This window comes from Podarcis filfolensis (assembly GCF_964270895.1).
Source record: "Podarcis filfolensis genome assembly, chromosome: Z".
Taxonomy (NCBI): Eukaryota; Metazoa; Chordata; class Lepidosauria; order Squamata; family Lacertidae; genus Podarcis; species Podarcis filfolensis.
Window position 1 is genome coordinate 31,630,101 of NC_139617.1, and position 115,546 is coordinate 31,745,646.

The 115,546-nt window shown below is 46.2% G+C and overlaps 2 protein-coding genes and 1 long non-coding RNA gene across 7 annotated transcripts; 1 reads left to right on the forward strand and 2 right to left on the reverse strand.

Annotated features, from left to right (window-relative positions):
* Positions 1 to 1,732: 1,732 nt before the first annotated feature.
* Positions 1,733 to 11,991, forward strand: LOC310754564. The gene is made up of 4 exons (XR_014543860.1): positions 1,733 to 3,018; positions 3,878 to 4,095; positions 8,787 to 10,525; positions 10,755 to 11,991. It is a non-coding gene; the product is annotated as an uncharacterized lncRNA (long non-coding RNA).
* On the reverse strand, positions 7,659 to 71,181 carry NACC2 (NACC family member 2). 5 transcript variants are annotated; one of them, XM_083596417.1, is made up of 6 exons: positions 68,825 to 71,181; positions 20,503 to 21,394; positions 18,238 to 18,405; positions 17,120 to 17,225; positions 15,590 to 15,687; positions 7,659 to 13,976 (listed from the first exon to the last, which is right to left on the reverse strand). In XM_083596417.1, exons 2-6 carry the CDS (start codon positions 21,338 to 21,340, stop codon positions 13,462 to 13,464), a joined length of 1,725 nt encoding a protein of 574 aa, XP_083452543.1. In that variant the 5' UTR covers positions 21,341 to 21,394; positions 68,825 to 71,181; the 3' UTR covers positions 7,659 to 13,461. The 5 variants fall into 5 exon arrangements, with proteins under 5 accessions (XP_083452543.1, XP_083452540.1, XP_083452542.1 ...); XM_083596414.1 differs by having other exon boundaries at positions 68,801 to 68,950; XM_083596416.1 differs by lacking the exon at positions 68,825 to 71,181 and adding an exon at positions 54,391 to 54,497.
* Positions 65,032 to 68,947, reverse strand: TMEM250 (transmembrane protein 250). The gene is made up of 3 exons (XM_083596636.1): positions 68,801 to 68,947; positions 66,978 to 67,035; positions 65,032 to 65,642 (listed from the first exon to the last, which is right to left on the reverse strand). Exon 3 carries the CDS (start codon positions 65,499 to 65,501, stop codon positions 65,082 to 65,084), a length of 420 nt encoding a protein of 139 aa, XP_083452762.1. The 5' UTR covers positions 65,502 to 65,642; positions 66,978 to 67,035; positions 68,801 to 68,947; the 3' UTR covers positions 65,032 to 65,081.
* Positions 71,182 to 115,546: the final 44,365 nt, after the last annotated feature.

Genomic DNA, 115,546 nt, shown 5'->3' on the forward strand with positions numbered 1-115,546 from the left:
ATCTGCCTATGCTTAATTTATTCATGGGCATCATTTTAATGCAACATCATACATATTCATGCCATTATTGATGGCTGTGCTAGAAAATGCTTGCACCATTTCAGAGAATTGTAAGCACAGCTCCCACTGCTCCCAAGAAAGTCTTCCGGGCCTTCCTGGGGCTTTCCTGACACTACAGACAATATTAATATTAACAATATTATTAACCAATCACATGGTCAGAGATGCTTGCTAAAGCCACAGTGGCTTAGCATTAACATGCATTTGCTGCAAGCTCAGGGATGAAATAGGATGCTTCACGAAGTTGACAGGGAGATCTGTTTTGGAGTCAGTCCCTCTAAGTCTCACATGTAGCCACAACTTGATTTGAATTCTCAACTGCTGCAAATGGGTCTAGCTGTGGCTTGTTCAACATACAGCCACCACCTGCCAAGGAGGGGGCCCAGACAGCAGCAGCAGCAGCAAAGAATACATGAAATGGCACGGCACTGGTAGCATTTCCCTACTTTTAAATTGTGAAATGAATGCTGTTGGGATAGAGCACACAGCTTCTATGAAATCGTAACAACTTTCAAACATAGGGCATCCTTTCTTCCAGACATCACAGCTGAGCACAAACAATTTCTGAAGCTACTTTGCTTCCACAGGATAGGCCCTGCCTGCCACTATGAAACACAGACATCAGTCTAAAATCTCTTATACCTTTTATGTAAAGCTGGTACTTACCATGTTGTTACAGTAAGTGCCACATTTTTAACCAATGCTTTTCTTCTAGAAAAAAATGGTGCCAGTACTGCGTACTCTTGAGTACCCCTATAAAAAAGCACCGTCTATTCCTACAAAGGTCTTCCATCTGAATTTACCTAAAAATTTTACCTAAACGATGTCTCGTGCTTCTCTGTCAGCTATCACACATAGGAAGGTGGCCAATACACGGTCAGACCATTGACCCGTCTTGCCCACCTGCATGGACTAGCAGCAATTCTCCAGGCTTCAGGCAAGATTCCAGCCCTACCTGGGGGAGATGCTACCTGCAGACCACGCTCTACCACTAACCAAACCAGAGATGCTTCCTGCCACCCTCTGCAGGGCCTTTCGTAAGCCTCACATTCACAGGGGAGAACAAGGCAAAGGAGGGAAACTCAGCAACAGCAGGAGAATGGCTGGTGCTCTGGTGACCCCATGGACGGTGCGCTGGGAAGCTGTCCCACAGAGCAGCTCAGTCATCAGCAGTAGCCAGGCAGGGGCATTTTTTGCCGTGCAAAAGGCAGGCGGCCTCAATTCTTCCAGGCTGCCCAAAGGGCCGGTCATCCATTCACCCGTTTGTTTGGCTGCGTGGGGGTGAGAGGGGCGGCGAATGGGGCGAGGCAGGCAGAAACCGGGCGAGCCCCAACGAATCCGCCCAGCCTACTCCGCAGGGCTGTTGTGGGGATTATCACTACGGGGAGGAGGGCAGCGGGTCCACGTGCAGCGCCCTGAACTCCCTCAAGGGGCTGAAACACCATCGCCGTCGGGACCGCCCCGCCTCCAAGCATTATCGGGATCCTCCCGCCTCACACTCTCAGGAGAGGGACGGACGGGCGGCGGCGGCGGCACCACGACTTAGCTGACTCGTCCGCTCCGTCTTCTTGCCTTCCTTACTTTGAGCCAGCGGCAAGGAAAGAGTCGCGCGGGCCGATGGCATCATCGCAGGGCGCCAATCCGCCGCAGCCTCCAAGGCGGAAGTGCGAGCCGGGAAGCGGTTACCTAGCAACGGAGAGGAAAAGTCCGAGGCCTGCTGGGCCTTTGGAGTACATCTATGACATGCGTTAAACTGGTTTTCATATTGCTTTAAAGTTTAAACCAATCGTGGTTCTGCTCCCCCCTCCCCCGAAAAAGAAAATAATACTGTACTAGGAACTTTAATTTGTTTAAGATGCTGAGGATGGTTAGGAGGCTCTACAGCTACAATTCCCGGAGTTCCTTGCGAAAAGGGATTGACTGGTAAACCACTCTGCAATTTGCAACCCTGGGAAGGGGGAATGGGGGCGATATCCTAACTCCCGAACTACAGCTCCCAGAAATCTTGGTTTGGGGGGAGCCATGGCTCTTTAAAGTGGTCTCATAACGTTTTCAGTGCATAGTGTGAATGTAGCTTTGATTTGCTTTTTCCTGCCTGGTAAGAGAAAGTTAGAAGAGTGGAGGGCAGGATGGGACCTCTGGCCCTCCAGTGGTTGTGGGAGGCTGACCAATCCCCTCGCCCCTTCCCCCTAGCCACACTAGCCAGTGCTGATGGGGGCTACAAAGAGCAGCCACATTTGGAGGCTCGCAGGTGCTCCTCACCCTTGTCATAAAGCTACCCTCCCTTTTTTTCAGGGGGCTCCAACTGAGTCCATCAACAATTCCCACACTGGGCAAATTCATTGCCCTGTTGAATGTTTAACTGTAGTAAAACAAGGCATTTTCTTTAGGATTGGGAAGTCAACCATTATTTTGTTACGCTGTTAACTGTGCAACTGGGTTTTTATTTCAGTTTCCCCCATAAATTTTACCCCACACCTTCAGCCTGCAAGGACAGCTAACACAAAGGGGAAAAAAAACAATATGGGATAAAATCAGTTGCTGATAATATGTGGCTTCCCACAATACCCAGATTATTTTGCTTCTCCTACAAATTTCCTGGGAACCACCTTAAGCCCACAAATTTCCCTTGATCACTTCTTGCCGTTTTTGTTTTCAAAAAGAGATTTGGGAGATGTGGTTCATTAGTACCACCTCTCAAGAGCTGCTTCCCAGACGACGACTTCTTTTTTATGACTTCCTGCATTCTACCAAATATGTCAGCAAACTTTAAATACCTCTCCTTCTCTCCCCTAGAAACCAGTTTATGGACTCTTCCATGAAGAAGAGGACAAGAAGTGAAGGAGAAGCCCTGCCTCTATTCCAGAACAGTTTTTACAATTAACAGAATATATGTACAGCCCGAGCTTACAGCACACAACTGATTCTGATTAAACATTAAGGAAGAACTTTCTGATGGTAAGAGCTCTTTGACAATGGAAAGGATTTCCTAGGAAGGGGGTGGACTCCCCTTCATTGGTGGTTTCTAAACAGAGGTTGAATGGCCATTTGTCAGGGATGCTTTAGCTGTGATTCCTGCATTGCAGGTGGTTGCATTAGGTCAGGCATCCCCAAACTCGGCCACCCAGATGTTTTGGGGCTACAACTCCCATCATCCCTAGCTAACAGGACCAATGGTCAGGGATGATGGGAACTGTAGTCCCAAAACATCTGGAGGGCTGAGTTTTGGGGTGCCTGCATTAGGTGATCCTTGAGGTCCCTTCCAACTCCACAGCTATGATTCTATGAAAATGATGTGGGGAAGCATTAAGTCATCACACTTGAGTGCCACCATTCTGTACACTGCTGTTGCAATTGCCACAGATGAGATGGCAGGGTGGGAAGAAGTGATCCCCAGTGCTAAGAAACCAAGAGGTTGAGTTTCCCTGTGACCCAGGGCTAGGGAATATCTATGTTGTACTATTTACAGATAGGTAGCCGTGTTGGTCTGCCATAGTCAAAACAAATTTTTTTTTTCCTTCCAGTAGCACCTTAAAGACCAACTAAGTTAGTTCTTGGTATGAGCTTTCGTGTGCATGTGTGCATGCACACGAAAGCTCATACCAAGAACTAACTTAGTTGGTCTTTAAGGTGCTACTGGAAGGAAATTTTTTTTTTGTTTTGACTATGTTGTACTATTTTATTGTTGTTAGCCACCCTGAGCCCGGCTTCGGCTGGGGAGGGTGGGATATAAATAAAGTTATTTTTCTTCTTCTTCTTCTTCTTCTTCTTCTTCTTCTTCTTCTTCTTATTATTATTATTATTATTATTATTACAGCTCTACAAATGTTGATGGACTCTTAGCTCTTCTCAGACCCTGCAGCCAGTATGGCCGGTGGCCAGGGATAAAAGTATTATGCCAGATTTTCATGAATATGATTTAAGGGACCCACACATTTTAGATTTCACACTTCTCCCAGGCAAATCCAGCAGTAAAGGAAATAAGATAAAGCTCCATGGCTATGAGGAAGAGCTGCACTAGGCAGTGTTTCTAAGGTAGGGGCACTTATTTATTTAAGAGAGTTCTCTCCACTTCAACAGCAGGGAAAGGTACATGGAAAAATGTAGGTGAGTTAATTAAATAATAATAATAATAACCAACATTTCCCAGTCTACACATTTGGCATTAAACAGGATGAGTAACCAGTTCCATGATTCCACCAAACCAGCAGTTGTAGCTGCAGTTGTTCAGCACCAATTAGAGGACAGTTCCACAGTCCCAAAAGAAAAAAAATGCAACCAAATATTCACACAGTTGGGGGTTTTTTTAAAATGCAAAAGTTGCCAATTGGGGTGGGGAGGCCAAAACAGCAGACCCTTCCTCACGCTTGTTCTCAGGCAGTTTTTCCAGCTTTGCATTTGCTCTGGTGCTGCCTCCTTCTGGAAAGGCTCCTTTACTCTAGGAACTGTGTCATGAAGGAGCAAATAATTCATTCCTATTTCTTATTCCTGCAACCGACCACCATCCATCCCCTACTGACAATACTGCAAGCCAAAGACCTCATTTGGGAAATGGCATTGATAAGTAATCAGTGTGAAGTATGGGAGCATCTGGGCTTTGGCTTTCCTAAAACACTGATGCCTGCAAGAAAAGGGAAAGTCTGATTATAGCAACTCATTTAGAATAAATCAGTTTGGAAATGGCTTCTATAACACAGTAGGAAGTTTTATGATTCTACATTACAATGGTTTAGGGGGCCCCTCCTATCCATAGGAAAGAAATTAAATGGCTGTGGTTTGGGAGCAATTGCTTTATATATATTTTAGGTAACTAGAGGAAAATGCAACTTTGCAGCATTTTAATGGTCAATTTGCCTAGGTAAACAGGCAGTAAACTGACAGTTACTGCCGCTATCATGCTTGATGTTGAACAGTGGCCTCGGAAATGGGCTGCAAGAGAAAAGCTCAAACCAGCCATGGATCCTTTAGGTGGCACTTTTACGTGGCTATAGTCTCATGCACTAACACCTGTGATGAAAACATCCTTTCTTACTATGTTTTGATACAACAGGGTACCTAAGCTCCAATTTAGGTCCTTAGTTGCTGTAAGAGCTAACTGCCCCCCCCCCCCAATACAGCTCATCTTTGCCCTGCTCAGTGATAATCCTAGCTGGCATACATCAAATTGATAAGACTGCGTATCAGTGATATCATCAGGATTGGATGCCGGGGGCAGAACTCTAGGATTCAGAATACGAGCCACCCACCCACACCATTCCACCATTCCCACATGCATCAGGGATAGCATACCATGTTTTGAAATAAGTAAAGCAACACACATTGGGCTCCAGAGACCAAAGTTCTCAAATGGCCTGCACTAATATCCAGGGGCTCTCTAAGCTTCAGAAAGGGGCCTGGTCCAGGCCTTATTTGGAGAATCCAGGAACCAAATGCAGGGCCTTTTGCAAACAAAACAGATACTCCACCTCTGAGCTTTTCCGAGCATTGAGAACTGGCTGGCTGCTGGCTGAGAGAATGGATGCTTCTTGAAAACACTGACGTGCTGGATTTAGAAGGTTTTAACAATGTATTTGGGTGGCATGCATATTTGTGGTACGATAAGGTCAAAGCACATAAAGCGTTTAAAAACCATATTGTCAGAAAAGCACTGTTTAATGTTTGGATAAGATATAAGGATCTGCTTGAAAATAAAACCCCAAGGTGGTTGTCACCAATGGAAGTGAAGGCTCAGAAAAAGCTCAATATGGAGGCCAAATGGCCAAAATACTGGGAAATTTTGGAACAAGAGGGAGACAGATTAAAACTGCAGAGTTTTGAAAAATTAAAAAATAGAGTGCGAGATTGGCTTCATTATTACCAGATAATGGAGGCATATAATTTGGACAAAAAAATTGGCTTCCAGGGGGAAAAATCAAAATTGGAAACAGAACTGCTAGATCCTAAAATTAAGAACTTGTCAAGAATGTATAACTTGTTGTTGAAATGGAATACTCAGGATGAAACGGTGAAATCTGCCATGATTAAATGGGCACAAGATGTTGGACATAATATTATGATGGCTGACTGGGAACAGTTATGGACCACAGGTATGAAGTTCACGGCATGCAATGCCTTAAGAGAGAATATAATGAAAATGATCTACAGGTGGTACATGACACCAGTCAAGCTTGCAAAAATCTACCATTTGCCCGATAATAAATGTTGGAAATGTAAAGAGACTGAAGGTACATTCTTTCACCTTTGGTGGACATGCCCAAGGATTAAGACTTTCTGGGAGATGATCTATAATGAAATGAAAAAGGTATTTAAATATACCTTTCTGAAGAAACCAGAGGCCTTTCTCCTGGGCATGGTCGGCCAATTCTTGTTTCTTCCTTATTGTGATGTGTTGTATTGTTTTTGTTTAAAATGGTGTTTTTTTACTTTTTCTTTCTGTAATCTTTAAAACTTTAATAAATATTATTTTTTTAAAAAAGAGAGAACTGGCTGGCTGGCAGAGTTGTCACTCCATGACTTATTACTTGACCATTTTTAAGTGGCAATGACAGAGACTAACCTCAGGGCCTTTGAAAGGAAAAGCAGCTGCTTGAGTTAGGTCTGTCAGGGCCCCTTACTTGGCCCACAAGACCATGTTCCCCTGCCAGTAGTGCCCACCTGTCCTACTCCTAACATGTGTGGGGCAAGGGAGGATGTGGCTTCCTGTCAAAAGTGGGGCTTGCTGGCATAAGCACTCAACTTTTCTTCAAGAAGCTTGATTTCAAGCCAATTCCCCAGGTTGGAGATGGGACTGGCACACGGCACAGCCACCATCTGTCTGTGCCATGTGCCCCTTACCTGGCCTGCCCCACCTCCCACACCATACCTCCCCCTACCCTGAACCACTGTGATTGGGACCTCTCCTGCTCTCTCCAGCTCCTCTTTTCTGAGGCACATCCCATAAAAAGCTCAGATTTAGAAGCATACAAGGTAAAAGAATTAAAATAATTTAAAACATTTTTTACAAATGGGGAAATAACAGAACTGAAACCAGCTAAACAATACCCCAACCTAAAGGTCTGTTCAGCTGCCTCAGCTTTCAAAGCTGCAGTCAGTCAGGGCCCAGCCCTCCTAGGCAAGGTGGAAAGATCTGAAAGGCAGGGAGCAGGTCCCCCAAGACTCACAACCAAGATGGTGTCTGAAAAGCTCAGCAGTCTCAGCTGCACCCGCACAACTCCTCTGTAGAATGAGTCCCCCTTTATCCGAGCAAAACACTATTTCTTCCTCCACTTGCCTTGCACTTTCACCCGTCTTAAAAGCAAACAGAACTCCAAAACAGGAATGTCATGGCCACCCCCAGAAGTGATGAGGAATAACCCTTTTTTGAAGATTCAATTGTGCCTCAATACTTACATATGAACACAACCTATTTATCTGTCAATAAACGGCACATAACACAATTCAGAGGGCTTATACTCACAGGCGCTGTATGTAGGGGACAGGACCAGATTTATAGGAAACCAGAATCATTCTACGCCCCACCCTACCTCAGCCCCTTCTTACCCCCATTGTACTCCAGAAATGATGGATGAGGGAGCAGGGCAGCAGAAACAAGAGACACATGGTTTTATTTACTTTATTATTTTGTAAATGTGAATTTTACAAAGCATTTTCATCATTAATGATCACATTTTTCCATGGATTTTTCATTATATGAAAAGCGCTACAACCATACTTTGAACTCTTGGAAGGGGGCTTGTGAAGAAGAGACATCTTGAAGCCACTCCCCCACGTTACCCCCGCCCCCGCCCAGCCACCTGACACTGTTCTGAATCTATAGTGTTAGCCATGGCTGTAACAGTCTCAAGCTGAGGGTTGGCACATAAATAACAAAGAGAATAAACAAAACTTTGCGTGGCTGAAACAACTCCAAAGCACTTCAAAATCTCCCCTATTAGCGCTGGGATTTTTAACTTTTCATTTATTTTTAACAGTCATGAGTTACAGTACTACTGGGTACTCTTGATAAAGACTCCAAGAGAAACCCTTTTGCTCTCTTAAGACTTTTCTCTCAGGCAGTTCAAAAGGATCTGCACACAATCTGAATCAAGTGCAATCCAAAGGTTCAAGTTAAACATATTTATACATTTTCTTGCTTAGCTATGACTTTATCATTTTTGAGTCTTAAAAATAGTATTGCAAGGTTGGGCTCCCTCCCCTCCACCTCAGACATAAAAGTGCAAAAAGGACGTTTGGAAGAAACAGAAGATTGTAAGTTCTTCAGCAAGGACAACACATGGGATCCCTCTTTCCCTCCTCTCATGCCAGCTTTGGCAGAGGCACAGATTGCCTTGCTCCAAGGTGGGCACCCAGTGAATTGACCACAACCCTCCATGGGCAGCCACAGCAACACTGTAACAGTGACACTGAAAGGCCTGGCCCTTTAAGACTGGTTAGGGATCCCTTAATGGCCACAGGAGATATGGTCAAAATGCACAGCACATATCACAGGCTGCATCATTTGGACAGCTGTGGAAACTCTGCTGCTCAGGGAAGACAACATCACAGAGAGGGCCTCTTCTCAGGCAAAGATGATTACATGTAAAGCAGCCCGTCTCCCCCGGGCACCTTTCCCCCGGAGAGCACCATGCCCAAACGGCTGTGCCCTTTTTAGGACTCCCCCCGTCTCCTGCCCTGTCAGGTGGGGATGGCACCAATTTGCTTTTCCTCTTTGCACGTAATGCTGCAAGGAAGAAGATGCAGGAAAGAGAAGTCACCAAGAGGGTCCCAATTCCTCAGTGATGGGAAGTACCAGGAAAGGTTGCCACACCAGGTGAGAAAAGTCACAACCTTTTATCCACCCTGGCAAATCAGCATCCTACAAAAAAAGCTAAACTTTCTAGCCAGGATGCTTTCCAGCACTTAATTAAAATGAGAAAGAAGAATTTCTTCAATTAAGCAAAACCCATTTCCAAACTGGATTCCCAGGACAGGTAAGAAAAAGTGGGGAACAGCCAAACATCTCTGGCAACTTGAGGGTTGAATTAGTGGCCATTTCAGTTGGAGCAAGAAGAGAATAACTGTCAGGGAAGTCTCAGAGCAGACAAAAGGACAGGACTTATGGCTTAACATGGTCTCACCTTTGCAATGAGATCAGATTTCTGGAAAAAAAAATTCCGAGTCTTGTTTTTGGCTCCAAATTTTGGTTTAGAGTGAAAAAAAACCCTGGAATTGCACACTTCTGAGCAAGGGTTAGGTAAAGAAACCTTGGAGAAGCCAGGCTAATTTACAAAGCAACTGCAATCTGGGGATGTTTCCATTGCAGAAAAGGAGGGGGTGGGAATGTTGGTTCAATTCTTATACTATGATGTGGCAACCACTAAATTCACTCGGTTTTCTCTCTCTTTAAAAAGGTGCTTGATATAACTTTTTTAATATATATATATATATATATAATATACACATGTAATATTGCTAACAGTCAAGCATTAAGAATAGAGGTGCAGACATACCATAAATACTTCTGCTTCCATTTTTATTTTATTTTTAAGATCTAGAGGGATGCCGTTTCCATTTCACATTATGCATCATCACAGTCAGAAAGCAACTCCCAGACACTCTCGTGACATTTCTAGCATTATTGTAAACAAAGAGGGGGAAATCAGGGCGGGGGGCATTCCTTCTGATCTGGCATTTTCCCCCCCTCTCTGTCCCCTCCGCATGGAAAACAAGTGATCCAAAAAGGGCTAAGGCACTCAGGAAATCCCGATCATTCTGGGCTTCATTCTCACTTTACATTCTTTTATTTTGCGACATTCTTCCTTCCCACCAGGGAGGAGACAATCACGATCCACAGATACGTCTTGGAAATCTGCCCTTAAGCCTCCACATGCGGATCTGGTTTAGTGCAAATGCTCATCCTCATCAAGAAGACAAGGAAGGCCCCCCTCCCCAAAAACAAACCATTCACATTTTTTTCAAGTTTACCTAAAGCTCTCTCTCTCTCTCTCTCTCTTTTACTAGAAAGTAAAAACAAACAAAGAAACCCCAAATAAAAATGTACATGAAATTGTGCTCGGTATAAAAATATATCTTAACTGTGCAATGCGACACTCTCTTCAGATTCTTTTCTAAGCCATTCAAGTATTTTCTTTATGTTCTGGTCATTTCATCATGGGGCCAGGGGCAGGTGGAACAGCTCCTGGATGCACTTTGTACCACCATTATTTTGGGTAGGGTATCCAATTGGAAGAGGAAATGACCCAAGGTAAGAAAGGCAGTAATCCTTTCAGTTTGATACCATCATATTTCATGGACCCAATCCCCCTTTACCACTGACTCAGGGAAAGATACAGAATGGGGGGTCACTGCCCACAGAGCTGCCCCTACTCACTGGACCATCTAGGGCAGATCATTACTCAACTGCTCACTCTGATAACAAAGTTCTCATTCACCTGCAAATGCAGAATTAGGCCCTTGAAGGTGTGGAGTCAACTGCCAGGGCTTCATGCCAGATCCCAGATGAAGGCTTGCCTTGCCTTACCTTCCCTATGGCACACAGGGCAAGGGTAGCAAGGACCTGTGGGAGTACCATGCCAACTACTAGTTGCTTGAAAATGCATGAGGGGAAAGGGCTGCTCTTGTACTCAGGCAGTGCTTGCGAGTTTCCTGTAAAAGGCAACTGGTTGAGCACTGTGAGGTTAGGATGGACTATATAGGCCAATGGCCTGATTGAGCTGCAGCTACAGAGGCATCCCGGCCAGAAAAAGCCTGGAGACACGTTGGCTCAGCCTCCTGGTGCTTCTCCCCCTCCTCAAGGCCTCACCCATCCACTTCACCAGTGCTCAGCTGGTTTTAATCCTTTGTGGGGTGGCACTGGTACAGATCAGGGACCACAGTTTTTTTTTCTTCAGGGCCCAGAATGAAGTTTCAAATATTGGCCAAAGGCAAGGACTCCCTCCAAAGCCTCCATGGTCACATGGCAAAGGGAGGAACCCCCAGGAAGAGAGTATACCCCCCACAACACCTCATGCCAGTGGCTCCAGCGCAGAGCCTCACCTGGAGCTCAGAAAGTATCCATTGCAGAGCTCTCAGAAGCTCCCACTGTCCTGAGCTTTCTGCACCTGAAAAATCCCCCCAAACTCAGTCTGTCTCCCCTCCCCCCTCAAGAGCCTGCTCTTTGTGGTCCCTTCCCAGAAACCCACACAGGGATCCTGCCTAGAAAAGCAGAGACAAACCCTTACATCAAGGAGGGTTTGGGCTAGGAATGGGGAGAGATTCCTAAGCAGCACACCCTTCATGGTGAAGCATCTCCTCTCACATACCAGGTGGGGGCCTTCCAGTAACTCCTGTGTTTCAATCAAGGTGACTGAATCTTGGGATAAACCATTCTAGAACGGCTAAGGGGATGGCTGCCAAGGACCCATTTTGGAGTTGGAAAAGGGGCAGATCCCAGAGCAAAAGCACCTTTCCCTTATAGAACTGTGGAGAGGAAAGGGGCCCCCAAGGGTAATCTAGGCAACCCCCTGCAACGGCCATCCAACCAGAGACCAGAGAAGGGGCCTCTTTGCCCTTCCATTTATGAAACAGCCCAGTCGGGGCATGGTGGCTTCCCCCTACTCTCTCCTCTGCCACGCCTGTCCGACATATATTAGGGGAAGGTGCTGAGTGCAGCAAAAATGAGGCTGCTCTCCCCCTGACACACAACCACCCAAAAAGCAAGCTAGGCTGCCTGCCTGCTTCCCCAGCCCAGATCCCACTCCAACCTGCTCTGCCTCTTGCACACATGCTGGTTCTCCTTTGGCCAAAGTTCGCTCTGCACCCAACACCTTTCAGATGTGAAAGTTGAGCTGTACCCCTCTAAGAAACACCCTACCAGACAAAGCAGCTCAAGCCATCAGAACTGAAAAACTTGTTCTCATATTTTACATGAGCCTTCTCAAAAAAAAAAAAAGAGTGGGATCAAATAGGAAAACACAGACCCTAAAAAGGAACAATAAGGTTTGGGGTAGGGTTGGACAGCCACCAAAGACATCCATTCTGGCCAAGTGTGCCACAAAACTCTCAAGTTAGTGACTCCCTTCTCACCTCTCCCTCTGATCTCTTTTCTCTTCCCTGTCTGCTCCTTCAGAAATGCCTTCAGAAATGCCAAGAACAGCAACTGCAGCCCACACTCTGGCCCAGTAGAGCCTTACCATATTCCACCTCCATCAACACACCACTCAATGCTAACAATAACCTCCCTCCCCGGTCCCATGAGATGCATCAGGATAGAGTGAGGCCCTCAGTATTAGCCCCCTGGGGGGCACCTCTGCCCAGCCCAAGCAGCTTTTGCCTTTCACCATCTCTGCCAGCAAAATTTCAGCATTAAACAAAATGAAGCTCAAAGATGCCCCTGTATCTAAGAGCAGGCCAAATAGTATCATGGGAGTCATTCTGGAATGTTTTGTGCAGCCACACACCCACACAAACACAATACTCCTCAGGACGAAATCCATGACACCCACAAATGGTGTCATGTGCCCAACCTGATTCAAATCATTTCAGAAGCCGAAGGGTGTTGCTGTGCCAGAAAGAGCCCTGCGCTCACTTTCCAAAAAAAAAAAAAGAAAAAGAAAAAAAAGAAGAAAAAAAAGAAACTCTGGGGGAAGCCATTGCCTGAGGGGGACACAAAGGAAAGTGTGGTGCCCTGGTGCCACTACCAGGCAGGGGCCACCATCAAGGGAAGAAAAAGGGCAATTAAGGCTTTCCATCCAGCAAATATCCTGAGCACTGGCCACCGGTGGAGTTTCCAGGCAAAAATGTCCCTTCGTCCCAACAGTACCTGCACAGGATATACTCCTAGTGGACTGTGCCTGAAAAAAATCCTCCCTGTCCACAAGTCAAACAAAAGGTCCAAGCAATGGAATTGTGCAGCAACCAAACCAAAACCTCACCCTACAGCAGCCAACCCCAGCAAGGCCTCCTCCTCATCCTCCATCAGCTCCTTGCCCCCTCCCCTCTCTGTACATGCCCCATCACAAGGAGGAGGAAGAGGAAAAGGAGGGCTGAGGATGGTGGTGGAGGAGGAGGAGGATGAATGGGGGAGAGGAATATCGCTTAGCTCTTTTGAAACAAAATCCTACTGCCTTCTAGACAAACCTCGGGATTTTTGATTTTAAAGGAGCCTGGGGTTTGTTTCATTTCCGTTTTCCGTAAGTAGGTTGCCTTAGGCCTAGAGTTGCTTACAGTATAACGAATGTGATATTTCCTTCATCCATCTTAAACACAAGCAGAATAAAAATCACATTTTTCTCAGGCAACAGTAGCAGTTCAGTAGGTAAATGGTTTGATCACATTTCTCTTTTTTCTGTATTAATAATGCATGCAAGCAGCTTTAGTATTAGAGATCCCTCGTTGGTCAAGCCCAGCATGATCCTGGCTCTTTCACAAAGTCCCTCCTCCTCCTCCTCCGTAGGGGCCTTCCGGTCGTCTTGCCGGAGTCTCCGGCCGGCTAGTGGACCCAGATGGGCCCTGTTCGAAAGGCGGTGTGGTGCTGTGGCTCTCCAAAGCCATTGCTTCTGGGCCAGCAGACTCCTGGATGACAGAACTGGCTCCCTCCCCCTGCTCATTCGGCTCAAACAGCTGGCTGGATCTGTTGCTCTGATCCACAGTGACCGTGTTAGTTCTCAGTGCCACAATGGTTCCAGAATCCCCCCTCCGCTCCGCATAGATCCGCTGTTCGAACATCTGAGCAGCGGAAGGCTGGAATTCAGGGTCCAGGGAGATACTGCTGGTAGTGGAGCCCATGACGGAGCGATACATCTCCATACCCTCCGGCAACATGGATTTGATCTTCGGCAGCCACCGCTTCCGCACCCGGCGGGCATTAGTGCACATGTCGGCTGCGATGACGTTCATCTCACTCTCCTTGAAACTTGGGGCAAAATTCTGGCAATACACTGCAAAGACAAGGGGGTGTTTTAGCTACAACAGAGGAAGAGTTTTAACATTTTTTTTTCAGCATCAGGAACAATGGCCGTAAAATTACAGATTGCATAAAGGCGCCTTTACAAGATTCGTAACATCCAGCACAGATAAGGAGACAGTGCTGGAAGGTCCCATAGTAGACTGTGAATTATTCACTATTTTAAGAAAGAAAGATTGAATGCTTCCAGATTTGCATTCAACAGCTTGAATCACACCTCACCCGGCTGGTAGGAAACTAGCAAGCAAGCACAGAGAAAACCAGACCCAGCCTCTGCAGATGACAAACAACTTGTACTTATTGAGAGCCTCTCTGGCATTGCTCAACTCAAGGCCTCCCTCTCCTCATCCCCCTTTCAGAGCCAATTCTCCCAGTCATGCAGCTGCCAGAGTCACGAACCCTAACCCTACCCTGCTTTTCAGGCCTTGATTTCCCAAGTCCAGACCTTGAGAGAGTCTCCAAGTCCTTCAAGAGCTGCACAGAAGGACATAAACCTGTAGTGGTAGAAGTTTCATGTGGCAGAATTTCCCCTTCTTTTTAAAGAAGCCCAGGCAGGCTCCTCACCTTCCGAAGCAAAACTGCACACACTCTTTAGAGCATACCCTCTGCTTTGGCTCTGCATGCATCTGGTCTCATTTGTCCTTATCAGATTTATGCTGCTGCATTTTAATTTGCTAGTGGAACTATTTAATTCTTGCAAGTTGCCTTGAGGATACAGTTGAAGTGCAAATTTCTGCCTCCCAGCACCGCCCTCCCAAGTGAATTTCCAATTGGCCTCTTCTGGCTCATGACCTCTCAGCAGTCTTTTTTCAGCCAACATGGCTTGGCCTGGCTCCGCCAGTGTCCAAATTCCCTGACACCCCTCTCTGCCTGCCCTTTCAACCAGGGACAACACTCTAAGGAGGGTCCCCTGTTTGGGGCTTCTTTCCACATTGCTGTCATGAGACAATGAGCATTTCATGAAACAGGAGGAGCTCAACCAATTGGGGCTGCCACAAAATAGCTTAGTAGAGAGAAAATCTGCTGTGGCCACAGACTCAAAGATCTTCCCTCTCAAAGATCTTCCCATGACTCAAAGATCTTCCCTCTCATGCCCTGACTTAAAAACAAACTTTGTCAGCACACACAAACGGCAGTAAACATTCCCCCCCCCTCTTCTCCCCCAACCTTATACTGTCTACAACATTACTGTCTCACATTGAATAGAACTGCCCTGTAGAAAGGACTTTATGATCTGAAAACAGAGATAATGCATGTACCTTTGTAACCCAACAAAATCTTTAATAAAAAGTTTTTCAAAAAGGCAGTAAACAGGGTTCTGACGCCAAAATGCAGGATTTTAAAGCTTTGGTGTCTTTTTAGAAGGAGCATTTGAATCCAGACCCCTTAGAATAATAGAGTAGCTCAGTCGGTAGAGCAAGAATCTCTTAATTATAATTGTAGATTACAGTATTGTAGAGGACCCATAGGTCTTCTAGTCCAACCTCCTGCAAGGCAGGAGTCACAACTAAAGGAAGATGTAAAATAAACCGAATAGCTCTCCATCTACCCTCAGAGGCTCCTTCTCCTCTTCCTCTCCACACTTACGTTTCACAGCATTAAGGACCCGGCTGTCCAGTGGCTTCCTGCTGGGATCACTTGTGGAAGACCGGATCCCAGTTCCGCAGCTGTTGGCCAGTGTGTTCCTGTCCCGGGAAGGAGTGGGAAGCAGAATCTCAAGAGCACATTCAAAGAAAACCCACAACTGGGATCCAAAGCATGGGAAAGAGCCCATTTCAGGCAGCAGATCTTGAAGGAGCTTCCATGGAGGAATGGGTGGGGGGAGAAGAGAGGGAGAAGCAGAAGCCCAAAGAGGTACACCCCCCAAGAAAAAATCTCATACAGGAGATAATACAAACCAATCAGTTGTGGCTTGTTGAGGCTCACTCTGTAAATCAGCAGAAATTAAGGAATCTTCACCATGGCCAAAGAACAAAATTTTTAAAAAGGTATTTCATAGTATTATAAATACTGAACACAATTCCAAATTACTTACACTGGATAAACCCCCCAAAGTTTCAGCTTTTCAGGGGGGAGAAAAGCACAACGGAGACATCAACCTACATGTCCATTTCTTAGTCAAAAGAAACCAAATCTATAGACCTACAGAGACATGCAGTTTCAAGAACTTCTGGAAGCTATTTCTTTGTAGGTGGTGCAAATATTAGTTGCTAAGAAGAGGCAAGAGAATTTTCACTTGCCAGTAGACTCGTCAGCCCATTTAAAGGAATTATTAAACATACATATTTATGCTCACACCAGTTATTTGAAGAATTGTCTGCATCTCATTCTGTGATTCTAGGATAAGGGACAAAATCTGTTACCATGTGTATTTCCAAATGTATTGACATGCAGTGTCCAATTTAGGCTCTGTGATGTCTTATTATACCTACGAGCATTTGTGTACACTGCACCTCCTTCAAAGAACAGCAAAATGAAAGTGGTCTGTCTGCCCTCGACCTGCGGATCCATATGCTGATGGTCCCAGATCTCCCCGCTCCCAGCGGGAGCTAAAACATTCTCTGCCCGAGGGCTGTTTTTCCCCTCTAGCCAACCTCCTGAAGGTTTCATGCCAGCGCTGAGTACAGCCACCTCAGACTCTTACATGTGCAAATGCACAGGATCTACACACACACACAAATTCCACCCAGCATGGTTGTTAATCTTAATCTGGTTTCCCTTTGTGCTGCAGTGTAGTGTCCCCAGGGCAGGGTTTAGCCATTTCTGATAATTGGTAAAGACAGACATGAAGGGCTCTAACCAGAGTAGGCCTGCTGAAATGAACAAACTTAAGCTAGTCATGTCTGCTAACTTCAGTGGGTCTACTCTGAACAGGACTAACACTGGACACAATCCCACGTCCTCATATTTATGTTTTCTGCTAGGAAACATGTCGCCTCCATTGACAGACAAATTAAAAACACTTTTAATTCCCATTAAGCAAAATGTGATGGGTAATTTCCCTCCCTTCCATCACTTAAAGCTCCTGCTCCCTCCAAACTTGGCTCCCTGGCAGCAGCTCAGAAGCTGGCTGGGTCAAGAGGAGCTAGGAGGACGGGCCCTTCCTTTGTGTCCTACCTGTCAAAGAACGTGGCCAGCAGGCGCCGCAGGAGAACTTTGTGCTTCACACCTGCACACAGGTGGCAGTTCATCAGCTGCCCCCGAGTGATGTAAACACCGGAGCCTGGGTGGAGAGAGAGAATCATAAAATTGTAGAGTTGAAAGGGACCCCAAGGGTCATCATGTCCAACTTCCAGCAATGCAGGAGAGAGCAAGTAAGAGGTCCAGAAGTCACACCCCCAGCTCTGCTCTGCAAGGTGTACAACAGGACACAAACATGCAAGCAGTTAATACTGACTCAGATCATCTTGAAGCATCAAAGACTTTTGACATACCCCAGAGAAGTGACCTGGGCAGCAGGAAAAAGAGTTGTCTGTGACCTGAGTGTGGCAACCCAAGGGAGGGTCCTCAGATCCCTCAGGATCACCACCCCCAGCAAAAGATCCAGCCTTTTCACTCTTTACTGGAATGGCCAGCAGTAAAGGCACATTCTCTTCCTGCCAGGTGAGGGCGCCCTGGCCCTGCCCAGCTCTAGCCCCTGCTCTCTCAGGGAGGCAACCTTTCTTCCCCCCACTGAAGGCCTGACAAGGGGGAAATGCTCTGGATTAGCTCTTTGGGGTCTCTTATCTAAAACTCCCTTCACACCTAAATACTGAGAAGTTGCTCAGGGAAGGTGGACACCAAGGTGGCCAGTCCATTTCATAAACAAAGCTTAGAAAAATGTAAGACCACATCACAGCTTTCACAGATACAATGTAAAGTAAATGAAATAAGAATCCAAGGAAGTTAGATTTGTTCTCAGAAGTGAAAGACAAGAAAGGGGGGGGAGACTCTACTTAAATAGATATCGCATTTACAATATTACCATAAATAACAAAGTAATTTTATAAACAAAATAAATTTAGGTCAGATTAATTTTATAAGCAAAATTTTCTACATTTTGGTTCACTGCAATTTATCTTTTCTAAATTTATTTTATTTTTAAATTAAAAAAACACCAAATCAAGCAGAAATTAAAAGATCCCTTGTTAATGAAACAAATAATTGCAAGAGTTCTACAATTTTTACAATTTTTAAGCCATGTTACTGCAACAAGTCCATAAGCATAAAGGAAAACCTGCCCCTGTGGTCCTTACCTGCCACGAGTTCAAGTTTTTCTCCAGGATCTCCTTCTGAGTAGAGTTTTGGGTGGCAGCGATACCCAATCTGGCTGATAAGGCTGGCAGGGAGGGCAACCAAGTCCCGCCTGATGAGGACACAAGAGCGGCTCTCCAGGGGCACCGGCTCCGGCTTCTCTTGAGGCCCTTGGGGAGAAGGAGGGAGGCATGAAAGAGCTACCCAGGATTGTAAGGGAAAACCCCGGGGTATCCCAAATGGCTGAGGCTGCAGGAACCCTGCTTTCTCTTGGGCCAAGAAGCCAAGCAGAAGCAGCCACTGCAAATGACCCCTGTTCTGGAGAGGCAGCAGTGGGAAATGTGAATAGATCCTGACAAGAGGGTTGGGGAAGTAGGCCCAATAGTTACAGCCAGGCCACACTGGTTATGTTCTACCTCCACTCTCGAAGGCAGAATTTATTGTTCATTTATAAGTAAAAATATTTATGACGCCATTTCCTAAGGGACTGATAGGGTGGTGCATGGCACGCAACGGAACACAAAACACTAGCAAAACTTTATGTAAACCGCTTTGAGGATTTTTCTGACAATCAAGCGGTATATAAAAGTTACAAAATAAACAAATAAGTAACACTGCACAAAATAAACTTTAATATGGCTGGCTGATCAATGTTTTAAAGAAGTGCGTAATTCGTAGGCCTCTGAATGCCAGTGGCTGGGAACTGCTAGTGGGGAGAGCTGCTGCTGCTGCTGGCAGCAGGTGTTGCCCACAGGTTCCTTCCCGCTGAGCTACCTGTTGGGGGGCTGGACTAGGTGCTCCAGGTGCTCCTGGTGGGCTGTTGTTTCCCTGGCATACGACTCACATCAAGGAATCACCGTCTCTGAGTGAACCAGATTGGCTTCACTCTCTCAGGGTTTTAAGTTTTGAGTGAGCTTTGAAGGATGGATTTCAGTTTCTCCCTGGGAAAGGAGGTCCACCTTTGGACAAGATGACCCTGGAGAGTCACCTGCTCCTCAGCACCAAAACTATCTGTACAGGCAGGGAAAGTTTTAGCCTGGTCAAATTAGCACATTGACATTTTTGACACTCCCAGCTTTTTCAAACACCTGCAAAGTGAGGTCCCCCTACCCCCGAGCTAACATACTTTGGGCACATGAGATGCTGCCAGCCAAGCACCCTGTCAGCCACCCACAAAATTTAGCTGATCAATGGACATAGAACCTAGCTGGGCTCTGGCTATAAAATCCTGCTGGCTTGGCTAGAAATGTGTCTCTCCAGTGGGTCGGCGGGGGGCATCCAGGCTGGCCATAAAGTGTCTCTTGCCCTACAAGCTCTTTCATGACCCCAAGAGTACCACACTGACCCATAGTGGCCTGAACTGAAGAGTCACACTGTCACCCCTTCTTTGGTTTTAGAACACAGCACCTCAACACAGCTCCAAAGCCAGCACCTCATTCCCAATCCTGCCTGAAGGCATCTTGCCTCTTTCTCCTGGGAAGGAAAGGAGACATCTGCCTGGGCTGGGCTTCCAGGCTCCTTAAGCTACAGAAAATGGTCCAAGAGAAAGAGCTCAACAATCTTGCTATGCTCAATATGCAACCCTTAAAATCTGTCGGCATCAAGGAAACTGATCCATAGAGTAATGCTGCATTGCCAGTTTCATTAAATGAGGAGGAAACTCTGAACATGCAGACACACACACACCCCAAATAAGGAAACAGACACCATCAATAAGCTTGCAGAAATTAAGAGCTTATTACTTTCCGCAAGGAACCAAAGGGACAACAATGGCACCTTTGGCAGATTCACATGTAGAGATCCAGTCCCTCCCACCAGAAAACATCTTATTGAAAAATGAACTACTCCTTACTAAGAAATGCCTTCCCTGTCAGCAAATTCACAGAGCCTGGAGACCTATATCTGGCAGGAGGGAAGGAAATAAGAGACCTCACCCCAAAATGGAAATAAGCTGCATTCAGCACTGTTCCCATTCAAGTTTTCAAGTCTTAAATCAGTGCGAAGCTTCCTTATTCCAAGTGAGGACATCAGTCTGCCCAGCTCGGTATTACCAACACTGACTGGCAGGGTTTCCAGCAGGGGATTTACTACCAGCCCTATCTGGAGATGCCAACTGGGGATCAAAACAACTGCTTGCAAATCAGACACTCCACCTACTGAACTACTTTTCTAAAATGCAGGGAAATGAACACCTGCCTGACTGCAGATGCCTCTCATTTTACGGTCCCATGAGAATGAAAGTGGTGGAGGCTAAAGGGGGCTTTTACCTGCATAGCCGCCTGTGGACTTGATGTGCATCTGCCCGTACTGCTCCTCCGCCATGGTGTCATAGGCTTCATCGTCGTCCTCATCTTCCTCGTTGTGGTAGGAGGTGGGACTGTCGGTGGTGGGGAGGCTGTTGGCCCCAGGGCTCGTCCGCTCCCCCTGGCAGTACTGAGCCAGCGGGATGCTGGGGAGGAGGGTGGCAAGGCTGGGCACCCCGTAGTAGGAGACGCGCGACAATTTGAGCGGGGCGCTGGCAGAGGAGCTGCCCCCAGCCACCTCCCGCAGGCTGCACTCCAAGGACCGCTTCGCAGGCTCCAAGGTCTCATGCTTGACGCGGGTGAGCAGTGGAAGGGGCACGGAAGGCGACACAGCATAGGGCAGGGAGGGCGGCTGCAGGGGGTGGCAGGGGCTCTGGGGCCCCGAGCAGGGCTCCTCCGTCATGGCCGTCTGGGAGTCGCAGTGAGGGGAGCTCACTTTGAACATCAGGTCTGTCCCCTTCTCCACGATGTGCTGGATCTGGAGGAAGCCTGCTGTGTACATCACCACCAGCTGCTCGCTGGCAGCCATGGTCAGCTTGCCGGTGTAGCAGAAGGAGAGGATCTGCTGGAAGCAGGCGGGCGGCACGGAGCCCGGCAGCTCGAAGGCGCTCTTGCTGTTGCCACTGAAGAGGTCTCGGAAGTAGAGGCTGCTGGCTGCCAAGACAGCCCGGTGAGCCTTGAAGGCCTGGCCCTTGACCAGGATGGAGACATCGCAGTAGAGACCCAGGAGGCGCTGCTCATTCAGGGAGCCCAGGACGGTGCTCCCAAAGTTGGGGATTTCTATGTGCAGCATCTGCGACATGGCTCAGCGGCTGCCTCACGCGCTCAAGGCCAGGGCTTCTGAGAGAGGGCACATCTGTAGGCGGGGCAGGGGAGTGGGTGGGAGGAGAGGAAACAGGCACGTGAAAAAGAGAAAGGAAGAGAGAGGATATCTGGCAGAAACACAAGAATCAGGAAGTACCAGGGAGAGGGATTCTGCCAGTGTTTGGAAAATCCCCCTCCTGTGAAGAACATCCCTAACAAGGGGAGGAAGAAACTCAATATAACAGAGTTCAAAAAAACTACACCCCACCCACAGAGCCCTCAGTGTACCACCAGTGCAACACATCCAGTCCAGGGCAAGAGAAACACAGGCAAAGATGGCTACCCATTCCAGCTCGGGTGGGGGTGGGCGTTGAGAACTGCCTCCATTGACTCCACCAACCTGAATCCAGGCTGATGCTGCTGAAAGATTTTTCCCTTTTTCGGGGGTGGGGGTACACACGCCACAAAAGGTATGATCCCCCTTACAAGGTATTGGAATGGGATTTCTAACACAGGCACTATCAGGGCAGGCAGCGCACGCTCCTGAAAAAGCTGACACAGCTGGAAACTTGGGAGAAAGGAGGGGGGAGAGAGAGATGGGTGGACGCTTCAGAAATGCAGCAACTTCTGCGCATAATTATTCCAAGTTTCCCTGCACATTGGAGCTGCTGAGGAGCCAAGGAAGGGCCGGGCAGCTGTCCGTCCCCTCCGCCCCCACCATCATTCAAAGTGCTGGATGCAGGGAATGGAGAGGGACTGGGGGCTACCGTCTACTGCAGCAGCCCAGGATACGGACAGGCTCCCCAGTTCCTGAAACTCTTCTCAACTGTTGGACTCCCAAAGGCATTCCTCTATGGCACCCCCTTTCTAAATTTCCGGGGAGGGGAGATGTTGACCTCCATGCAAAGGAGACACCTGCCTGGGCTCTCGCCTTTGCATCAAGAATGCAGCAAAGCCCATGGATCTATTTTAGGATCCTCCGGGAACCGTCATGTCATGGCAGTGATGCCTCCTCTTTCCCCCCACCCACATGCACCAAAACACAAGCAGCATGCGGAGAAACGCCAACAAATTCTCTTAAACCAGCAAAATCTATGCCTCTCTTTAGCTGGTTGAGGGCAGGGAGGGAGAAACTCCCCATGACTTCAATGGCGCCTCCCTTCATCTCCTTGGCACACAGGAACAATTAAGACCTCTCCCCCCCCCCACAAAAACACACACACAGTCCACCCGCTCCACATAGGAGGTCCCGATTCTGAGTTGCTTCAACAGCACCTAGTTGAACTAGACTCCAAAAGATCTCTCCTCCCTGCAAACTGACTGCTCCTAAAAAAGTGACCACACAATGGGTTGCTCTGTCCTCTCTCTCTCTCTCTCTCTCTCTCTCTCTCTACACACACACACACACACACACACACACACACGCTACCTCCAACCACCCCTGCAAAGCTGCCAGCTAGGATAGCCCCATTCTGCAGCTGCATCACATTGCCCAAGCATTCAGCACAGAGATGTGCCCCCCTCATGTGAACATACCTTAAGTGGTGTGAAATCCACAGCACCTGCTTCTGGAAGGGTCTCCTCAACCCCCCTCTTCAGCACCCAACTCTCCAGTGCAGCAGCAAAGGCTGCTTGGAAGGGGGGGTCACAATGAGGAGGTGCCCCCTCCTGCCTCAGTCCTTCCCGCCTCAGCCCCTCCTGCCTGTCCTCCTTGCTTCTGCTGTGAGGAGTTTCAGCTTCAGACTAAGTCAAACCTCCTCAGCAGGAGCAGCAGGAGCAGCGCAAAGCAGCATCTCAATGAACAGGGCCGGATATGCAGCTTAACATTCAGGCCATTCTCTGCAATGAATAGAGCCCTTTGACGAGAGACCTGAAGCAAAGGCCAGTTTCAAACTGAAGCTCGGAAGAAAAGGAGGGGAGAGAGAGAGAGAGAGAAAGAAAAAGGGAGGAGAAGGGGGGGGGAGGATCAGTGCCAGAGGAATGCTCAGGGTGTTGGTACAAGACAGACTTTTGATGAGTCACTGCAATGCAAACAAAGATGGCAGAAATACTGTATGGGGCGCTGATGAAATGCTTAGTGGTGCCACAGCAACTGAGACAGGGCTCAGGATTTATGGCACAGTTTTGCATATGAATTAAGCTGCAAAACGCCTCCTCTCCCATCCAGCACATCCAGAGTGTCAAAGCATTTAAAGTATTCCAAACAGTCTGCAGAGCTGGCGCAGCGGAGGCTCTCCATTAACTCCTCAGGGTGAGAAGGAACAAAGGACAGGAGGAACCAGGGCAAAGGCAAAATACCCCCCACCCACCTTTTACTATCCCCTCCTTCTGCCTGATAAGGTCAATGGCCAGGGTGTCACAAAAGGAGGGGGTGTACGCACACATGGGGGGGTGTACATACACACACCCTTCACAAAACAGGCCTGCCCTGGAGCCTGCCTCAAAACCCTGAGCCTGATCCAGGGGCAATACCAGTGCTGGAGCTGGCTCTGAGCCCACCTTGTAGCATGGTCCCCACCCCATGCCCCTGTGTCATTTTCACTATGTGCTCTGGAATCTGCTTGCAATCCCCCAGCAACTGCTGGAGGAAGCCTGGTCTATTACCACTGGAATCTCCTTGGGACAGAGACCTGTTTTCCTTCTACAGTGCAAGTTATTAAGACTAAGTGTTTCAGGTCACTGAGCCAGTTGCCTTCCACTTTCTACCCCCACTCCACACACCACACTCCTCCCTTTGCACCATTACTCAGACCTGAGCCCCTTCTTGCAAGACACTCCCAACCAGAAAGACACATTCGCTCAAAGACTGCAAGTCCTCCGCTGGAGGACTGGAAGGTTTAGGTGGAAAAGAAACTCCAGGGAGGGGAGGGGGAAGCATCCTATCATATTCCCCCCCCCCCACAAAGCCTCTCACAACACTTTTATTTTCCAGTGAAACAATTGGAAATTGGGGAGGGGGCCCCTCTGGGAGTGTACATTAAGGTTTCTCTTGGCCTCACTAGTCCAGCTGCCACTGATGTTCTCTCCCTCCGCCCCCCCTACACACACATTTGCGGCAACCTGACCTGACCCTAAAGATCACTTTGGCTAGCAAGGGGCTAAAAGGGAACCTCCTGGGCTGGCTGGCTGAACTTGCAATGATGCATAACCTCCCAAATACACACACAGCTTCTAATTCCTACAATATAATCTAAATCTGCTGTTTGTTGAAGCTTTTGGGGAAGGGCTGCTTAAAAATTGGTGGGAAGTATTAGCAAACCCCATTTTTTATTTACTAACACATATAAAAGGATTTATATACTGCCCGCTCAGAAATTATAAGGATCATCTTGAGAGCCTCTAGATCAGTGGTTCCCAATTACGTAGCTAAGCACTGAGGACCCTGTTTTTCAAAAGCCAAGTTATGGACCCCCTACTTTTGAAAATGTTGTTATCTGTGGTAGTTTTTGTTACGTGAATGGTGCTGTCATACCCTCCAACATGTCCCAGCGCAAAACAAGACACGTGTCTTCCAGGCCGCACTCCTGCATAAGTCACATGACCCATGCAAGAACATGGCACCTAAAAAACACATATTTTGGGGCACCGCAATCTCGCACGCTTTTGGACACCATGCTCTCATGCAAGCACGGGCCCCCAAAATCACACACACTCTTAAGGTGAGCCTCCCCACATAAATACCACTTTTTAAAAATGTAACCCACCTTGCCACAAAGGGTAGGTAACTAATAAAAGAAAAATCAATCAATCATGAATTTGGGACTTGCTTTTTTCAAAGGTCTGTGTTTGCTTATATTACTCAGCAACCACAGAAGCAGGAAATTACTCCTTTTTCCTTTCCTTGAAAGAGAGGGATGCTAGAGTTTCAAAAATGTCCACAAAAAAGGGCCATTTCTCTCTCCAGTTAATTCATCAACTGTTAATTCAGATTTTAGCCTTGTTGCATTACAGATGGTTGCCACACAAGCTGTCTGAATTCTAGTTATCCCTTAAAAAGAGACTTAAAGGCCTCAGAAGGGGAGAGACCTGGAGCCTGATCTGTCTCCTTATCACAAGTGGAGCAATAGGCACCAGACAGATCCAGCCTCAGTGGTCATAGCACTAGGGAATTTCAGACCTAGAACTTAATGGCCTTGAGATGGGTGGCTCTTGAGATGGCTGCAGTTGAGAATCTCCCAGCTCATGTTGCCCTCTCCCCCAGTTGCCACCCCAAACTTCAGGATGGCTTCTGCACAAAATATAGAGTTGCATCCAACATTAGACAGGCTCAGGGAACACCAAGCAAAATCAATTTCCATTAATTTCTGAGTAAAAACTTGGTTAGATACAACACAGAGGTTTACCAACCCTAATAAAAAAACCCCAAAACACTCTTTGTGTATTGCAGTTTCACATTTTAAACTCACTTAAATTATAGCACTAACATGACTATAGGAATGTGGGGTTTGCTTCAGCTGCCCCGATGCTAAAACACATTTATCATTTTGCTGGAGAGAAGGGTAAAGTATTTTTAAACAATACTTTTAAACAATTTGCAAGTAAAAAAGCAGTTCTGTAGCCATGTACATGTCTGGCCAGTTGGCTTCTAACTATATACCTCTGTCAGGCAACTCCTGCAGCCAAGCTGGTGCCAAACATATTTCTCTGCTTTCCTTTGCACCACATCAGTATGGCCAGTAAGAGTCTTGTCTTCTGAACAGCCCAGGACCTCCATACACACTGCCCAGGACTATGCCCTGATCACTTCAATGCTGCAAAACGCAGCAAAAACGCAGGAAGCAGAAGTTATGAGTTATAAGCTCAGTCTGATTGACGTAAGGTACGAGCACAATGGGTAGATTTCGTCAGTGGGAGAGATCATCATGTCTCACTTGTCAGCTACTGCCCACCTAAAGCCAGGCAGTCCTCGGTCAATAAAGTGATGGCCTGCCACTGTCCACCTGCTTCAATGGGTGCTTGAAACTCAGAGTATCAATCAAGAAACAGACCAAACTACTATACCAGGTAAAAAATAAAAGAAACAAATCCTCTTGCACCTAGCAAGTTGGTATGTCAAGACCATGTGTCCTCGCTCGTCCACTGAACTGCTGCAAGTTAATGACTCATGGAAGACTGCGATCTGAAAAAATTCAAACACTGACATGACATTCTACAGGAAACCAGACTCGCTTCGAATGGCAGACTCTGAGAGAAGAACTACACCATTTTCTGGCAAGGAGGTCATCCGGAAGACACATGTGTTCATGGCGTAGGATTCACAGTGGGGAACTCTCTTCTGTCTGCGACAGAACCAGCTGAGGGCTCAGAACACTTGCTTTCTCTCCACCTCTCAACCACCTTCGGTCCAGTTAACATATTGAGTGTCTATGTTCCCACTATGTTCCCTTACATACAAACCAAGGACCAGTTCTACAAGCAACTAGACCAGGCTGTCAGGAGGGTCCCAGACTGTGAACACCTATTTCTGCCGGGAGGTTTCAATGCAAGAATAGGGGGTGATAATCACACATGGGACAACTGCATAGGCCTCTTTCAGGGGTCAGCAAACCTTTTCAGCAGGGGGCCAGTCCACTGTCCCTCAGAACTTGTGGGGGGACTATATTTTTTTGGGAGGGAGGGATGAACAAATTCCTATGTCCCACAAATAACCCAGAGATGCATTTTAAATAAAAGAACACATTCTACTCATGTAAAAACACACTGATTCCCGGACCGCCCACGGGCCAGATGTAGAAGATGATTGGACCAGATCCGGCCTCTGGGCTTTAGTTTGCCTACCCATCGCCTCTTTGGTACTGGCAGCATTAATGAGAGCAGACAAAGGCTGCTTGAGCTGTGCTTGTATCAAAGCCTCTGCATCACAAACTTGTTCTTCTCTACCAGGGTAAAACAGCAAATTTCCTGGAAGTATCCAAGGTCAGGCCACTAGTACCAGATGGACTTGATTATCACCAGGTGAACGGCACTGAACTGTGTTTGCGTCACACAAAGTTACCACAGTGCTGACTGCGACACTGATCACTCCCCCTGGTGGGAAGCAAGATCCATCTCCAGCCAAAGAGGACCCATAGCACAAAGTGTGGTTTCGAATCAACAGTGGCAGAAAAATCATACTTGAACTTTGTGAATGCTTCTGTGATTCTGCCGAACAAGTGTTGAAGTAAGGTGGAAACACATCAAAGAGGCAACCTACAACACAGCTACCATATTTTTCGCTCTATAGGACGCACCAGATGATAAGACGCACCTAGTTATGGGGGGAGGAAAACAGGAAGAATAAAATTATGAATCCCAGAAGCCAGAACAGCAAGAGGGATCTGGCTTCTGGGATAGCCTCTTGCTGTTCTGGCTTCTGGGACAGCTGCTGAAGCCTCTCCCAGGCAGCGGGATGAAGACTCCCCCTGCCCGGAAGAGTCTGCGTGTGGGTAAGCTGCCCTCTGTACCTTCCCCCATCTCCCGCAAGAGCTGCATGCTCTTTAAAGGGAGTGCGGCTCTTGGGGGCTTTTCTGGGAGGTGGGGGAAGGGACAGAGCTGCACGCTCTGTCCCTTCCCCCCACTTCCCGCAAGAGCTGCACGAAGCCTCCGCAGGGCAGTGGGGAGCCTTCGGCCCACTGCCCTAAGAGGCATCGCGGGGCTTTCCAAAAGCCAGAATAGCTAGAGGGAGCACTGCGCAGCGCTCCCTCTAGCTGTTGTAGCTTCATGCGAAGCCTCCGCAGGGCACAGGGAGCCTTCATCCCCATGTCCTGCGGAGGCTTCTGGGACAGCCTGCGAATCCTCCGGAGGGCAGCGGGATGAAGGCACCACGCTGCCCTGCAGAGGCTTTGCGCAGCTAAGCCCGAAGCTAGAACAGCGAGACGGAGCGCTGCATAGCACTCTGTCTCGCTGTTCTGGCTTCTGGGACAGCCTATGAAGCCTCTGCAGGGCAGTGGGGTGCCTTCATCCCGCTGCCCTGCGGAGGCTTTGCGCAGCTAAACCAGAAACTAGAACAGCGAGAGGGAGCACTGCGCAACGCTCCCTCTCCCTGTTCTGGCTTCTGGCTTAGCCGTGCAGCCTGCATTCGCTCCGTAAGACGCACACACATTTTCTCTTACTTTTTAGGAGCGAAAAAGTGTGTCTTATAGAGCGAAAAATACGGTATATCCTCCTTTGGCAAAAGAGACCAACAGTTCCCAGACTGGTTTGAGGTTGGCATGAAGGACATGGAGCCTGTTATCACTGTAAAGCGCAAGGCTCTTCTGAACTACAAGCGCTGCAAAAAGACACCTGTTACACTGAGAAAGGCAAGGAGTGATGCCCAGCACACTGCCAGATAATGTGCCAATAACTACTGGCTAAAGCTGTGTCACAGCATTCAATTCATTGCTGACACTGGCAACACTCGCAAAACGTATAATGGCATGAAGAAAGCTTTTGGACCAACAGTCATGAAAACTGCACCACTAAAAACTTTTGCCAGGAGAGATCATCAGAGACTGCAGCAACCAGACAAAGTGATGGACAGAGCACTACCAAGAACTGTACTCATGGGAAAACATGGTCTCTGACACAGCAGTCAACAGTGTCCTGCCTGCCTGCCTTGGAAGAGTGGGATGTCACTCCCTTCCTTGACAAGCTGAAGAATACCACCAACTCTCAAGCATGTGGTAAAGCCCCAAGACAGGATGGAATCCTAACAGAAGTGCTGAAAGCTGGCTTCAATTCCTCCCTCATGATGCACCTCCATGGCTTTATCTTGCAGTGTTAGAAACAAGGATCTATGCCACAAGACATGCATGACTCCAGCATTGTGACCCTCTACAAAAACAAAGGTGACCACCATGGCTGTAACAACTAACATGGAATCTCCCCACTGAGTACTGTGGGGAAAGCCTTCACCTGTGTAGTTCTCAACAGATTACAGTCACTCGCCAACATAGTTTATCTCAAGCCACAACATGGCTTTAGAGCTCAGAAGTCAACAGTCAACATGATTTTCTCAATGCATCAGCTGAAGGAGAAATGCCAGGAGCAGAGATGCCTCTTGTACATCAACTTCATAGACCTGACAAAGGCCTTTGATCTCATCAGCCAAAACAGGCTCTTCACACTGCTCAACAAGATGTGGTACCCACCAAAGCTTCACAAAATGATCATGTCTCCGCACCAAGACAAAAGTGCAGCGGGTGCTTATCAGAGAGATGTTTGCAGATGAAGCAGCCTTTACAGCACACTCCAAGGAAGCTCTACAGAGGCTCATCAACCATCTTGCCCAAGCCTGCAGGGAGGTCGGCCTTACCATCATCCTGACAAAGACCAACATCCTGGGGCAGGACATTGCCAGCACTCCATGCATCAGCATTGGTGACCAAACGCTTAAGGTTATAGACAATTTTGTGCTTCTGGGCTCCACCATAACCAGCAACCTCTCCACTGATGCTCAGCTGGACAAGTGTACTGGCAAGGCAGCTCTGGCAATGGCTCACCTCTCCAAAAAGGGTATCGGAGAATGTGATGCTAATGACCAATACCTAGATGAAGGTCTACCAGGCTTGCATCTAGAGCATGCTGCTTTATGGAAGTGAGTGGAGGGCAACTAACAGCTGTCAGGAGTGATGCTTCAAAGCCTTCCACATGTACTGCGTCAGGAAGATTTTGGGCATCACATGGCAGGACAGAGTCTCAAACAAAGATATGCTCTCCCAAATCCAAATTCCCAGCATGTTCACACTCCTGTCTCAGTGATGTCTACACTGGCTTGGCCATGTCCACAGAATGGAAGATGGAAGGATCCCCAAGGACATATTCTACAGGGAGCTGGCTACAGGGACCAGGCCTGTTAGCAGACCAACCATGTGTTACATAGATGTCTGCAAACAAGACATGATTGCTGGTGACATCAACCCTGCTGTGTGATAATCTCTTGCAAATGACCACAGTGCCTGTGGTCGTGTATCCATAGCAGTGACCAGAGGAGGAATGATTGCTGGGAGGAGGGCAAAGAGAAGAAACGCCATGATACATCTCTAACAGTGATCACTAACACCTTCATCTGCCCTAGCTACAATAACACATTTCTCTTCTGCATCAATCTCTACAGCCACAGCAGACACTGTAACTCTCCAATGGTTTGACTTTACCCCAAAGGCACATTCCTCCATTGTCTCCTGAGACAGAGAGATTTTAACAAAGATAGATAGACAGACAGACAGACAGACAGACAGACAGACGTACAGTGGAACCTCTACTCACGTATGGAATCCATTCAAGAGGTCCGTTCGTGAGTTGATCCGGGTCACTGGTAGAAGCGCCATTCTGTGTGTGTGCATTCAGTGGCAGCACCGTTCTGTGCGCGTGCGTGAATCATGGCAAACCCGGTATTTACTTCCGGGTTTGCTATGGTTGCGAGTCGAACTGTTTGCAAGTAGGGGCGGTGGTAAGTGGAGGTTCTACTGTAGTATGAACTGAAGGATGCTGTGGTGATTGCAGCTCAGGGACTTTTAAACTTCAAGGAGCAGCAGGAGCAGCCTACCGTATTGCTTGTATGGCCTACCTTCAGTTTTCAGGTATGAGGGGAAATCCACAGAGCCCCCCCAGGTAGCACTTGTGTGCAAAAAGACATTTTTCCCCTCCAGACTATCTTTCAGCACTTTTGAGCTGAAAGGGGGAAAGCTGCCCAAACCCTTTAAAATCCCCACACTGTGAAGATGCACCACTTAGCACAATGCAAGATCCAGACCTGTGAGCCTGGCTTCCAACCACCTCCTGGGGAAACTATTGTGGCTGCACCTTAAAGGTGCATAACACTCTCTGGATGGGGTCCTATGCACTGCAATCCTGCACTCTGTTAAGAAGCTCTAGTTCTATTGAAATCAATGAGGTTTGCAGGCACTGAAGGACTGCTCTCCAAAATCCTGACAAGTGGCCACTTTTCATCCACGGCAAGAAGCCACAGTTGAGTGGCATAGCAGCAGCTCTGCAGGCAGAAGACCTCGGGTTCAATCCCCCAAGGCAAACACCTCCAGTTAAAAGGAACAGAGGGAGGAGTTGCTGGGTGAGACCTTGAACAGTTACTGACAGCCAGAGTAGACAACACTGGCTCCAACAGAGGACAAGGCTATCAAAAGCTACTAGCTATTGTGCAAAGCGTCAAATGGACAGTTTTATTGTTATTTATTAATTAAATTTGTATACAGTGGTACCTCAGGTTAAGTACTTAATTCGTTCCGGAGGTCCGTTCTTAACCTGAAACTGTTCTTAACCTGAAGCACCACTAATGGGGCCTCCCGCTGCTGCCGCGCTGCCAGAGCACGATTTCTATTCTCATCCTGAAGCAAAGTTCTTAACCCAAGGTACTATTTCTGGGTTAGCGGAGTCTGTAACCTGTAGCGTATGTAACCCAAGGTACCACTGTACTGCCCTTCATCTGAAGATCACAGGGTGGTTCAGCTAGGGTGCTGTTGCACACAGGTCCTGCTTGTGGGCTTCCAACTAGTCATCTGGCTTCCCTCTGTGAGAACAGAATGCCTCTGGGCAGGTCCAGCTGCAGGGCTCTTATGACTCTATAGAGCACTCTATAGTCTCTCCCCCCCCATCAGCCCCAGAAAGGTTGGGAAAAGATGTTATCAAAGCAAAACATTAGAGGACGAAGCCAGATAGCTCAGTGACAGAGCACCTGCTTTGTATGCAGAAGATCCCAGGTTGAAGCCCTACTGGCATCATCTCCAGGTAAGGGCTGGGATTGCCTCCTGCCTGAAACCCTGGAGAGCCACTGGTTCCTGTCAGTGAAACAACACTGTGCTACAGGGACTAATATTCCAACCTGGTATAAGGTGGCTTCCTAAGTAACATGCTACCAACAGAGCAAGTTGCCCAAACATACAACAGCTCCTTCTCAAAGAGCAGCACACTGATTACAGCTTCCACAAGGAGGAAAGCAACCAAAGACAGTGTTGCCTTCTAACCACCCTTCCCAACTAATATGCCTCCCAAACCACAGCCATTTTCTGGAGGGTGTCAAAAACAACCCCAAAGCAATGTTACCTTTACAGAGAATGCTGATCAAGATACTGAGGCCAAGGAGGGGAGCTGTAGTTGGGGTGGGGTGGGGTTCCCCCCACCTTCATAGTACAGAAGCATTCAGAAGAAGGGATGGGGGTGGTTCACAGTGCCGATAGTGCCTGGCATTTCAAGATTTCAGGTGAAGATGAAAAGAATGGGAAGTGGCATGCCGCACCAAAGGGTCCCAGTTCAAAAAGAGGAACCCCGAAGAAGGAAGAGGAGGCTGGATGCCCAAAGTCTACAGGCAACCACCACAAGGACAAGAGTAGCAGATGCGGAGCAGAGCCACCGAGGCAGCATTTGCTGAGAAGCCCCCGGCTAGCCGGCTGGCCTCAAACCTCCTCCCTAAAGCACCAGGACAGCAAAGCAGAAGAGGAATATACCTCTTTGCATTCACACCCTCTCTCTCCTCTAGCAGGCGGTTTCTTGCTTCAGCTCATTGCCTAGTATGGTGGCATGGGATGTCTAGCCCTGAACTTTGGGTGGTTGTTTTTTTTCTCTCCCTTCAGCAAGTTACTCTGTGAGTCAGCAGAAACAGACATGAGAGCACCAGGAATGCTGCCTAGTTCTGATGCAATGGGGACGGGTGGGTTCCCCCCCTTTTTTTAAGGCAGGGGAAAGGGAAAGGCAGCTCACTCCTCCATCTGGCTGGCTGGCAGGCAAGTACCTGAGGGACTCACTTTTGCAGGGTCTGCAGAGGCGCTTCTCTCTCCTTGCCTCCCATGACACTGGACAGGAACCTGAGCATAGTGTCCCCCATTTGGATTAGCAGCCAAAGGCTACAAGGCAGCCTTAGGCCAGATTCAGGTGGGATTCCCCCAGTCTCCCCCCCTCCTGACCTCCGCAGCACCACCCCCTTCAAAATTAGGGGAGGGGGGCTAACTGGATGTCCCCCCAGCCTCTGGACTCCCTCAGCAGCTGCTGTGCCTGCATGCAGCTGTCCCATGCAGTGAGCCACAGAACTACAACGAGCCACACACTCTGCCCCCCACCCAATTTGGCCACTGGACCTTCATGGGCAGGAAGGGGTTGAAAAGGCTGCTGTTTCAGCTGGACCTTGCTTGAGCCACAAGGTCTTCCTCAGCCCACCCTGGTGTGTTCCTGTATCCTTGGTTGCTCTTTGGTCCTACTGCAGCTGCTGCTCTCAGTTTGATGCCCATGACCTCAACCTTGAAACTCTTTTCCTATGCTGGGTTTCTGTGAGTCTAGGTTTTTGCAACAAGACATTGCTAGTCCCTATTGAAATATGCAAAAAGATTAATGAATGTGGGCTTCTCATTCCCCAGAGTGTATGGGGTGTGAGGGGAGGAGTAATACCTCTGGTGGGGGACACATCATGCTCCTTTTGGGGTAGTCTGTCCACCTTGGGGTCCCCACCCTGCATTCAGCTCTCACATGTGGCTCCTAGAAGCTGTCAACATGCAACAGCAGCCACACCCCAGGAAACAGCTTCAACTGGCTAGCTAAGCCAGGTGAGAGTAGCCGATGGTTCTCAAAACCTAAGTGAGTTAGGGACATCACCTGCATATGAAGACAGGCTCCAGCAGACTGAGAAGAGAGACTAATAGTGGGTCCAATGGTCAAGAAGGCGGTTTCTGAACACGCTGTAGAGGGAAGTGAGGGGCAGATGGAGCTCATCAACCTGTGAAGGAAGCTCACAGGAGATGGAAAACTCAGATCCTAAACCTCTGCTGCCTTCTTTGGGAGAAGAAAAGGCTAAGGAGTAAACCCTACACAATTCCAGAGTGGAGTCCCTAAGATGCTTGGAAGATGCCTTGAGTATCTCCTGACAACTCCTGCAGCCAAGCTGATGCCAAACATATTGCTCTGCTTTTCTTTGAACCACATTCGCAAGGCTGAGAGGTGGGTCTTGCCATATGGACAGCCTGGACCTCCATATACACTGGTTACTCCCCAGCGAAATCACTTCGGTGCTGCTAATGCAATGGTTTAACTTCATCCCTGAAGGAGCACTCTACTGTCTCTGGAGACAGATGGATGCCAACAATAAGCTCACACACACCCCGCCAAAAATAAATAAATCAGTGGTCCTTCAGGTGCTTGGAAGTGGAGGCAGCCTGATGACTCCCTTCTTTGTTTGGTTCTGAAACTTCACATCAGCATGAAAAAAGACTCGGGCCTGTATGTTGCTGTAAGAGCTGAAACACATTCCCCATTCATACCTTCCCAATCTGCTAGCTATGAAGCTGAAGAATAAGCGAAACTGTATTCAGATGCTCATCAAAGTCAGGAAAATGATATGCAAATAGTATTTATCACATGCAACTACGATGCTGAGATTGGCATATTTTCCATTTGCATTCATGAGCCGTGTCTGTTCTTCACGGAGACTGTGACACTGACACACACACACACACATCACGCCTGCAGCCATCGAAGTACTCTGCCTGCTTCTGTGACCAGCAAGGCCAGACTCTACCCAGGAACAAGCCCTGCCTTCTGGGGGCAGGGGGCACATGTGTGCTGCTGCTCCACAGGGAAGAATCTGGGATTTCCTTTCACAATGCCACCTGCGGGACAGATATCAGCAGAGTAAGGAGGGCCCTACTCAGGAAGACGGTGCAACAAAAGCTGCACAGAGATGGCCCAAGCCAGCTTGAGGCCCTGGACCACAAAACAAAGCATGAAACGGCACCCCCAAAATGGGGAAAATGTAACAATTAGCCATTTGCCACCTTGACATAGTAGTCCCAAAGAATAACCAGCCTTGGCTGAGGGGCTCCGACATAAGCACATTGGAGAATCAAACAGAAACAGGCAAAGGAGAGACTAGACTTCAAAGAGCAGGATTTGGATGTGGTGCCCTGGAGCAACATAGTCAAAGAGCAGTGTAGGTCTCACTGCCTCCAAGGCAAGCAGTGGGTCTCGCTGCCTTGGGTCTCACTGCGGGCCACCATTCTGCATGCTGATGGGAAGGTACAAAGCAGGGGTGCTACTATGGGCATTTCACTTGCACCAACAGAAAGCAAATTGGGTGCTTATCTCAATACAAATCTGGGGAAGAGCAGCCATGTGCCCACAAGGCTGCCTCCCTTCCCATGAATCCCTATCTCTCTCAGAGGGAGCTGGAGCAAGAACCTCCACACAGGAGCTTGTCCTGGGAAGAGGAGGTTGGATGGCAGATTTCTCCATACTCCCTCCCACACAGTAGGGCAGGGTGGGGGTCTCTAGCGCATGGGTAGGTAAACTAAGGCCCGGGGACTGGATCCAGCCCAATTGCCTTCTAAATCCAACCCACAGATGGTCCGGGAATCAGCATGTTTTTACATGAGAAGAATGTGACTTTTTATTTGTGGCGCATAGGAATTCGTTCATTTCTTCACCCCAAAAAATATAGTCCAGTTCTCCACCATCTCCAGTCCTACAAAGCCTCCTGGAAGGGCCGCGCGGGTGGCACTGTGGTCTAAACCACTGAGTCTCTTGGGCTTGCTGATCAGAAGGTTGGAGGTTTGAATCCCCGCAACAGGGTGAGCTCTCGTTGCTCTGTGCCAGCTCCTGCCAACCTAGCAGTTCAAAAGCACACCAGTGCAAGTAGATAAATAGGTACTGCTACGGCGGGAAGGTAAACAACATTTCCATGTGCTCTGGTTTCCGTCCCGGTGTTCCGTTGCATCAGAAGCAGTTTAGTCATGCTGGCCGCATGACCCAGAAAGCTGGCTGTGGACAAACGCCGGCTTCCACAGCCTGAAAGCATATGAACACCGCAACCCCATAGTCGCCTTTGACTGGACTTAACTGTCCAGGGGTCCTTTACCTTTACCTTTACTCTTGCCTCTGATTCATCAACTGACTCATAATGGCTATCTGTCAGGGATGTTTTAGCTGAGATTCCTGCATTGCAAGGGGTTGGACTAGATGACCCTTGAGTCCATTCCAGTCCTACAATCCTGTTATTCTGTGATCTCCCAAGGATTGAACCCATTTCATCTAGGTAGTTTCCAGCCCTCCCTTCCTCTTGCCACAAGGGAAGCTCTAGGGTGGACAGGGCCCCCTTGAGCCATCAGAGGCAGTGGTTAAGGCCCCCCCCCCCAGCTGCACCCTTCAAAGAGGCAGAGAAAGAGTTTACAAGTTTAATATTCATAGCTTGGTTTATTTGCATATCGTGCCATAAATAGTAGACGATGAGGTGAAATACAAAGTGTTCCACTTGCATTTCTAATTGTGCTTAAAATCAGATGTAATCCTTTCTCTCTTAGAGATTTACAATTGCCGTATTGCCATTCAGGTCTGTTATTGCAAAAACTGTCTGGGAAACAACAATAAGGTTGGAACCCACCCTGCACCCAGGAGAGGAACTGAGGTTCAGGACAGGTGGCAGGAAGGGAGAAGGGCCCCTCCCCAGAGGTTGCTCTGTTCTATGGGTTGGACTAGATGAGTTGGAGTAGATGGCCCTTTGGGTCCCTTCCAACCCTACAATTCTATGCTGTCCTTGGGATCCCACCTCCCTGTGCAATTTGGGTCCAGAAGGCAGCTAGCAAGCACAACATTTCAGATAAAATCACATTAAAATAATAAACTACACAGAAGGCAGCAGGAAAACCAAATGTGTGTCATTTAAAGCTGGGTCCCCACCCACACACTCAATGTGGTACCTGTGGGCAGCCCCACAGCACCCACCCACCTCCCCTGGCCTTCCCATTTGTTATTTTACTTTTATAGAATCATAGAATCATAGAGTTGGAAGAGACCACAAGGGCCCTCGAGTCCAACCCCCTGCCAAGCAGGAAACACCATCAGAGCACTCCTGACATATGGTTGTCAAGCCTCTGCTTAAAGACCTCCAAAGAAGGAGACTCCACCACACTCCTTGGCAGCAAATTCCACTGTCGAACAGCTCTTACTGTCAGGAAGTTCTTCCTAATGTTTAGGTGGAATCTTCTTTCTTGTAGTTTGGATCCATTGCTCCGTGTCCGCTTCTCTGGAGCAGCAGAAAACAACCTTTCTCCCTCCTCTATGTGACATCCTTTTATATATTTGAACATGGCTATCATATCACCCCTTAACCTCCTCTTCTCCAGGCTAAACATGCCCAGCTCCCTTAGCCGTTCCTCATAAGGCATCGTTTAAAATTTCTCAATTTTAAAATTGAGATAGTTTGACTTTCTCTCTGCCTGTGTTTTTTTCTGGGGGTTCTAAGCATTGCTGCTACTTCCCCACTCTTTGCTAAAGGCCAAGGGAGAGAACAAGTCACAGATGACAGCCACCCCTGGGGAGGCAAAGGAAGACGCAGCTGATGGTTAAGAAGGACTCAGCAGGCTGGATGAGGGAAGGGAGGGGGCAGAAGTTCCCAGGTTCAGCCCCAAACACCACCTCCAGGTGGGGCTGAGGAAGGTCCTTTTTTCTACCTCAAGTCTTAGAGAGCTGCCACTACAGCATGGGAACTCCCAACTCTCACCATGACCCTTAGCCTCTGGCCATGCCAACCAGGGCTGATGGGAGTGACCAAAGGCCTGACTCAGCCACCTCCTCCTCCTGCAACCTCTTTCAGAAATCTCCTTAAGACTTGGACGCTCATTGCAATATCTGCCTCCAAAATCATTAGCCTTCTGGTTAAGCTGGTTAAGACTCTCCCTGGGAGTAATTAGTTCCCTTTCACATGTAAGGATGGTTAAGTATTGTGGGGCTGGCTGGAGGAGACCTGGAGGAGTGGAGGAGCTGGAGGAGTGGAGCGTGGAGCAGCAGCTGCTCACATTTTCGCCTGCTCACAGAGTTCTGGTTTGAAAAGGAGGTCATTTTGCAGACCACCACCACCTCTGTCCATCACCGGCCCCCACATGGCAGCCACTTCTTCTTTAGGGCATCTACCACCCCCAGCAGCGGACGCCTGCTCCTTGGGAGAAAGGCGATGGCAAACGTAGACAACATCTTAAAAAGCAGAGACATCACCTTGCCAACAAAGGTCCGTATAGTAAAAGCCATGGTTTCCCCAGTAGTGATGTATGGAAGTGAGAGCTGGACCATAAAGAAGGCTGATCACCGAAGTATTGATGCTTTTGAATTATGGTGCTGGAGGAGACTCTTGAGAGTCCCATGGACTGCAAGAAGATCAAACGTATCCATTCTTAAGGAAATCAGCCCTGAGTGCTCGCTGGAAGGACAGATCGTGAAGCTGAGGCTCCAATACTTTGGCCACCTCATGAGAAGAGAAGACTCCGTGGAAAAGACCCTGATGTTGGGAAAGACTGAGGGCACAAGAAGAAGGGGACGACAGAGGATGAGATGGTTAGACAGTGTTCTGGAAGCTACAAACATGAGTCTGACCAAACTGCGGGAGGCAGTGGAAGACAGGAGTGCCTGGCGTGCTCTGGTCCATCGGGTCACGAAGAGTCGGACACGACTAAACGACTAAACAACAACAACCACCCCCAGCAAGTGAACTCCATCTTCCTCTTTTCCCTCTTATTTCCCTTGGGGGAATCGAGTGATTGCAGGTTCATAAACATCTTCACAACAAAAATGTTAATGAAGTGTGTGAAGATGACAAACTCAGCAAAATAAAGGCAATAGATTGACTTACACAATTATACCATTACTATTCCATCAAATGACTGGGTCCCATTTCAAGGAATGCTTCCTTAAGAAAAGTGACTAAATATCAAGGCACTTGTTTAATTCCAGAAGGCTGGAGCCACAGCACTAAAAGCCCAGTTTCCAGTGCAAACTAAACATACTCCTCAGGCGTGGCACCCTCAGCAGGGCCACAACCTAAGGAGCCCAGTGGCCAGGCAGAGGTGTAGGGGACCAGTCCTGATTAATGCCTTTTAATGTGCTCCTTTAATTGATGTGCATTAATTAAGCCCATTCATACATCCAAAGAACGTACAGGTGGGGTAGGATGGCTGGGCAATGCCTCTCCCCAGCTGGCTTAGAGAAAAATATAACCCCCACCCCTACACACTTTCTTCCGTTAATCCTGCCAGCACCCAGAGAGAAATGAAAGCAAACTGTTCAGAATTCGCCATTTGTTGCCTTGCAGTTTTGCACCATTCAGATGTTCTTTGGCTTTGTGCCCGGACCTAATTTTAAACCCATTTACTAGAAATCCCACAAATTAAAGGAAATGTGGATAATGTTGTAAGAATCCTCTGGGCCAAATAAAAGCTAAACGTTGCCTGCCTTCCTGGTGCATCCGAGTAAGACCCTGAACCACAAAAGCCAGATTTCCCCAAAGCTCTTTTGCAACAGTGAGAGGATCTTGTTTTGTTAAAAGTTGCTCTGATTCATGACAGAATTACAAGGAAGGAGGGCAGGCGAGACAAGGCAGCAGCCACCCAGGCTGGGAGAGCCTCTAAGCCAAAGGCTGGAAGGAGCAACTAGGAAGAGGCTGAACCAGGGAAGAAAGCAGGTGGAAGAAAGCAAGAGAATGCAGCAGGGGGTGGGGAGAGAGAAGGAGGGGGGCAACACACAAATACTGGACCACCCTCCACCCCCCACAGAAGAAGCTGTAATGCCCATGTTCCATTTTCTTTCCAATGGAAGGGGCACTCAGAACTCACAGCTGGTGAGGGCCAACTCTGCCCCACAACATGGCATACAGACAAGGGCAAGTCCCCAGCCTTGCGTTTGCAGAACACAGAGTGCTTTACACCTTAAGCTGCTTCCACCCTTGCACCTCCACCCCAGTGCCACATTTCTTCACAGAATCATAGAGCTGGAAGAGCCCACAAGGGTCATCTGGTTCAACCCCAAGCAGCGAAAGCATCATAACGAAAGCATCACTGACAGGTGGCCATCCAACATCATATCAGAGCAAAACCTGAAGTTCCCCAATGAGGGAGTTCTGGAGGAGGTTGCTTTGGACAAGGCAAGGTGGGAAAGGGACAGCCCAAACTCAAGACCTGGGGCTATGGCACCGAGGACTGTACCTGCTGCCCTTCCCCAGAAGCGGGTGGTTAGGGGTATACCTTCCATAACTATGGAAGCTTGATTGGGAGTTATCAACCCAGACACCGAAAGGCCTTTCTAAAAAGTAGGGGGCGCTCTTCTCTACTCCCACAACCATGAGGTGCTCCTGCTCCTGCTGCACACCAGACACCTCAACTGACAATCTTCTTGTGTCCACACAGCCCAAGGATTCCACATCCACGCTGCCTTCCTGAATCCTTTGAAATCTTGCAGGAGGAGGAAGTGCAAGACCCCACTCCCCCCCCCATTAGATGATCACCCCACACAAAGCACTCATTAGGAGCTGATTCACTCCTCAAGTATGTCAACAAATTCAGAGGTTTTCCTGAACAAGCAGCCTTGGGGAGCAGCCCTCTGTGTGACCCTGCCCACCTTGCCTTATAGGAGGTTCCATAGGTGGACTGGAAGAATGGAGAGGAAACGGAGGCAGCCTTGGCTCTTCTGTAAACTGTAAGCAAAGCAATGGAGCTGCAGCCCAGCAAGCAAACTAACTTGTGGCTTCACTCCAGGTCCACAAGCAGACATTGGGCAAAAACCTTCTAAAAGCTTGTTACACACAAAGGTGTCTACAGTGCAGATATTTTCCTGGCCTCCCTGGTGCAAAATACCACCATCCTTGGATCTGGGCACTCATTCATTTTGCAGCAAACCTCCACCTACAACTTACGATCAACTATCGTCCTGACGTTATACTGTATTTCATGTATGCTTCCTTTTTTAAAAAAAGGAAAGAAAATAATTATGCAGAAGCTGGAAGCGCTTCCAAGGTTTGCAAATAAGACCAGCATTTTGGGAAGCTTCCCTGGATCAATATGCTTTTCTCTGCTTGCCTGTGAAAATATTCAAATGCTCAGCCTATGAAGCCAAGTCCTTTTCCTATACTTTGCTTTCCTTCTGAGGCAGAAGAGGAGGGGCTGCATAAACCACCAGGTGACCTGAACCTGGAAAGTGACAAGACTCAGGGAATGATTCTGCTGCTGTTTTGTCCATCTGCTGAGGGATAGGGAATAGCTTTCCCAGCCATTCTCCCCTTACTCAACCACTGCCCCCCACCAGTGCCTATGGGGGGGGGGGAAACTCCTGTGTGTGGAGCAGCTGGGGATGAAGACCCAGAGAAGGGGACAGAACAAAACTGAGTGGGCCCATTAGTTCTTTGCAGCACTCCAGGAACCAGTAAAACACTCCTCACTTGCGCAAGTGTCAAAGCAAGGGCAAAAGGACCCAGGGACATTCATCAGCAAACACCCCCTTCTTTAGCTCAGTTTCCTGGACAAAGAGGATTAAGCAAGCTCTTGGAGCAGTGGTGTCCAAAGTTTTTTCAAAGAGAGCCAGATTTGATGAAGTGAAAGGCTGTGGGGGCTGTGTTGAGCTTTTTTTTAGGATTGAGGTTGTTAAGGTTTTTTTTAGGATTTTACCCGAGAATAAACTGCCACAAGGGCCAGATTAAACCAACTGGCAGGCCGGATTAGGCCCCCTAATCGGACTTTGGACATGCCTGAGGATCAGTATACCAGTAACCACTACCCCACCCCCAGCAACTGGTATTCAGAGACATCATGCCATGATGGTCCAGTTGCTGGAAATTGCAAGTATGGAGAGTTGCTACTGTGGAGCTCAGGTCCTGTTCATGAACTGGAATTTCTTCCTGCCTTTCCATTTGTAGCTACCAGATTAGGATGGATTGCTGGGCAATGGGGAGGAGGCATCTAGGTCATCAGGGAAAGTAGCAAAACAATGCTTTACACAGGTCCAGGGTTGCAGCATTGGAGTAAATGCACTGACCCCACAGAGCCCTTCCCAGCTGAAAGAATGAGAATCACAGCAAGAGAGAATTTCAGCCAGGTCTCTTCAGTGAGAGAGCTCTGAAAAATGCACGTTCTGCACCGCTGAAGTTACAACCTTCAAAATTGGGAAATACAGGAAATTTTGCAGTCAAGCTCAAATAAGACTGTGCTCTCCCTTGTTTTCTCCTCCTCCTCCTCTTTTTATTTTATTTTTAACCACAAAGTTCTTCTTAAGAAACAAACAGTTGTTGAAACAGCTTTCAAGCTCACTCGCCACATTAGTTAAATAGCAAGAATGGCATTGCTCAGCATCGTGTCCCTCTTGGCATGGGTGATTCCCCACAGAGAACACCATCCAAAGAGGGCCAGGAGATGCCTAAGAACCAGAGTCCCTTGCGCCAAGTGGCATCCTTGGGCAGCAGTTGAGTTCCCTGCCCCTATGCATCCCCAAACCTCCCTGCATGTCCCTCATAATGACTGAGCAGCAGAACAGCAAACTGGCCAAAAGGGCAAGTTGAACCACTCTTGCTGGCTCCTCCCAAGCCTCTAACTTGATGATTTATGGCCCCCATTAATGTTCTAGCTTCTTAATTGGGTTTCTGAGAACCATTATATTCTCTCCAGAATCAGACATAACTGAAAAACCCTTAACAAAACATTTTGCCATCAGCTGCATTACATAAATGGCTGCTACACCAAAAAACAAGATAATATTAAATTAAAACTAAACAGCACCAATCCACCTCTCCCACTACAATGGACCCAAGGGCCTCTGCTATCATGCAACTAAGGTGGGACACACCTGCCTCTTTCACAACTAAGGAAAAATGAAAGACTGCGCACCTATAACCAGTAATATTCAAGGGGTCATCTGCACATCCCCCACCTGCACCTGCACATCCCCCACCTACATTCAAACACCCAGGGTTTTCATGGGGGAAACTGGTGGCCTGTAATATTTGATTACTTTCATGTCAGCATAGATGTCTAATGGCTCAGAAGTTACTGCATCCATAAAATATACAGTCTCATTTTTTCTTGCTCCAAAAACCTGATAGGATTAATATAGTTAGCATGAGATCTTAGTCATAAAGTCAGATGTAAGTGGTGGTAAAATTAGCTGCCAAAATGGTCTGCTTGTGGAAATCATTTCTTCTGTGCATTGTGCCCCCCTCCTTTTACATTTTAGAAAGGGGGAAGAATAAAGGGAATGGGCTGGAAATTAGAATAGTTGGTTTCTGCATTTGAGGCTTTTCTACAAATGGGTTTGTTTCATCTTTTTCCGGCAAGAAGGGGAAAGGCAGTAAGTGCTTTTAAGCTCTGCTATATATTTGAATAGCCTGGGGTACAACTGGGGTTTTTTTAATAGCAATTAGGATTTGTGTAGATTTATTTGCTCCAAAGAATAGCGGGTGCAACGGGGGTGGGGTGGGGGTAGCAACAGCCTGCCCCCATCTTCAGGTGGCATGTCCACACTACAACCTGAGGTGACTCTCTGCAGCATCCATCCCAGTGGAACACCCTGACCCCAAAGCAAACAGAGGTGGAAACTGTGACCAAAGCACCAAGATAAAGAGGAGGAGGAGGTAAAGAGAGGACACTGGTACTTAGCACTAGCAGTGACAGGACCCAGAGCCTCATGCCCTTTAAAACAATCTGTTCCACAGCAAGATGTCAGACACTAGGCTAGATGGTCTTTGGTTTGGTCCAGCTGCAGGGCTCTTCTTCATTTAGGAGCACTGGAAGCCATCTTCTTCCAAGTCAGATTTATTGGTCCATCTAGGTCAGTACTGTCAACACTGACTGGCAGGAACAACTTTCCAGGTTTTGAGGCAGAGAACATTCCCACCTAGAGATATTGGGCGTTGAAACTAGGACTTTTGCATGCTGATCTATTAAATTCACAATTTGATTTATTTATTTTGAAGGGGAGACAGCAGAGCAAACGGGGGGGGGGGGGTAACCCACACATCCATTCTGCAGCTAGGCAGAAGTCGGGACACTTATTTTATGCAAGAATAGCCTGAACCAAGCATCATTATAATTCATTTTCAGAACACCTTTTATTATATTCACTCGCAAATTAAACTAAGTTGGAATAATCATGCCTCTGCTTTGAATTTACATAACCAATTGAGATTCTTGGCTGTTACTCTCATGCTGAGAGAAGAAAAAAAATTTAAATTGTATCACTGTAGATGTGAAAAGGATTAACTCTTCCCTAGTTTAGGGATCAAAGATGCATTTATTGCAAGGGCAGTAAACTAACTCTGCCAATTCTGCAGAGCTGCCTCCCCCATGGAGTCACAGACCGAGAGTTCGAAGGGATCAGAAAGGCCATCTATTTCAACCCCTTGCAATGTTAGGTATCTGGAAAGAGGCAAGAATGAATTGGGCCACTGAGGGGGAGGCAGATTGCAGCCCCTTCAGGAAGCCCCACAGCCCAAGTAGAGAATTATACCTGGAGGGAGCAGGCAGGGGGGTCAGAGAGACAAGTGACTACAGCCCTGGGAGCAGGAGGGAGAAGCAAAAGGCTTGTCAAGAACCCTGACAAACCCTGAACAATCAGTTGTCATTTCTCCAGAGTGCCAGGAAAAGCCTGGAAAGTTTAGTCAAAACATTCTCCATAGTAATTTGCACTATAAAAGAAAACATTTATGTAAGGAGAAAACTGAGCGGAGAAAAATATCCCTTCTTGCGACTGTGTTTGAATTAAAACCTCCTGCTCCTCTAATTCATGATGCCACACAAACATCTTATAAGGAAGAGGATATCTTCAGAGCCATTTGTTTAGCAGATTCCATTCTATGGGCACAGGGGGGTAAAGGGGAGGGAGAAGGGGGAGCACTAATTAATGCATTAATAAAAACAAGTATTGTGGGAGGAAGAAGGTGATTGAGTTGGTGATGGCCTGGGCTTTCATTCAAGCTCAGAAATATCAGGGGAAGTCATGGGGAGACAAATCTGCCATTTATGACAGTTTTCCATCTCTCACAAAACAGAGTCCTATTTTGGACACCACTCCTAGGAGGCCCCTTGAGCCCCTTACATCTGACACACATACTCCACTGCCCCTGTTTTGTCTGAAATGGCCCTCAGCCAGCCTTGGCATTTCTCTGAACTGTGCTATTGTAGGTTCTGGGAAAACAAAGCTTGAAGCAAAAGAAGCGTCAGCTTCGGCCTTGGGCCTCCTGCACTGGGGAAGCTGTTATGCTGACTGGATGCATGCAGTGGCGTAGCGTGGGGGGTGCAGGGGGGGCCGGCCGCACTGGGCGCAACATCTGGGGGTTAGGGGGCGCAAATCCACGGGTTAGGGGGCGCAAATTACTTGCCTTGCCCCGGGTGCTGACAACCCACGCTACACCACTGGATGCATGTGCCACTGTTTTAAACTGAGGGCATATATATGTATATACACACACAAGCAACAAAAATTTAGACTGTTTTTATATACGCAACTTTTCAACTGTTTCCTAAAAGCTTTTGCTATCCTGCACATCTCTTCAGAATGCTTTTCCACCTGGCCTAGGAGGGTGGGGTCCCAACTGACTCCAGCTGCTAAAGCTGAGGCTGTGGTGTTTTCGGGGAGTTTGTTGCAGGGTGTGTGTGCTGCTGTTGGGTTTTTTGTATCCTTGTTATACATCTTATGATTTATATGAAAATTGTTCCATTTTTGTTGTATATTTTTAATGTTTCATTAAAACATTATTCCAGCTCACATGGAATGCCAAACTCAGAAAAGACAATTTCCTGAAGGGTCATTGTGCCATTCTGTTGCAGAAAACAGCAAAAAGTCTTCTCGCATCATAAGGACCACCAGTTTCTTATGATGTGAGATCTGCTGGCATCTCGGACAAAAGAGGCTGGCTGATTCCATCAGAGATTTTTGAGCCCCCTGTGTCTAGTGGCCCCTTCCCCAAATTATGTATGGGGCTTTGTGAGATAGTACAGTGGGCTCCCTCGGCCAATAAAGCGAGATGAGCGCCGCAACCCCAGAGTCGGTCACGACTGCACCTAATGGTCAGGGGTCCCTTTACCTTTTACAGTGGTACCTCTGGATGTGAACGGGATCTGTTCCGGAGCCCTGTTCGCATCCTGAAGTGAACGCAATCCGCGTCTGCACGTGTCGTGATTTGCCACTTCTGCACATGCGTGTGACGTCATTTTGAGCGCCTGCGCATGCGTGAGCAGCGAAACCTGGAAGTAACGTGCTCCATTACTTCCAGGTCGCTGTGGAGCGCAACCCGAAAATGCTTAACCCGAAGCTACTTCAACCCAAGGTATGACTGTAATATCTGCTTCAAGAGAGGTTTGAGCAATAACCACTAAATGGCTGCACAGTTGTCATGAGATCTTCACCAATGCAAAGAACAGATGGATCAGTTTGTTTCCTTCACTATTTGAGAAAGAGGGAATTTATAAAATCAGGAGCAGCAAAGGCTGCGGCCAAATTCACTGGCATTCTTGGATTGCTGTTTCAGATGTTGTCATTCTACATCCATAAAACAGTTTTGGGAACGTCTCCCTGCACGTGGCTGGCAGCTGGAGACACAATTTTGGGGTTAAGTGGGATAACAATTTAAATACTGTACATAAAAATAAAAATAAAGGAACTCAAACATCCAAGCAAGTTATTCAAAGGCAATCCCAAGAGTCCAAGATGTCAATCAGATCTGGAAGACCGTATATTTCAGGCAAAAATGCAACTTCCAAAGACAAACCAGCAGTGGTGGGAGGGGGGAATCTCCTTCCCTGCTGGCAGCTTACGCCTCCCCCTTGCAGATCCCAATTGCTAACTCTGGGAGTTGTTGGACCTGGTGCTTAGACAGAGGCACTTGGTGTGTCTTCCCACTGGCCCTGCAGAAGGGAGAGCTGCTAATGAGATTGGGGCAAAGTGTAAGGCACTTCGGTGGGCAGCCAGCCTGTGGCAGCACCAATGCATCCTGAGAGCCAGTACTGCCACCTGTAAGAGCAGGACTGAGTGGGAGGTGGCAGGCAGGTGTCCCTTGGGGACCAACTGGACCCAGGCTTGTTGCCTTGAAGTCCCCCACTTCCCAAATGTGTGTGTCTGTGTTCCCATTTCAGGATAACTGACTCAGCAGGGGGTCAGTGGAGAATAAAAATTGTGCAGTTAAGATGAGACGGGGAGGAAGAGAAGATGGTCCAAGATGCTTGAGCAGCTTCAGAAGTCAGAAATGCAGGCAGCATTAACATTTTAATTGTTATGCATCTTTTTAATCTTCCTTCACACTAATGATTTTACAGTCTTCAAAAAAACAACAAGAGGAAAACTGCTGAGAACAAAAGAACCCCTCCAACGTTTAACAGAATTTAAGTCCATAATGAGAACTGAAACAAGCCTAGTAATCTATGGTGCATTAAAAACAGAAAACGTTTCTGCAAGCATCAGGAAATTCAAATTTAGGGTTGCAACCTTAACTCTGCTCTCTTGCAGAGATGCATTAAAACTGGGCATCAAAGTGCTTCCAGATATGAAGATTCTGGAAAAGGCAACACTTCAGAAGATCAAGTATGCTGTAAGTGGAGGACTATGGCCAAGTGGGGGTGGGGTAGGATCCTATTCAACTATGGAGCTCACTGGGTGATTTCAAGGCCAGTCATTGCCTCTCAGGCTGGCCTACCCACAAGCTTGCTGGGAAGGAAAATATGGGGAGAAACGCTGCACCCCTTGTAGACATGCAAACATGGCAGGTAGGCAGAAGACTCCTCTGTCCACCTAGGGATATTTGGGAAGGCATCATATTGGGGGCACTGCTGGTGAACAGGTGGGCAGGAGGATAAAAAATGCAAAAGCAAGCAAGGGCATTGCTGCTCTGCAAAGAGGCTCCTTTGCTTTATTATTACTTCAGACATTAAGCTGTATGCCGTGTACTTATTTTCAGCAAAAGAGCAATTTACACACCCAAAAGGAAATGCTCCATTTGTCCCACATGCTAATTCTACAACAAGGTGCAAGATTTAGGAGAGGGGCTGAAATATCTTCCAATCCCCAGCTTTCCCCCCCTTGCTTTTTTCTTTTTTCTTTCATAACCAGGTGCAGGGCTACAGTTAAAGCATGTCATGAACCTGGGTGGCAACCAGGCAGACCATGAAGCAAAACAGTGGCTGAATCCTTGCAAAGCTCACAAAGCAGATTCCATGCTATGATCCCTAGAAGAGTTTCATGTTATTTTGGTGGGGCAGGTTTTGAGAACACAAAACCAGGCCCAAAGAGCCTTGTGTGATTTCACTGACTACTGTGAGTCCCAGAAACCACACCACTCTCTCCTATCCCCGCCAACACAAAAGGGTTTGTGTGTTCTTTTTCAGTCCTTTTCACAGGCACCAAGCAAGAAGTAATCCAGCTTCTTTCTTAAGAAAGCATAAAGAGGGGACCCTGGTATCTCTGTGCCCAGAGCAAGTAGACTATGCCTGTGTGTATGTGCAGAGTGCTAAACACAGCCACTGCAAAGCTACCATTCTGCAGGTTGCAGCTCCCATCCCTTACCCTGAAAAAGTCCATTTAGACATTCACTGGAGCAAACTGTCCCTGAAATCCCTGGAGATCTGGCCTCTGCACCAGTGTTAGAAACTCAGATATATAAACTAGGCGCCAAACAACTCCTTAAACCAGGGTTATAGACACCAAAACAGAATGTCTAGTTGCCATGTTGGGGCCAGACGGCTTGAAACTTCTATTTTTCAATACGGCTTTTTGTTCCTGAAATTCATTCTGATTGTGCAGATAAAATATCACTGATAGAATTCTACAGGATTAGTTGTTAATGTGTGAAAACAGGCAAGATCGAAGGATCCCCAGGCATGCACCTCCAGATGGTGGAGATGTAAGCCATCTTGGCGCCTGGGCATCTTCACTTGGTCACCTGGCACCTGGTGAATTTTGAACACTGCTCTGCCCTCCTCGATGACTCTCTTCATGAGGCAGAGAAGGAAGAGGAAGATGAAGAGGAGGAGCCTGCCTCTCCTCTCAATTCATGGGGCTCTTGACAGGTGGGACAGGATGAAATTTTCAGAAGACTTCATTCTGTGACCCAAAAGCAAATTAATAATAATAATTATTATTAAATAAATAATGGCAAGACTAATAATACTGGAGGAGTATTATTTATGCATTTTATTGAAAAGCTTCAAACCCTTTGGATGAAGCAGAAAATATGCATGAATAAATAAAAGGCAGGCTGACCTAGAAAAGGCACTGCTCAGATTTCTCCCTCCTTCAGAAATTTCTCTTCCATGGCAAACTTAAATGGCTGAAGTAAATGTGTGCATTGAAAAAGGGGTGGGGGGACTTGATAAGGATCTGTGAGCTTCCAGGACTTATGGGTTTTGAGACCAGGGAGATAAGAAACACAAGAGTAATTGCTTCACTGTTTGGAGATGGAGCTTTCAGGCTCCCCCTGAATGCCAAAGGCAGCTGCTCCTAGCCCTGCAGCAACCTGGATCACAGCTGTACTAAGCCTCAGGATCATGTTTTATATGGGCAGCTCTTACTTCCATCCCGCTTTGCAGGCAGTGAGCCATGTGCTCAAGAGGTGAAAGGTCACTTGTTTGTGGTCTTGCCTAGGAAGGCCTGGCCCCAACTTTGGGCCAAATCACAGGTCCCAACAAACATCAGGGAACAACAGTTCCAAGAGTGGAGGCAGTTTTCCCCCTGACAAGCAAGCCAGGTCATGGAACAAAACATTACACATGATTTACCGTATTTACTCAAATGTAATGCACACCTTTTTTTGGCCAAACTAAGTCTTGAAAATTAGGGTGCACATTAGGTTTGATGGCGCATTTACATTCACCACAAATACTTCTTTGGTTTCAAGGTTTTGAAAATGGAGGTGCATTGTGCATTAGATTCGCATAAATACAGTAATCACTATGAAGAATCTTCCCAAGGTATATATTTTTGTGACTTCCCTTTGAATCATTAAACAAAATGAAGATGAAGATGATGATGAAGAAGAAGACAGCCTTGGCTAATGAATCACAGTTCCCAGCAAATGAGCACTGGCAAATGACACAGTGAAATATGCCTGCAGCAAGGGAGAAACATATTTTGCAAATGATCTCATTGGAAAGAAAAACCTGGGCTGGCCTTGGATTTGCTACAAAAAAATTGGCACAGAGATTATCAAAAGCCTTGTCACTAGGATGTAATGGCAGGTCAGATGGGGAAGGAAAGGACCCTGGGAGGTTTGTGCTCTCTTGTTAGCTGGCTGAACAATCACTCTCTCAGTTACTAATCATGTTTTAATTTTCATATTTGAAATCGCTTCATTCAAGTCTTGTTAGACAAGCCCCCCTAAAACAGGAGATAAACTGGGTTGTCAAGATCGAGCCCCACAGAAAAAAGAGTCAACTCACAACAAGGAAAATGTTAAGCCAGCAATTTGCACAAGATGCTCTCAGCTGGCCTCAGAGGCACCAGCAGAGTTTAAGAGAGGAATTAGCAAAAATGTACAATTCTCTCTGCAGCCATCTGCTGTTGCATAGAACTTAAACAAGGCAAGGGAAGAAGTAATAACAAGAGGTACAAGCCACTGGTTGGAGGGAAGAGCACAGCCCTTCATTTCCTTCACTGCCTCCCATCGCTGCCTCCTTTTATTCCCCATATTTTGTGGTGTCTGTCAGCACCAAGTGCTGCTTAAGGCTGCCGTTGATGACTGCCCCAAAGTCTCAACTGGAGCAGACCTGAGCCACTAGCTCTTGACTGGGTGGAGCACCAGAATGTAAATGATGCTCCTTCTAGCACCTCCACATTTCTACCACTAGATAAGTGGGGCCAAGCATACTTCATAGGATCACGTCTGCCACTGGGCCCCGTTAAGGCCTCCAAGATCCACCTGGAGAGGACTGCTATTTAAGGTTATGATAGGAGAGTCAGGGCACACAGCAGGGGTTCTGAAGCTACACCCATCCATTGTGAAGGCTGAGCACCTGCAAAAAATGGTGCAGGTCTTTGCTCTTTAACTTCATCTGGCTTCTGATGACTTTGGGTTAGGGAACAAAGGAGTGAACAAATGCACCAGAGTGGGATCTCTTCCAGTAGTACCACCAGCACCACCCTCGCCCTGTTGCACAGGTATCATTTTCCTCACATCTGAAACTGCGAGCAATACCCCAAAGCTACCCCTCCAACTTTTTATTTTTGGAAAAAACAATTTTATTGGTTTCTAAACAAATACAAATACAATAACCATTAAATGCTTATCCAGCAGTACAACTTCATTTTCCCCAGAGACCACACAACAGCTGGAGCCTAAAGATTTAGAAGCAAAGCCCACAGAACAAAGAAACATATTTGGATGGCAAGCTTGGACACAAATCTAAAGCCAAAAGCCCAGGAAAACCTCACATCCAAACAGCCCCCAGGGAAGGAATCACTACCCTCTCTTTCCTTCAGAGCTAACAGTAAATATTTCTATATGACTATGTTGAAAGTAATAAAAGTGAGAGTTGTCATGCTTGGGAAAACTCTCCTCACTCTACACTTTACAAACATTACTACAATTTGGCAAAATTTCTGCTTTAAAAGCCTTTAAAGTGAAATTTGAAGTGTACCTTTATTTGAAGCTTTGCATAACACTTCATGACCCTAATGGAGACCTACCATAAGTCCATAAAAACTATAAACTTGTGCCAGAAAACTCCACATTGTTCCTGAAACCAACAATTCAGGGCTCAGGGGTGTCTCCTCTGTACAGGTTGAGGCCAGGTATGTTTGTTAAGGACTTTGGGAAATTGGTAAAATCATCCTATAAACACAAACTGTGAATGCTGTGAAAATCACAAGAGTCAGGCCCAGAAACTGCATGACAGGAAAATATTTCGCTCAGGCAGCAGAATACTAATTCATAGGAGCAGCTTTGACAGGAAAAGAACAGCCATAAATTCCACTCTGTTTACCAAATTCAACTTCAACTGCTCTTTAATATTTCAGTTAGCAAAAGGTAAGAGCGTGTACCAGCTCATCAATTCCTCATGTCACAAGACCAACCCTGGGCATGCAGCCAGGGCATCAATCCGCACAGCCCTGCAAAATGCCTCCCAAAGAGGAGGAAACACACAAGTCAGTCTCCCAATTAACGGAGCAGCATGTAATGGATCCACGTCATTTTTAAGTGCTTCTGTACTTTGCTGCCGCAGCACAGAGACTCACGTACTGGAGTACAGTGCCCCCCTCCTCCTTTTCACAGAAGCTGAACCATTTGGAGGAGTCCTGGGGCACCAAATGCATTTTTAACCACAGCATGCTCAGGAACACACCAGCGCTGGGAAAGGCACTTATCTGGCTTGGAATCCAAGAAAACACACAAACACACACACGTCTGCTGAGGTAAGGAAGTGTATTCTTGATCAACTGGGACAATACACAACACTATCAAATTCTAATAGCTCTCCTTCTGCCCTTCCTAAACAAACTTCCACATGTGCCACACCATCTTCTCAGATGGTGCACCACTGCTCCTAAACTAAAATCAGGTATTCATTAAAACAAAATAGCCTTAAGAAATTCTGAGAAGTCCTTTTCCCATGAGGCATCTACATTGACCATAGGGGAGCAGAATCACACCTGCTGGTCAGTCAGGCCGCCCATTGGCAAATTTTGAGGAAGCCACTTCCATCCAAGGGTGTAAAGAGATTTGGAGAGAAAGACTAAGAAATGAAAAAACAACATATTTCTACTCCAATTGTCAAATTATTTCCAATAAAGAAACCAATCTTTTAAAACTGTGCAACACAGGCAAATTCTTCCCGAACACCAAGGTTACTTTTCTTGAAAAGCACCAGTGTCTGTCTACCAGTTGCCCCATCTCCTCTCTAGTCCACCTCCAACAACACACCAGTTCCTTACACTGAGAATGTTTCTATCTGTATATCTTTGAAACTAAGAACATGCACAGACCCCTCTGCAAAGTCCTCAAATGTCTTGCCCTTGAGGGTGCATTTGCCAGGTGTGTCCTGGCAACACCTGCCAAAATCCTCCTTCTTCTCTAAAAGCATTTAAAGTGCAAGGTCCATCAAAATGCTGAGGTAAGAAATATCCAAGCAGCTCACCACAGTGAAGGAGGAGGAGGAAGTGTGTGTGTGTGTGTGTGTGTGTAATACACTAGCCCTCTGGCTCTTTCTAGCCTTTGGAAACTGACACCATCCTGCCCTGCAAAGTGACAGCCAATAAGCCATTTTTTGCTTGCTGACCATCTCTTGCACCCATTATCCAGCTGCTCTGGTAATTTGATTAACACACTGAGCTAATTGTATTCAAAGAAGAATCTACCAGGCATAACCCTCCAAAGAATTCTTACAGGGGGGAGGGGGGCATGCACAGGTGAAGAGAAGCAGAACAGAACTCCTGAACCAATGAGGACCACTTCCCTCACCCCAGAAAGGGATGCAACAGGTATGGAGGGCTGCTCCTTCTGCCTGCGTCCTCCTTCTTCCAGCAAAGAAAAGGACTGAGGGATGGTCTCCAAGAGGAACACTTACCAGTTGTGGGCTGTCTGGGGCCGCTTGTCCTTTCAGGGGTCCTGAGACAGGGGGTGCTGCTCTCCCTTCCCAGACTTTGACACTGAACTGGCAAGGAGGTGCTCAGCTGGCAGAGCAGGCAGGTGAAGGTGTCAGGGAAAGGAGTCCTAAATTGCCCCCCATCCCCCCTACAAAAAGAGAAGGGAATTTGCGGTGCCTCTCTTCAAAGAGCAGGTGTGGAGGGGCGCAAAAGCAGGGGCGAGATAGAAGGCGACTGTCGGGGAGGTGGGGAAGCAGGTGCTGCTGCGCTCCAACTCCCAGCAGCCTCCGCGACCAGGGGAGAGGGCGGGAGAAGCAGCACCTGGACAACCAGCACTCAGGTGTCCCCACCCCGCACCCCAGGCTACGCCCTCTCCGTAATGGGGCACGAAAGCCCCCAGCCTCCAGAGTCCCCCACGCGAGCAGCAGCCTGGCTCCCAGCAGACACAGTCGTCCTGGACCACTTTGGGAAAAGGACAAGCCGTGCTCGAGTTTGGGTCCCCCCCTTGCAGATTTCCCTTCATATGGGGGAATGCGAAGAGGAAATCAGCTGTGTCGCTGGGGAATCTCTACTATCCTGTCCTGTCCTCTTCTAGGGCGTGGGGAAGACTCGGGTGACATAAGAGGGGGCGCAGGGCAGTGCCGGGGAGGTTGGCAGCTGACGCCCGCTCCCCACTCGGTGCGCGAGAGCAAGCGGGGTTGAAGCGGGGGGGGGGAGAGAGAGAGAGACCCCCTTCCCCCCCCTCCTGGGGAAAGGTAAGACTGGAGGCGAACGGCTTACCTGTGGGGCCAGCGGCGGGGCCCTCCTCCCCCTCCTCCTCCTTTCCTTCCTTCTTCCCCTCCGGCAGCTCCTCCCGGCTGGAGGCAGGAAGTGATCGTGGAGGAGGGGTGGGGGAAAGGCAGGCGCGGCGGGGGGGCGCCCAGCCCTCTACCCGCTCAGCCCCACAACACTGACGGGGGCGGGTGGGAGGCGGCACACACCCAGTGTTAGTTACTGGGGGAGGGGGGGCTCCCCGCCCCGGCCATAGAAGAGAAAGGGGTTTTAAAACTGCCTGAACATAGAGGGGTGAGGGGGATATCCTAGCTAGAAAGACCTCAAGGAGTTACCAACCTAATAAGAAGAAGAATATGCACCCATTGCTAGTACTACTCAGAGTAGAGCCAGATCCCAGATTAATTAAGAGCCACATTTTCATGCAGAGTACAACTTTTAAAACCAAACTTAACAGTTGCTTTATCTCCATCATCTTAAAACCTTATGACCCTCTAGAAATTAATAAAGTGAGTTATTTAATCCACACTCACCGCCTAACTTACCTCACAGGGTTGTTGTGAGGATAAAATGGAGGATTGGGGAAAAGTGTATAGGCACCCTTGAGCACCTTTATTTATTAATTAAAATGTTAACATACTGATGTGTCATGGAAATATATGGATTTACAACAATATAAAACCATAAAGTAAAATAAAAATAATAAAAGCTGAAGAATTTCTTTGGAGAAAAGGTGGAATAGAAAAGCAATAAATAAATAACTACCATCACCACTCTGTCAAAGGAAAGTGCTTACTTGGCATTAAAAAGATAGCAAGATTTGCACCAGGAAGGCCTCCTATGACCACCATCACCCATCTTTTGCTTCCAAATCAGAGGAGGAAGAGGCAGCAATTGTAACCCCCCAAAAAATTGTTTTGCCCCTTTTCTGCCTCTGGGTAGTCCCCTGCCCCATCCAGGCAGCCTCCAGGGGTGGTCACTTGGGCATAGGGCCAGAAATGAGAAAAGCAGACATGCACATGGTAATTTACTGTATTTTTCTGTATACAGTGGTATCTCGGGTTACAAACACCTCCAGTTACAAACACTTCGGGTTACAGACTCTGCTAACTTGGAAATAGTACCTTGGGTCAAGAACTTTGCCCTAGGATGAGAACAGAAATCGTGCGGCGGCAGCGGGAGGCTCCATTAGCTAAAATGGTACCTCAGGTTAAGAATGGTTTCAGGTTGAGAACGGACCTCCGGAACGAATTAAGTTCATAACCAGAGGTACCACTGTATAAGACTAAGTTTTTGTACCAAAAAAAGGTTTAAAATTGGGGCTCGTTTTATACACAGGTAGTGCTGAGAGGTGTTTTCTTAATTTGGAGTCCCCAAAAACGGGGCATCTTATACATGGGGGCGTCTTATACACGGAAAAATACGGTACATGGCTTGATATAAATTCAGAAATAATTACGTTACGATCAGATAAATGTTGGTGATGTGGATTAAATAAAGCAGACTATATACACATTTTTGGAATTATTCTCAAATAGAAATACTCTAGAAATCTGATCAGGCTAATAATATATGTGATATATTAGGATATCATAAACCCTTAGAACCTAAAATATTTCTGATTGGTTATCTAAAATATGTTATTTCAGAAAGTGATGAATAAATAGTGTTTAAACTTTTAACTACTGCTAAGAACATAATAGCTAAAAATGGGGAGGGTCACACTTATCTCCCACTATGTCTGAATGGACTGAGAAAACCTGGTTCATATAACTAAGCTAATTTATCAAAAAAAAGGATACATGCAAACCAGCCTAACAGGTTCTTGGGGAAATAGGCATTTTTTGTAATGTTTTAGAACAGTAAGTTCAAGCATCATGTACAACTTATGCTGCTTTCAGCTTTCCATTACAGGATTTATTTATGCTCCTTAGCTTTGGTTTATTTTATTAATTAAATCAAATAGAAGATGAAGAATAAAAATGACTGGAATGTAAATAGAAAGACAATGAACTGTGTGGCCCACTAGCTCAGCCTGGTGCTGCTAACTATGGAAAAGCAGCTTCAGTTCTAATGACAATGAAATGTGGAGCATGGATCTAGTGCTGGTTTTGCTTCAAGAATTGTACAGATCAGCCCCTCTGAAAGGTCTTCCTCAGGAGAGGATGCCTCCAAGCGCCTCTTTGCTCAATTTCCACAGTGTAGGCATTTCGGCATTTCAAGCTACTTGCCATGCTAGAGGATTTTTAAAAAATAATAATGTGATGCTTCAAAAACTGCTAAAGGATGAGGAATTTCATTAACACCTAGCATTTAGAGAAACAGTGTGGAGTCACAATAATATACTGTAAAATTATATTTTTAAAAGATTTTGTATTTACGTGTAGAGAGAGCATGCCCTAGATTCACATTGACAAGGTACCTAAATGTACTTTACACGTGCAGGGGGGCATTTTAATTATAAACACAGCAACGTTTGGGTCCTGGTGGATCCAGGGCAGATCTCCAGATGCATTTGGATTACTATTTGGTCCTCCAATGATAAGACTGTCTGCTGCCTTGACCTGGAGCTTCTTCAGACTCTCAATTTCTTTATACTTAACAAGCCTCCAATCTGTAATTAAGCACCCTGACACATCCCAAAACATTTCATGCAATGGGTGCCAAAAAATGAAGAAAACAACACTTGAGGTGGGCTCCCAATCAACAGCAGGAGTCATACATGGAGTGCAAATACAGTGGTACCTCTGGTTACGTGCTTAATTCATTCTGGAGGTCTGTTCTTAACCTGAAATTGTTCTTAACCTGAAGCACCACTTAAGCTAATGGGGCCTCCTGCCGCTGCCGTGCCGCCGCCGTGTGATTTCTGTTCTCATCCTGAAGCAAAGTTCTTAACCCGAGGTTCTATTTCTGGGTTAGCGGAGTCTGTAACCTGAAGCGTATGCAACCCGAGGTACCACTGTATAGCATTCAAAAAATGGGGAAGGAGAAGAGGCCCCATTACTGGGTGGGGAGGGGCAAAGTAGACAATTAAGAAGTAGGCCTTGGCCATTGAAGCCAACTGCAGCCAAAGACTGCTGTGCTATGCTCTCTCCTCAGTAGAAAGACAGTCCTCTGAAGACAGCTCTCAGCTCTGCATGGTCTCAGGAAGATAGAGTCACAGACCATCAACACACACACAGCATATGGCCTTATTACAAGGTTATCATATTACTTTAAAACACCAGAATGTTAACCAGAGCATCAGCCCTCAACTACAAACAGTGAAGCCAAAATCTATCTATCTCTCTCCTCTTCCTTGTAGATTTCCCCTATAGCAATCAATATACATTGGAATTTGCAATGCCAATTGGGTTTTGGTTTTTTTAACAGAATGCTTGATTGTAGCTCAGAGTGACATCATTGCTGGTGCAGGGATTGATTCCTCAACCCCACCTGAATATTCACACAGCATTTCAGCCAGAAGCAGCATTAATATTCCAAGGAGGAACGGATGAAATGTACACTCTAGTTTAATGAATGACTGTAAATATATATCTGATTGATGGCATGACAGGAAATATTTCAGAAGGCATCCATATTTCAAGTCTGATGCTATTATTACAAACAAAAGGGGGGAAGCAGAGGTAGGCAGGTAGTCTATGTCACAAAAAGAACAAACAAAATTAAGGAAGAAAGAAAAGGAAAAGGCGGAAAACTAATTGGGGGGGGGAGCCAAAGCTTTTGCATTTCTTATTGGCTCAGGTATAGATATTGGTACTAATACTGAATGAGCAATTCTTTCCCCTCCCCCCACCTCATTAACTTGCACCCAAAGTATGATGCCCAACTCCAACAAGCCATTTTAAGTATCTGGGTTTTCCAGCTCTTGCCCCAAAGTTTGATAATAGTCTTTCATCCTGCTGAAAGAAGTGTGTTTCCGAGGATGATGTTGGAATGCCCCCCCAAAGCAAATCTAGTCCACCCCACCCACCCCCTTGGCATCCCTGATGGGTGGCCATGTAACCTCTGCTAAAGAAACTTTCGACTAAGAACAGTCCACCACCTTCCAATGTCACTTTTTTCACTATCAAACAGCTCCTGCCATTAGAAGAGAACATCTCAAAATCTTTCAAATAATTGATGCTGTCTGTCTATTATCTGGCCTTGGAGCAAAAGCAGCAGTGGTTCTTCCTGTGTAGCCTTCATCCAAGGTCTGGTACTCAAAGGTATACTATGCCACAACATGGAGGTTCCCGACCCCAAACCCAAAACTACAACTAATGGCAAAATCCATGTAGGATAGGTCTACTTTGAGGTGGGTTAGGGCTGATGGGAGTTGTAGTCTAAAATTATCAGAGGACACTGGGTTGTGGATTAAGCCAATACAGTCAGAGTGAAGGGAGTACAGTCTCTCAGCCTGGACTTTTACTGTCAGGGCATATCAGTCTTCCCTAGTAAGCATACCACCTAACCCCACCCAGCTGCTTAAAGCCATTCTCTCCCTGGGTAGAGGGAGGGCTCCAATGCCCAGGAGAGGGCAGGCAAAATGTTTGGCTGGGCACGACCCACAGGTCCTGAGGCCAAACAACAGCAATAAGGGAGCCAGGAACAAAGAGGCACTCTAAACTGGGCAAAGAGCAGCCCCAGCCACCCAGCACAGAGCCTGGCGCTGCTCCAGGAGAGCTGAACAACAGCCGCCTCCACCGCCAACAGAGTCTGCTCTTACTGCTGCATCTTCAGCCTCACTGCAGCAAATGCTGTACAAACATTCTGAGCTGGTGCCAGCCCCCTCCTTGCCCCCACAGATCATGTGCTGCCAGCAGAACAGGAGAGCCTCAAGGTCATCAAAACATCAACCCAAACTGGAAAAGGGCCCAAAGTGCAGCACCAGGAAACTTAGAAGCCGCCTTGGAAGGCAGGATATAAATAGATGCAATGAATAAAGCAAATCATCTTTTTGCCTGCTGGCCTCTGGGACAAAGCCCAGAAGAGTCACCTCCCACAGACCTATCAACTCTGTGCAATGAAAAATTGTTATCATAATTTATTATTTATATGCCGCCTTTTAGGCGCTGCATTGTGGAACATCTTTAGGAAAAGGTTAATAATAATATTAATAATAATAATAATTTATTTCTTCCCCAGCCGCCCTGGGCGGCTTCCAACAGAAGGTTAAAAATACATTAAAACATCAGTCGTTAAAAACTTCCCTAAACAGGGCTGCTTTCACATGTCTTCTAAATGTCATATAGTTGTTTATTTCTTTGACATCTGATGGGAGGGCATTCCACAGGGCGGACCCCACTACCAAGAAGGCCCTCCACCTGGTTCCCTGTAACTTCGCTTCCTGCAGTGAGGAAATTGTCAGAAGGCCCTCGGCGCTGGACCTCAGTGTCCGGGTTGGACAATGCAGGTGGAGACGCTCCTTCAGGTATACAGGACCGACGCTGTTTAGGGCTTTAAAGGTCAGCACCAACACTTTGAATTGTGCTCGGAAATGTACTGAGAGCCAGTACAGATCTCTCAGGACTGGTGTTACATGGTCTCGGCAGCCACTCCAAGTCACCAGTCTAGCTGCTGCATTCTGGATTAATTGCAGTTTCCGAGTCACCTTCAAAGGCAGCTCCACATAGAGCACATTGCAGTAGTCCAAGCAGGAGATAACTAGAGCATGCACCACTCTGGCGAGACAGTCTGTGGGCAGGTATGGTCTCAGCCAGCATACCAGATGGAGCTGGTAGACAGCTGCCCTGGACACAGAACTGACCTGCGCCTCCATGGACAGCTGTGAGTCCAAAATGACTCCCAGGCTGCGCACCTGGTCCTTCAGGGGCACAGCTGCCCCATTCAGGACCAGGGAGTCCCCCACCCCTGCCCACTTCCTGTCCCCCAAAAACAGTACTTCTATCTTGTCAGGATTCAACCTCAATCTGTTAGCCGCCATCCATCCTCCAACCGCCTCCAGACACTCACACAGGACCTTCACCGCCTTCACTAGTTCTGATTTGAAAGAGATGTAGAGCTGGGTATCCTCTGCATACTGATGAACACCCAGCCCAAACCCCCTGATGATCTCTCCCAGCGGCTTCATATAGATGTTGAAAAGTATGGGGGAAAGGACAGAACCCTGAGGCACCCCACAAGTGAGAGCCCAGGGGTCTGAACACTCATCCTCCACACCACTTTCTGGACATGGCCCAAGAGGAAGAAGCGGAACCACTGTATAACAGTGCCCCCAACTCCTAGTTTCCCCCAAGGTGGTCCAGAAGGATGCCATGATTGATGGTATCCAGCAGAACTAGGAAGCAGCTCTCACCTTTGTCCCTAGCCCGCTGGAGATCATTGACCAGAGCGTCCAAGGCAGTTTCAGTCCCATGATGAGGTCTGAATCCCGACTGGAAGGGATCCAAATGGTCTGCATCCTCCAGGCATGCTCAGAGTTGTTCAGCAACCACCCGCTCAATCACCTTGCCCAAGAATGGAAGATTTGAGACTGGATAATAGTTGGCCATATTGGGGGGTCGAAATATTTTTTTTAAGAAGCAGTTTAATGACCACCTCTTTCAGCAGGTCTGGGAAGGCTCCCTCACAGAGGGAAGCATTCACCGCCCCACAGAGCCCATTGCCCAGCCCTTCCCGGGTTGCTTTTATTAGCCAGGATGGAGTAAACCCTACACAAATCTGAAGTGGAGTCCCTAAGGTGGCTGGATGGTGCCTTGTATGCCTCCTTTGGGCAACTCCTGCTTGACATGGGGGGAGGGAGGAGAATACCTCCTTCCCAGATCCAAGTTCAGCAGCCAACCAATGCTGTGAGTGAGAAGAACTGACCCCAAAGGGTCCCCAGAGACCCCCACTGGCATTTCCCTTGGCCTATAACAATGTGGGGATCCTCTGGCCACACCCTTCTAAGAAGGATGAGTTTATAGCACAGATTTTGCTCTCTAGCACTGAGTTTATTCTTAATGCTTCAAGACTCATTTTGTATATTTGATGTGTTTAATATTTACTGCCAGCTGCCCAGAGAATGTTTTGGGGTTGGGTAGCCTAAAAATATTCTCTAAATATATATATGTATATCAGCTGAGACATTTGGGACGGCAAGCCACGCATACGCACACACAGAGCCTTTGCATCTGTGTAGCTAATCTGGCTACTGCAGAAGTTGAGGGAGAACTAGTCACAGGTTGGAAAGAATATGGCTAAGCCATTAATAAGGCAAATTCTTGAGGAGGCCGCCTAAGTTGAACAAGGGAGAGAAAGTGGAGGTACGGGAGAGCTGGGGAGCATCTGTAACCCTGCAGGTGTTGCTGGACTGCAACTCCCAGGAGTCTGCTGGGCTGCCAATGGTCAGAGATGATGAGAATGGGAGTTGGAATCCAGGGGCTTTGAGAGTCCTGCCCCTTCTCCAGCTCAGCAGGAAACAGGCAGGGAGAAGGGTAGGATAATGTCTCCTAGAGCGTAATCCAGATTGCCCTCCCAGCTATTAACAGGGTCTTTCTTGTTTAAAATAAACCAATTGGTTAGGAATTTGTGCGGACACACAAAAACCCAAAACCAAACACTCATCCATGTGGCCCCTTTTATCTGGCCTATCTCAAGATTTCAGGGAACACATTTCTAGGAACAGAAAATCAGTGCTCAGTTTCTTTCTGACCCCACCTGGCCTTAATTTGTTTCTTCTTGGACGTCGCAGCACAGTATGGCATTTGCATAACTTGAATTATGGTGCTGCAGCTACAGCATAGAAAGGGCAAAGCAGCAGGGTGGGGGTGAAGGGCATGGATGTGTCACAGGACAGGGACTGGGGCCAAGGAAAGGCCTCAGGAGATGGCTGGAGTCCAGTCTCTGTGTTGGACACTTTAATGAGCCGCTCCTTATTACAATGTGTTCTGATTCACAACAACAGAAATAACCTCTCAATAAAAGGGATTCCAGAAAAATGAGCTGGAGGGAAACCAGCATCCAAAGTGCAAAAGTTTACTCTCCACTCCTCTTGGCCCCTCAGCTATGACCTCAAGACCCCCAGCAGCTATATTCCCTATATCACGCATCCCACACCACAGAAAAGCTTCCTCTCCCTGGTTACAATGGTCCTGGGCCTGCAAGATCTACCGATACAAACAACACCCTCCTCCTTCTAAAAAAAATTTAAAAATCCTTAATTGTAGCCTGGATTAAAACTGCCATGTAACTATATCAAGGTAGACCCCAGACACGGAATAAAACAAAGAGAAATTAATTCAAAGCAATACGATTTGTGGCAATAATTTTATCCGTAGGTCGTTTTCTGTGCAGAATCTTTTGCTTTGGTGCAAGAGAAAGAGAGAGAAAGCAAAGTCACAGGGTTGGCACACGAAGAAATGAAAGGAGATCTTTATTCTCCTTCCCACTCACACCCTGTCCAAGAACTACAGAAACTCTTTGACCAAGCAAAAGACAGAAGCAAAACACTTCAGAACAGACAAAAGGAAGGACTTCTTCACATGGCACATAGTTACAACTCTGGAACTCGCTTCCACAGGAGGCAGTGACATCCACCAAGGGCAGATGCTGAAAGAGATGGCAAAGGCCCAGGATTCTGGAACTGAAACCCAGTGACAAATCACATCCCAGGAGGTGAAACATGTCTTTCTCACTTTCCTTTTCCAAAATAAAATGGGCTCCATGTTCTTGGCCCACCCAGATGCCCCAGGGAGCTGGCAAACCAGCATTTGGAATCTGCCATCCCTGCCTGGCATCCTGCTGCACATAAATGACTTTCAGACAGCAACACTGGCAGACCCACCACTGGGGAAAGCCGGTCCATTTGAAACTATGACTGGAAGCAAAGGCTAGCCCAAAATATGACCAAAGTCCAAGGCATGGGCAGCAGGAAGCTGAGCAGGAGATGAAGCCCCTCACCCCCCAAAAAAAACAACTCACAAGGCAGAGATTCCTTCCACAACTCTTTCCTCCAAGAGAAGTCCATGTTCCCAGAGGCTCTTCCACCACCTTTCCTCCACCTTTTTGCTGCTTAAATGGAATACCAAGGAAAAGCTCTCTCTTCCTCCTCCCTCTCCCTCTCCGGACCTGCAGAAGTTTCTTCTAGTCTTCTCCAGGACTCTGAGTCAGTGGATCACTCTGCAAATGCAAAACTGGTTCCTGCTGCAGAATGGAGGCACACACAGCCCAACACTGGCAAAAACACACACTTCAGAGTGCTTCCCATACTTTATACCAAGAACCCTGTGAGGTAGGCAAGTACTACACCAGTGTTGTAGGGGGCCGAGGCTAGCCTAAGGCTGCTTGGCAACCCATGGCAGAGACAAGAGCTGAACCTGGGAGACCCTTGTTGGTATCTCCACCATTCGCCTACCTTGGCTACACTAGCCCTGTCCATCTTCAGCTTTAATCTGGAAATCATTGTAACCCTGAAAGGAACTGGGGGTGGCTAATGTGAGAGGAAATCTCAGAACGAGGGGCAAGAATGCATCAATCCACATGCTCTTAGCTTTGTGGAATTCTCTTCCTCTGGAAGGGAAGCAGGACCCAACACCGTTCAGTTTCCAATGTTTGTCAAAAATGTTTTTCCCACCAAGCTTTCCCAAATTGGTCACTTATATTTTTGTGCCTTTTAATTCTTGTTGGCTTCACATTTTTCATTGTTTTGAGATTTGTATTATGTTTTATATTATATTTTTTGTACACCAGTGGAATTTATAAATTCTGAAATAAAATAGATAAATGATAGTTCTGAAACAAACAGTTCCTCAGAGTTCTGTATTTTACATCCCTCAGCCAAGATACAGGGATGGAAGTGCACAACTGTCCGTATACAGGATATGTTTTTTCAATAGTCTGAGCAAAAGAACTCTGCAGTGGAATGGCAACAGGCCGTTGAGATCCTGAGGGGCTGCCCTGAGAATGGCATTGGGGGCAGCAAGCACACAACACATCCCTGCCTCCAAGAGCAAACTCAGGAAAGACTGAAGAACAGCCACTGAGCAACAGGAGGAAAGAGCCCCCGAAAGTTCGCAGAAGTACATCAAATACTTTTTAAGAAAGAATGAGGATTCAGCATGCTTAGTGGCCACCTAATTTTTAGTGCTAGTTGGAAAAGAAAACAAGGGGAGGATGGAACGGAGTACCCTGGAGGTTATCTTGGCTGGTCCCTGTTAAGAGGCAGGAATGGACTGCAACAATTTGTTGCAGGGCCCACTTAAATACCATTAGATTCCAAAAGACATGGATGGATCTAAAAGAGATTAGACAAATTCATGAAGGACAAGGCTGCTAACCATGATGGCTATACTCTGCCTCCACAGTTGGGGGCAGCAACGCTTCCAAATACCATTTTCTGGAAACCACAGGAGGGGAGAGGGCTCTTGTGCTTGAATGCTTGTGGGCTTCCCAATGAGGCATCTGGCTGGTCACTGTGAGGGCAGGACACTGGACTAGATGGGCCATTGGCCACATATGCCAGGTGCTTATGGAAAAAAATGAAGCAGATAAAAATACGATTTGTTTTCCACATATTACCAACCAAGGGCAATGAAGAATTAGAAATGAATTTCCAAGTCAACTTCCAATCCTTACTTCTAAGCGAGTACCCATTAATTTATAAACCTCAGCAGCAGGACAAAGTGAGGGAGAAGAGGACGCATTCACACATACAAGACCTAACCCAAGTTAGAGTCCAACATGCCTCCTTGACCGACATGCACTGGTTTTTTATTTATTCACATATCCACAAAGACCATGAAGCACCAGCCCAGCCCCCCCACCAGCAGCATGGTGACATGGATGCCATAGATGAGCAGTTCGTTGAAGAGGCTAAAGTCCACACGCCTCCTTCCCAGCAACAGCAGGAAGATGGTGAGTTTGTACTGGAAACGGAGAAAGACTCGGATGCTGAGGTACTGGAGGCAAAACAAGACTGACAGCACCACCCACAGGATGGAGGTAAACAGGCTGCAGCTGAAGTACAGCAAGAAACGGATGAAGCCGTACATCCACCGGGACTTCAGGTAGATGTCAAAGTTGTTGTACTTGGTGCGCACCAAGTGGGTGGTCCTGACCGGCCCACATGCAGAGTGCAGGCATGTTGTGTGGGGGCCATGGAAAGAGCGGACCCGCCGCGGGATGGGGATGACAGGCATCAGGCACCACCCCACCTTCTACAGAGCCAGAGAGCAGGGATTGCTTGGGAGGACCCAGGCAGCATCCATGAAGGTGAAGGTGGAGATGGAGGGGAAGACCGGCGACCCAGGAGCACAAGCACTTGCCGGGATGGAGGCTGCCTGCAGGAAGGAACAGAAGGAGAGTCAGGTTGAGAAAAAACCTGAGAGGGCAAGGAGGACCATGGGGAGGGCTGGAAGACTGGCTCCAAACCAGGGCCCATCTGCACCCATGCTGGCCAAAAGGCTGCTTCCCAGACAGCAGCCAAAAGCAGAGTCACCCAGAGCCACCTGCCACACAGTGCAAACTATAGCTTGCTCCCACAGGAGGCCAACCTGGATGAATTATAAAGACAAGACAAAGTCATGAAGGAGGACAAGGCTATCAATGGCTACTGGTCACAAGGGCAATGTTCTCCCTCTGCTGTCAGAGGCAGTATGCCTCTGAGTACCAGTTGCTGGGAATTGCAAGTGGGAAGAGCGCTGTTGCACTCAAGTTCTGCTTGCAGGTTTCTCTTTGGGGCATCTGGTTGGCCACTATGAGAGTATGATGCTGGATTAGATGGACCACCTTTGGTCTGATTGTGCAGGCCGCTCTTATAAGTAAAGTCAACCTGGCCTGGCCCATGAATGCTCCAAAACATTTCCAGATTTTAACTGATCAACTCACTCTAAGATTTTCCTAGCCAATCGCCAAGCCTGGAAAATTACTAATGGAACAAGTGCAAGAGAACAACTATTGGTGGGAAGTCTATGGAGATCTTAATACATTAGGAAGAGAATCGCAGATGAACAGCTTACGCAAAATTCTCACACCATATAAGTAGGTTAAAAACTGACGGATGGTGAATCCCAAACCATTGGCTGAGTTGCTGCAAAGTCAAAAAAAAATCAGCAACTAGACTAGAATGTCATCAATAAAATGCCAAAAAACAGTTTAGCTTTGGTAAGGAAGTAGGTTGGTTTGGATGATGGAAAGCCAGGGAGTGTATGACCAGAAAGAGCTCTATCCGGGTGATAAAAAAAGGGAAGGTGGACAGACAGGCTGGTCAAGAACCTGGATGGTTTCTTCTGTAATAGGAGAATTCTAAAAGGCCATTTTACATATGACATTTTGTCACAGGCACAGGGAAAAGCCCACATACAATACACCACCACGTATGTAAAATGTACATTCATTTGCATCTGGAAGGACCCTTTCAGAGAGGCTACCTGTAACATTTCCCCTGCATCTGTCATGTTTTAAACACACAGTAGTACTTCAAGCTATGAGGCTTTTTATGAGAGGGTTTTTTTTAAGCCCATGGCTTCACTGCTACACCAGGGGATGTTTGAGGGCTTGATTTTGTGATCAATCAATCCTGCCTAACACCCCTGCAACAAATCCCACCCACTAGATCTCCAGATAGCTGATGAGAGCACAGAGGATTCATCACAGAAGACACGTTTAATACTCACTATCCACACTGCAGCAATGAGTCCAGACCACTGCCTACTTGCCATGCACAGCTCCAATCTGACAACAGTGAAAGGAAAGTAACTGAAAAACGTTAACTATGAGACAAATTTGCCCAGACAATCACACAATGTTCCTAAACATTCTGACGCAACAAATACAAATACAAGATAAGAGCCCAGTCAGTGGTAGATTATGACTGCACTTCTCTCCTACAAAAGTATCCTTGCCTCCAAGGACACTGTAAAGTATCTGCATTTGACTCTTGACCCAAGAAAGGGAAAAGGAATTATTCCTCTGCTGAGCCAAGGGAACCTTCTTAGTTTATTAAAAATCACTGAAATAGCATCTTTGTTCTTAAAGCATAGGGTATCCTGTCTTCCAGATACCACAGCTGAGCACAACAATTTCTTAAACTACTTTGCCTCCACAGCATAGCCCCTACCTGCCACTTACAATATGAAACACAGTCATCAATTTAAAATCTCTGCTTATACCTTATATGTGGAGATGAACAAGATGTGGATTTGGGGAGCTTATTATCATCATGCTCGATGACCTCTCATGAAGGTCACTAACCCTCTTTTGCCACTTGCACACTACAGCTTCAGATCAAGAATCCAGCTCAGATTTCCCACTCATGCAAGCTGTGATTTATTCCGCACAAGTAAATCCCAGGAAGCAAATATGACCTCTACTCAAGTGGCATGTCTGAATATAAACAATTAATGCACAAATGAGTGAATCTTGTCTGCATCTTATTTCTCACTAAGCAACTTTTCTGCTATGATGTAGCAATTTCTTTCACTCAGGTGTGGGTTTATTGATAAGCAGCGCTTTTCACCTAGAGAAAAAAGTGCTGGTACTCACCATGAAGTTTTTACAGTAAATGCCACACTTTTAACCAATGCTTTTCTTCTAGGAAAAAAGGTGCTGGTACTGCATACCTTTGAGTACCCCCAGGGGAAAAAAGCACCGTCTATTTCTACAAATTTGACCAAACTGTGGGAGGCAGTGGAAGACAGGAGTGCCTGGCGTGCTCTGGTCCATGGGGTCACGAAGAGTCGGACACGACTAAATGACTAAACGACAACAACAAATTTCTACAAAGGTCTTCCATCTGAATTTACCGGAACAGTATAACATAAAAGATGTCTCTTGCTTCCCGTGACCAATACAGGGTCAGACCATTGATCCGTCTTGCCCACCCGCATGGACTGGCAGCAGTTCTCCAGGGCTTCAGGCAAGATTCCAGCCCTACCTGGAGGAGATGCTACCTGCAGACCACGCTCTACCACTAACCAAACCAGAGATGCTTCCTGCCACCCTCTGCAGGGCCTTCCTTAAGCCCGACATTCACAGGGGCGAACAAGGCAAAGGAGGAAAACTCAGCAACAGCAGGAGCATGGCTGGTGCTCTGGTGACCCCATGGACGGTGCGCTGGGAAGCTGTCCCACAGAGCAGCTCAGTCATCAGCAGTCGCCAGGCAGGGGCATTTTTTGCCGTGCAAAAGGCAGGCGGCCTCAATTCTTCCAGGCTGCCCAAAGGGCCGGTCATCCATTCACCCGTTTGTTTGGCTGCGTGGGGGTGAGGGGGGGGGAGAATGAGGCGCGGCAGGCAGAAGCCGGGCGAGCCCCAACGAATCCGCCCAGCCTACTCCGCAGGGCTGTTGTGGGGATTATAACTACGGGGAGGAGGGCACCGGGTCCACATGCAGCGCCCTGAACTCCCTCAAGGGGCTGAACCCCATCGCCGTCGGGACTTCCAGAAGCCCTTTGCCACTCCCAACCCTTCCAGGCATTATCGGGGCTCTCCCGCCTCACACCCGCGGGGCATTCCGTGGACTCACCGGGGACCAGAGGAGGCGGCGGAGACTATTCATGGCTAGGGAGGGACGGGAGGAAGGGACGGACGGACGGCGGCGGCACCACGACTGATCTGTCTCTCTCGTCCCCTCAGCTTTTCTGCCTTCCTTCCTTTGGGGCAGCGGCGAGGAAAGAGCCGCGCGGGCCGATGGCGTCATCGCAGGGCGCCAATCCGCCGCGGCCTCCAAGGCGGAAGTGCGAACCGGGAAGCGGTTACCTAGCAACGGAGAGGAAAGTCCAAGGCCTTGCTGTGGCCTTGGGCTACATTCAATGACATGCATTAAAGTGGCTTCATATTGCTTTAAGCCAGTCGTGGCTCTGCACCTCCCCCCCCATAAGAAAAGAATACTGGGAAATGTAGTTTGTGTAAGGTACTGGAGATGGATACGAGGCTCTACAGTTACAATTCCCGGAGTTCCTTGCGAAAAGGGATTGATTGCCAAACAACTCTGCAAACTGCAGCTCACAGATCCCAGGATTCATGGAGCGGGGGCGGGGAGGGGGGAGCCAGGGCTCTTTAAAGTGGTCTCTCAGCGCTTTCGGTGCATAGTGTGAACATACAATTGATTTACTTTCTCCTGCCTGGAAAGGAAAAGTTGGAAAAATGAAAGGCAGGATGGGGTCTCTAGCCTTCCAGCGGTTATGCTGATGGGAGCCACTGGGGTAAACAACATCTGGAGTGGCACAGATGCTCCTCACCCTTGTAAGCTCTCCTTTTTTCACCTTTTTCTCGATTTTTGCAACTAATCCCATCGATAACAACTCCCACATTGGGAAAATTCACTGCCCTGTCGATTGTTTAACTGTAGTAAAAGAAGCCCTTTTCTATAGGATTGGGAAATCAACCATTATTTTGTTATGCTGTTATCTGTGGCACTGGATTTTTATTTCCATCTCCCACATAAATTCAAAATAAAAAAAATCCTTCCAATAGCACATTAGAGACCAACTAAGTTAGTTATTTCCTGCCAACCTAGCAGTTCAAAAGCACGTCAAAGTGCAAGTAGATAAATAGGTACCGCTCTGGCGGGAAGGTAAACTGTGTTTCTGTGTGCTGCTACGGTTCACCAGAAGCGGCATAGTCATGCTGGCCACATGTCCTGGAAGCTGTACGCCGGCTCCCTTGGCCAATAAAGAGATGAGCGCTGCAGCCCCAGAGTCGGCCATGACTAGACCTAATGGTCAGGGGTCCCTTTACCTTTAAGTTTGTTATTGGTATGAGTTTTCGTGTGCATGCACACTTCTTCAAACACAAAGTTTGTTATTGGTATGCACACGAAAGCTCATACCAATAATAAACTTAGTTGGTCTCTAAGGTGCTACTGGAAGGATTTTTTTTATTTTGTTTCGACTACGGCAGACCAACATGGCTACCTACCTGTAACCACATAAATTCAGTTGCTGGTAATATGTGGCTTCCCACACTCCCCGGGATATTTTGCTTGTCCTGCAAATTTCCTGGGAACCACCCTAAGCCTGGCAAAAGCACTTGAGGAAGGTGCAGAGCAGGGCACTCAGGAGATACGGGGTGCTCTGGCATAGGCATGTGTGTCCTGGCAAGCGTGCCAAGGGTTAGATTGTTTGGCCCCAGGCCTGATATTCCCCACCCTGCTAGAGAAGTTAGTTTATTACTGAGTTTAATACATATGTATTAATATGTAGCCGTACATATGTACATAATGAAATAATTGAGACCAGGGCTGGCCCATGGCCATCTAGTAATAAATTGTCATGGTGGGCAAACACCCACTTCTGGAGCCAATCATCTGTATCAATGAAATTTTCTTTCCCTGCCATGAATGGATAACACACACACACCAACTGCTGCATTCTCGTGGCATGAAGTCATCACCAGGGAGGTTTTGGCCTGCATTCATGTGTGTAAAAAATGAAATGAAGGCTGTAATTAGCTCAAATAGTTACCTGAAATTGCTTTCGTATGTTCAAGGAACCTCTTCAAGCAGTATCCACCACACTGCAAAAAAATAATAATTGTGGATTATATATGGAATTACCTTTACTGAAGTTAATGCTGAATTTATATAAGCAGAAGTGCTGTGCTTTTTGCTACCTGTGACAAGGCAGCTGCCGTGCCCCCAGGGGTCGCTGGCAAGGGACAGGGTGTTTGATGGTCACCCGGGAAGACAAACACACACATTTGTTTGTCACTTGTTGCCATATAAATGCTAACTTGTACTTCTTTTCCAAACTTTTAATAAATTGTATGCATTCCTAAAGATTTATAGCACCGCTGAAGAGCTCCAAATATTATTTTCAATATATTTGTCACTTTGTCACTAGAACAACACTGAGGAGGCAAAAACCTGGTCTTCAAAATAAATTATAAATATATGCATCTTAAAAGAGTTTATTTTGGTCATTAATAGTTGATGGGGGACCCTCCTGTGCAGATTTAAAAGTTAAATTATGCAAAATCAAAATTAAACCTTATAATAGTTTATCAAACATGCATTAAACTGTCATGTTCAAATAAATCCTCTCAATTAAATCACTTCAGATTGTGATTGCATTTACTAATTTAATCAACAGTAAGAATAAACTGGATCACCAGGAGTGATGAATTACAAGAGGGTTCAACACTAAGAGGCAGAAGGGAAAGAGCAGGTGGGAACAACTTGCAGTGAGAAATGCTGGACAGCATAATGAGCAAACCTTTCCAAAAGGTGGCAGCTTAGCAGCAACAAAATCCACCCAGCTGGAATATTCATAAGAGCAGCATTGCTTAGCAAAGCAACCACAGAATAGCAGGAAAGGGGCTTCTGGACACCTGAGCCCAAGCTCAGGGGTGTGGTGGGAGAGGAGAGAGTGAACCTCTGATAACTCAGGATTTTGTCACCAGTTATGCCAACTCTACATCTTCAAAACAGGAACTCTAAATTTAATTGGGAGAGTAATACTTGAGAAGGGAGCATTTAACCCTTACCTCACTGCCATGGGCCTTAGGAAAAGGCAAACATCTCATGCACACCTATTTGCCACTTGGATGTGTGGGGAGGGGGAGGTTAGAGAGGAAGAATCCCCAGGGACAACCATCAGTCTCAATGATGTTTATGTGGTTTCCCGCTCCCTTTATTCTCACCACAGCCCTGTGAAGTAGGTTAGGCCAGGAGACGGTCAGTCCTACTCCAGTTGGTACAATGTGTGGGGAGGTACCAAACCAAATTACAAAACAACTGTCTAACCTGTAAAGTCAGAGGCAAAACAGAATCAGGCACAAGCAATCTCAGTCCGAAATATGATCCTGGAGCAGCAGCAGAAGACAGCAGTCCAGACACAGAGAGGATCTATTCTGAGCAAGGTCTAACAAAAGGCCCTCTTCCACCTACAGGGAGCTAGAAACTAATGGTGTTCTAGCAACTGGGGTGCTCAAAATAAGGACTAATATAACCTTCCACACCCACACCTGCTCAAAATAAGGACTAATAACCTTCCACACCCACACCTGCTCACAGCTGCTGGTATTCTAAGAGCCCTTACTGTTGAGGAGCCCTTTATTCTTGGGTTTTATTTGCCTATGCTCCCTTATGGAACAAAGCAGAACTATTTTCAAAACAGCTTTTAAAGTCAGTGGCAGACCTACATTTTTGGGATCTTGAAGCTTGAGTTATGAGAAGTTATGAGAGGGGCCCTTTGCAACCAGTAACAAGGTCTGGGTAACCACTGTTATCTTCTTCAATGGGGTTGTTCCACGACAGATCACTTTAAAAAAAAAGTACTATATGTCCATTTAAAAAAATTGCTGTAATTTACTGGATTATGTCACATGTCAAAGTCACCGATGTAAATAAAAAATTCTTATGTCTTATTGTTTTTTAGGCATGTGACTCAAATTGGGTCTACTAGACTTAATTTTTTTAAGCAATGTGGACTAAGGTCACTTCTGGGGCCCTTCCGGGATTAGGGGCCCAGAAGCTTGAGCTTCATTAGTTTCGTAGTATATCTTCCCCTGTTTACAGTAAGGTCCATTCATTGTGCCAACCCCATAAAACCTTCCCTGGAGCTCTTTCGGAGGAATTCTTTGTTGGGCGTGCTTCTGATGTTTGGCCATTAGGAGGAGCCCTTAGCAAGAAGATAGCTCTTCCAATAGGGTTGCTAAAAGGAAAAGAATTAAATTTGCTCCTAAAAGGTGGGGATCTACCCTCGCATTGTTTTTAAATAGTGTGAGGTCATTCTTACCAACGTGTGATTACTCAAGCGATGAACACCTCAAAGTGCAGAGAAAGAGGAAACAAAAATGATCAAGAAGCTAGGGAGCAATACCCTAATGGGTCTTTTTAATTTAGAAAAAAAATATGCTTCAGTGGGGACAAGATAGAAGTGTATGAATGATAAGGACAGAGAAGTTTTTCTCTCATAACCCTGAAAATCTGTGGACACCCAATGAAGCTTAATGTTGGAAAATTTAGGACAGAGGGGGCGAAGTCATTCACGCAGCACATAGTTAAACTGTGGAACTCGCTCCCACCGGAGGAAGTGATGACCATGAACCTGGATGGCTTTAAAAGAGGATTAGACAAATTCACGGAGGAAAAAGAGCTGTCAATGGCTACTAATGACCATGGCTATGATCTGCCTCCGCAGTTGGATTCTGTATTGTTTCTGAATATCAGTTGCTGGAAGCCATTGAGGGGTGCACTTGTGCTCAGGTCCTGCTGGTGGGTTTCCAGCTGAGGGCATATGAGTAGCCACTGTGAGAAGTGGATATTTGGCTAAATGAGCTATTTGCCTGATCCTGCAGGGCTCTTATTATGTTCTTATGTATGACTTGGTTGGCGGAAGACTTCTTCCTGGTGATTGTGCCATGTGATGATTGGAGCCTTCCCTGTGTGGCCTTGTTGGTACACAGTGTCCTTCCTCTCTGTTAGGTGGCACCGGTGTAGCCAGGGACCCTGAGGAAATTGCTATTGTTTATTCCCCTCTCTTTCCATATTTGCCTGATGAGACGCAGTCCACAAAAGCTTCAGACACGGTGATGGATTTGTGAGACACTTTTGTAGTCTTTGCACAACTATTCTTGTGCTTTCTGCTTTGCTCCTGAGAGCACTAAGGACTGTGAAGATGGCACGATGAGGCAAGGGAGGCACCAGTGCCATAACACACACACACCCTTACCCCAGCAGTTGCCCAGCTCAAAATGAGAAATAATAATCTCTTTTAATAGAATTTCTTCAGAAAGTAAGACCAATTACCAGCTATAATAAGGCTCCCAATGTTTTTAATCAAAGCTTTTGATTAAAACTACAAGAGTGACTCCTTCAGCGACCAAACCCCTCACCTTCCCCAGGGGACTGTGGGACTCTTTCGGGTAATTTACACAGGCCAGCTCAGTTAAAGGAGTTATAATACTAGAAAACAGCTTAAAACTCTCATCAGCTTTCCAAGTATCTGGACAGGCTTATCTAAACAGGAATGTTTTTAGCAGATGACAAAAAGAGTACAGCAAAGGCAACTGCTTTGGCAGGGGGTTCCAAAGAGTATGTGCAGCTACACTAAACGATGGGAGAAGGAAAGGGGTTTTGCCAGGCGCTTGAAGAGTCCTTTTCTGCACTAGTACAGGAAGCCTCCAAGAAGTGTGTTTTTCAGGCTTTACAGACAGAGGCACATATCTGAGTTCAGTCCTGATGTGGGCTCCCATTTTAAAGGGAAAGGACCTCTCCAAATAAAAGGAAGGCTGTGATTCTGAGAATCAGTCCCTGTCCATATTGCAGGTGTTTCTCCACCAGACGTTAAGAAATCAGAAAAAATAAAACTGGATTTCCAAGGAGAGACATCTGCCAAGTGGCCTTGGTGCCTCCGTGCCCCTCTTTTAGTCTTGTTTGGCGTACAATATGCCCGCAGGGCAGGGTGGGGGGGCCACCCTCGCTTTCTTAAGAAGATCAGGCGTCTTTATGTAACCCATTTTTCCTTAACACTAAGTTAAGTCCTTTGTCAGGATTACAGGCTTCAGAAACATCTGTGTGGGCTTGGGGACCACATATATGTCCAGAGAGTGGCAGGAAAGAATGGCAAATATTAACCTTCTAAGTGAGACATTTAAAAACAACAACAACATCCAACCTAGAAGATCCAAATGTATTTTGGGGATATAGGTAGCTAGTAATGGTTAGAGCATTGGACAAAGACCTGGAAGAAACCAAGGTTCGAATCCCCACATACACACTCTGCCACGAAGCTCACTGCTTCTCAGCCTAACCTACTTCACAGGGTTGTCATAGGAATTAAATGAGGAGAGAGATAGAACCATGTATGCCACCTTGTGCTTCTCAGAGAAAAAGGTGAGATCATAAAGTAATAGAGTCCAATAAGATGGAATGATCTTTAAAGGTTTGCTTATTAATATCCTGCAGAAATGCTCAAAACACATTGCCTCCATCAGAGTGATATAAGAAATATGTACATGAAATAAGTGCATGTACATAAGTGCATTAATACCCATCCACAAACACAGAAACCCACACATGAGTTCACAAACAAAACAAGTGGCCTTTAAGTCAGTGTGCTAGTTGTCAAATGGGCCAGCCACTAGAGGCGCTATGGCAAGTGCACTAACCATTGGTTTTCAGCCAGTAGGCCATGGCACCCTGGGATGACTTGAGGGGCATTCAGGGGGACGGGCGGGCACTGTCCTTTCCTTAACTTACAGCCAATATCTTCCCAAAACAAAACAGCGGCAAAAAGTGGGGAAACACTTTTTCCATGACTGTTTATTTTCTTAAAATCTCTCCCCCCCCCAACAAAAATCCTCCCCAGCTCCAGTAACTAACAGTTCTTGCATTGAGAAATGCAAGAAAACAGCAAAGTAGCTTGATGATGTGTGCCTTGCTGTGTGTGTGCTCTATAAGGAGGGATTTACAAATAACCCTGAAAGTGAGGAGTGTCATGTGTGTTTCTCTCTCCTTCTACCCTCAACACTCCACCCATCCCTCTTCTTCTCTTCCTCTCCCCACAGGCAACCCAACTCGCTCTTAACAGTCACCCAACTTTATGGGGACAAGGAGGCTGTTGCAGGAAAATACCATCTCTGCCTGTGTGTCCATTGCTGTGTGTTTCTTGCTTTCCTTCACCGCAGTAACAAAATATTTCTGCTTCTGTTCTTCATCTTGTTTTGCCCTCTCCATCCCTGCCCCACCATGTGCACATTCATTTTGGGGAAGGTAGGCTGGGGCTGCCATGTGGAGTGTGTCAGCTCAGCCCTGCTTGGGTTCCCATCAACACATGCACTCCCACTTACACGAGCACCAAAAATCGTGCTGAAAAGGGGCAAGGCAGAATGGGGAAATCTCCACTTAGCTTGTCCTGTAACAGAACCCCAGTGTAAGCGGTTTCCACAAAGGAACCGCAGAAAGGATGTGGTTGGTCAAGGGAGCTGTGGACTCAAAAAGATTGGAAACCATTGCCCTAAACTGATCATATCTGTTGATAATTAAAAGTGCATGCCTTCCAGAAATAATTAATATACAAACCTTCTCTGTGTTTTATGAATGTAAATGTCAAAATTATGGATGAAATAGTGTATTTATGAATGGAACTCAACAACCAAAAGTCACAATTTTGTACACAGGGTGAACTGTGATGGCTCAGGCAATGGTGTTTGACCCATCTTTAACCCTCCATCATGTTCCTGACCTGCTGGCATGGAGCCGGGAACTTCCTTGGGAAATGTCAAATCCCAGACAGGTTGCACTGTTCTTAGAAGCTCTTTATACTTTCAGCAAGTTTCATCTCTCTCCAGTGAGTTGTGGTAGAATGTGGGCACATTTTGGGACCATGGCCTTCGTCATGACAGCTCTCCCACCTGATACCATCTGGATTCCATCCCTCCTATTTGCACCTATAGCCTTCTGGGGTGGTTTGTGTCCCGGTCCCTCTCTTCCCACTGTCCTCACTGAAGAGTGTTTCCCTGGCAATCCTTCTGCCTCTTACAAGCTAAGGAAACAAGGGCCACCTTCTATGAATGCTTGCTCCCTTAGCAATGTCAGTGCGGCCAATCCGATGACAGTGCAGGGAAAAGAATGGTCCCCTTGCTTCCTGAAGCATCCCTGTCACTTCATAACAATCAATTGCAGGCAACAGGTGTGGCTATACTGGAGATAGTAAAGAGGATGGAAACAGAGCCTGCCCCCTTGCTTTGGATGCCCAATCTGAGGAGCCCCAGTCAGTACTGGTGTGACTGGGCAGACACAGGACAGAGATAGAGCCCAGAACTTCCCTTTGGGTCTGAACCCGATTCGGCAAATTGGCCTGGTGCTGGTTAAATTGTCAGACCCCAGTGGACTTCGCAAAACGGGGAAGCTGTCGCCCCTTCATGGTTGCCAGATTTTTGAAAAAATATATATGAGGCAGGGAGCTTTGAGGGATCCCCACACACCACAGAAGACACAGGAGCCTGTTAAAGAGATTGCTAGATGGTCAGAGAAAAGACAGAGGCAATACAACCAAGAATACCAAAGCAATAGCAGCCAGTAGACTTTGATCCATTTATTACATTTGTAACTTGGTCCTTACAGAGTAATCAGCAGAGAAAGCTAAACAAAAGCATGTTTGACATTTTATACTTTTGCTTTTGTGAGGGCCTCCTGGCAGAATTACCACCCAAATCATCACAGAACATCAGGCAAATATAATGGAAGTGGGGGTTGGGTGCATCAACCCGCTATCAGTGATGGCAGCCAGCAAAGATGCATGTCTACTGTGGCTGCTGTTGCTTTCCTGCTGACTGAGAAAAGATGCTCCGCCTCAGTGCCAGGGGAAGGTAGTGCTATGGTGCCTTGCAGTGAGGGCAATCAGCTGCCCTGTTTCCCCTCAGCATGAGGGGAAGGTAGATCAGTGTTGTTATCGGCTGAGATCATCGTGAGATATGGTGCCTTGAAATTGGCTGCCCTGCTATCCTTTGCATCAGGAGCCATGTATTGCTGCATATTGCCAGGTCAAAATCATCAACTCAGTGTGATTTCAAAACGGATTTTGGCAAAATATATTGAAAAATCACACAGCACTAAATCAGACAATAAAATCTGTGATATTACCATGCAAAAATGACAAAAAAATAGTTGGGGGATGCAAGGAAAAGGGTCATGGACCCCCTGGGTATGTTCTGTGGACCCCCAGGGGTCCCCGGGCCCCTTATTGGGAATCACTGGTCTACACTATAGACTAGAGCTTTCCAAACTTTCCATGTTGGTGACACACTTTTTAGACATGCATCATTTTGCAACACAGTAATTCAGTTTTACTAGCAAACTGGAAGTTAAACTAACCTCTTTCCAGTCCTGGGAGGAACGTGGGGAGTGCTCGCACAACACACCTACACATTGCAGCCAAAACACTGTGTCACAATGTGTGTGATGTATATGCAGGGGTGCATTTAGCTATATGCATCTCAATATATATGTGTGTGTGTAGTGATATTTGCACAAGGTGATTTTTTTAAAAAACAAGAGGATGTTTGAGTCCCCTCATTCATCCACCCCAAAACACAGGTCAGTAGTGGTGGTGGTGTTTTGCATCCGTACAAATTTTATGCAGATCTCTGCCCTTTATTTTTCAACAATGGCCACCCTATGTGAGAATGAGAGGAAGCACATTTCTCTCTCCAACCTCCTCCTGCCTGGATTAAGCTGTGTGTGTAGACAGCCTCTGTTGCCCGCTGCTGCCTGTTTCCCCACCCAAGGAATCCATATAGACTCCCAAGCCCAACCTCAGAGATTCTGCTTCAGAAGAGGCCATTAGCGTAATGATGGGAGGTCACAAAGTTCAGTCCAAAATGTCAATTTTCATTTGGCAAAATGGCCCTGTGTGAGGAGCGGGCAAGCTTCCATCCTCCCTCTGGAAGGATCCTGCCGGCTCCTTCAGTCATTGCTCCCAGTGGGCCCTGCCTTGCCCAGCTGATTTGAGGTGCCAATAGCTTTGGGAGCCAATGCAATTATCAATAAGGGTCACAATTGTTTGCTTCCTAGATGGCCTTTCCCTTCTGAATGGCCATTATGGGGCTGTGGGTCTTTATGAGTTTATTGACAAGCCCCACACCCTCATTCATCTCACACCAGAATAATGTTGGTCGGCCATCCTGCATGCCTGCATCTGCCTCAGCACCAGAGGCCTGCTGTAGGTACTCTGCACATGATCCATAGCCATGATCCCACAGTCATGCCAGCTTCCCCTAGGGCTGGTATAGGTAGGAAAGGAGCCACGCTGCAGGCTGCCCAACTCTGGTTTAAGGCTGGTCCTTGCAGTGCTTAGTGATCAGATTGCTTGGCCTTGATTATCTTTTCCCAAAGAGTGAGTATTGATTCCTTTTATTCTGATTTACGGCCTATTCCTGCCCCAAGAATTGAGGGAGGAGGCTCTGCAGGAGAGACCCAAGCAGTTGTGATTATTTGGCTCTGCAGTCACAAGCTGCTGCCAAAGGGGTGTTTAATTAAGTGGTTTAATTAGACTCTGGCAGTTTTAATTACCTTTTGTGATTATGGAATCTACTAAGAACACCACAGATTCTTCAAGGGAATTATATGGGAGCAAGAGGAGGCACCACACAAAGCCCAGTGAAATGGGAATCCTTTGGCTCTGGAGCAGAAAGCAGGAGAAGGGTCACCAGGGCATGGGGAGAATGTGGGTTTTATGTGGGGTGAAGCACTGAATTTGCCACAGCCCTGTAGAGGGCAGGGGAGTGGATGACGCACTGGGCCGTGTGCTTCATGGGCAAGTAGGAGGAGAAGCCACAACCTGCTTTACACTAAGATTGGGGTGGGGGTCAGGAACTAAGGAAACCTCATCTATATTAAGGACCATTAAATGGGCAAGCCAATGTGAAGTGGAACTGAGCAGGAAGAGCAAACAGTTTTCTCTGCATTATGGAGTTTGGGGGGAATCTTTGCTGGGACTTTTCAAAGGTGCCATCAGGGGTCATCATGGTGCCAGCTCGTGGGGCCTTATGGTCATGCCTAGGAATGAAAAGAGGATGTGGTTGTGGTTATGTCAAAGGAGGGGGTGTCAATCTTACCAGCCAAATAAAGGCGGAGAGGAAGGGAGATGAATAACCTTGGCTCACAATCTGGGCTCCCCAGAAAGTAGGGCCAAATGAATGTTGCGGCACCTTAAGAGGGAAAGCTTTGAGACTTGGTCTTAGCACTACTTTTGGAGGGGCTCAGATTCAGATCACGCCACCATATTTATGCAGAGGCACTCTCACACATGCAACAAACAGCACACAATCCCAGTGACCAAACAAAGGTAAATCTAGATTTTGACACCCAAATGAGTGAAAGCTGCCAATAATCGATCCACCTTGCACAACACAGATCATCTGTTAAAAGCCTCCTTGTAAATCTCTGCCTGAATTCACACTGGGGCAAAGTTAGCTCATGTGTGTTGCAGCAACAAAGGGACCTTCAGCTGACAATTGTTTTGACTGGACATAAATCTAAAAAGCACAGCTACTGATAGTAATTCCGCATTTTAAGGAACATAGTCATGGTTTTCTTGTGGTTAGCTTCAGATTTGTTAAACAAACTATGAAAGGGTAGAAATGCGTCATAGAATCATAGAATTGTAGAGTTGGCAGTGAACTCAAGTGACATCTAGTCCAACCCCCTGCAATGCAGGAATCTCAACTAAAGCATTCATAACCTCTGTTCAAAAACCTACACTGAAGGAGCATCTGCAACCTCCCAAGGGAGTCTGTTCCACCACTGAACAGCTCTTACTGTCAACCAGAGTGCTCTCTATTGTTGCATCCATGAAATCTGTCTCAGGCGAAGCTCTGGGTGTCTCACCTACCCCTGCCCGTGGCTACTTGATGTCAGCCCACAGATCTTCCAGTAGTAAAAGGAGGTATTTGAGGGAAACTTCCTGCAGCAAACCAGATAGAGAATCATTGAAGGCAACCCTCCCCCCCCCCCCCCGCGTGCTAACAAAAGTGATTTGACACTTTCCCCATGTCACAGGGTCAGAAGAAGGGCCTGTGAATGAGCCCTTGGGAGCTGCTCCTCTCTCTCCACCTCTTTGTAATTATGTAAATATGTAGATATGACAGCCCTGCCATTAATCCTTCTCACCCAGAAGAGGCAGTGGAATGAGATTTTGTAACTACTGTGTGCATTAATCTGGCTAGCTATCTCGGATTAATGGGCACAGGTGGTGGTGGTGATGATGATGGGATGCTCCTCAGAACAGCCTTCCCCAAGACCCCTTCCTTGCAAAAGGTCTCCAAAGGTTGGGCACCATCCACGGGGGTGAGGGAGTGGGTGGGGTGGGCTTCCAGACTCTTACTATTGCTGGGGAGAGTCAGTCACATCCAGCAAATCCAGGCTACGCAATTATAGCCAATTGGGAGGCTCCATTATAAGGCCTTTTGCTCCACAAGGAATTGGGCTGCTCTTCCCTGGTAGTCTGGGAAGGGACAAAATAATGATGGAAGGGAAGAAGATAGAGTGTGGTGTGAGGAGAGGTAGTTCCCCCCCCCCTCTTTCATAACACTAATACACAACCAGGTTGTCCAATGAAGCTGAATGTCAGACAGAAATGCTGGACAGAAAATAATAATAATAATAATGAAGGACTTCTTCACCCAATTCATTGTTAAACTGTGGAACTCCCTCCCACAAAAGGCAGTGCTGGTCACCAACCTAGACAGCTTTAAAAGAGGACTGGACAAATTCATGGAGAGAAGGCTATCTGTGGCAACTAGCCACGATGGCTATGTACTGCCTGAAGGATCAGAAGCAGTCTACCTCTGAATATCAGTTGCTGTGGATCATAAATGAGAAATAAAGCTGCTCCACTCATGTTCTGCTTGCTCATGAGTTTCCCTTTGTGGGCACCTGGTTGGGCACTGCTGGGCATGGTGGGCTCCCTTTGGCTTGATCCAGCAGTGGCCTCTTTATGAACCTGGGCTATGCAAGGTGATATTAGCTGGAACAGGGGTGGGTGGTGGAAACCGCAGAGAAGTGGATCTTTGATGTGACTGTTCCTGCCTTCTGACCATGTCATGGCTGCCTGTCCTAATTGCACAGAAGGGAGATGGCTGCACAATCAACATGGAATATGCAGATGTTGGATTTGAGAGCTTGAGCAGATTTCAGCAACGGGAAATTTGCCTTCTTGTCCTGCAGGTGTTCTGAAAATTAACCCCCTTCCAATTTTCAATTTTCCCGTCCTCCAAATCCCATCTATTGTATGTAGGATTGCAGAGCAATTAAGGGTTTGTTAGCACACATAGTTTTGGCAGGAAAGGAGCTACTGGTTTCAATTCAGTCAGGGAATCCGATTCCACTGGGTAATCCTGCCAGCCACTGTTTTGGTAACGAGTTCCTGGGGTCAAGGTTGGACAAAGCGGGAAATGCTGCTTTGCTTTGTTTTTTTTTACCCTTTTTCCGCTGTAATGATTGCAAGTTAATTATTTTAAAGGTCATGATAGAAAATATGCAAAGTGATCACCTGCTTCTAGACTGCATCAGTCTTGGAAATGTGCCAACATCTGAACTGTTCACACTCAGTCCTTTCATTTCTACTACAGGGGCAAAAGGACAGGGGTGGGTTAAGTTCGGTCAGCTCTTAATGTTTTTGCTGGGACATTTTAAGTGCTGAAACATGAGAGCATGAGAAGAACCTGCAGGATCAGGCCAAAAAGGACCCATCCTGCCTGGCATCCTCTTCTTACCATGGCCAAATGCCCCTATAAACCTAGGAATCAGTATAGACTGCCTCTGGACATGGAGGTTCCATAAGAACATAAGAAGAACCTACTGGATCAGGTCAATGGCCCACCAAGTGCAGCATTCTGTACTCACGATGGCCAACCAGATGCCAATTACTGGAAGCCCCCAAGCAGGACCTGAGCACAAGAGCACCCTCCCCTCCTGCAGTTCCCAGCAACTGGCATTCAGAAACATCACTGCCTCTGACAATGGAGGGAGAACATAGGAACCTGGTCCCTCAACCAAGAAGAAGGTGCAAATTCCAAGGCCTCCCCCATCTTACTTATTTAGTGTCTTTGGAGAGGATGCAGAGCTGGGGACCAGCTTCCAAGCACCACCTGCACACACACACACACACACACACACACACTTACATACAACACAAGCCTCCCCATAAAAAAGGCAACAATAAAGTTTTTGATAATTGATCATTGACTGCTTATTTAGACTCTTGAGTGTTGCTTTTACCTGGGATGAAAAAAAGGATGTAAAAACGTTCTGTTTTGTTGAATTATAAGGTACCTATACCACAAAAACACACCTTGCCAAGGTTTTGGTAATAAGTTGGTTTTATTCCATTCAGAGATTAATTAGCTAATATTATTTAATGGGCCGGCAGCCTTATGGTAGCGACTTTTCCATTTCAGCCTTGTTTCCCGCCCCCAGAAACCCAGCTTTTGCCCCTGCCCATTGTGTCCAAAATGATGCCTGCCAAATGTCAGCTACAGATCTTTTGTTAATACTGCCTGTTAAATATTCATGCTGGGATATCTTTTAAAAATGAATGCTGGCGGAAACTGAGAAAGGAGGCAGATCCTCAAGTTACCTGGGGCCACATGGCTGTGTCAGCCTCTGGGAGGCATCAGACAAACACACACCCAACAGCTACCCAAGAGTGCATTTTAGTGACATAAAGAGACAAATGCCTGCAAGACAAAGTGTGTGTGTGTGGGTGGGTGTGGGTGTCTTCTGATGATCCCAGGACCCACCAATGCATGCTTGCACTAGCCAGACATGTTCCTTAGGGCAATGCTGGACTTAACCCACAGAGTATGGCTGGGTTGGGTTCAGTGTCCTCCTTCCAGGCTGGCAAGGGGCCTGCATCCTCCACAATGCTGGAATACCACCTTCAGCCTCTGACACTTCAACATCCTCCCTGCACCCCAGCCTCTGCTGCCTGAGGCTGCTTCCTCACCCCATCTAACATTAGGGCCGGCCCCTCAGAAGGCTATTCCTATCAAAAAGTTTTGGAAAGAGATGACACAGTTTGTCCTAAGGCTGAACTGCACCCATCATGGCCACGCAGTTGCAGCGACACTAACTCAGTTGTCACGAAAACCAGTACTTCTCTGTGTCTGGATTTTAGCACAGGTGTTTGATTCCTGCATGGAGAAGACACCCCACCTCTCCCTCCCCCTCTCCAATGCCCAATCGACCTCCTTCCCTTTCAGCCTCTCCCTTGCATAATGTGCGCAGGAGGGCAAAAGGACAAGAGATCAGGAGTCAGCCATGGAGGGTGTCTGATTTCCTGTCACTAGATCTGGGCCTCGGAGACAACTTCCTCATGAATAGCTGGCTTACAATGGCTCACGAGGACTTCACTGCTCAACACTAGTGAATTATGCACAAGTCCTGGCCCTGCGGAGCAGATGGCCTGGTGGAGGAGGTAACATGAGCTGGAGTGCCCAGAAGAGGAGGGCAGGAGAAAAGAGAGGGACGGGGGGGGGGACACCTCTCCCTCAAAGTCTGGTGGGTACCACAGTTCACTTAAATTAAAAAAAATTAAAAGGAAAAAAACGACAGAATCCCAGGTGTATGGAGAAGTTTCTACAGAGTTTGCCAGCATGCTCAAAATGGCAGCCCATGTTGAGGTCTGGCCCATTACGTTTTGCTGCCTGCCTGAGGAAAAGGACAAAATGGTGTCCACCCCATGAACAGTGAGGGGTGTGCAGGTGTTTTTTGCTCTCAGCCTGCATGTGGACAGTGGCTTCCCTGCGAGGTCAGAGGTGAAGGGATGTTTTTATGAGGTCTCTGAAGGAACTCGTGTCTTGTAAACAGAGGAGATTAAAGTTAATGCAATAAGTCTATGTGTTCCCAGGTTTCTCCCAAATTAGTTAAGGGTGTATTGTATGCCAGGGCTCCCTGTGCAAAGGCAAAGCTCATTCCCCACCCAATAGCTTTTATTGCATCATTATCGAAGGCCCCTGGGGTCACAGGGTCAGCAGCCTTGGATTAAGCGGCCAGCCATGGAGGTCAAAGTGATTAGTGTCAGGAATCAAGGCTCAACAACACCCCCACCAACACACACACATACATAAGAATGTAAGCAGAGCCTGCTGGATCAGGCCAGTAGCCCATCTAGTCCATTGTCTTGACCTCTCAGTGGCCAACCGGATGCCCTAAAGGGAAACCCACAAGCAGGGTTCAAGCACAAGAGCCCTCCCCTCTCATGTGGTTTCCAGCAACAGGGATTCAGAAGCTCTGCTGCCTCCAGCTGGGGAGGCGGAGCATAGCCTCTCTGTGAATTTGTCTAGTTCTTTTTTAATACTATCCGAGTTGGTGGCATCACTGCCTCAATTGATTAAGCTTAAGTCAATTAATTGACTGTATCTGTATACATTTGCATATGATAAAGAAAACAAATACACTTGCTTTGTGTTTAGATGTTATGTATTGTATTCTCCTAGCTGCCCCAATCATCACCATCACCATCATAGTATGCTGTCCCAATAATTGGGGACACCAGGGTTCGAATCCCCAGTCATCCATGAAGCTCATTGGCTGTAACCTTGGTCTAGTCACAGTCTCTCAGCCTAGCCTACCTCACAGGGCAGTTGTGAAGAGAAAACAAGAGAGTAAGAGAGGCAAATACGCCACCTTGAGCTCCCTGGAGAAAAGGTGGGATATAAAAACAAACAATACAAACAAACCAAGTGCTGCATCTCTTTTAGACATAAAGGTGAGGTGAGCTGAAAGGTACTGTGAGCGTCACCTGGTCTGGTGGTCAGGACAGCCCCCCAGCACTGAAAAGAGGCATACAGAAGCAAGCCCACCAAGCTCTGAGTTCCCCTAGAGATGTAGCCACAGGTCTTGCAGCTGCCAGCCTCTGCTACTCCTGATCCTGATGGATGCACCTGCTCCATTCCTCATTAACACTGGTAAATAAAAGCATAAAAGGTGTTTAAAAAGAAGGAGTCAGATGCTAGTAAGAATCTGAGCCTAGCCCCCTGCCCTTCCACTGGTGGAGTCCTTCATTTGCAAGCCCCCTTGCTCTGATCTGCCTTGGATACCACCCCCCACCCCACCCCCTGGTGCCCTTGCACTGGTGGGTTTGGATGCTTTAGCTATGATTTTTGCACTGCAGCAGGTTGGAATAGGTGACCCTTGGGATCCCTTCCAACTATATTATTCTAGGATTCACCCATTACCTGAGCTGGTGCAGCTCACAAATCACCTTGACAGGCCAATCAAGGGTGGGGTCTCCCCCCCCTTCCCCCCCAAAACCCCAGTTCTGCCTTGTTGAAGGATGATTCACCTCCAGCAGTGCATTCTGGAGCCTCCGAATAAATCTGTCAAAAAAATTCTTTTGCTCAAAAAGCAGCTCACTTTGGGCTTCCCACCGGGTTTATGCTTCCTGCTGCTGACCACTCTCTCACACACATACATGTGGACACAGACACACAGACACACATTCCCCTCCCCCCCCTTTGCTCCTGCTCCACTGACAACTTCATCCTAATAGTCTCCCAGAAGGAGCGATGAATGCATAAGCTGCATATTGATCAGGCGGCCCCGTGATTGATGGCCGAATCTCTTTGACAGATGAGCCGGCTAACGGGGCTGCCAATACAGAAGCCCTAGGTGGGTGGAGGGCTCTTCCACGCAGCCCCCCAATGGCCTGTGACCCGAATGGGGCAAGCCGGCAATGTCCTAATTTCGGTGGAGAGAAAAGGCACCCCTTGCTTGTGCGTGATCAAATAATTCATTTGAAACTTAAAACACTTGGACACTGGCAGATTGCAGAAGGGGAAATATGATGGATTGTGGGTTGAAAAGAGCCGACTTGGCGACGTTAAATTGATCCGCTGGAAAATGTTTTTGTCTGCTGTGAAAAATGGGCAATATCTCCACCGCGCCAAAAAGGCCTCTCATCTGGGAAATAATTTGCTCGTGATTTCCAGCAATGGGGTTCCTGCATCTCCCCCTGATTTTCTTCAGGTTTTAGCTCCTTTTACAAGTTTTGTGTGTTTTTCTGTTTTAGAAGAATTAAAAAGAAAGAAACGTTCGTAACAGCTTTAAATAGGGCATGGTAATAACAGGGCTGCCCTCCTTCCATTAAATCACAGAGGAGAGTCTTGTTAACCAAAAGCAGCTTCAAAATGTTCACTCTGGGTGGTCCTGACTCTGCAAAGGTTTCTTATAGCCCCAAGTGAATCATGCTAATAAAGGCTGACCTCTTTTCCAAGGAAGGATCCTGCAAACATTAGCATCACTACCACCACTTATTCACAGGATGCCGCAAGAAGTGTGCTAGAGGCGTGAGCCCAAAGTGCAGTTGTCTTCACTCCAGCCCAGAATCCTGTTTCACCTGTGGATTTGGTCGCCCTCAAGGGTGAGTCTTGGGCTGTCAGAGGCTACTTAACAGACTTGCTCCAGGCAGAGACACAAATCTGCAGAAAGGTACTGAGTGCTTTTGGGCAACTAAAGATGATGGGAGGCTTACCCCTTGAGCCTGGATCTATTATGTAAGGTCCAAAGCCCTTTACTACAATTGGACATACTTTGTATACAGGCCACCTTCCTTGGAGACTTCTTCAGGCATTTGGATAGCCTAGATCCACCTGTAGGTGTTAACCAAGAAGGGTGTCCTGATGCTTATTGCATTGTTATTGTGAGCTGATGGAGCATTTCTTTCTCCCATGAACGCTCTTGTGTGATACTGAATTATTAAGTCCCAAGATGGGTGCTGGCCACGTTCTGGAGAGATGCCCAGCGTCGCTCTGGGAAGGGAAAGTACACATTGGCACCTATTATGGCTTCCTAACCTACGTCCTAACCTATGTGCCCATTTTTGGTCACCACACTTTAAGAGGGCTACTGACAGGTTGGAAGGTGTGCAGAGGAGGGTTACCAAGAAGATGGAGGGTCTAGCAACCAAGCCTTGTGAGGAACTGTTGAGGGAGTTGGGCATGTGTAGCCTGGAGAAGAGAAGCCATTGCTTGACAATCGAATAGATGCCCTCAGAAGGAGCTGGACTCTCCTTCCTTGGAGTTTTTTTAAGCAGAGGTTGGATGACCACCTGTCAGGGATGGTTTAGTTGTGATTCCTGCAATGCAAGAGGTCAAACTAGATGACCCTTGGAGTCCCTTCCAACTCTATTGTTCTGTTTCTTTGATAACTACTGGCAAGTCAAACTGCTGGAAGGAAGAGCCCAACTCAAATAGCCAAAAGTCATGGTGTGGCTTCCTCTGGGCCTCTCTCAGTGGGGCATTGGTCACCGCAGTAGAAGACTTCCCATCTGGAAGAGAACCTGGAAATGCTTCATTTTCTTTCCTGGCAATTTCTCTTCCTTTAGCGTGTGTGTGTGTGTATAAACAAAGCTGGGACAACATTGAAATTCAGTGATCGTGTTTTGCAGAGAAGCCTTTGGCATTATTCAAGGCATTGCTCAGCATGTTAAGAGCCAGGAGGAAATATTTACATGCTAAAACATTTCTAAGCAGCTTCTGCCAACTAAAGTTGCCCAGACAACCAGTAAGTATGAATTTTTTGTAGCATGTATAAATCACGTTTGTGACAGATCCCCAAGAAATAGGGCAACCAAGATCCCTTGCTAATTCCCCAGCACAACCATTTATTGAAATTAGGCAGCCGGGATAAACTCTGGCCAGATCAATAATTATCTGTCTAACACTATCAAGCCCTTGCTAAGGAGAGCTCCAGTCTCTTGCTTGCATGTTTGGAGTGAAGTTTCAGTCAAGGAGTTCTTGACTGATTCAGAGGAAGGGATTGCAAGTCTCCAGGCCATTTCAGGAGTGGGATGGCAGGGGGGGGGCATCCACAGAAAGGTTCAAAAGCCCCCTGCTGTTGGGTGAAAGAAGCTTACAAAATTATGCATGGCTTGGAGAAAGTGGACAGAGAAAAGTTTCTCTCCCTCTCTCATAACATTAGAAGTATTGGGCATCCAATGAAGTTGAAAGTTGGAAGATTAAGGAAAGTACTTCTCCACACAGTGTGTAGTTAACCTGGGGAACTCACTGCAACAGGAGGCAGTGATTGCCACCAACCTGAGAGGCTTTAAGAGAGGATTAGGCACATTCATAGAGGGCTATGAATGGCTACTAGCCATTCAGGGCTTCTGAATAGCACTTGCTGGAAACTGCAGGAAGGGAAAGGGTTCTTGTGCTCAAATCCTGCTTCCTTATTTCCCATGGGCAACTGTTCAACCAGTGTGAGAACAAGATGCTGGGCAGCTAAGGCACTGGCCTGATCCAGCAGGCAGGATTTGAGCACAAGAGCAACACTCTCCCCCTCCTGTGCTTTCTAGTACTTGGTGTTCAGAAGCATTGCTGCCTCCAACTGTGGAGGCTGAACATAGCCATTGTGGCTAGTAGGCATTAATAGTCCTCTCCTCCATGAATTGGTAGAATCCTCTTTTAGTGCTAGTGTTACAAGAGTGTTTCCTCCATCCAGTTTCTCCATGCCGTGCATCATTTTATGAACTTCCATCACACCGTTTCTTACCTTTCTTTAAACTAAAGAAGACCCAAATGCTGCAACCTTTCCTCTGAGGAGAGTCACTCCATCCCCTTTCCTTTTTCTGCCTTCTTTCTGAGGCAAGGTATACTTTTCCTCTCTGCGATATTAAAAAGGCCAAGCCAGGGCTGGGAGTAGCGGTGAGGTGATCATCATACAGACCCTTCCACAATAACATCTTCTGCTGCTGCTGCTGTAATTCATGGTGGGAATGATTCATTCCACGAAAGAGTCCCACCCCCATGGAGAAGCTCTGTGATGGGCCAGGGAGGCTGCCTGACGGAAAGTAAGTTATGGATCACTTTCCAGTATGAGCAAACAAGAAGCAACCCATGTATGGAAATGTTCGCTTGAAATATGCTCCAGATTTGGTGAATCCATATTTATTTTCCAAAGCCTTCTTCTTCTTCCAGCAGATCTGTCATCCTCAATAGCTCAGTCAGTAGAGCATGAGACTCTTAATCTTAAGGTCGTGGGTTCAAGCTATATGTTGGGTGAAAAATTCCTGCATTGCTTAAAAATAGCAAAATGACACTTCCCAGTTTTTAGGTCCCCTTTCCTCCCCTCTAAGCGGAGAAAGGTAACTGTGATTCCTGTATTTATTTATTTATTTATTTATTTATTTATTTATTTATTTATTTATTTGAATTGTATGCTGCCCTTCATTTGGTTCACAACACAATACAATACAATATAACAAAAAACACACATAATAAAACAAGAAAAAAACAAGAACAAATATCCCCCACAACACATTTAAATGGGCATTGGATGTCAATCAGCCAAATGCCTGGTTAAAGAGGAATGTTTTTGCCTGGTGCTTAAGGGTGTATAATGAAGGTGCCAGGCAAACTTCCCTTGGGATAACATTTCACTGAAAGGGAGCCACTGCAGAAAAGGTCCTTTCTCTTGTTGCCACCCTCTGGACCTCTTGTGGAGGAGGCCCACAAAGAAGGGGCTTGAAGGATGATCTCAGGGTCTGGGTGGAGAGAGGTGGTCCTTGAGATATTGTGGTCCTGAGCTGTTTAAGGCTCTTTGGGCTATCCCTGTCCAGATAGGGGCACAGCTGGGCAACCAGCTGAAGTTGACAGAAGGCACTCCATGCTACTGAGGCCACCTAAGCCTCAAGTGATAGCAATGGATCCAGAAGTACTCATAAGCTATGGCCCTCCTTCAGAGGCAGTATAACCCCATCAAGAGCAGGCAACCTCCCATCCATCCGGTTTAGTGAACTACCCACAAACAGTGCCTCAGCCTTATCTGGGTTGAGCTTCAGTTGGTTGGCTCTCATCCAGTCCATTACCAAGGCAAGACAATGGTCCAGCAAATCCACTGCTATACTTCTCAAAACAGAAGTAGAGTTGTGTGTCATCAGATAAAGGAGGTGTGTGCATTGCTGACAGCATACTCCAAATCTCCAGATGATCCTAGTGAGAGGTTTCATGTACCGTGTTTTTTGCTCTATAAGACTCACTTTTCCCTCCTAAAAAGTATGGGGAAATGTGTGTACATCTTATGGAGCGAATGCAGGCTGTGCAGCTATCCCAGAAGCCAGAACAGCAGGAGGGATTGCTGCTTCGCTGCGCAGCGATCCCTCTTGCTGTTCTGGCTTCTGAGATTCAGAATATTTTTTTTCTTGTTTTCCTCCTCCAAAAACTAGGTGTGTCTTGTGGTCTGGTGCATCTTATAGAGCGAAAAATACGGTGGATGTTAAACAGCATAGGGAATAAAATTTAACCCTGAGGAATCTCACACTGGAAGTCTACACTGGGCTGAAGAACACTCCCCAAGGATCACCCACTGGAAACAACCATCCAAGTAGGACCGGAACCACCGTAAAGCGGTGCCATCCACCCTTAAAACCTGCTCTAGAAGGATCCCATGGTTGATGGTATCAAAAGCTGCTGAGAGGTCAAGGTGAATTAACAGGGACACATTTTCCCTATCTCTCCTGATAGAGGTCATTATACAGCGTGATCAAAGCAGTTTCTGTGCCAAAACTGGGCCTAAACCCTAACTGATTGCAGGAACGATCTGTCCTGAATCTCATGGCTACCATGGAGAGCAACCAAGGAGAACATCCATATTGTACAGCTCCCCAGGAGCCCAGTGGAGATGGGTGGAAGCTCTTGAGGAACTGATGAGGTAATGGCTAGGGAATATTGAGGCTTCCCCATGCCCAAGGTTTCATCATAAGTAAGTTTATTGTGCTAGCCAAAGGCCATGACAAAAGGATAAAAACAAACAATTTCAAATACAAAATATAAATCAAGTTACCCACTATAACAGACAGAACCACCATCCCCAACATGGAAGGAAAATCATGGCCTCCCCCCCCCCCCCCCATCCTGTTACTTGCTTCCAATTAACTCCTTAGGAATTAAAAGCAAAGAAGCCTTGGGTGATTCCTGCCAGATTTGCAACAAGGAAAAGCCTCCCCCCCTCCAAATCTGTTTGTCTTGCTTCCCAGATTAAGGAATTAAGGATCAACTTAACTCTCCTCAAGTATTTAAGAAACGAACCATCTGCGGGAGAATCTAGGACAGATTACACTTAACCTGATTTCCAAGGCAAAACAGGAAGATGAGTACAGCTCTTGCAATTAAGGCTGATGGCTAGAAATGCATTTTCATAGAATCACAGAATTGTAAAATTGGAAGGGACCCCAAAGGGTCATCTATCCCAACCCCTGCAGTGCAAGAATCACAACACAAGAATCCCTTGCAGATGACCAGCCAATGACTGCTTTAAAACCTCCAGTGAAGGAGTATCCACCACCTTCCTTGTCCTGTTCATGGGCCAAGATGATACCTTTCCAGGCCAAGACCCCAGGGCACTGTGCCCTTAGGTGGCTTCCATTCAGTTCTATGGGATTAGTGATGCTTGGCATGATCCTCTTCCTTGCTGGAAGAGGGTTGACTTCACACAAGCTGATCTACATGAGAACAGAATAAGAGCCTGCTGGATCAGGCCAATGGTCTATCTAGTTCAGCATCCTCTTCTCACAGTGGCCAACCAGATGCTCCAGTGGGAAAACCACAAGCAGGGTTTGAGCACAAAAGTCCTCTCCCCTTCTGTAGTTTCCAGCAACTGGTATTCAGAGGCAGAGAATAGCCATCGTGGCTGCTTGCCATTGATACTCCTCTGCCATGAATTGGTAGAATCCTCTTTGAAGCCACCTGTTAGTGGCCACCCCTGCCCCCTGCAGGAGTGAGTTCTGTAGTTTAACTCTGCACTGCACAAAGGATTTTCTTTTATCTGCCCTGAATCTTCCAACATCCAGCTTAACTGGATCATTTTTGTTTCCCTTTTCTGAATGTTTTCCAACTTTCCCAAGGCCTCATCCACCTCAAACTGTCCTCTGGCCAAGCTGCTTCCCCACTGCAGCAATTATCCTCAGTCTGAGTCGTTTCCCAGACCCTGCATATGTCAGTCTTCCAGCTCCCCTCAATAGGTCCCCAGTGACAGGAAGCAAATCGATTTCTCCACCCTGGGATGGCGCAGACAGAATAACACATTGATAAATAGCCAAGGATTGATTTGCACTTAATTGACAATTTGGTGAACCCTGTTTTAAGAGGCCCCCGGGTCAGCTTGGGGGGGAGCACTCAGGGGTGATATATTGCCTGATCGATAAGTCTTGGCCTAACATCCCATAGTCTTAGTGAGGAAGCCGGGAAAGCTGTCAGCTTTCAATTGCCATAAATTAGCGGGTTGAGGGAGGGCAGGTGGTCTTCCATCTGGGCAACAGGGGGCAGCAGAGACTTAGCAAAGGAGCCCCCCACTGGAAGCGACCCCACCTTCCTTCCAGCTCTACAGTTCTATGGTTCTATGACTGTTTTCAAATTTCTTCTGAAAGTTAGTAAGGATGGAGACAAACCCATCTTGCAAGTGAGGGATTTCCACAAAGACAGAGAGCTACCACCAAGAAGCCCCTGTCCCAGAATGGCATCAACCAAGCAGCGCCCCCTAGTGGTGGCACTATCCACAAGGTCTCCCACCCTGCCCATCATAGTCTCATAGAAATATAGAGTTGGAAGGGATCCTAAGGATCATCTAGTCTAACCCCCTGCAATAATCTCTCTCTGTGTGTGATGCAATGAAAGCCGGCAGTGCCAGTTTGCTTTGAGCAAGTCATTTCCATCCTTCATCTCTTGCATTCCTTGCCCTGCCCAAGTTCTGTTTTCCCCAACCTGGTGGTCTGCCCAGATGTGTTGGCCTGGCTGAGACCAATGGGAGTTGTAGTCCTCAACATCTGGAGGGCACCAGCTTGCCCAGGGCTACTTTCAAGGCTTTACTCCATAATCCTAACTGTAAGTAATAATAATATTTAATATTTATATATATATATATATACTCTGTGTTAATCCCATGTTTGAACTACAAGATTTGCTTGTCGAAATCAGAATCTGCCAGAGGAATTATCATATTGCATCAGAGCAAAAAGCAATTTGGTGGGAGTTCTGGGCTGCGTTTGGGGGCGGATTTCGAGGTTAGCCTTAATACCTCTTTGCAGGTCAGGAGGAGGCTGCCTCCTGTCTTTGTGGGTCCCCACAATGCTTCATAGGGTCCATTTGATGCTTTTCTTCCCTGGGACACTCAGCCGAAGCTCGCGAGGTTGAGGGAAGGGATGAGGACAGCATTCCCTCAAGGCATCTGAGGAGGTGGCAGGATTTGGCCCTATAAGGTGTCAGCAGCACTGAGGCAGGATGCAGTCACCCTAAATCTGGAGGGTGCAGCAGGCGAACAAAAGTTGGACTGCCTTGCTATTGATATGCCGATGACCCAAACATAAAAACATGAGAACATTTGAAGAGACTGCTGGATCAGGCCAAAGGGGATGAGGTCATACATTCCAGCGTCCTGTTCTCACAGTGGCCAAATGCCCCTAAGAACCTAAGACTCTAGATAGACTGCCTCTGGACTGGGAGGTTCCATAAGAATATAAGAAGAACCTGCTGAATCAGGTCAGTGACCCGTCTAGTGGCCACAGATGCATTAATGGGGAACCGCAAGCAGAGGAGCCTTCTCCCCTCCTGCAGTTTCAGAAGCATGACTAGCTTGAACCATGGAGGCAGAACATAGCCATCCTGGCTAGTAGCCATCGATAGCCCTCTACTCCATGAATTTATCTTATCCTCATTCAAATCTGTCTAAGTTAGTGCCCATCACTGACTCCTGTGGAAAAGAATTCCATAGTTTAACAAAGAAGGACTTTATTTTATCTGTCCTGAATATCTCAGCATTCTGCTTCCCTTGGATTTCCACGAGTTCTAGTGCTATTAGAGAGGGAGAGGGGGGGGGGAGCTTTTCTCAATCCACTTTCTCCATGGCATTCATCATTTTGTGAACTTCTGTCATGCTTTCAGTCTATGGGAAAGTTGATTCAAAGTTAGGCCAGACAATTTGCAAATGGCAATTGGGCCAAAATGCAGCGGCCAGATTACAGCTTTTAAAACAGCTGCATTGCTTGCCAGTTTGTTTCCAGGCATAATTTGAGGTCATTTAAAGCCCTAAATGACACATGTCCCGATTATCTGAGAAACAGCCTCCTTCCAACACTACCTTTCTATTGTTCTATGATTCTGTACCAGGCTTCCTCAAACTCTGCCCTCCAGATGTTTTGAGACTACAATTCCCATCATCCCTGACCAATGGTCCTGCTAGCTAGGGATCATGAGAGTTGTAGGCCAAAAACAACTGGAGGGCCAAGTTTGAGGAAGCCTTTTTCTATACCCTCCAACATTTCTCTGGTGAAAATAGGGACATCCAGTGCTAGAACTCACCATGCTAGAACTCACCATGAACACCTCTTAGAATGGCAATGGTGCCTACTTGCCGATCAGAAGGTCGGCGGTTCAAATCCCTGTGGCAGGGCAAGCTCCCATTGCTCAGTTCCTGCTCCTGCCCACCTAGCAGTTCAAAAGCACATCAAAGTGCAAGTAGATAAATAGGTACCGCTCTGGCGGGAAGGTAAACGGCATTTCTGCGCGCTGTTCTGGTTCGCCAGAAACGGCTTAGTCATGCTGGCCACATGACCCGGAAGCTGTACGCCGGCTCCCTCGGCCAATAAAGCGAGATGAGCACCGCAACCCCAGAGTCGGCCACGACTGGACCTAATGGTCAGGGGTCCCTTTACCTTTACCTTTATGGGAAAGCAGGACATTCTGGGATCAGATCAGAAACTGGGACTGCTTCTGTAAATCCAGGACTGTCCCTGAAAAATAGGGACACTTGGAGGGTTTGTGATTCCTGACAGATCTAGGCCCTTCTAGTCCAGCATCCTGTTCTCACAGTGGCTAACCAGATGCCCGTGGGAAGCCAGAAAGCAGGATTTGTGCACAAGAGCTTCTACCCCTTCCTGTGGCTTCAAGCAACTGGTATTTAGAAGTATTGCAGCCTCTTAACTGCGGTGGTAGAACAGAGCCATTGTGGCTCATAGCCATTGGCAGCCGTCTTCTCCATGAAAATATCAGTAGAGAGGTCCCTCTTGGTAGTTCCTTTATTCTCAGAGCCTTGTGGGGTGGCTGCTCAGGAGGAGAGGGCCTTCTCGGTGGCAGCCCCTAAGCTGTGGAACTCCCTGCAGATGTGTGCTGAGCACCTTCATGATACAGCTTCCAGCAAATGCTCAAGACACACTTTGTGGACACCTGAGACATGCATTTTTTGGGCTCCTCTTATTCTGATGATTGCAATTTGGTTCAAACTATTTTTAATGTTGGTGCGATAAAAGGAACAGGGTGGACCCTAATAATCATGGGTATCTAAAGCAAGGGGAAAGAAGTACATCTCCAGTGTAGTTTCCAGATGTAGAAATCTTGGGGCTTGTTCTTTGTAAAGTTTTTTTTTTTAAAAAAATCTATAGTGTATATAGAACAGAGGGAAGAATTATAATAACAGATGTAAATTAAAAGATGAAAAACAAAACTCTCAAACAGGCATGTAGCGTGAGTTCAGTTGCACAAGGGTTCAAGTACCAAGGTCCCAGTAAAGAAACTATTTGAAAATGATTCATAGATTCTACCTAACTCTGAGTAGGTTAACTAAGATTTCTAAAAAGGAATCAGATATGTGTTGTAAGTGTAAAGAAGCAGAGGAAACCCTTTTTCACATGTGGTGGATGTTTAAAAAGATAAAAGTATATTGGAAAATGATTTATAATGAATTGGGGGAAAATGTTTAAAACTACTTTCCCCCAAAAAACCAGAGTCCTTTTTGATGGGAATAACCCAGACAGAAATTCCTAGGTGTCAGAAAAGGTTGTTTATGTATGCAACAATTGCGGCCTGTGTTTTGTTAGCCCCAAAATGGAAAGTGAGCGAGGTCCCAACTAAAAAGGATTGGCAACTTAAGTTGACAGAATATGCAGAACTTACAGATTTAACACATAGAATAAGAGAGCAAGAAGAACATATATTTAATGAAGAATGGAAAACATTTATTGGATATATGGGAAATAACTGTATACAGCTGAAAACACTGGCAGCACTAAGATAAATTCAACAGAGTAAATAATTTTTGATGGATGTAAAAGTGGAAAACTGATTTGAATGGTTTAGTAAAATATGCAGGAATGTATGATTCGTAAAATGAACCATGGAAGGAGAAGAAGGGAAGTCACTGGCTATTATAAAGTGTGTAAAATGTTTATTTTTAAATGTAAAATTGAAAACAATAAAAATTGTGGAAAAAACAAAGTCCCAGTAAAAAAATCATAGAATCAGAAGGGAACCAAAGGATCATCTAGTCTAACCAGGGAGCCAGTATGGTATAGTGGTTAAGAGCGGTGGACTCGTAATCTGGTGAACCGGGTTCGCTTCCCCGCTCCTCCACATGTAGCTGCTGGGTGACCTTGGGCTAGTCACACTTCTGTGAAGTCTCTCAGCCTCACTCACCTCACAGAGTGTTTGTTGTGGGGGAGGAAGGGAAAGGAGAATGTTAGCCACTTTGAGACTCCTTAAGGGGCGTGAAAGGCGGGATATCAAGCCCAAACCGCCTGCAGTGCAGAAGAATCAGTATTATGAGAAAATCAAGTCAGATTTGCCAGGCTTAGGATGAGGGTTGCATTGAAAATGATGGTTCTGCTGTATATGTCATAAAAGAATACCAAATCCTATGAAAAACGTTGCAGGTTCTAGTCCTTATGGAAATCTCAAATTATGCATAATTTTCTCAATTATAACTATATTGCAGGGGAAGTTGCACCAAGCGCCCAGTGTAAGATTTTGGGCCGTTTTCCATTGAATTGCAATGACTATTTGAACTGCCAATATCTTACATAAGATGAATTCTTTTGACAATATATCTATGCTGGTATCATTGGAAATATTAGTTTCTTTACCAATGTTCATCATTTCTGTCAAAATCAAGTCCCAAAAAATCTTGCACCAACTGGCAATCCCACCATAAATAATAATGTACCAAGTTTATCACAACTGCTCCAGCAATTAGGCACTGTAGGAGAAAACATTTTTGACATTTGCAAAAGAGGGCAGAAATCTTGGGGCTCTTAATCCTCCTTGGCTTCTCTCTGTGTTCAGCTGCTCCCCTCTTGACTCTGGCTAAACCAGATCTCCCTCCCACTCATAAAAGCACGGGCCTTCTTGATGCTTCCCTTTCTGAAGTGCCTCTTTCATGCTTTTCATCATTGCAATCATAAATGCCGCAGCCTGAAAGGTCCCAACTGTGTCTTTTTACATAATTAAAAGATGAAGGAGTTGCTCTCTGCCTGCCTGCCTGCCATCCATCCATCCATCCAGAAGGGCACCAAACACTTTGCATAAATTCTGGATCAGGGAAGGAGGTCCTTGCATGCATGCATACATATTTTATATTTTTAAACTTTATTAAAGTGCTGGAAAGGTTGCTTGGTCAATCAGATCCCAGGGGACATAAATCCAAAAGGCATTTGATTTGTTAGTCTTTGCTTGCTATAAATTAAGCTGTTCTTGATGAAAAGCCTGACGGTAGCCACCACCAGGCTTGACAAAATGGGTTGCTGGAAGCTGGCAGCAACCAATGAGACCCTGCAAATGGAGACACCCCCCTCCCATATTTTCCATTTGTCACCCCCCCCCCACCTCCACAGGCAGCCGAGTCACTGTCAATCAAGGGTAGCCAATGTGGAGTCCCTCAGTTGCTGCTGGACCACAGCTCCCATCCTCTCTAGCCAGCTTGGCCAGTCGTGGTCTGGGATGATCACAGAATCATAGAATTGTAGAGTTGGAAGGGATCCCCAAGGGTCTTCTAGTCCAGCCCCTGTGATGCAGGATTCACAGCTAAAGAACCCCTGATAAATGGCCATCTGACCTCTGCTTGAAAACTTCAAATTAAGGAGATGGGAGGTTTTAGTCCAGTGGAGGGATTGCCCTTTTTCTAAATGAGCATCATCTTTTCAAGAGAAGAGGATTTTCCCCAACACTAAAGAACCACAAAGCTGTAATGAACTATGGCTATGCTGCTTCCTAACCTCCTCCTGGCTGCATCCTTTGGTCATCTTGAACTGTAGCCACCCTGTTGGAAGTCTTTTGTTGTGGATCATGAATTTGGCAAGAGAGCAAATTTTTACCTATTGCAACCACACACAGAGAGAGAGACAGAGAGAGAGAAAGAGAAAGAGAGAGAGAGAGATGCTTGTAGACTAGAGCAAGAAAATAACAAAATTCTATTGTTATAGGGACTACATTCCTGCATTGCGGGAAATTTGACTAGCTGGTGCTTTGGGTCCCTTCCAACTCTACAATTCTATGATACATAACTTTGATGGAGAAGGATTTGGATTCTAACCTAACTTTTAGTTTTTATTGCATTTACTGCCCACCTTTCCCCCCCAAGGGAGCTCAAGATGGTGTACATGGTTCTCTATCTACCCATTTTATCCTCACAACAACTCTTTGAGGTAGGCTAGGCTTAGAGGCAGCAACTGGCCCAAAGTCACCCAATTAATGTCATGGCTGAGTGGGGATTTGAATCCTGGTCTCCCAGGTTCTACTCCAATGCTCTAACCACTATACTACATTGGCTAATCTAAATAAGGCAAAGGCAGACACCCTTGCTCCTTTTGTCTCCCAGAGGACAGATCCAAGAGGTCTGAGAGAAGAGGGAGAATGAAATTATAAGTAGGATGCAACCTAAGATGGATTAGTCAAAACATCAGAGAGATAGGGAGGTCAGCAAAGAGATCAAAAGTACAAGGATAGCCTGGAAATCAGGAGGTCTCTTGTTCTGTCATTCTCAACCCAATGCAACCCCTCTTCAGCAAGGTGTGTTGCACCCAAACTTCCAACACACTCAGCAGCATGTTAGCTGATGGGAGTTGTAGTTCAAAATAACTGGAGGGTCATGCTAGAAAGGAAAACTTTAATTGTGATTCCTGCACTGGAGGGGATTTGACTGGATGATCCTTGGGGTCACTTTCAACTAGAGAATTCTATGATTCTATGAATCTATTCCTCATAAATCCGGGTTTAATTCCAGTAAGTAACAAGTGTCTATTGCTGGTGTGTCTGCCTGTTTGACTCGTGAAGCAGTTAAGGGAATGCAGAGGATGTGTTTTTGTTTCATGGACTTGCAGTGGGGTGTGGGCTTAAAATACACCCAAACACAGTTTGGCGACAGCCTCTCTGTGAACCAGCAGAGCAATCATTTTAGACCAGAGTCATCCATCAGCTGGTCTTTGCTTTGGCAAGTCGAATGGACATTTTTCATACAATTTTGTCAATAGAAAACCCTGAGCTTATAAGGGAGATGAACGTTTTGCTAACTGAGCTCAGGAACGATGGGCTTGTGTAAATAAAACAAGCAGCTATCTGAAGACTTTATAATAAATAAATAAAATCAGGTTGGCCCAAACAGGAAAGTGAGCAGATCACATTTGTTCTTGCAGCATTTGCATTACACCGCATTGCGCTGTTTATTTATTTCATAATTTTTTTACACTGCTGCATTGTTTTACAAACCCTCAAAGTGATTTACCCCAGCTGCAAATGTGGAACAGTGTGGTGGTTAGTGTATTTGCCTAGGATCAGAAAGCTACAGGTTCAAATCTCTGCTCAGCTGAATCTCTTGCTGCGTGATTTGGGGCTGGCAGTATTGCCCAGTCTAACCTACCTTACAGGGTGGTTGTAAGGAGCCCTGGGCATCTTGGAGGAAGGGGGGTAATGTTGTAGGAACAAGCCAGAGAGTTGAGTGGCTTAAGGAAGACCACGCACTCCCATAAGAACATTAGGGTTCATTTGTAAGCTTAATATCCTATAACTTTTAGAGTGGCAGCACCTACACTTTGGAACTGGCAGGAGCCTTTGCTGGACTCTTTCCAGCACCTGCTTAAAACATGTTAAACACAGTGTTTTTTTCAATGGAATTTGCCTGTTTCATGATTACCACACACTAGGTCAATGTCTTCATCAAGATATCTACTATCTACAGCAGCGGTTCCCTGAGCTCTGGCCTTGCTAGCTAGGGATGATGGGAGTTGTAGTCCAACAACATCTGGGGTTGAGAACCACTGATCTACAGAGATGCAGGTGGTGTGCCCTTAGGGTGGAGGAATATCGCCCAGTGCAGGAGACAAACTCCTGGAGGAATGTGGCACACATAAACAGGACTGACAGAATCCTGTGTCTCTGGAGCTATAGAATTGATTCCATGTCCGCACTGCAGACATGGATTCTCAGCCATGCGTACATGTGAAGAGATCCATGACTTGGAGCATAGAAGCCAGTTTGAGAGTATTGCGTAAAAACTGTAGGGGAGGGAAACAACAGCGACGGGTGTCTGCTATAGACCTTCAAGATAGACTAAACATTTGGATTATGCCTTCCTGGAGCAGATTACCAAACATTCAAAAAGGAGAGATATGGTAGTCATAGGAGACTTCAGCTACCCCAATATCTGTTGGAACTTAAACTCTGATAAGAATGTAAGTCCAACAAACTCCTCCACTGGCTCACTGACAATTTTATTTCCCAGAAGGTGGAAGAAAGAACAAGGGGTTATCTCTCTTGAATCTGGTTGTCACCAACATAGAGAAACTAACTGACAAAGTGAAAGTACGGGAACCTTGAGAGTAAGTGATTGTGTCCTCTGGAGTTTCACAAGTGGGGTGCCACATGGTTCTGCCCTGGGCCTGGTATTGTTCAACATCTTTATAAATGACTTGAATGAAGGAATTGAGGGGGATGCTCATCCAATTTGCAGATGGCACCAAACTGAGAGGGGTAGCTAATGCCAAGAAGATAGAATTAGGATTCAAGATAACCTTAGCAGATTGGAGAACTGGGCCAAAAATTACCACAATGAATTTCAGTAGGGTCAAATGTCAGGTTCTACACTTAGGCAGGAAGAACCAGCTGCACAAATATAAGATGAGAGACACCTGGTTTGCCACTAGTACATGTGAGAAGAATCTAGAGGTCTTTGTAGGCCACAAGGTTTAGTCAGGATTAAGTGTGATGCAGCAGCAAAAAGACCAATGGCATCAATTTACTAGGAGATTCTGACTAAACATCAGAATGAAATTTATGATGTCAAGAACTGTTCAACAGTAGAACAGACTCCCTCAGAAATCAGTGGAAGTTTTAAAGCAGAGGTTGGATGACCATCTGTCATGGATGCTTTAGTGGAGATTCCTGCATTGTAGGGGGTTGGACTAGATGACCCTTGGGGATGCCAAAGACCGTTTCCTGTTAGTCACCACCCGTTCAGGCCCTATGAGCAGATGTGTGAAATTAGTGGTTTATTTTTATTTATTTATTTTTATTTTACCCCAGTGCACATCACATGTGTGGGTAGAGAAATGCAGGCTTTGCTTCTGAGACACATGCAATGTGCAGGTCTCATTCTGCCTGAAACCTCATCCTGTCTCTGAATGAATGGAGGTTACAATACCAGAAGAGCCTGGCTGCTGAATCAGCCAAAAGGGGACCCATCTAGCTCGGTGGCCACCACCACAATCCTGATGCCTCCCTGAGGAGAAACATTGGCAGAAGGGAGGCAGGCAGGCAGCCCCCCCCTCCAACCCATCACAGACACCCCAAGCCCACATCAAAAATTTCCTGACCCCAAACATGGCAGCCATTTCAGACCCCAAACCTCATCCATCCACTGCGGAGTTTCTCTCCTGAACAGTTCATATATTTCCCATACAGCATTTTAAATTATACGTCTAAATGAGTCCAATAAATTATGGATAATAAAATCCCCTGCACATAATTTCCCAGCAGAAAAGGAGCCTCTAAAGAAATATTTTCTCTGCCACCACCTCTGTTCCCATTCCTTTGCCATATAACATTTATTCTAATATTAAAATGGCAGCCGCTCTATAAATTGTGAATCATTAAGGTGCTCCATCGATTTCTCCCTCCTCCTCTCCCCCACATTTCCTCAGACAGCCTCTGTGTGTGAAGATCAGTCTATTGGATTGAGATTCATAAGCTATTTGTGGGTCAAAGACCAAGACCTCATGTGCTCAGGCTTCTATCAGCCCAAAGCTGATCAATGTTCAGATATATATTTGATATATCCTGCTAAGGCAGAGTAAGTCACCATCAAAACAATTAGGGATGCAGGACCACTTGGATGAGGAATGTGAGAGAGAGGCAGTGGAGATCCTGTGGAGGTCCTGGTGGACCAGCCACAAAGCACCTGACATAAGAAAATAAGAAGGTCAAAATAGACTGCTGGATCAGGCCAAAAGGGGCTCATCTAATCCAGCATCCTGTTCTCATAGTGGCCAAATAGACCTAAGAACATAGGGATTTAGATTGCTTCTGGACTGGGAGTTTCCTTAAGAACAAAACAAGAGCCTGTCTGCTGGATCAGGCCAAAGGGAGCTCACCCAGTCCAGCATCTTTTCCTCATGGTAGCTAACCAGATGCCCTCAAGGGAAACCCACAAGCAGAACCTGAGCACGAGTAGCAACTGGTCCATAGCAACTGGTATCCAGAAGCATCACTGTGTCTAGGTCTGGCACATTTGATCACTGAAGCTCCCTGATGCTCCAACCCTCCTGTACTCAAAGGGGTTCTCTGCTGGTTACATTCAAAGTGCCCCTATCTTAATGACACAACTATAAATGGAGAGAAATCTATCAAAGGTGACTTCATGTTCAAGAAGGCTTACTGGTATCTGGAATCATGAATGAATGGGGTTCCAGATCTTGGGGAATTTTTAACAGAATCACAGAATTGTAGAATTGGAAGGGACGCTGTGGGTGCATCTGGCCCAACCCCCTGCAATGCAGGAACCTCAGCTAAAGCATCCATGACAGGTGACCATCCAACCTCTGATTAAAAACCTCCAGTGAAGGGGAGTCCACCACCACAATTGTATATTGATGCTTATTGTTTTGATTATTTCCATCAACCAGTTTGCGCATTCGGCCTAAAAGGTAGTATACACAAACCTAAAATGAAGAGAGAGAAACGAAGACACAAAACTCCCCTTATCACCTTCCACAAACAATGGTCCAGACCTCTTCCTTCCTTTGTTTTGTCTGGGTCTTTCTAGCTTTGCGCAAATCCTTGGAACTAGCAGTCCCCTTGCTACCACGCAGACAATGGTCATCCCATTTAAATCTTTTATTAATGGTGATGCACATGGGATACTGGGGGGGATGAGAAGAGAATCTCCTGAAACTCGTAGCAGAACAATAACCGGTTGTGTGTGTCTTTGATCCAGATAATAATGCAAAGACCTGGAAAGTAAGAAGCATTAAAATACTGAAAGGTAGTGAGCTTTGGCACTCAGGGAAATTGCTTGCCCATTTATAAAGTCTATTTACAATTTTTTTCCCTTCCCTTTGCAATATTGCAACTAGTGGGAAATGTTCTGAAGGGAATGGATGGGATTTGGATGGTCTGGAGCCAAATCTCAGCAACACTGCACCTTGGGGAGTAAATATTAGGAAATAAATAAATCTAATATTAACGGTTGGTGATGATGAAGACAATGTCTCCTTAAATTTCCACTGGGCTTTGCACCTCTAGGCTGGTAAGCGGAAAGCAGGTCCCAGGGGAGCACAAAGGAACAATAAATTTCATAAATTAATTTATGAGTGTTTGCTTGATTAAATTAATAGAACACCTTTTTCCTCCAAGGTGGTTATATGGTTCTCCTGATTCCTCGTTTAATCTCCACAACAACCCTATAAGGTAGATTCAAGATGCTTCCCCATTTTCATTGCCTTTTTCATTCTGGAGTGGGGGAGGGCATCTCTTGCATTGTTTGTTGTTTAGTCGTGTCCGACTCTTCGTGACCCCATGGACCAGAGCACGCCAGGCACTCCTGTCTTCCACATCTCTTGCATTATGGTGCAGCAAAGATGGGACAAACAATAAACCAAAACAATTTATGGTATAAAATGTTACAGGATTTCTGCAGGAGGTTGCAGGATGTGCACCAATTGGAAACAGAGCAGTCTGTGTCCCTCCCAAACCTTTTGCAGATGCAAGCAGTCTGTGGGATAACCAGCCTCATATAACCAACAGCTTAAGTCTAATTACTGAACAAATGGATTAATACCATAGATGAAGGGTGGTCCAATGTGCAGCTTGAGGACTGCATGTAGACCTCAGTGCCTTTTTTGGTGGCCCTCGGCAACATTTGACACACAGCCCAGCTCTCACACTGCCTTCCCAAAGCTGGGCTTTGACAGGGTTCTAGAATCCTCCTTCCTCTTTCTCAGAGTCTGGTTAATACTTTCCCAGCTTTAGGAAAGAGGGAGGGCTCTAGAACCCTGGCGGAACCATCCCAAAGCCCGACACCTCACTCAGCCAGCTTTGGGAAGGCTGCACAACAGCTGTGTGTGTCAGATTTGGGGCTCATTCCCTGTCCCTGCCCCCATCCCCATAGGATCCCTTTTGAAGTACACTTGTGGCCCACTTGGTATGAAAAATTGAGCTGTCCTGTCATAGAGTAAGCTGTCATGCCAGGCTCCAGCTCCAAGCAGCAGATGATAACCCCCAGTGCCCCTCCCCAGCTCAAGCATGCAGGACAACCAAAAAATGGTGACACGATAAGGAGGAAGAGAAAACTCTCACGGCAGAAATTAAAAAGCTTGAGGTGATATAAAGGTAAAGGGACCCCTGACCATTAGGTCTAGTCGTGGCCGACTCTGGAGTTGCGCCGCTCATCTCGTTTTATTGGCCGAGGGAGCCGGCCTACAGCTTCCAGGTCATGTGACCAGCATGACTAAGCCACTTCTGGCGAACCAAAGCAGCGCACGGAAATGGCGTTTACCTTCCCACCGAAGCGGTACCTATTTATCTACTTGCACTTTGACGTGCTTGTGAACTGCTAGGTTGGCAGGAGCAGGGACCGAGCAACGGGAGCTCACCCCGTCGCGGGGATTCGAACTGCCAACCTTCTGATTGGCAAGTCCTAGGCTCTGTGGTTTAACCCACAGCGCCATCCACGTCCCTTGAGGTGATATACCACAAGTCATAAATGGCCACATCTCTTAGAGCTTTAAAAACTGCACTTGCAAAACTGCAGCTCTTAGAAACTGAACAGATACATAAGGCATTAGCCACAGTTATTATGAATTTAGCAACAAAGCTTCTCGACTATTAGCAAACGTGGTAAAAAAAATAATAATGTAGAAATACAAATCTAATTACTGGGGTTTGCAACCTTGAAAGGACAGTATGTAATGACAAAGTAGAGATCAGCAACATATTCAGAGGATATTATGCTTCTCTGTACTCATCTGACAACCCGCCTCAATAGAAGTAGATTTTCAGCCAGTATCAGATGAGCACAGACAGTACCTAAACCAATCCATCTCTCAGGAAGAGGTTCTAGAGTTAATTAAGAATTTAAAATCTGGAAAGTCACCAGTACTGGATGGCTTTGCGGGAGAATTTTATAAAAACTTTTGCAATGAGCTTGCCCCATGGCTGACTAAATTCTACAATTCAATCCTAGATGGAGGGAAGCACCACAAATGTGGCATTCTTCAAACGTGATAATATTGAAACCAGGGAAAGAACCTATGAGAGCAAAGTCATATGCCAATAGCTCTCGTTAATGTAGATGCAAAGTTGTTCACAGCAATAATGGTCAAGCGTCTAAACACTTTTATAACTCAATACATATCTCCAGTTCAAACAGGGTTCGTGCTAGCCAGAAGCATCACAAGTTCTAACAGAAGGGCACTAAACATTATACATGGGTTCAATAGAAAGAAAATAGATGGTGCATTAATCTCTCTTGATGCCCATAAGACTTTTGATAGAATTGATTCATTGATTTATTTGACACACCTGCTAACCAAATTGAAATTTGGATCTAAGTTCTTGCACCTCATTAAGCAACTGTACTCCAAATCAAAGAAAGGTGGACCCCTTTCTTTAACTATGTTAATGACCCAAATCAAAACCTTGTTATACCAACCACTCAATATTCTAAGTGGAGAGGTTAAGTAATATGTTTGAACACTGAATGCATAAGCTTATGTCAAAAGTCAATGGCCAGAATGAACACAATTAGATGTACTGCTGGATATGTGTTTAATGGTTATTGTATTTGTATTTGTTTAAAATCCAAAAACATTTTTAAAAGACACATTTTTCTGCCTGTGCAATGCTTTCAGAATGCTGTATGGAAAAGCACATGAACCTGATCTTCAGAGTGTTTGTAAGTAAACAAGTTTTAACTTACCAAACTTGTAGTCTTTTTCTATGCTAAGGGAAGAGGGAAGTACTAGACGTCATAAGGGCATATTAGAAAGCCTATATTTCCACGCTTTACTTTGCTGCATATTTTGTGATTTTAAATCTCTATTGGGGTTCTCTCACCAAGTAGTACTTGCCTCAAACTTGGGTATTGGCACTGAGGAATTCTTCCCTTATATACCTTTTCTTTGCATGGGTTTTGAGCCTAGGAAAGAATATTTTCATTGAGATTCCAGTGATGAATATTTATGTGGACATTTCAGCTTTTTAAATGAGTTTTTAAAGCCTGCTTTTTAAAGCAGTGAAATATTTTTCCCCTGATCTCTCCCAAGCCATGATGTTCCAGGCAAAGCATTTTTGTTCTATTGTTCTTTTCTTATTCTGTGTTCCAAGGAGACAGACCCCCCCTCCTTTTTCCACCCCTTTCCAAGTAGTCATTCATTTTTTTCCTGAGGGAGATTTTTGAGAACAATCTCTCATTTTTTGCATTTATCCTGCCATCATTTTTATTCTTGCTGGCTTTTTTATTTCTTTTTACAATGGATATCCAAAATCCCTTTGCTACTCACAGCCCTAAACTGCGTAGATTTACAGAGGGTAACTTTACCCAATGAAAGATAAGATGCAAAGTCACTCTGAGAATGATAAGGGTTATTTCTTGCATCCAACAGGAAAAGCCTATAGATGATGGAGCATTAATAATCAGATAGGAACAGTAGGATCATGTAGCAGTGTCTGTTATTATGGATAGTCTTTCAGACTCCCAGCTAGTTTACACAAACAACTGTGACACAACCACTCACATGATTGACAATTTACAGAAAGCCTTTGGATTTACAAGCAAACATTCTTACTGAGCTTGGATGAAGGAACTACTGTATTCAAATTAAAGCGTGAGTCCAAGAGAGACTCTAACAGCCATGTGACACAGTTCTTAGCTATTACTAAGAAGCTGGAACTAGCAGATTTTAAAATGGATAAGTATGCAATTTTAGGAAGTCATTTGAACCAAAGTTTGAAACATTTGCTACTTTCATGGGTGACAGTCTAAAGTCAACTCTATTTGATGTCATTGGTCATTTGAGAGAGGAATGTGCTGAAAGGAGACCAGGACTGATGAACCCAATGACTCAAACTATATGCCTCACTCTTCAGAGGAGAGTCAAGGCTCCATCCAAAAGAGTTACTTGTTTCAGATATAACAAAGAAATACATATATCCAAATTTTGTGAAGCCCCTAAACCAGCAAAAAAAACCCTCTTCATCTAAGCCACCACATCCCAGGAGACAAGGGAATCCAAATAAGGGAAAGAAAGGACAAAGAAAGCAATTTTATTTTGCAAGAGAAGAGTATTGATGTGGACAGCTCTGATATAACATCAAACAATTGGTTAATAGATTCTGAATGTATGCAGCATATGAGTTATGATAAAGATTCTTTGGAGGCATTGAGGATATTAACCCATCAGTGGGTGGAAGCATTCAAATTGCAAATGGTGATAACATAAAGATTTGTGGTACAGGTTTTGGAACCTTAAACTGCAAACTAAGCAATAAATGGAAGGCAAATCATGTGGATCAGCTCCTATATGTCCCACAGTTAAATTGCAACATGATCAGCATGTCCACTTGGCACAGAAAAGGCTTCTTCATACAATATGGAAATGGCAAGTGCAAGATAACCAAAGAAGGGAAGTTGTATGTTGAAGCATGTTTGATTTATGATGTCTACAAGACTAGTCTTTCAGCAGACATTGTAAATGTGACACAGACTTTCCAGAAAAATGCAGCAGACCCAGAACTCTGGCACAGAAGGTTTTGTCACAGAGCCATCAGAGCAATCATGAAACAGCAACACAAGGAACTTGCAACAGGGATGAAGGTAAACCAAAGTGCATCTGACACAACCAAGTGTGTAAGTTGCATTACTGAGAAGCAGTTTGTGGGCTAACCAGTTTCATATAACCAACATGCTTAAGACTAATTAAGGGATTAATGCCAGGGCTTTTTTTCTTTAAAAAATGTTTAGGGGTACAGTGGATGCTCGGGTTGCAAACGTGATCCGTGTGGGAGGCATGCTCGCAACCCGCAGCACCGCGTCTGTGCACACACAAGTTGCAATTCGGCACTTCTACACATGCGCAAAGCATGATTTAGTGCTTCTGTGCATGTGCGAGTGCCGGAACATGGAAGTAACCCGTTCCGGTACTTTCAGCTTTTGGTGCGTCCGTATCCCGAAAACGTGCAACCTGAAACGTCTGTAACCCAAGGTATGACTGTACTCTCATTTTGACTCAAGAAAATCACCATTTTATAGTTAAAATTGGGAAAAATCAATGCAGTAAATGGACAAAAGTACAAGGATTCACAAAATGTTTAGGGGTGTGCGTCCCCCTCCTTACCCCCAGAAAAAAGCACTGGTTAATACCATAGAGGAAAGTGTCTTGCCAGCCTTAGTGAGGTCACTTTCCCTTACCTTGGGAGGAGCTATGTAATCAAGCCTATTGTTCAACCCCGCTCCTCACCTGACAAGCTCAGCGTATGAAGAGGCAAAGCTGGTTGCTCCAGTTTGCCCACATGGCTGTCACAAGCCACTCCTGAGTTCCTATACCAATAATTTTAGGAACTTTCAACACTGTAATTTAGTCGAGTTTTACAGCATGTTCAACTGTTCTGAATGCTGTATGGAAAAGCACATGACCTATGGAGAGTTCGTAAGTAAACCATTTTTAACTTACCAAACGTCTATGCTGGAGGAAGAGGGAAGTTTTGGAACTCACAAGGGCATATTTTAAAGGTCTAACAGCCTTTATTTCCATGCTTTACATTGCTGCATATTTTGTTATTTTAGGGTTCTTTCACCAAAGAATACTTGCCCCAAACCTGGATCTTGGCATCCATGAATTTTTCCTGTATATACATATTTTTCCCTTGTACTAAACAGTCTTGAAAGAGAGATTGTGTATTATTAACCACCGTGATGAGACTATGCAGTGCAGGAATCACAACCAAAGCATCCCTGACAGGTTACCGCCCAAACTCTGCTTTAAAACCTCCAATGAAGGAGAGCCCCCTACATTCTGAGTGAGTATGTTTCACAGTTGAATGGCTCTTGCCCTCAGAAAGTTCTTCCTAATGTTGGAATTTCCTTTCTTCTCATTGGTTCATGTCTTCCCCACTGGAGCAGCAGAAGACAAGCTTCCTTCTTCTTCCATGTGACAGCCCTCCAGATATTTGAAGATGGCTATAATCTCACCTCTCAGTCTTCTTCTCTCCAGGCTAAACAGACCCAGCTCCACCAACCATTGCTCATAAGGCTTGAAAGATATTGTGTAGGCCCACCTACTCTATTCCCTAGTGCAAAAACAGCATTCAACTCCTGATATGCCATAATTATGGTTTCATGGATCAGAAGCATCAATATGATCCTTCCCCCACTTTGGATATGTTTAGCCTGGAAAAGAGGACTATGAGAGCCATCTTCAAATATCTGAAGGGCTGTCAGTGAAAGATGGAGCAAACTTGTTTTCTGCTACTCTGAGGGAAGGATCCAAATTGACAGATTCAAATGACAAGACAGGAGATTCCAAGTAAACCTTAGGGAGAATTTGCCAACAGCAAAATCTGTTGGACAGTGGAAAGGACAGCTTTGGAAGGTGGTGGACTCTCCTTCCTTGGGGGGGTTTAAGCAGAGGTTGGATGGTCAAGGGATGCACTGCAGGGGGTTCAGCTAGATGACCCTTGGGGTCCCCTCCAACTCTGCAATTTTATGATTCTATGATTCTCCCTGTCCTTCGGATGTCCTTCTGCAAAGGACTTCATTAGCATAAAGAAAGCATTCCAGCTTGCTATGCAAGTCCAATGTATTACAGTCTCATATATTTTCTGACATAACCGCAGGTCTTTATTGTTACACACTGAGGTCACTGACAAGTAATATATTCAATCGGTTAAGTTATTAGGGAGATAAATAATTCGGGGGCCATCTGAACTGTGAACCTTTACCTTTTCCTTCCAATCTCGCCTGCTCTGGGGTAGTAATTCCATTAGGGTTATGAGTGCAGCTGTACATATATGCAAGGCCTTCCAATACAATTTCTTTATGGAGATAGGAATATTAAATTTTAAGCCAAAGGAGGATGTAATTTAACCAGCATTATTTATTGTGGACACAAATCCTTTACAATAGTACAGGATAAAAGAATTAGGAAAAGGGAGATTCCATAAACAATCCATACATATAGATATGGATATAGATAAATCAAATGCATTTCTGGATTTAATGAAATTGGATTTGAGGGTTGCCTAGAAACAAGTTTTCTGCTTAATGTTGGAGCAGAAAATCTAGACCCCATTTTGCCAGCCTTGATTTAGATTTTTTTTCTAGGCTACACACCAACACAATCATTCGACATTGATTGATGTGATTGCCCCCCCCCCATGCATTTCTGTGATAATCCATGATTAACCTTTATTAAGAAGCTCTTTTGCATAATAAGATGCAAAAAGAAGGGACCCATTGCAAGCAGCAACAGGAGGAGGGAGAGAAAGTTTTAGGATTGGTTCAGGAAGAGTACAGGTGTGTCTGACATCAGTTGGGTCTAGTAGGGCAAAAGGCAAGGGGCCACCTGTAGGATGAGCCAGACCTAGTTGTGTTCTCCCCCTCCTCCTCCCTGCTGAGGTCTTCAAGGGGCAACACTTAGACTGGACTGGTTGTGCTATATAAAACATAAAGCATTAAAAAACCATATTGTCAGGAAAGCATTGTTTAATGTCTGGACAAGATATAAGGATCTACTTGAAAATAAAACCCCAAGGTGGTTGTCACCGATGGAAGCTAAGGCTCAGAAAAAGCTCAATATGGAGGCCAAATGGCCAAAATATTGGGAAATTTTGGAACAAGAGGGAGATAAATTGAAATTGCAGAGCTTTGAAAAACTAAAAAACAAAGTGCGAGATTGGCTTCATTACTATCAAATAATGGAGGCATACAATTTGGACAAGAAAATTGGCTTTCAGGTGGAAAAATCAAAATTGGAAACAGAACTGTTAGATTCCAAAACTAAGATTCTGTCAAGGATGTATAACTTGCTGTTGAAATGGAATACTCAGGATGAAACGGTGAAATCTGCTATAATTAAATGGGCACAAGATGTTGGGCACAACATTATGATGGCTGACTGGGAACAGTTATGGACCACAGGTATGAAGTTCACGACATGTAATGCCTTAAGAGAGAATATTATGAAAATGATATACAGGTGGTACATGACACCAGTCAAGCTTGCAAAAATCTATCATTTGCCCGATAATAAATGTTGGAAATGTAAAGAAACTGAAGGTACATTCTTTCACCTTTGGTGGACGTGCCCAAGGATTAAGGCTTTCTGGGAGATGATCTATAATGAAATGAAAAAGGTATTTAAATATACCTTTCTGAAGAAACCAGAGGCCTTTCTCCTGGGCATGGTTGGCCAATTGGTGCTAAAGAAGGACAGAACTTTCTTTATGTATGCTACAACAGCAGCAAGAATACTTATTGCAAAGTATTGGAAGACACAAGATCTACCCACCCTGGAAGAATGGCAGATGAAGGTGATGGACTATATGGAACTGGCGGAAATGACTGGCAGAATCCGAGACCAGGGAGAAGAGTCGGTGGAAGAAGATTGGAAGAAATTTAAAGACTATTTACAGAAATACTGCAAAATTAATGAATGTTAGAATGATATTGGAATGAAGTTAAGTGGTTTTAGCAGTAATGTTACAAAGGAGTATGTAAAAATGGACAGTTAACAGGTGAGAATGTAAAGTTATAATATATTAAGATAAAGGATTAAGATAAAAACAAAGAGGGAAAGGATTTGCTGAATTAACTAACTGAACTGGAATACAAAAAAGGGAGGTGTGAGGAGGTCAGGGAAACAAGTAAATGAAAGACAAGACATGGGAAGATTGGTTTGTTTTTAATTGTTTTTACTTTTCTGTATTTTGTATCTTTTGTTTTTTTTTTCTTTCTTTTCTTATTTTTGTAATCTTTTCTGAACTTTAATAAATATCATTAAAAAAAAAGAGAGACTGGACTGGTTGTAAGTCAAAAGGCAGACTGCTGGGGGCGGGTTGAGGGCAGACTAGCTGCCCAACAGCCAGCACCTCATGTCCTTCAAGGTTTGCCCTTGGCACATAAGAAAAACCCTGCTGGATCAAGCCAACAACCCATCTAAGTCCAGCATCCTCTTCACACAATAGCCAAATGCCCCAAAGAACCTAGGAATCTTGACAGACTGCCTTTGGACTTGGAGGTTCCATAAGAACATAAGAAGAGCCTGGCTGTTGGATCACACCAGCAGCCCATCCAGTCCCTCATCCTGTTCTCACAGTGGCCAAGGATTCACCTCAGTCAGAAACCCACAAGCAGGACCTGAGCACAAGAGCCCTCCTAAGGGTCCCAGCAACCGGTACTCAGAAGCATGACTGCCTCACACTGTGGAGGCAGAGTATAGCCATTGTGGCTAATAGCCATTGATAGTCCTCTCCTACATGAATTGTATAATCCTCTTTTAAAGCCATCCAAGTTGGTGGCCCTCCCTGCCTCCTGCAGGAGCAAGATCCATCGTTTAACTCTGTACAGCATGGAGAAGGACTTTTAGCTATCTGCCCTAAATCTTCCAACATTCATGGGATGTCCAGCAGTTCTAGTGTTAGGAACAAGGGATGAAAGCTTTTCCCTGACCACTTTCTCCATGACATGCATAATTGTACAAACTTCCATCATGTCACCTCTTACTTGCCTTTTCTGTAAATTAAGAAGTCCCAAAAGCTGCAACCTTTCTTCATAGGGAAGTCACTCTGTCCCCTTGATCATTTGGATTGTCCTTTTCTGTACCATTTCCAACTCTTCAGTTTCCTATTTGCTTCCACCTGCCTGCCTGCTGAGCTCTTCAACTGAGGTCCTCCTGCTTCAGCTTAAGTGCAGTGGGGATGAGGCACCCACGGGTGCCATTTCTGCACCAGGCTTTTCAATCTGACCTAGTTTATCTCTTCTGATCCCTTCTATGCTGCTTTATTTTAATTCTTCTTTTCATAAAAAATTATACACTGCATGATTGTAAAAGGGGGAGGGGAGAAACCCTCAAAGCTGGTTACAAAATGATAGAAAAAGAAAATCAAGAAGAAGAAAAAGCAACAGTACTTTAAAAGATACACAAGTTTAAATACAAAAACAGATTAAAATTAACATGGCAACAGTATTGTGGCTCTTGGTTTGCAACTGGGATAATGATGGACTGCAATGGGCCCTATGCAGATCTGGATGGGTCGCAGATTCTATTTTCCTGGGACATGAATCTCTCTCTCTAGTGACATCATATTGCATTAGGTGTTTGTCTTCCAATCCTACATATGTCAAGAATTTCACCCAATATTTCATGGGTTCTGACAACCAATATGCTGTTTCTGAATCCCTTTTCTTTGCCATTTGGGTGCCTGATGCAAATATTCCCCAGCAATGTTTAAAACTGGTCGTCAAAATAATTAAACTTTGGAATAAAGTATTTTGAATGGGAGGCTGTGAGGGGAAGCAGGGAAAAGGGGAAGCCATAAAACTTCCCCTGTCAGTGTTATTAATTTCCTCATAGCAATATATTCAAATATCTCCCATATTTTAATAAGACACTTAGTTTAATGAAAAAGGAATTTGCATAAGAGGAACTCTCTAATTAGATCCTAAAGTCTTGTCCACCTAGATCCTTTACATATTAGTCCGTGTTCAGAACGACAAAAGGAAACTGTGTCTTTTAATGCAGGCAGATGGATTAACTCAGTGAGGAAGACTCACCGGAATCAGGGGCTTACTCATAAGTAATCTTGGCAGGCAGGATTATGGGGCCTTCCCCCCTTTCCCAAACACTGGAGGATCCAGTATGATGTACAGTGGTACCTCAGGTTACATACGCTTCAGGTTACAGACTCCGCTAACCCAGAAATAGTGCTTCATGTTAAGAACTTTGCTTCAGGATGAGAACAGAAATCGTGCTCTGGTGGCGCGGTGGCAGCAGGAGGCCCCATTAGCTAAAGTGGTGCTTCAGGTTAAGAACAGTTTCAGGTTAAGTACGGACCTCTGGAACGAATTATGTACTTAACTTGAGGTACCACTGTAGTGGTTAGAGCATCGGATTAGGATCCAGGAGAGAACAGTGTTTAAATCAATCCCTCCCGTGTCATTGTTGTTGTTATATTTATTTATACCCCACTTTTTTCCATGATAAAAGACAGAAAAAAGGTGGAATATAAATAGAATATATAAATAAAGTTTTTAAAAAATAGATTAAGGTTTAGGTAGCTGAATAACCCATTTATGACAATTCTTCTTTTTCATCATCTTTGGGAACACACACAAAGACAGAGCATTGCATCCAACTAAATTCTGCTCAGAGTAAATTCACTGAAATTTACGAAATTTACGAGTCATGCCCATCAATTTCAATGGGTCTACTGTACTGGGTAGTTATTTATTCCATAAAGTTTATATACTGCTTGATTATTAAAAGAAAACCTCAAA

Bases quoted from the DNA above. Each gene is read 5' to 3' on its own strand.
- NACC2 (XM_083596417.1), bottom strand. From the start codon at position 21,340: ATGTCGCAGATGCTGCACATAGAAATCCCCAACTTTGGGAGCACCGTC. The intron at 17,226-18,237 runs GTAAGGACCACA...CTCTCCACCCAG, and splicing joins AAAACTTGAACTCGTGGCAG to GCTCCGGTGTTTACATCACT. The intron at 15,688-17,119 runs GTAGGACACAAA...TTCCCGGGACAG, and splicing joins CTGGCCACGTTCTTTGACAG to GAACACACTGGCCAACAGCT.
- TMEM250 (XM_083596636.1), bottom strand. From the start codon at position 65,501: ATGCCTGTCATCCCCATCCCGCGGCGGGTCCGCTCTTTCCATGGCCCC.